The 144,179-nt window shown below is 40.0% G+C and overlaps 3 protein-coding genes across 8 annotated transcripts in view; 1 reads left to right on the top strand and 2 right to left on the bottom strand.

Moving 5' to 3' along the window:
• CLIP4 (CAP-Gly domain containing linker protein family member 4) overlaps positions 1-21,356 on the top strand; it is a 22,058-nt gene extending 702 nt beyond the window's left edge. The window contains exons 3-19 of one of the 6 annotated variants that reach the window (XM_042810213.1): positions 318-441; positions 2,128-2,169; positions 2,711-2,857; positions 5,420-5,562; positions 6,431-6,524; positions 6,874-7,035; positions 9,339-9,457; positions 10,213-10,449; positions 12,401-12,536; positions 12,809-12,949; positions 15,464-15,547; positions 17,309-17,449; positions 17,831-17,965; positions 19,116-19,239; positions 19,886-19,947; positions 20,312-20,384; positions 20,897-21,356. In XM_042810213.1, the coding sequence (XP_042666147.1) occupies positions 2,725-2,857; positions 5,420-5,562; positions 6,431-6,524; positions 6,874-7,035; positions 9,339-9,457; positions 10,213-10,449; positions 12,401-12,536; positions 12,809-12,949; positions 15,464-15,547; positions 17,309-17,449; positions 17,831-17,965; positions 19,116-19,239; positions 19,886-19,947; positions 20,312-20,384; positions 20,897-21,218 (2,106 nt within the window). In that variant the 5' untranslated portion in view covers positions 318-441; positions 2,128-2,169; positions 2,711-2,724 and the 3' untranslated portion in view covers positions 21,219-21,356. Of the gene's footprint in view, positions 1-317; positions 442-2,127; positions 2,170-2,217; positions 2,237-2,710; positions 2,858-5,419; positions 5,563-6,430; positions 6,525-6,873; positions 7,036-9,338; positions 9,458-10,212; positions 10,450-12,400; positions 12,537-12,808; positions 12,950-15,463; positions 15,548-17,308; positions 17,450-17,830; positions 17,966-19,115; positions 19,240-19,885; positions 19,948-20,311; positions 20,385-20,896 lie in introns of those variants that run through there. The other 5 variants (XM_042810195.1, XM_042810236.1, XM_042810220.1 and 2 more) reach the window with 5 other exon arrangements.
• A 1,631-nt stretch (positions 21,357-22,987) lies between these two features.
• Positions 22,988-46,140, bottom strand: LOC122164741 (ALK tyrosine kinase receptor-like). Its single transcript, XM_042826997.1, has 14 exons — positions 45,703-46,140; positions 44,876-45,028; positions 43,575-43,673; positions 41,636-41,822; positions 40,052-40,142; positions 39,099-39,163; positions 38,343-38,472; positions 33,118-33,215; positions 31,645-31,737; positions 29,861-29,962; positions 28,862-28,996; positions 28,210-28,300; positions 24,934-26,983; positions 22,988-23,758 (listed from the first exon to the last, which is right to left on the bottom strand). The coding sequence occupies exons 1-13, from the start codon at positions 45,767-45,769 to the stop codon at positions 26,279-26,281; spliced, it is 2,016 nt and encodes a 671-aa protein (XP_042682931.1). The 5' UTR covers positions 45,770-46,140; the 3' UTR covers positions 22,988-23,758; positions 24,934-26,278.
• On the bottom strand, positions 45,709-77,301 carry LOC122164737 (ALK tyrosine kinase receptor-like). Its single transcript, XM_042826984.1, has 9 exons — positions 77,138-77,301; positions 67,774-67,868; positions 66,267-66,410; positions 56,422-56,584; positions 51,734-51,884; positions 49,735-49,866; positions 48,683-48,827; positions 47,355-47,463; positions 45,709-45,801 (listed from the first exon to the last, which is right to left on the bottom strand). Exons 1-9 carry the CDS (start codon positions 77,299-77,301, stop codon positions 45,777-45,779), a joined length of 1,128 nt encoding a protein of 375 aa, XP_042682918.1. The 3' UTR covers positions 45,709-45,776.
• Positions 77,302-144,179: the final 66,878 nt, after the last annotated feature.

Genomic DNA, 144,179 nt, shown 5'->3' with positions numbered 1-144,179 from the left:
ATGGCGCTCTCTGCTGCGCTAAGCTGCATCTAGCAGTATTTAATAATGCAGTGAAAAGGAAAAGTGGCATTTTTTTCCATTGAGTATCTCTAACCCTTTCCTTCTGCCCTTACTGACTCTTCCATACTTGGATTTCTGGAAGCTATTTCATTCCATTTCCCATCTGAGTCAGATGGGTCAGTGTATCTTGGCTGTTATTAATATCTCAGTGCTGTGCTTCTCTTTGGAACAGAAGTCATCACAAAGATGGTGTTTTTCCCCTTTTTCCATTTCTTAGAAATTGTCGTCAAACTTTTGCTTTCCTTTTGCCTTTCCAGGTGCGTGTGTGTCACGCTAACTGTTGTGATGCTCATGTACTTGAGCTTGCGGGCTCTGCAGGTAGTCACGGGTGCAGAACGTGTTGCCTCGACCCTTCATGTTTCAGTTCTGTATCATAAAATGGTAATATACTTCAAGATCCTAATAAAAATCTCACGGTGTAAAGATGTAGGCCAGGGGCTGTTGGCACTGGTGTGAGCATTTGAAGTCATTGTTAGTGGTGTTGTGTTGGCACATTCATTGTGGTGCTTGGGTCTTAGTGTAATCTGCCCAGCAACCCGGGTTGTTCCCCGGCCTGCTTTGCTCAGCTGTTTCTTTCATTTGTGTGGGATGGATTGTGTTCTTCCCTCCGGCCCTTCCATGTAAAAGATGACTTGGCCACTTGCAAAAGCACCGATTCTGTTCTGTTCAGTCTGTTTGTGTGCAATACACAGCACTGTTTGTACTACCTTTCAAATATCTCTGCTGATCTCTAGTTCCAGCTGATTTTGCAATCAAACGTTATGCATCTCACCTGTTAGGAGCTGCTCAGTCAGGTGTGGCTACTTTTGATTGTATTGCTTTTGTTTTTTCACTGTTGTACTGGCAGTGCTGTGTGGAAATCTTTTAATTCCTTTTTTTTTTTTTTTTTCTGGCTTAATGGCTTAGTTGTTTTCTACATGCATGCATATTACTTGTATGTTCTGTGAGAGTGTTGTATGTGCTTCCCATGGAAAAATGGAGTGGATTCGTACAGCTTTGTTTTGACCAGTCTGAACAAATATCAGAGGGTAGCAAGTGTATTTCACTGTTCCTTGCAAACAACATGAAATTACCATCTTATGTTTTAAAAGACTTCCTAGTCCATTGTACAGGAAAGTCATTGCTGTCAATGTTTATGATAATAATAAAGCTATTCAAAATGTAAACTTTACATTGCTAGATGAAGATGCCAATGGAAATAATTAGTGACAATTTTGGCCCTGTTGAATTGACTGCTGAAGCCAGTGCAATTTAATAATGTAGTTGGAAGAAATAGTCCTGTCATACCCAGTGACCTCCCCCTTGATCTTTCTTTTGTGCCAGCATATGCATTTATTTGTACAGGTGTACACTGAGGAAGTTAGCTAGTAGGAGAAAAATGATCATTTGTCATCTGGGCCTCTTTTCCAAGCTGAGGAAACTTGGAGGTGAACTGTGCATGATGTGGAAGAAGAGAAAGAGATTTTATTTCCTTCAAGATTGGCAGCTGCAACCATTGCTAAAATGTTTTCTATGTTAGAGTATTGATTATGTGAGGTCCCAAATGGTGTTGCAAATTTATTTGGGAAAATGTGAGAATAAATGCATTCACTTCATGTGTGTAAGAGGGATGAAACAAATCTTTAAAATCAAAATAACAAAAAAACCACCACTTTTTCCTTCTCGTTTACTTGTGCATGGATAAAGTGTAATAAAACCAGGCATGCCTTGAATCTCCATTAATCCTTTCTTTCAGTAAAAGTGTTTAACAAATTCTGAAGCCTTAGAGGACTGGCATAGTGTTCTCCAAAAAGAAAATGTAGGCTCGTTTAGTAGGTGTGCTCCTTTTGCTTTACTTAGCTATGAAGTTTGAATATGCAGAAGTTCAAGATTTTCAGCTATGAGATCCAGTCTGTTTCATTCAGAAATAAAACTTCGTTTACTGCTGGATTTGCCCAAGTAGATGTCCTATGAGTGGTAGCCAGCTCTTCTCTTAGCAGGAAGGCAGTAAGTAGAATGCAGCATAGCCTAGTTGGAACACATTGCTAGAGCTTTGTGTGGCCATTTCGTTTTTCTTTTCTCTCCTAGGTTGCTGTAAGGCTTGAAAACTTGGCTGGAAACAACAGCTGGGTGGGTGCTCCAACCCGGCAGTAAGCGTGCTATTTTAATGCACAGAGAGGAGAAGCTGGGAAAGGAGGTGATAGAATCATGCATCCAGGAGTGAATCACTCAGTGATTAATCTTGCCGCATAAAGCTGCAGACGGTTCAAATCATGAGAATTAGAAGAGGAGAAAGCAGTAGCTGGGAGTGTGTTCTTGCTGATAGTGTGAGAGAAAGATACGTGCCAAGTGTGAGAAGTATCTGATGCTTTAACCTTTTCCTGAAGTTGTAAAGCATCTAAATTTGTTTGTTAGCACTTGTAGTTCCTAGTTACAATGTAATTTTCATACTGCCTGAGTGGGAAGCTGTGATGAAATTTCATGCTCTACTTTAATTACATGCGAGTCTAGAAGCTGGGTATCCTTGACACCATGCTCCACTCACTTCCAAGAATTAATACATTTTATTAGTTTGCTAGAAGATGATATTTGTATATCTGTTGCATTTTAATGTAACAGAACAAATTCAAAGGATTTCTAACAAGCTGTTCTTTTTTCCTTCCTCCTAAAGGGGCTTTCTGGAAGATGACCATAGAGGGTATTCCAGAACCTTCCTTTGAAGGAGATTCTTTCACTGAAAGAGATCGGTTTCTGTTTCCAAGCTCTGAAACATCTGTTACTTTTTCTGTTGCTGCAGCACCGATGCCTTCAGACTGTGGTACGTATGTTAACAGAATAAGAGTTTGTGGTGAACAGTGAGTAAATTTGAGTGATAAATATTGAGAAAAACTATTGATTCCTTATACTCTCTTTTCAGAAAAAAAATACTGATGAAAAATTGAGACTTATGCTTTTCTCATTTTTCTTATTACATATACTTTTAATTATGTCTTTTAACTTTTACGGTTTCTTCTTTGTGCGTGGTTGGGTGTTTATAGATCTAGATGTAGAATTGGATATCATATTAAGGTGCTGTATGGGAACTGCTGAATCACAGCCTGAACCTCTGATTGATCACCTGAGGGGAGCCATGAGTCAGCCATGGGAGCACAGGTGAAGGCAATTCAGCTGTGCTGCTGGAAGGGGTGAAGCCTGGCTGCACCTCTCCTAGACCCATTTAAGAGCTGGCTGCCAGTGGGGAAGGATCTCTGCTGGAGATCTGCTCTGCTGGTGTTTTGTGGGTGAGCCCAGGATAGGGGTAAGCCTTCTATTGATTCTCTTTTGTTATCACAGTCTACTTTGCCTAACTCTCTGGTTTATTTCATAATTATAACATCCTAATATTTTTTGATTATACAGGTGCAAAATTGCATTAATGAAATTTCAGCCCTAGTTGTGTGTGCATCAAGCTTTTTCTCAGTGGGCTTTCAGTATTTAAATTGTTTCTGTTGGAAGGGTAGGATGTTTGTAGTGGTGAGGGCTGTCAGAATAGTTGTTAATGGGAAGCTATAGCACCTTCTCGTGACTGGCTTTTGGAAAAAATGTCCAATTGTCTTTAGGTGTTTATAGTAATATTTAAAACAGGAAATATGATAGATTCAAATGTCCCTCTTCATAGGTAGCTACAATTATAATGTCTTCAAAATGGCATCTATATACCTTAAAAACTAAAGTTTTAAGGTATCTACATGATATTATCATCTTACTGTAGGACTTTTGAAAGATTTTTCTGTATGGTGATGTCAGTTTCCTCTTGCAAGCACTGCAGCTGATTGGCTGTTAAGCACTTACAGTGGTTGCCGTTGATATATTCTCTTTTTTAGCCTTGCAGCCTGTTAGTGTTGATTACTGGTATGATTTGGTTCATGTTAATAGCTGGAAAAATGGCTGGAAAACTTGGCAGAATAAGACTCATGCATGTCACGTAAGATGATTAATCTTGTTGGCTGGTCGTGCTTCCTTCATAGCTTTCAGCATGAGATACCAGAGGTCTACACAGGCTAAATATTAAACGAGAAAGCAGAAGATCTGTGTCAATGCATAGGGCGTCAGTTAAGAAGCAGCATGCCTTCTGTAGTGTGGGGAAAGGAGTGGTGTTATTTTTTTCATGGAGGCGAAATGCAAATAAAGTCGTGCTAAACATCAGTGACGGCGTCTTTCTTATTCATTCTTGCTGAATCAAGGAAGTGCTGTTAGAGGAGCACTGAGTGCTCAGGAAGTGAGCTGCGCGTGTGCTCTTGTTTGTTAATCCCATCTAGAATTGTGGTGTGCTCTCTGAAGAAAGCTTAGGGTGGTTCATCCAGAGTGTAGCTTGCACCACGTACACCCAGTCCTGTTTCAGGTGTCTGGTGCTATATATGTTAATTATCCTCTGTTAATTATCCATTCAGAGAGCATTTGATCTGTGGTTGGTGCAAGCTGATGTATGTTAACTTGAAACCTTTTTAGAAGGAAACTCCATGACAACTGCAGCAGGGGTGAAAGTTGAGTATTTTCCATTATTCCATCATTTGAAGATGGCAGTAGATTCTGCTTCCCTTCCTCCTCCTAATAGCTACTGCTAACCAGATTCTTTCTGAGTTGGAAGAAATTCCTTCAGTTTAACAGTACAGTTTGTGTGTATGCACAGTTATATGCATGAAAGTAATGCGAAATACCATTCTTGAATAATAAAGTGTTTCCAGTGATTGAACTTCGGGTTGCCTGCAGCAATGTGAAGCTTAAAATCTTAAAGGTAGTTGGTTTTTTTTTCTCCTCTCTCACCTTGATTTGATAGCTTGTTTTGTTTGTTACCCGCAGTTGCTATTGGGTGAGATGGATACATTCATGACAGGAAAAAAATGGAGGCTACTAACACCTCCCTGATTTGTACATGTGTATGTTTTGCTATGTTTTATGTCATTGTGGTGGAAAGAGAAGGAAAAGGGGTTTTACAGCATATGGAAAAATGGCATGTATATTTCATCTCTTAACTGAGATATCAAGAGGCTTGCCTGTGCTTTGGGAGCAGTTTGATGTCAGCAGCATTGCCTAGCTTGAAACAAGGCTGAGCCATTATTGGCATAACCATTGTTCATCTCTGCTGATCCTTACCTCTGCTGGTAATACCTCTGTATTTGGTCCCAATTTAAAACTTTCTAACTGATAAGCAAGACTTTAGTATAAATAGACCAGACATTAAAGAGCCTTATCTGAGCTAATCAGACATTCTAATTTTCTAGTGGTTATTAATGGAGTAATCTCTCTTGTGTTCTTTGCCTCTGAGATTGAAAACTATACATATTCTTGGAGAACGTTAGAACCTCTAATTGTACATAAACTTTTTTTCTTTTCTTTTAAGCAGAGTTTTCCTTCTTCGACCCCAATGACGCGGCGTGCCAGGAAATACTTTTCAACCCCAAAACGTCTGTTTCTGAATTGTTTGCTATCTTAAGGCAGTGGGTTCCACAGGTCCAGCAGAACATTGATATCATTGGAAACGAGGTGAGGTATAAATGAAGGTCCTCAGACACTTACAGCATTAAATGTATGCTTCATTGACACCAATTTAAAGCAGTTCATTCAAAAGTAGGACCGTTCCTGAATGCACATATAGGTTTTGCCTTCTCACAATTACTGGTTAGTGCCTTGTATCTCACATACTTTCTGTTTTTAATTGGAAAGGAGGAAAGGATTGGTTGATAATTCAGCATGTTTTGGTAGATGGTAGAAAATGAATGTTTCTTCTCATAATGGTTGTTTCTCAGAGGCCCTCAACCTTGGTGCTTCATTTTCTTATTTAAGAGTAATCATAAAATTGATACATGAAGTTTCACTGAAGCCTGACTTTAAGGGTGATGTTTCCAAGGACAAAATGAGGTAGAATCCAAAATATTTTTGAGACTTACAGTAGGCTGCTTTCACAGGACCTGCTGTTTGTGTTCTATCCTATATTCATATTTTTCTTCTGGATTACAGACTTTAATGGGTAAAATTCTTCCTACCATAATATAACAAGTTTTCTAGGGGGGAAATTAGTATTGAGAAACCAAATAATGGGAGGGTGAGACTTCTAAATGCTGCAGCTTTCCTGTTCTTCAGTAGAATTGTTAATTTTTCAGCATACGTCATATATATCATTAGTAATAGTATAAGAAAGTTTTAGAAGTGTTAAATAATGAAAGTTAGCTATGTTCAGATAATGCTATCTATTACATTTCTGCACGTTGCTCAGTTCTGCAGTTACAGTGTTGTCTAGGAAGCTTCTTTGTTATTAGCAAACAAAAAGAACCCATGTCTGAATTAACTTGCCTTAGCTAAGGCTAACGTCAGGGCTGTACCACAGCTAACGTGTTTTCTTCTTGTTCCTCAGATCATTAAAAGAGGTTGCAACGTGAATGACAGAGATGGACTGACTGATATGACTCTTCTGCATTACACTTGCAAATCAGGGGCTCATGGTATTGGTGAGTCAAGAAATGTCCTTATAGTTGTACAAGCCTAATTAATTCGGAAAGGTTTCTACCACTGAATATCACAGAATGTTTTCCTGAAGTAAACTGTAGTGCTTAGTTTTGGCTCCAGGGGCTGTCAGAAAGGAAGATACAGAACTGCAGTGTGGTTATGGCTGTGACAGTGGTGTAGGTATTTCAAACAGCAATACTAGTTTAGAATCTGTTTAATATAGCAAAGTTTGTTACAGGCTGAGGTACAAACTGTGAGCTAAGCTATGTTTTGTTTTACACATAAATATGCGCGTATTTCTGAGGGCCTGGAAGCAAATCTGATGCATGTTTCAAAACAATTGCCTTGCAGGTGATGTTGAAACCGCGGTAAAATTTGCAATGCAGCTTATTGATCTGGGTGCTGATAGCAGCTTACGCAGCCGTTGGACAAATATGAATGCCTTGCATTATGCTGCTTACTTTGATGTTCCAGAACTTATTAGTGTTATTTTGAAAAATGCAAAGCCAAAAGGTAGGTGGTATTACTGCTGTTTCATGTAGTTGTTTGTATTTTGTTCACTTGTGCTTTGTATGAAGTGATAGAGAAGTATCTAAGAAATAAAAGCAAATAGGTTAAATCTAAAAAGTTCGTATGAACCAGCAGTGTGCTCTTGCAGCTTGGGAAACAAATGGTATCCTGGGCTCCCTCAGAAAAGGGGTGGCCAGCAGGGACAGGGAGGTGATTGTTCCTCTGCTCTGCCCTGGAGAGGCTCCATCTGGAGTAGTGTATACAGGTCTGGGGCCCCCAACAAGAGAAAGACAGGGAGCTGTTGGAGACAGTCCAAAGGAGGGCCACAAAGACTATTAGAGGGCTGGAGCACCTGCGCTACGAAGACAGGCTGAGGGAGCCTTCCAGTACCTAAAGGGAGCCTACAAACAGGAGGGGAATCAACTCTTTGGAAGGGTAGATAATAGCAGGACAGAGGGAAATGGTTTCAAGTTGAAGGAGGGAAGATGTAGGCTGGATATCAGGGGGAACTTCTTTACCAAGAGAGTGGTGGGTACTGGAACAGGCTGCCCAGAGAGGCTGTGGATGCCCCATCCCTGGAGGTTCAAGGCCAGGTTGGATGGGGCCCTGGGCAGCCTGGTCTAGTCTTAGATATGGACGTTGGCCACCCTGCCTGTTGTAGGGAGGTTGGAGCTTGATGGTCCTTGAGGTTCCCTTCCAACCCAAGCCATTTTATGATTCTAAGTTGTTTGAGAAATAAGAGAATGGACACAAAATGAAAGATGTGGGTGTTGTGGCAAGTCCCTGGGGTTTTTAAAATGCCTTACTCATTGGGAAGTGTGTTTGAAGTACTGGGAGAATGGTAAAGGAAGAGGTGGAGGTCTTACAAGCTGTGACAAACTAATGACCGAAGCAGCTTTGACTTGCTTGTTTTTCCCCACATTTCCACTATGTAGAAGTTTATATCTAAGAAACAGCTTGACTTCAGTGTTTGGCATAAATAAATACATACTTTTTGAGAAGATTAAATGCCTCTTCAGTGTTCTTACCAAATGTGGAAGCTTCATTATTCGAATACTACTACACAGCTGGTACCAGACTTTAAACTTGTGGTATTTTAACATTTGACAGATAAAAGGCAGCTTCACATACGTATCTGTGGTTACGGCTGCAAAAAGGAATACAGTCTTTTTTTCATGCATGTGCAAATTAAATTAAAAAAATGTGTTTGGAGCATTTTAAAAATGGTTAAACTTTAATATCTTTCATCTTTTTAAAGTCAGTCCATATTTCTTAGGATGTATCAAGTTCACATACAGATCATTTAAATATGGATAAGTATGCCAATATTTACGTCTTATGTGCCCTTACACATCTTATGTGCCCTAAAAGTATTAATTTGACATAAATGTATTAGGATATTGATAAAATCAGGGTGAATTTAGTTTGTTAGTTTGTGGACAGGATTAGTGTTTTTTGGGACAGACTGCAGCTGTAGAATACCAAAAATATCCCACAGCTCTTAGGAGGAAAGTTTTGGGTCCCTCATCAGTGTTTTAGATTGGCTCACTGTTGCAAATATGCTTGTCACTTGGTTTGTGGATGAAATCAGCTGGCATTTTGAATGGTTATATACGTAACTGACTGAAGCTGACATCTCTCTTGTATAGTTCAGGAGAAGTACCCAAGATTAACTTACAGCGTGTTGAAAGATATACAGGGAAAAATGAATGCCAGTATGTATCACGAACCTCATCTGATGCAGTGCTGTGTTTTCTGAGCTGTCTGTGCCAAACCCTTCTGAGTGCAGTTCTTTGGAAACAGGAATGACAAAAAATTGCTAGCTCACAATTCTTGGCCAGTGTAAATCCGTTTGTGTAAAGCAGAGGTAGAAGCAGTTTTCCATTGCCCTGTTACCTGCTCACAAAGGAAGGCACCTGTTTGGAGATGTATCTTGTTTAAACATTTCAAGTCAAGTAGAATATAAGTATCAGAGAAATATGAACGTACATGCAAACCTGATGTTACTTGTTAATCTTATCCCTGTAGGTTGGGTATCTCAAATACCAACAGTTTTGCACTTAAGTCTTCAGAATTATAAAGTAAATGAAAGTAAAGGCTCATCTTTCAAAATAACTCATGGTCTGAATCAGCATTTGCAGATAAGGTTGATACTCTGTAGAATTGTTTCTTGTATGTATTCACTACGTAGCTCATTTTGTTTCTGTATAAATGTCAATATAAATTATAAAACTGTGCCCTCTCAGGAAATCCTTAGGGTGGAAAGTACAAGTAACACACATACCTCATGTGACATTTAATTGCAGATGTGGATGCTACCTGCAGTGATTTCGATTTTGGAACAGCTTTGCATATTGCTGCATTTAATCTATGTACAGGAGCTGTCAAATGTTTGTTGGAACATGGAGCAAATCCTGCCTTTAGGGTAAGGTGTTAGGTTGTATGCAACTCAGTAATTATTTGTTTATGTGGGGGGAATATAGCTGGAAAAATGGAACAGTCTGTCCAGGTTTGGTTAGCTAAATATCTATTATGTGAAGAGAGAGCACCCTTGTTTGTAACTTGTAGGGGATGATTTTTGTATGCTTTGTCATATTTGTGTGTTGAAGTTTGTTTTTTCCATGTCCATGTGTAGTTCAGTAGTTCAAGTAGACTTCCATTTTTGGTGCTTTAACTCGAATTTGTGTCTTGCATCAGTTGTGATGGCAGAGGTGGATCTTTTCAGAAATACAGAGGTGAAGCATGTGGCCTCTGGAAACTCACTGTATTACTTAGTAGTTTACTTGGTCAGCAGAATAACTGAAAACAAAGAAACATCAGCTGCTCTGCTTACTAACCATAGAGTAGACCTGATGGAGGTAAAATGCTACTATATGCAGGCCTCCTGTCCTGTATGTATTGTAAAGTGTAGCTGGTATCTCAGTTCTCCATTTTCAAATTCATTTTTACGGGATGTTGTAACTGTCAAAAATCACTACATGATATATCATCTGATGGCATGAAATCTTTTGAGGCAGCATTGTTCAGCAAGTTCTATGTGATATGCAGTCTAGATATCTTTGAAAATGCTTTTTCATATCCAGGTGCTTTCTTTCCCCACGTGCCCAGAGTACTGGTAATGCTCTTAAAATTAAGAATTTGTTATGCTATTAAATGCTGTGTTACATTATGCTTTTATAGAATGACAAAGGGCAGATCCCAGTGGATGTGGTTCCCGATCCAGTAGATATGCCACTGGAAATGGCAGATGCAGCAGCCAGTGCAAAAGAAATCAAGCAGATATTGCTGGATGCGATGCCCCTGTCATGTGACATCTCAAAAGCCATGATTGCAAACTATGATCATATCACAGGCAAGGCCATGCTTTTATCGCTTGGCCTGAAGCTGGGAGATCGTGTCGTTATTGCGGGACAGAAGGTATGATGAGTAACTTGGTAAGTGTGCAGGTGACACTGAGCTGTGCTGTGTGTGCTGGGTGCACTGCTGGGAAGGGATGTCATCTAGGGAACTGGGAAGTCTTGAGGGGTTGGCCCAAATAAACCTCATAAAGTTCAACAAGGTCAAGTGCAAGGTCCTGCACCTAGGTCAGCATGGATTGAGAGCAGCTGTGTGGGGGAAGGGCTTTTGGAGCAGCAGTGGGTGGAAAAACTCAATGTGAACTGGCAACGTGTGCTTGCAGCCTAGAAAGCCAGCTGTATCCTGGGCAGCATCGGTGTGACCAGCAGGGCAAAGAAGGGGATCGTCCCCTTCTGTTCTGCCTTCATGAGGACCCATGTGGAGTACTGCATCCAGGCCTGGGTCCTCCAGGGCAAGAAAGGTGTGGAGCTGTTGGAGTGGGTTCAGAGGAGGCCATGAGGGTGCTTAGAGGGCTGGAGCAACACTTCTGCAAAGAAGGGGTGAGGGCTTGTCAATGGCTTATGGGCTGGTTTGGTTGGTCTTGTTTAGCATGAAGAGAAGACTCCTTATTGCATCCTTCCAGTACTTAACAGGAGGGACGCTGACTTTTTATGTGGTCTGATAATGCTGGGACAAAGGGGAATGGTTTTAAATGAAAAAAAGGGAGGTTTAGATGAGATGTTAGGAGGAAATTTTTCATTGTGAGGGTAATGAGTCACTGGAACAGACAGAGAGTGGGTGCCGTGTTGCTGCAGGCATCGGATGGGTCTTGGTCTCTGATCTAACGGGTGACAAACCTGCCCATAGCAGGAGGGCTGGAATGAGGTAATTCTTAAGATCCCTTGCAACCTAAGCCTTTCTGTGACTCTGTACTATACTCAGAACTTACAGCCAGGTGGTTTATTTATTCCTTTGGAGGTGTATTTCGAATCTGAGTGTCTGAAACCCCTTCTGGAAGGTCTGAACTCTGGATGGCAGTAAGGATCTGCTTATGGAAAGTAATGACCTGAGTGTATTTGGAAAGCTGTTTTGACATGAAATGTCTGCATCTGTGAAAAATTTTGAGTCTCTTGTATTACATCAGCACAGTTCATTATTTATTAACATTTCTGGTGTTACATCAGAATGATAGTAATATTCACTGCTTAGCGTTCATTTGTGAATTAACCCTACTAGCTTCCAGAAGGCAGTAAAGAAAACCACCATCAGTTCTGCTGAACTTAGGATAACCCAGTTTCATTGGTGCAATGCAGCTGAAATCTTTGAAGCAGAGCATTGCTAAAGGGATTGGTGTGGTGTTCTGTGGAAGTAGAAGAACAAGCTTTTAAGAAGCTTGTTAGACACTATTTAAAAATGGATTTGAAAAATTGAACTTTGTAGTTTATGTTCATACTTCTTATTCTGATATCAACAGCCCTGAAACGATTGGAGAATATTAGTACTCTTTTTTTAAAGATTTAAAATATATTTTTGGTAAACACTGAAGGTATTTGTGAGCAAAATTTTATGTTTGTGTATATGTGTGTATATGAAGTTCCAAAAAATAAATTAAGGAACTTCAAATCTAGTATTTCCATGTAATCTTCAATTCAGCAAGTTTTTCAGTCAGGCTTCTAGTACTGTTCTTGTGGAAAGCACTGAAAGTAGAACTAGGTAGGCACTTACCTTGCTGGGTTTGAGTTGTACTGTGCAATAGTGCTTACTGTTGAATTCCTTTCTGTTACATGATCTGTCAATAACAGCTGCTTCTGCTCAACAGACACACATGACTGATAGGTATTGGAAAGTGCAGTGGCTGGCATTGAAAGATAGGAATGTCAGTCATCGAGGGAGATCGTTGTGTTTGTATTTCTCTAGCTGTTCTGAATAAAAGCTTGGTAATTACCAGCTCTGTCTTTCCTAAGCTATAGTAGATTGTTCTGAACCATGCATTTTTAACAGTATCTTTTCTGTGTTTTGCTTAATGCTTTAGGTTGGTACGTTAAGATTTTGTGGCACAACGGAATTTGCCAGTGGGCAGTGGGCTGGCATAGAGCTGGATGAAGCAGAGGGAAAGAACAATGGGAGTGTTGGAAAAGTCCAGTACTTCAAGTGTGCACCAAAACGTGGTATAACCTTTATTTTCATTTCTGAAATTCTCTTATAACACAAATTAAAAAAGTATTGGAAGAAATGAACCTTTTGGGGGAATAGATAGATCTGGGTGTGGTTTCATTGTTCTGTTTGAGTTAATCCTTGCACCCTGCAGGTGCTTCAACAGCAGAACACGCCACAGTTGTGGCTAAAAGAATACTTACCAGCTCTAACAGAAAGCAAAAAAGTGTAATGATGTTAATGTTGTCCGTGGCTTTTTTTTGGCCCACACAACCCTCTTTTCCAGGTATCTTTGCACCTCTCTCTAAAATAAGCAAGGCTTATGATCACAAGAAAAGCTCTGTACGAAGTTCTTCCACACGATCTTCACCTTTGATCAAACCCAAGAAAATAGATGTGACGCACATAACTTCCAAAGTGAATTCTGGTGAGTATTTCTCTTACGTTGAGACAGGTTAGAGGGATCAAGAACGAGCACCAATCATGTAAATCTTAGTATGAATGTACTTGTTTGGGATTAAGTCATTGCATGGGAAGAAAAGGTGATAATGGACTACATGTTGCTGTTACTTGATGTTCACTGACCTGGTATTGGTGGGACACTGAAGTTGTTCAGTGATTACAATGATCTGATGCGCTCAGAAGTTGCAGTCTTTATAATAAACTCTGTAGGCACTCACCACGACATTTATTCTCAAGTGTTTGAAGTGTTGCCTGCGTGGCTGTGATGTCAGTGACATGTCTAAACACAGTGTGATTTCATTTCCTGCGATGTTCCTGGGTAACTGGGAACACCTTGCTGAAACCAGTGAAAATCTGGAAATAAATGTAAATACAACTTCGTCGAAATGGAGTGCATTTATTTTCTGGCAAAATGATCCTGGAGCTATTTAACTGATTGTATTTTATTTGCTAATTAAATTCTCTGAGTAAATCCATAGGCAGATGAGAAGAGAATGGATATTCTTGTATTAAATACGTTACATAAATGTAATGTTACATATTGCAAAGGATGTCTTTTGCCTTTTGAATCCTGTTTTGGTAATTCTTATTAAGGCAGCTTGGCTTCAGGGATGGAAGAATACTCTCACATTGCCATGTTTAAGTGACCTAAAGCCTTCCTTCTTTACCAGCATCATGCAGGCTATAAAACAGTGTGCAGGATGGTAAGAGAGCGGTGTTTTAGCAGCACTGTAGATTATTCATGTAACCCAACATGAGAGGAAAGTAAGCCCTAATCATGTGTATTTACAATCAGCAAAGATTTAAGCTGTTTGTAAACTGATGTCCTGCATGACAGGTTGCCCAGAGTGGTTGAGATTGCTTCCATCCTGGAGCCCTCAAGGCTGAACTGGAGTGGGCTGTGAGCAACCTGGTTTAGTGGGAGGTGTCTCTGCCTGTAGCAGGGGGTTGGAACTAGATGATTTTAAAGGTCTCTTCTAACTCAAACCATTCTATGATTCTATGATAACATAGTCCTGTGAATATTATGTTAGCAGTACTGCTCAGGAGCACGTCTCTGTTGACTTTGTCAAGTGTTCTTTGGTGATTGATTCAGTTTGTTGTGAATTGTTTAGAACTTGTTAGACTGTGAGAAAGCAGTGTGGCCTTTGTCACAGACACAGTGCTCAAGTCAGGTTAGTCATGAGCTGCCACTTCTGTCCCAAAAGGTGCACAGCTGTCTTTGTAAAACATTTGACAGTTCCTCTAGGTAAAAAATCAAAGTGAGTTATGCATCATTTGCCCAGCGATGCTTACATCCACAAACACTAATCTTCAAGCTGTCGCTTTTAGGATGTGCATGTATTGAAAGGTCCGCTAGAATGAACATGCCTGACTGATCACTGGCTGCAGTGGGAGGAAGAAGCTGCATAACGCATAGCTTAGTTTGGCTGTACTCATGTGCATTACCAGATTAAATTTCTTCTTTCCCTTAAACTCCATGCCTACTTATCACTAGTTTGTAAAGATTAAAAAAAAAAAAAATTAATATGCTTTTGTAGATGCAGTTATAAGTTGAAAAGTAAAATGATACTGTATAGAGGTTTCACGTTTGATTTATTTCTGCTGGATTTGAATCATTCATCAGATTGATTATAGAGGTTTTTTTTCCCCAAGTATTTAGAAAAGAAGTTGACTTCAAGTTGAGAAATGCACTATTAGCCACAGCATGGTAGTTTTTTTAATCTGATATTTTGATGGCTAAAATATAAAATTTCTGAAAATGTATCTACACATGAATTCAGCCCCTGCAGCTGAATTAAGCTGACATACATTTAAATAAAAAAGATGGGAATTCTTTTTAGTATCAGGGAAGGGGGTGCATCAGGATCAGCTTATTCTCCTTGAGGTAGGGTAGGGAATGGGCAGAAATACACAACAGCTGTTCGTTGTTTGTAGCAGGTTTCAGTACCTGTTCGTGCACACCACACCATTGCTGCTCTAAGAGTTAGGCTCTTCTAGGCCATAAAAATGGCACTGGCATACTTGCTTCACTATTTGTAGACTGAGGACTTGGTCTCAAACTTCATGAAGTCTTCAGCGTAGAAATTGGGAAATGAATACCAGAGAATAATATACATGAAGTGCTTATAAAGTCTTTATTGTGTTTATGCTATGGATGTAAATGTTTGCAAGATTTAAATGAAACTCCTTCAGTGTAAACATAAATATCTCACAGGCAATTCTGATGTGTGACAAAATAGTTTGGACTGTTTTAAAATGCGTGAAGGTGTCTGACATCCGTGAGAGCAATTCTGCAGCCTTGTTTTACCTGTTTAGCAAGAGTCGGAGGAACTTCACAGCTTGATCCATTTAATCTGTGCATCTGCTAAGGTGCAGGTCTTTTAGATTGAGTTTGTACCTGACTCCCCTTAAAACTTCTGTTTTGTTGTTAGCATACATGTATTTAATTGTATATTTATGTGTATATTTATTCCAGGCATAAATAAGTCAAGAAAACCCAGTGGTTCTGAAAACAAATTCATGACTGTTAATAGGGGGAAAACTGTACCTGCAAAAGGAGGTAACTAAATTAATGTTACTTTTTGTTTATTTTTAATAGTCTCCTAGTAAATGATCTTACAGAGTATCTGCAGGTGTACCTCCTTGTGTTCCTGAGGGAGCCCTTTTGCCCTGTGCTGCTCATGTTCCATGATAATCTTCATCAAAATAACAAGCTTTCCGTATGAGAGAGAATTCAGAGAAGACACTACGATAACTAGAGCTGTATAAAATGTGACTTAGGAGAAAACACTGTAATTTGTGATTGAATGAATAAAAAGACAAAAGCATGAAGGAATAAAACAAGAGACTTCCAAATGTAAAGAACAATATAACATCTTCTGCATATGTAAAGAGTAAGAAAAGAAATCTTGAGCTAAAAGTCTGGTAATTTAGGCTTTAAATAATGGGTAAAAACATCCTCTAGCAGTAGTAATTATATGGTGAAATAAGTTGCTGAAGAAGCTGTGAGATCTCCCTGACAGGAGGCTTTTAAGAACAGATCAAACTCTCATCTGCTGGGGAAAAGCTAACAGTTGTTTTGCCTCATGGAAGAGGAATGGCTTATTTGAGCTGCTGAAGTCCTTTTTGCTGTTTCTTCTCTTCCCATCCCATAATTTCCCATTAAATGAAGCATCTCATTGACTGCTTTAGTTTTCTGTACTGCTGTATCAGCAGTTCTTGTGTTCATGTGAAAAAACTGGGTGGTTTGACCTCTATCTAATGTGATTTCTAACTACAGACTTGTAGTATGTGATTGCAAATGCGCACATTTTTTATATTGTGGACTTGGAGTTGGATTTTTCCTGTTCTGTCATCATTCATTTAGTAATATGCATTTTCATTTGTTCAGTGTAGCATGGCTGCAGGCTGTTCCTCAGGAGTCTTCAGACTTCTGTCCTCTGCCCATAGGTACCAAAGCTGTTGCTTTGATCTATCCCCCTGTGTTTGTCTTTCTGCATATCTTAATGTTTTTGCCAAATAGAAGGATTAAATCTTACTGAATACAGTAATCCCGTGTTGATCTTGAGGTGTGTTGCAAAAAACGATTGTCATAGGCCTCTCAACTTTCTGCAGTGTTTGATACGCAGGATTATCTTAATTTATGACATTGATAAAATGAAGCACAGATGAGACTGTTTGTACTGTGCCTCACTTTGTGCAGAAGGTAGTAGGGACAGGAGAGTACAGAAGGAGAGTCTTGAAAGTGAGGGCTGAAAGCTGAATGTAAGTGTTACCAGCCAGCCTAGATGTTAAGGTTTGCAAATGGATATAAAAAGTGATTTATGTCCCATTCTTATTTTATAGAGCAGACTTTAATATTAATATAGTACAGAATGGGATAGAGTAGGCTTTAATCCAGATAATAATTCATTCATGTGGTATCACCTTTCTTATGCTTCTCATCGAGCCTTTAATAGGCTGGATGCTGGAGGAAGCGTGATATGATCACTTATTGATGCTTCCATACTGCTGTAAATCTGCTTGAGGCCTTCTGCAAGAACTTCCATAGAGTAAGAAAGAAGAGCCTTTTGGAGACTTCTTTCACCACTAAACTAGCACCTTTCTGCCAAGGGAGGATCAGATATACCTGTGTCATTCCTCACAGGTGGTTGTATAACAATTACTACTAAACACCCCTCTATTTTTGACCCTTTGCTTTGTATTGTGCCCACTGGATGGACAACAAATAACTCCTTTCAGAAGCTTTCCCTTCTGCTTACTCTGTTCTTTCCCAAATATCATGTCTGAAGGACTGTTTCTATTTATTTGTCTCTTCAAGGTTTTCCTGAATACAGCAGCTCTTCCTCTTCTACTACCTCCTTAGAAGGCAAGCAGAATTACGCTAAGAAGCGGAACTCAACTGGCAGCAATAAAAAGCCACTGACCAGAGTGTCTGCTGCTTCATCTAGGATTAGTGCTGGTAGGGTATGTTTCTGTGTTAAATGGGAGGGAATGTTACTGTTGCATTGAATACTTATGTAAAACTTAACAGGTGCTTAAGGAGAGGCACTTAGGAAGTAGTTCATCTGTACATTTTAAGCTTTGCAATTTGGTAAAAGTTTTCTGGAACATCTTCAAGCAGAAAAAATGTTACTCTTGTTTGCCACTGTGCCTTGCAGCTGCTGAGAAGAGTTTCATGCTGGGGCAAAGCAATTCTGTAGGCAAAATCTGTATGTATTTCCCATGTGTTTAAAATGCACTGTGGTAAAGATAGACCTTTGACCAATCAGTTGGTTCACTATCTCTGAAGAATTTCTTAAAGATGTAAAGCTAACAGTGCCAAATCTTACTCTGTTAACAGGGTTGTACAGTTCTTCTCCAGCGCCAAGGAAAACCCTTTATGATGAGAGAGGAATTCAGGTTGGAGACAGAGTACTGGTAGTAGGACAGAGGACAGGCACTGTTAGGTTTTGTGGGACGACAAAATTTGCACCAGGTAATTACAGCACTCTTTGTGTATGTTGTAGAATTGTTTGGAATAGGTTGCACGTGAGAACAGGGACATTAAGAACTTTATCTTCACTCCCTCCAAAGTACTTTAAATGTCAAGTTCTGTCTGAATTATGTTTCACTGAACATAAATAAGATAATAATTATATATAATAATATAGTAATGTGTATATATAAAGGAATCCTTGTAATCTATTGTAGCATTAATGCAAAAGCAGTACATATTGATGTAAGACCAAAGTCTGTTGGATTGATACATAATCAGCAATATTTGTTTTGGTATTTGGTGGCATCAATACTCTCCATTTCCTATTATTTTTGCTGCAATGCAGATCTTTATGTCTGGAAACAGGAATGGGAGAATATCTGACAAATTGAGACCTTCTAATTCATGAGTTGTCATTCCTGTGCTCCATGAGCTGATAATTAGAATTAGCATTTTATCCAAAGCCTTAGTACCAAGTGACTTGAATTAAATTTTGGAGTCTTTTGGGGATGGATAGCATAAGGCCTGCTAATGGAGTATGAAATTTAGTGCATTTACATAATTAGCTCACATTTATCACTTGTTACAAATGATCAGGCTCATTAATGTGCTGATGCCTGCTCAGTGTTCTGCTGGCCAGTTCTGAATCACGCCCTTCTCTCCATGTCATACTGTCGGCCTTGCAATTTGTATTAATTAGAACTTGATAGATGAAGGAAGAAATTATTATCAGAACTGAAATTTTAGTGCTGATGGTCTCAGGTGAAAGCATGGGATCAGAGGGCTGAGGAGGGAAACTTGAACATCTACTGCTGTTCTTTTATGTTTCTGTTGTCCAACTAGCCACTGTTACATTCAATACCATTCCATTCAATTTCAGTGTACACACAAAATGTTTTACTCTCTCTATATTAAGTAAAATAACATTTTTTTTCTGAATGCATATGAAAATGCTGAGAGACTTATTCTGATACAGCTCTTTGCCTAGTTATTTTGTGTTATGTATTTTTAGATCTATACCTGTTTATTGTTATTACCTAGCTAGACAGTTTCTGTTTCCTTAATGCAAATGAATACCAAGTGTCTAGACAAAGGAAAGCCTGTAGTGTTTTGGTAAGAGGTATCTTTGGGTTGTTTTAAAACCTGGTAGGATTCTGGTGTGGAATCGAACTGGACAAGCCTCATGGTAAGAATGATGGCTCCGTGGGTGGTGTCCAGTACTTCAGCTGCCTTCCTCGCTATGGAATATTTGCACCTCCTTCTCGTGTTCAGAGGTAAGCACTGAAGCAGGTGTAGTGTTTTGTTGTCAGGTGCTTTCTTAGTATGTTTCCCATGAAAAACAGTTTTGAAGTAGAGAAGAGCACATATGGAAGAAATAATCTGTTTTCTTCTGCTAGTGGAAGCCTGTAACCTCTATTAAAAAAATCTCCTGGTTTTTAGATCGGCTTCCTGAAAGCAGAATATAAATTGGAAATGATGCTCCCCCATTTCTCTCGCTGCCATTTACTTCAAGTATTTTCATTTCATGGCCTTCACCTCCAGGACAGCCAGTGTTCATTCAGCCTTACCTTTCTGACCTTGTCCTGATGCTCTGAGCAAAGTTCAATTCTAAAAGGAAGTTGTTTTTGGATGTGACTGGAAATTCTATTTTCATTCCAGCTAACTGTATGGAAGCCCCAAGAATTTGGGATAACATCACCTCTAAATGATAAATGCTTTGAATAAAATAACTTGAGTATAGTCGTTAACCACACGCATCTCTTAAATACCAGCCTTCTTACACCAAGGAGTTAGTGTCTTTTGAGTGGGGTTGGGGAAGGAAAACAATTAGAACTTAACCAGTGTCTGACAAGAAGTACTCAGCAGTAGTTTTTACTAAAAATTGTGTTGAAATGGTGTCTTTGTGTTATTGCTTTTCAGATTAACAAGTTCGATGGATTCTCTTGCAGAGACTTCGAGTAAGATAAATCACTCTTTTCCAGGTAGGTGGTTAAGATGCTGTAATTTACCATGTAGCTTATGTAGCCTGCTGTAGGCTACCATTCCTTAATTAGAGCTTGCTAAGGTCACAGCTCTGAAAGCATGAGATTTTCAAGGAACCCAAGGTTATTTTGTGAAAAGCCTGCTTCCAGTTACCCCTTGTCAGTTTATTTAATTTCTTTTGTCTCAGAACATATGAAGCATGTTATGGACACTTACACTCATGAAAAGTTTCATCAGTTACCAAACTGGAAGGGAGAATGTGTAGCAAAGCTAGTGGGAGCAGTATAAAGGAAAACAGAGATAAGGGACTCATAAACAAAAATCTTTGTAAATCCCACATAGCTCATTAACTTTCTCATTTAGGTTTTAGACGCAGTTTAAGCACCACTTCTGCATCTTCACAAAAAGAGATAAGCAGAAGAAATTCCTTCGCTAGGTGAGTATTTGGGTTTTAAGATGTTTGGGTGAGCCGGCTGATAGCTTTACTGCTTCTTGCTGCAAAGAAAATCTGCGTGCTCATGAGGTGCTAGATGTTATTGTATACACCCACTCTTTTTCCTCCAAAATTAAGCCGTTGCCTACTGTTTTTTCTGTGGGCATGCTAAGATACAGTCCTTGGATTCAAGGTGGCAGCAAAATGATTTTCCAATTGCTCATTACTGTGTATTCTTGTATTTCCATTCAGCTGTTTGAGTTCAGCAGGCCTCGGTAAAGGACTGCACTTTGTCCTGCCTGCTGTACCACCTATCATGAACACTGCAACTCTGGCATGGATTCTTTAAGTATTTCAGACTGCCCTCTGTTGTAGGACACCAGAGTTGTTATATGTTTTGCTAGTAGTTTGAGATTAAACCCAACTTATCTTATGCACTGCACTAAGTTAGAAATGCGCCTTGGATGTTTTAAAGAAAGATGCTGACTCTTTTTCTCCCCTATTTTTTAAACTAGATCCAAGAGCTCTGTGTCACGGCACAGCTGGAGCCACCCCAGCACAGCTACCACAGAGGGACTGGTGAAGCTGCACGAAGGCTCGCAGATTCTTCTGACCAGCTCCAATGAAATGGGCACCATCAGGTACATTGGTCCGACAGACTTTGCACCAGGGATATGGCTTGGCCTTGAGCTGCGAAGTGCCAAGGGCAAGAATGATGGCTCTGTGGGGGACAAGCGTTACTTCACCTGCAAGCAGAACCACGGCGTCTTGGTTCGACCGAGCAGGGTAACCTACAGGGGGATCAATGGGGCTAAACTCGTGGATGATATCTGCTGAGCCAAAAGATGCTCAGATGATAGGAAACATTTAAAGCACACAGGATCCCCATACAGAATGCCAACTTATTTTTAAATTATCAAACCTGCATTTATATTTTATGTATAGATAGATATCTATAATATATATTTGTATTTATATATATATATACATATATATCACATCACACACACACACTAAGTATACAGAGATATAAACAAACAAAAGTTTGGTGTCATTAAGAAGTCAAACCACTGCTCTGTTTCTCTTAATGAAACAGCTCTTACCTGGGAAGGTAATTCCAAAAGCATATTGGCTTTCAGATGCTGTGTTATTTGAATCATGCTCCAGCTGGAGAACATGAGTACAGCTAAAGTTCTCTAGAGTTGCTTTATGATTCATGCAGTATTTAAACGATTTTCCTCGGTGTAGTAATGAATTGATAATGCTTTGTGCATTGCCTGCTTTTGAACAGAGGGGGTGGTTAATGAGTGACATTAGTCTGTTCACCAGGCACTATGTCAATTTCAATACCAGCTGCTAGCAATAAAAAAAACCTCTTTTTTTTTCAAGCAGTTATGAGATATTTCTATTATCAGATCCCTCCTCTTCTTTTTCCCCTGCCATTGTCTCCTCCAAATCCAAAAGGGCTGATAAATAAATGCAGGTATTTGCAGTGATCCTAGCAAACAGCAAATAAGTAAAAAGCCTTTAAAAAGCACAAATGTAGTGCATGTCAGGCAGTAAATTTGTTGTATATATACAAAGCACTCCTTAAAATATGCACTTTGCACTCTCATTTATAAAGGTTTGGTGTGCTGCAGGGAATAGGTATCATAGTTTTTAAATGCACAGAAACCCTGAGAGAAGCTACGCAACATAACTGTCCAGTAGTCTGTACAAATACAGCATGGCCATCCCTGCCAGCAGTATGTGTTATGGGCTGGGTTTTCAAGCAAGCTAGTAACACTTCAATTATTTCTGTTTCTTTTGGTTTTCTTTGGTACAGTTTCCAGTGTAAATTCCTTGTAAGAGGCTTAGGATAAATTAAAGATAATTTTACATACCGCACTGTAACATAAGTTGGTGTGACATCACTTGCATATCAGCCTTTTTTAAAAACAGCTTGCACTTGTCCATGTTTTAAACATGTAATGTGTTTTAATTGCTCACCGTTATCTCACTATTATCAGGGTCGTTCTGTGTTCCAGATGATCATCTTATACTTAAATGATCTGCTTGCTTTTACCTACTTGAAAGAAGAGACACTTTAAATGAAGTTAGTATCCTATTTTTAGACAGAATTCTGCTGCTATTATGTTATTTTAAATACTACAGTAGCTATTTTTCCTTGGCTGTATTTAAAATACTGCATATTGTACTCTAGCTTATGGGGCGTTTTTAATTGAATATAAAAGTTGTAAATTTTGAATGTAAAAAAAAATAAAATAAATAATCAGTGCTTTATATTTGAAGATGTACCAAACTGAGTGACATACTGAACATGACTTGGTCCAATATCTGTTTCTTGGTGTATTAGTAAAATGAAAGCCTGGTGAATAGTACTGCACAGAGAAGCTTCCTGAAATCTATACAGCACGTACATCCCCTTACTTTTATTCCTACGTACAGATTACACAGGCATGCACAGTGTGAAACAGCAGCTATGGAATACCACATGGAAGTTCTAATGTCTCCTAGCTCTGTCATAGAGGATTGCCAGCAGCAGTGCTCTGGGGGTTGTGCAGTCGCTACAGAACCCAGCACACAGGAAGCCAGTTACAGCCATTTTATTGGTCTTCATGCCTTTTGGTTCACTACACTTGTTTACAATACAAAGACACTATTCAATACAAAATACTCAATGACCATATATTAGCATTCTTCTTCATAGTATCCCTGAAGTGCACAGGCCCTTCCTTTATAAACAATGTTGCATAAACTGCTGTAGGTGAGACAGACATTCCTCTAATGAAGCTCTGTTACTAAAAGAAGCCAGATGCAGACAGTTCAGACAGTTCTCATGACAGGTTTAACTTTGGGATAGACACTTTGTGATGTCTTTGCAGCTGTGAGAGACAGTTCTATGCTATACCTATATCAAGGTTCTTGTCACCAAGCAGACAGGCTCAGTAAGAGGAGCAAACATGCACAGTTCAATCCTTCATGGCCTAGCACAGACCTCTCACCTGGTGTGAGCATGCCTGGAGGGGAGCCTAAGATACCTCTGCATACCCTCTCCCACCACCAGTCCATCCTCCACCCCTCTGGAAGCAGAACCACCTCCATGCCTTGCTTCGTTTCCAGGCACGATGGAGAAACAAGGGTCAGTAGCAAAACCAAAGATGGAAATACAACAAGAAAGGCAGATAAACAGCCCAATCTACTTGACCTTCAGCAGTTAACAAATTAGCACTGGATCAGAAAACCTACCTAATGTCTATAGGACACTGATAACATCCACAGGGAAATGAGTGCTTTGCAGAGCATGAGAGTGGTGATGCAGGGTTTTCCCATTCATGCTGTACATCCTGGAGATCATACTGCTTCCTGCTTTTCCACTGCAGAGCAGGAAAAACACAAGACAGGAATGCTAATGAAAGAAGAGAAACAGTCTGAAAGCAAGTTGTTCCACACTTAAATTTGCATTATCTAGCTCAAAAAAATTATATCAATGCTTAAAGAAAATAAAAGGAAAAAGTGATAGACAAAAACCTGCAAGAGATTTAGAATCACTTCAGCTTTTTCTTCTCTGACACTAAGCTTTGTGTGGAGAGGCCTGAAAGGATTTGGGATTTACATGCTCTTTGGTCAGGTAAGTTCAGAGTGGCCTAAGCCCCTTCGGGGGCTTCAGATCTGGGCAGGTGCATCTCTCCTGACAGATTAAAAATTCACAGTTCCTAACTGGACAATAACTGGACAAAAATTTTCTGCTAATGGTGTACACATAAAATAAATTTGCTGGAATGAAAGTGGTAGAAACTGGAACACAGACACCAACACTAACTGCTACTTCTTGTGTCAGAAATGCTTAAATAAATGCTATTAAAGACCTCCTGGTACAGAAGATAAGACATCAACTCATCACTAACAACTATGACAAATAATTAGCTCTTTAGACACACACACACACACAGTCTCTATACTAATCACACCTCTAAAATATCATCTACAAATTTTACCTTAAAGCACTCAGCCAACTTTCTGGAGTTGTCCTGGACTGCCCATAGAAAAAGCCTCTTAATTCCTTTCCCCAGCTCCGCATAAACTCCTGCAAGTAATTCTTTACCCAGTGCACAACTGCAAGAGAAGTGCAGCTCAGAGGCAGGTGAGGCAGAACTGTTGGGTGGCTCCTGCCACAGCCCCAGCTAATTGGAGGTGGGAAAGTAACGAGTATGGCTCAGGTGGAAATCATTACTTTCTTGACAGAGGAAATCGGGCATTATTAATGCTTTTTACATTAAAATAAGCCCAAACCAGTGCAACTACTGCCTACTTCGCAACTTCCCTTGTCTTGTGTATTCTTTTATAATGCCCATCAGCACACAGGGCAGGCTTGCTCCTTGTTGACATATAAGAGAGCAAAACAATCTGTGTGCTCCTATGCAAAGAAGAGCTAAAGAAAACAATGAGGAGCTTCAACTCTTTCAAAATGAGAAAGCAAGAACATTTAAATGAAGATTGCTCTTATATGTGAATAACAGTATTTCCTTAAGCAGACAGGAAGCTGACTTACCTCGGTTTTTGGAGCCAGGGCCAGATTCAGAATCACTTCACTGAAATCTCTTGGACTGAAGAACACCTCCATAGTCCTTTGCTGATGCTTCAGGAGGCTCCTTTCTATGGAGATAGGCACGCCCTTTTCAGACTGCACTGATGCTAAAACAGCTCCTTACAACCGTAAGTTGAAGTTACTAACGCATAGCTTTACACATGAATAATTGCCTACGTCTATGGTTTGACAGTACACTTACTGGAATATTTGTCATGCACAAGGTGTACAAAATGAGTCAATGCAGTGCTCGTTTTTAAACCACTATCATACACACATTTTGTTAAAGAAACAAGGGCTCTCGGCCCTTCAATTACAGACAGTATCTGGTATCTAGATTGTGGCACGATGTCATCTTCTGCCTTTATCTTGTTCTTGCTTGTACAGGGTACGTTGAAGGTTACTTTAAATGTCTGAGCTACGCAGGTGGCAGTCCATCTTCAGGGCACAGTTAAAGTTTCTCTCATAACCACGGTCCTTTAAAGCTTCACTTTGGTTGCACTTGACACGCACAAGTTTGTGATGAAGGACATTCATTTGTAGAACAGAAGGAATTTTATGGGTTTTACTCCGTTTCAGTATTTAAGTACAGGAGAAAAAAAACAAACAACAAAAAAACACAGAAAAACACCACCCCTGCTCCAAGCCAGAACCCATCCTCTGTGCTTCCTGCTGTCTCTTGCAAGTGATGTAATGTGACCAGTCTTCCTATTGCCCTGCCAGTGACACCATAACCGCTGTGCATTCAAGGACTTTCAAAGACAAGACTGTAGCTGGAACTTGGGAACGTACCATTGCATCACCATCCAAAGTTGTCATCTCCTTTTTCAGTTTGGACAAAGGACGCTTTCCTCAAACCTGTTCTGACCTCTGCCAGTTACAGGTGCTCTCCAAGTGTTCCTCAGCAACCATAAGTTTGGCATGGAAAATCCCAGACATGAAACATCCAAGGCAGCGAGCCGTGGCTTTACGCTTAAGCAGAGAACGCAGAACTGAGAGAAGCTCACAGGAAGGGCATGACAACAACCATGCAGATGAGTTAATGCAACAGGAAGCTGGGCCTTGCAGTTAACATTTGTTTCCTGTACCCTCCCTCCCTACTCCTTGCTTATTTTACCGTACTGGGGCTCTGGTGATTTGAAGCCTCTTGGATTATTTGAAATTACAGGTTCGAAGGTGGCACTTCTAGAGCAAGCTGGCACAAATAGAAGGTAATGCCTCACATCACTTGCTCGTGGTGTAGTGGGTAACAGGATATTTCTTCAAGGCTTGGGACTACAGGGGGGAAAGTCAAGAGGGTAGAGGGCTCTCAGGGCCCCTGCTGGGATATGTGGCTCTTGTTTCTAAGGGTGGGGTCCTCATAACCACTAGCACAAGATGGAGTGGAGGCTTCCAAAGGCAAGCCCTGCTGTTGGTATCCATAGTTGACATTCCCACAGGGGAAGTGACGGAGCCTAAAGAGAGGCACTTCTTTAACGCTTGCTGTTAGGGAGGATGGCTCTAATAGCAGGGAGGAGCCTGGTAGCCTGCCAGTCACTATGTTGGGCCCCACAGTACAGTTTCCTTCGTGTCCTAAGTTCTCCCTCTCAGGCATCTCTTTCTCCAGCAGAGGTTTGTTTTTGCTGGCCTGCTTCTCTGCAAACCAGGAACCATAGGTTGGATTCCAGAGGTTGGTAGGCTTGTTTCTGGAGCCTCGGCCTTTGTGCAGCTCAGAAGGGGGGTTGGACTGGGCATAGGCCATGTTGATATGTCCCCCACCCAAGGCTGCCTGCACCTTCCCAGGGACTGATGACTCCAAGGATCCTGCTTTCCCTAGAGCTTTTCCTGCAGTGATGGCTGATGGCAGGGGTGGTGGAGATGGCAAGGTTTGCTTCTCATCCTTTCTGTCTTGGTGCGAGGAAACCAACAGAGGAGGAATTGCTTCTGGATCTTCTGGGCGTATCGCTACCTTCTCTTCCTCTTCAACCGACGGGCCATATTCTACTGGCAAAGCAGTGTTGATGACATCTGGGTCCTGGAGGAGAGAAGAATGAGAATTTCTCCAAGTCTGCTGCCATAATGCACGCTTGTACTCAACTGAAAAACTGAGATATCTGACCACGTTCATGCTGTGATCAGAAAGCATCTTTCCCATCAGCTAAAGACCACATCCTCCATGTAAAGGACGCTGACAAAATAACAGTTAGCCATGAGAGGCAATGAGATATCCATAAAACTGAACTCTCTCTCTAAAAAAAAAAAAAAAAAAAAAAAAAAAAAAGCAACCCTAAAACTTCACACAGAAGAGGAGAGAGCACAAAAACAATAATTTTTTTTTTTTTGTCCAGCCAAATTTCCTGTGGGAATGTTGTTTTGCAAGCTGTATCATCTCAAAGTTCATAACGTTCTCAGATAATATTGAGAAAGTTTCAGTCATGAAAGCATTGCCTCCATTTAACAGGGGAAGAGTGGGAAGGCAATACTGGAAATCCACAGAGAGAGAAGTTTTGAACTATTAAGCAATTTTGAAAATTAAAAGGAAGGAAACATGGTGGTCTAGGCAACTCATAACTACTACCAGACACCAAAGCGATCTGTGGGTAACAGAGAAAAATATCTTCCAATCCCAGGATCCAAACTCTCGTGAAAAACTGATCAAGGCTCCCAGATATTGAGGGAAAGAAAGCTGTCTGAGGCAAATAATTGCATACTCTGAGGCAGGCAGCAAAACGTTTTCCAAACTACTCCGCTCCTTATGAACTACAAACAGTGGTTAAAACAAAAATTGGGAAAGCTCAGATTTCAAGATGGAAAACCAGACATACCCTTTTCTCTGCCGCCTAGCCATGCAATCCCACTCATAATGCTACCCCTATCTACCTTCTCCAATGCAGTAAGAGCCAAAAAATTGCCTACAGCTGCCCACTTGGAAAAGGTACTCCAAGCCAGGACCATTTCTGCTCAGTGTTGACCATGTCTTGAGAGTAAACACTGGGACGAAGCAGCTGACACAAAGCACGTGAAGTACATGCAGGTGCTGGCCTGTCTTTCACTTATTAGTCATCTGTGCCTTCATAAGCATAAGCAGAGCTATTTGGTCTGCTATTTCTAGAGCTATGCAAGCCTCTGGCATCAGTCCCTCTGGACTGCTGACTGCAGAAATGCAGTGCCACCTCCTCGTCTCACACTCTGGCTTGCCAAACTGCTCGTCAACTAGAAACATCCTCACCCACCTTATGGGAGATGAATGAACAGAGATACCTGAGTGCAGTACTCGATCCTCTCCAAGATTATGGCAAAGTTTGGCCTGTCTTCTGGCTGGTGCTGCCAGCACTGGGTCATAATGCGGTATCTGAAAGAGCAGAACAAGAAATCTCATAAATTGTAGATTGTGTTAGTATGTAACAGCAAGCCACTGCAGCCTAGACACCATAAGCACACATTGCCACTCTTCTAAGAAATAGAGGGGGTCTGACATCAGGGTGAGACAACTGATAATACTGGTAACTACAGAAATGTGGCTGCCAGAGTGAAATCTGCACCCGTTAGAAAAATAACTCACCCACCTGAAATCCCTTGGGGAATTCATTAAAGGCAGGGTAGCAGAACAGATAATAGAACCCATTTTTTCCTACCTGTGACCAAGCTTACACACTTGCAGTTTCATAACTATTCTAAGACAGAATTAGTGCACCAGCTTTGAGCAAACAAGCAGTGGCCTCTACTTTTTCAGATGCCTTAATTCTTCCATGAAGAAGACAGAAAAATTAATTGCTAGAGAAGTCACTGGCACTCAAGCTCAGTGAGGCAGATCAACCACAATCAATCTAAAAAGTCATTAGCTTTTAAGAAGAGAACAGCATTCAAAACAGAAACCTGTTTGCATGAATACATCAAAGTTAGAATCTCATACACAGGGCCAGGGCAGTTTTTAGGTGGATCCATCCTTCCTCCGTTGGTTACAAATTCCAGAACCTCCTGGTTACTTTTGCTAGGGTAAGGCATGTATCCCAATGAGAATATCTCCCACAGCAATACGCCAAAGGACCTGAATAGAGAAGAGATCAAAGTGAAGGATACAGGAATGACCACCATCATCACTGAGGGGAAACATCTGCGACAGGAACCCCCTCCAGAGCATTCATCTGTCTGGCTGCTTGAGAATCACCATCTTGAGTGAAATTGCAGAAGAGCTATAAGCAGCAATGGAAACTCAGGCAGCAGCTCAGCTCTGTCAGAGAGGGAGTCTCCATCCTCTCCTCTGCATGGGCTTGCTGAGGAGCTGTGCCCAGACCAGCAGCCCCTTCCCCTCCAGACACAGCCTGGGCTCCCACCTCCCCACAGCCCCAGCGACCTTCCTCCTTCACCCCTGGCTTTATCTCAGCACTACAGCAGGTGAGGTGAGGCCAAGATGCATTATAAGCAGAAGTAACTGCACCAGGGACTTGATTCTTCTGAACAAGCCCTCTGCTTTCAGTTCACAAGTTCACTAAATTTCTCTCCTCATCTTGCTGCTGGAAATTCAAGAGCTCATGGTGCTACTCTGGGATAGGAGGAATGTGAAAGCTGCTGAATGTTACACCCTTCTCCTTAACTGGCAGGATAGATCCTGTTTGCAGTCTCTTATTACATGTGTACTGCTTTCATTTGGAGCTAATGCATTCCTCCCTGTAGCAAAAACACAGCACATCCAACTGCCTCAATCTTCCTTCCCCGCCTGCTTGCTGCCCCAGCAGCACCTGCCTTTGCTGACTGCCTGTTCCCTCATGTCCTACAGGATTTCTGCCCCTGAAGGACCTTGCTTGTCTAAGGGGGAAATGAACAAGAAACAAAACATTCACACTTTACCCAGTGAATTACAACAGACAGACACACGCACATAAACACAGATGGAGCAGTAAGGGAAGCTCACCATGTGTCTGTTTTTGATGTAAATATCCCTTCCATGAAAGCCTCGGGAGGCATCCATTTGACAGGCAGCATTGCACACCCTCCCTTCCGATAGTAGCTGGCTCTGCAGAGAACAAGCAAAACAGTCAGCCAGGAATTCAAAAAAATGTCCTGAACTCAGAATTTTTATAATGAGGAATATTAAAATTATCATCTGAAGGAGGGATTAATTTAGGGAAAAAGAGCGCACTAGAGAAAATGCTGGAGAGACCCGTTTCTTCTCACAAAAATGATGGCAATGGCCCATGTAAGGTCTGCTCTGCAATCTCCCTCACCTTAGGCCTGATCCAATGAAACTGAGTTATTCTTATCTGTGTGCATACTTGAGTGACTTGACTATCCTTCCTGCTGTGCTTTTCAGCCCCAGCAAGACTTCCACATCATCTCACAGGTGGTGGTCTCAAGCATCCCCAGCTACCATAAACAAAGCCTTTCCCAAACGTACCCAGTTTAAGCACTGCAAGAGGGATCCAAAACCCTTAGTAGGACCTAAGAGCAGCAAGGAGGATGGTCAGCTAGCAGATAGAAAAGTTACCTCCTATGCTCCAGAGACAGGAAGTATAACAGTCTTTATGTTGTTTTTGTTTAAAATAAAGCCTAGAATCCCCAAATCCTGTGCTGGCAGCTACAGCATGTTTCTCATGCAAGCCAATATTTATGTTCATAACTAAACAGCCTGAGCACACAAAGCATACTATGAGACACTGAAACATGTGCAAACTTCAGAGACATCTCTGAAAACTTGGCACCAAAGCATTCATCTTGGCAGTCGGTTCAACTGATGTGTGAGTGTGACAGATGTTACTTTGTCCTAGCAGAGTCCCATTTGACAGTGGGCAGAGCAGAGGCTCTTTGTTAAAACGGAGATGGGGGAGGAAAAAAAAAAAAGCAGTTCTGATATGCTTGTTTTTTTTTGAAAGTAACACTCTGTTTGCATCACCTCAGGCTGTGATACTGGCAGACCTCAAGTTAAGCAGAGCCAGGCCTGGCTTAGTAATTGCACAGAAGAATCCCCAACCAGGAAAAAAAGAAGCTGAGGCTCTGGAATAAAGAGTGCGAATGACTGACTACAAGGCTTTCCTTCCTTTGAGTCAGAAGCAAATCAATTCCTCAGCACAGCAGGACATGGTGCTGTGCTTCTGGGGTTGCTGTTTAGAAGATGAGATCTGAAACTGCTGCCCTGACTGCTTGTGGTCATTAAAGGCTTCCTGATTCTTTCTTACAAGAACAGAGTAGTTAACTCTGTGTCCTCACTTCCAGTTTTGGTGATTGCATTTTCCTAACTTTCCTCTGCACCCCTCCTTTATTTGTAGTAAATTGAGGAGATGTACTGATGACACCAAGCCAAAGGGGCAGGGGTAGTATCAAGCAGGAAGATTAAATGCAGAAACGTTGGGGACCACACAGCAGAAGGGCACATTGGTGCCATTCAGTGCAGACAGCAGCAAGGCAAGAAATTGTGGATAGAGTACAAGAGGGAGGAAAAATGCCTTCCATGGCCATCAGACTTCATTACCAAGAAATAGACTCTCAGGGAGTGGTAAAAGTCTCCAAAGCACTCCTAAAGCATAGTGGAAGGCAAAAACCAACAAAAACATTAGCTGGGATTCATTGGGGTTGAATGTCTCCACTTTCGCTTTGCTAGAGTTACACAGAGCAGCACATGAGCTTGCTGTCCTTTAGAGACACTTCTTTCTCATTTTTGTGAGCTTCTGCTTGTGGATAACCTGGCTTTAGATCTGCTACCTGTATATATCCCGGGCCATGCCAAAGTCTCCAATTTTAGCCACTCTTCCAGGCCCTCGACAGGTAAGGAGGCAGTTCCTAGCAGCAATATCCCTACAAAGAAAGGCAAAAAAAGCAAGAGAGAGAAAAGAATCAATCATTCCATGGTTTTGCAAAGCAAAAAGAAAACAAAGAATAGTCCTTATTTTCCTGAAGTGGAAAGAACTCCCACCACCCAGAAAGTCAGTGTTCACAGGTAACTAGTGATTTCAATCTATTCCAATAGCAGGAAAAGTTCTTCTCTTAAAAAATTTCCTCCTAAAGCTTCATTTAACATCTCTTCGACAGGATGGCCTCCAGCAAGCCTCTTGTCACCCAGGAGCTATTAATTTTTCTAGGGAGTTGCAAGCAATGAGGCTGATTTCAGCAATGTATCAGTGCTGGCATCAAGCTGTCTGGGGAATGACTCATTGATCTGTTCCTAGCATGTTTGTTCAAATGTTGTCCAACAGGTATTGAACTGTCAGAGACAGGAAGAACAACAACATGCAAAAGAGCCTGAATCTGTGGATGCAGGTAAAGCTCCATCTCTGCTCAACTGAAATAAACCCGAGACCAGAATAAACCCGAGACCAGTTGCACCCCTTGTAACTCAGAAAAGTGAATTGCAATCTGGCTACAACAGCTTCACACAGCTCCTCGCAAAGCCACATGCTAGCACTGGGCTCTTCTGTTGTAGGTAGAGTGGCCATGCACATTCATTATGAACAACAGCAGTGCAGGATTAGTGGGAGCCAAAGAACAACTGTTGACATCTCTGCTTCCCTTGTTACTTGCTGTTGTTAAGAGTTGGAAGGAATGCAAACGTGGTCACTCCAGGCCATGTTAAATGCTATGGCATTCATTTAAAATGTTCTAAAGTTAAGGTTGTAAAAAAATTAATAGAAAACGCTAAGGAAGCTGTAACACATCTTGCCTTCTGCCCTTCATGGTCTGCCTTCCCATTGCCCTGGCCCCCCCCCCCCCCCAACTACATTCTCCAGCATGTTTGCATGGCTCTACACAATGCCATAGGCAGAATTTTGGATGCTTCTCAAAAACCCGGTTCTGCAGAAGCAGGTAGCAATAGTCACAACATGCTGTGCTTCTAGCTGTACTTTACTTTGAGAGGGAGAAAGAGTTCCAGAGTGAGCAGGAAGACACTAAGCACAATTCTCAATGGCGAGGAGCTTTGAAGACATCTATCACATGATCAGGCTGCAAAATCACTGAAAAAAAGAGCTCAGGATCTTTGATAAAGCCACAGACCTCTGCAATTTGATCAACAGCAGCATTTCTGTCAATTGCTTATGTTACTCTGGTTTTATCTACCTTGTTCAAATCTATCCAGCCACTAGAGTGCAGCAAGACATAAACATATCAAACAAGGGCATTATGAGTCATTCTGGCCCCTATGAAAGTCATGCCCATGCTGACACAGATGCATTCATCTACCTGTGAATGAAGTGATTCTCCTCCAGGTACTGACACCCACAAGCAATGTCATGAGCCACGTGGAGCAAGTCCAGCATGGAGAGGGAGGAAAGCTGATTCTACCAAAAGACAAAAGGAGAAAGTGAGTTAAAGAACACAGCATGATTCGTGACTGATAGAACACTGAGAACAGTCCATCCAGTATGCACAATGTAGCTCACACATTAATATACAGAAGGATTAAAAAGAAAAGTCGCACAAGGGAGAGTTCATATCCATGAACTACGGAAAGACAGAATCAGAATGGCTGGATCTGACTTTCTAGCTCCATTCAGAAATCCCCTGTAAGAATCTCTCACTGTTTTGCATGACATAAATGGATTTCCCCCAGTTCTCGTGGGAGACATTTCTGAATTTTTAGAATATTTTCATTTGAGGAGATATGTAGCCTGGAGACCTGACGCTCCATCAATTACTTTATATTATTTCTTGCTCTTCTCTGCAGTCACCTTGAACAATGAGAATGACATTTTGTGTAATGGCATGAGTCACATTTGCTCTTTTCCTCCTCCACATCTGTGTAGGTTTTATTTTGCCCCTCAGAGCACTGACACAGGTTTGCTTAGCCAATGGCTACAGAAGATGAGAGCTGCCAACTCCTTTCTTCAGCCCCTCTGATGATGTCTACAGCCTTAGCCAGCAGAAGGCAGATGCCTTTGTGAAAAGGGCAGGCTGAGCAACAGCTCCTGCTTGTGGGCCTCTGAAACCAAAATGAGGCGTGAATTAGTGATCCTGCACAAGTCCTGCAGGGGAGGAGGAAATTACTTCTGCTGATGACAGGGCTGACGCCAAACAACTAGGTGGCAGCGACTGCTTATTCCACAGCAGCCATTTGCTGGGTAAGCATTTATCTGCAGCCTTAGCTAAGCAATGCTATCCCACTCTCCAGTTCTCCCTGCTGACACCTACCACCCACCCAGTGCCCAAAAAGCACACCTGTGCATGAGTTTTTCCTCTCATGGCACACCAACCAGCACAGTGTCCAGTGATGGGAACTGCTGCCTGTGCCAACCTGCCTGTTGTAATGAAACACTGCCCAGACTGCTGTGATGCTCTGTCAGCCTTATCACTGGCTCTAAAGCACCACTGAGTGGAACTGAAAATAACTCTACCCTTTGCTGCCAGTAAATATTGGACACTGTCTAAACCTAAACAAGCCCTCACACCTTCTTAAGAGGTTAGGAAAGCCCTAGCCTCCATACTTGACTAATGATGGAAATAGGCTTTGTTCACACAGAATATATTTTTTCAATGTGGTTTTATAAAACAAAATAATTTGTGACTACCTATCACCTGCCTGTATTTTATTTATTCACTACATTGCATATATATTTAATTCATTTTTTAAAAGCCTTGACTGAGTCTCCCTCTGAACCTTTTGTTTTGTAGAATTTCCTAAAGGCATTAAAACCTTTCCTCCTGCCTCCAACATTTGTGGACAGGGGGAATTCATCTTTTTCATCTCTCCAAGTTAAAGTGACTCACCAGCTAGGAGACAAGACAGCTACAGCAAGAGGATTGCAGCTGCCCCTTTTCCCCACATTTCAGGGCACAATCCATGGGAATTGCATATTTCAGCCTACCCATTCTCTTAACTTTTGAGCAAGGCTCAAAATCTTGTTGCAAGAACTGAGCAAAAAGCCCCAGTCTTTACTGTGCAATTGTCTCCAGATCTGAGCTATAGTGCAAGTCAGTACAATGAAGCCACAACGAGCTAAATTGAACAATATAGATTTTCTCCCACTCTCCCACCCCCCTCCCCCCCACCCCTTGGATGAATTTCTTCCACCTTTTATTTGGCTAAATGCAATCCTAAAACAGATGTGACTGCCCAGCCAAGGACACTTTAGCCATGCAATTTGTTTGAGGAATGGATGGTTTGGATTCATTTTGCAGGGGAAGGAGCCTTGAGACTCTAAAGAATTCACTTCACAGCTGTTCACAGCTTTTGCTCCCCAGATGAATGAACGATGCCAGCTGCCAAGCACCACTGCTCAGAGCAGCAGGCATGCTAGAAGCACTAATGTGACACCTCCCTGGGTGAGGCTGGAGCTTGCTAAAGGGGAATGAAACTGTGTGTTGTTCAGTGTAATCACGGCTCTGTGCAACAGGCTGCAGAACGCACAGGGAAAGTAAAGGTAAAAGAAAGTAAAGCAGCTGGAAAATACAAAACTGAGTAAAGTAAGGAGAAATGATGCAAGTAAGGAGAGTAATGCAAAGATAAAGCTCAGTAAGCACTGCACCTTTGCTACTGAATCAGTCAGCTGGGTCTTGTGCGTTCAGTTAATCCCTGTTGGAAGCATAGCTCATCGAAACCTGTTGACTGCACTGTTCTCCCTTTCCCTCCCTTCCCCCTTTTCCAGAAAAATTGAACCCCACTTTCCTGTGCCTAATCTCTGCCTGTCCCGAATCAGCAAAAGGAAGAACAAAGGAGCTCAGGGCTCATTCAGATTAGAGCACAGATACAACCAGCAGTACAGAGCTACACTCAAACACAATATGTGTGGGGTATGAAACCTTCTTTGGCTTTTTAGCAGAAAGCTTGCTTTCTGAGGTATTTCTTGCGATAAGACTCTAGGAAATGAGAGCTGGGTGTTGCCATGTGGCAATCAACATCACTGTGTGGACAATTTTACAGTTGAAAGCATTTCTTTGGAGCTGTTTACCTTCAGAAGATAGTGCTCAGGACTGTTTAATGGCGGAAGATCTAGCCTGTGACCAAATAACTCCTGTTTACTATGGGAGACTGGGGGATGATGCCATTGTATCCTGTGAAGGCAAGATACAAATTAGTGCCTCCCTGCTCCCTCTTATCTGCTGGCAAGGCCAGGGAGATAGGAACAAAGGAGCTTCCGCTGAGATCCCAAAGCCAGAAGCTGCCACTCCAAGAACAGCTGACTCAACTACCTTGGGTTTGAGCTGTCACTCCAAAGACAGCTGACTCAACCGCTTTGAAACCATTGAAAAGGGGCCATCATGGCCCTGGTCACTGTTATGGTTGTTGTTGTCAACAGAACAATGCCTGACAACCCACCACTACTGAAGATCAATGACTAAACTACCAACCACGCTGGATCCATGGGGGCGACTATCTCTCTCTTGCTTCCTATAAAGACTCCTTGCTTCTTCTTTCCTATCTTTTCTATCACCCTCCTTCCCCATTTCCCTAATTTATGATAGTGTCCATCCTCCCCTTCCCCATCTCCTTAATTAAGATCTGCAATAAACTGGTCGGACCAACATTTGAACCATTGTTTCTTAATCTCACACCAGGTATATAGATGTTAAAAGAACCTCATTTCCCTCCTATAAATTGGAGCAAAACATGTAGTACATGGGTACTATCACACTTCAAGTACATGCAGAAGGTAAACACGCTTCCACAGCTGGATACCGTACATCACAGTGAATAACACCCTGCACACAGCCCATCTGTCATCAGTGAGTCTCCTAGCCTGCCTGTTTTCCAGTCAGCAGAGAAGCACATGAACCACAGGTGATTTCACAGCATTCAAGAGTTGCTCAGGAGCTGCCCAGGCAGCCAGACAGTGAATTACCCTGTTATTCACCCCCAAGTCAATATCAGATAAACTCAAAGAGATTGAGAAAGACAAGGAGAGAAGACGAAAGGAAGGAGAGACAGGAGAAGCAGCAATAGTAAGGACATAATGTATGCTGCTGCCTAGAGCAAGTCCTCTGCCTCTTCTGACATTAGCTTTCACAGGTACAGCACAGAGCTACTACTGACAGAAATGAAAGCCCAGACAGGCAAGGAGGAACTCATGGCTGGAGTAGGTGTGGACAGAAAGAAACCCCTCAGATGCAAAGGCTCCCATGGCTACATCCTATAATGAACCTATAGGTTCATTTTACTGCAAGTAGGTCAAAATTCCTGCTGCTCAGGACTAATGGTCTTGGTGCTTCCTCACAAGGCCCTGATCATTGCTGAGTTGGCTTCTCTTAAAGAGCAAAAAAGAGGATTCCATTACAAAGTGATGGATGCCCTTGCCCCATGTCTATGCAAGAAAATAATGCCTGGAAGAGAAAACAACAGCTCCCAAGCCACAAAATGGAAAAGAAAATAAATTGCAGAAAGCCACAGACATTTGCAGTCTGTGCTGCCACTTTATACAGACAGCACACTCTGTGCTGGCAGTTTTGAAAAGCACACCTACCAGGCAGCACACTTTGGCCCATGCCATTTCAACCTGCACCAGGTGAAAGCAGAGTCCACATTGCAATACATGAATTTCCCCATTCACTGACCACCAAATCCATCTGCACGAGCTGACAAGAGAACCTCTAAGTGAAACAGAAATCCAGCCTCTCTTTATAAAGACTGCTTGCTCAGACTCAGACATCTAGCACCTTGAATTTCTGTGTTTAACTTTTTTACTCAAGCAGAAATCACTTTACTGCACCCTTTCCAAGACTGCAGTGGTTTTGGGCAACACATACCATTTTATATGCCTGAAAACTAGACTGCGAGGGAAAAGAAATTAAGTTTATCTCTTTCCAGATGCATCAAGGAAGACTCTTACTTAAATCTGTCAGAGCCAGTATATATCTTTTTGTGCTGATAATATCAAGCATTTTTTCCTCTGTCAAATAAATGTAGAGACAAAGAATGAAGCTGGGCCCTGGCACTAAGTTTTAAGTGGGCGCCTTTCTAATCCAGTCGCTTTGAGCAAACTTTATTCTTCTGAAGTACTGATTCTTCTCTAGAAGTCACAACATATTTCTCATGCATTTCAGTCTCCCTTTTCACGTTGATGCTGATTTCAGGGAAAATCTTTAAAATGCTGGACTAGCTATTAATTCAACAGCTCCGGGTTAGATAATCTACTTGCCTATGCAAAACTTTTGACAGATATCCACAGAAATGCACTTGATTGACAGTTTAAACATCAGCTTCATCATTACTTGTTCAACATATTTCTGTTTCATTAGATAGGATCTGCAGTGTTATATAGCAAAGTCCATCCACAAAGCTCCTCTGCATAACCCCAGCAACATTTATTGCATATACATTTCTGCCCTGACCTCAAGAGTGGCTTTCTGGCAACAGAAAGCTCTGACTCTAAAGCACTGGAAAATGGTAGCTGCATGGATCAGCCCTTCTATGGTTACACATTCGCCTTGTGGCAGCAGCTTACTAAATACAATTCAATTTTCTATTTCCTTACCGGTCTGGGCCGTGTCTCCCTCAGGAATGATTTCAGGTCACCTCCAGCCATGAGCTCTAGCAAGATGAAACGGGGCAGCGCCTGCAAGCTCACTCCGATACAACGCACAATATTCTGGTGATTAAACTTGCTGTGGAGAGAGGGAGGCTCAATAGTGGATTAGCTTTGATCCAAAAAAGCATGATTATAGGAAAGAATCACAATGTTTTGCTGTGGGGAATGTGTCTGACTTTTTTTTTTTTTTCCCTTCTTCAAAATAAGTAACAAATCTTAAAGTCAGGGGAACTAGATTAAGCCAAAATACTCCCCTTGCACTCTGCACAGTGCAGCAACAGAGGGTGGAGGTTGGGAAGGAATGGCTTTTAGCTGCTTTTCAGTTTCCTTATATTCTGTGTCCCCTTCGTGCAACAGCAAGACTTGTGGGTCACATGAAGCACTGAATGTCTCTTAAGAGAATGTCTGCTCCTATTTTCTTGTGTCCCAGGGCACAAGTTGGGCTAGGGCAGAGTTGTTCCAAATAACATGCTGACACAGGGATCAGCTTACATAGAGGCATATTCCTCAAGGCCAAGTCTCTAGTACTTCTTTATTTCTCCAGGCCTTAATGTGATGGGGAACTACCTCCTTGGATTCCAGGACTCAGTCTCTGAGAGGTGATGTGACAACAGCATTGGGTTAATGACATCTGTTCATTCGGAATGTTTTTGCTTACAGTGCTGTTCTACACAAATCCTTGTTCATCTTATTCATACACACCTAATAATGAGAGCTTCCATGAGGAAGTCCAGCTCATCTTGCTCTGAACACACTTCAGGCAATGTCTGGAAAAGAAAGAACAGGTTGATAAGGAGAAGACATTTTAAACTGAGAGATGTCCAACATCTGACACAATGAAAAGCACTAATGTCTGCAGCCATCCTTGTTTCTCTTGAAAGAGCCCTTGTTCTAATAATAGCTAGACCATTATAAAAATAGACTGTGAAGCTTGGTGAGAGATACAGATCAGGACACATAAAAACCACTATCATCCTCCTCCTGGTAAAGGAAGCATCCCAGAGCACACAGGCAACAGTGCTAACATATGAGACTCCACTGTGTACAGAAGGAGGAATGAGACCTTAGCTCCTGAGCTCACCGACAGGGCAATACCATTACCTCCCATCAGAACTATTTAAGACTTAGCTGCTACGTAACATCTAGGAGAAAACAAGGTAGGCAAGCTGCTGAAGGCCTGAAGAACCCTACCAGACTCCCTTAAGATTTACCTATGCACTCAGTGCATATTCATCCCGTAATGGAGTGGTGAGAACCATGGAAATCCACCTCCCACCTACAGGCTTTTTGATGTAGCTGCTCCTGGCCACATGAAGACTTCTGTCCCTCTGACTCAAAGGCTTTGAATAGATTACCACACCAGGAGTAGCATGCACAGGATGGACAGAGGGCTTATTTCTCATTCTTGCTGAATACTACAGCTTTACGGGAAATGTTTGTCTATTCACTGCTTATAAACAATTTCTTTTAAGTCTTACAAGCCCATGCGTGACAAGCTGTACCACTGTGATGAATGGAAGTGCTGCAATAGAACAGCAACCTTTCTATACAAATCCTATGGTAATGCTTAATTCATCTCTATTTTTATAATGCATTGGGACTCCTGGGTGAAAAGTGCATGAAACCATCATGATAACTCATACGCTGTCACTTACTTTCACAGCCACCTGCAAGGGAGTGGGGTCGCTGGGGATCCCTGCCACCTGACCTTCATATACCTCACCAAAGGCTCCGTGGCCCAAACCCCTGGACAGACCAGAGAAGACAAGAAGGTTTTACTCCAGAGAACATACATCATAACACTGTGGTCACAGCTCACAGAACGGGCTCACAATTTTCATGGCAGTGGAACAGGGAGATCTGGATGTTGGCACTACACAGCAAACCGAACCTTTGTATGATTAATTGATCCTGGACCTAAAATGTATGTGATTGGTAGAGAAAGCAATCCTCAGAAGCAAACTGCTCCAGCAAAATCAAACTGCTGGTACTACAAAGTGTAATAGACAGCATTTTCTACTGCTTTGGTGCCAGTGCTCTAGTGGGTGGGTTCTCCAAAGCAGGTCAAAAAAGATGTCTCTAAGCCTCGGTGTTTCTACACCCCAATTAATAGTTCCCATGTTTATGCTCTGTCAGTGGAGGAGATACTGAACAAGAAACTAGGAAGCACAGTGACTCTCAGAAGACCTACATTTCACAAACTAACGATATTTTCCTGGTTTGTTCTGTGACTAGGTAAATACCTCAGCAAGAAAACAGTGATAACAGTGTTTTGCAAAGCACTTGGCTCTACAAATTCATGCTGAGAATTGTAACAAGCACTGATTATGAAGCTTATGTTTTTATGTCGAATAAGGAGGATAAAGGAAAAAAAAAAAAAAAAAAGTAATCACACCACATCCTGTCCTGTGTCCTTGTGATACAGATTTTACATACCTGCCTATTCAGTCTTTGCTCACTGAGTACTAAGCCAACTGGTGCTACAGCAATACCACATGGGTGACACCTCCTAACAACACAATGAACTCTTAGGGAATGAGACTACATCCCAGATCCTGGGACCCTCTTAACACTGCATGAGTTGTATGTTGGGCAGCATAAACTTGAGACTCCCAGAGACATTCCTGCACCTCAGTCTGGGTTAAGAGGTGCTCACTTCCACAACAAGCACTATCCCAGTAGTGCCAGGTCTGACCTCAGAGCTGCACCGAGTGTCTATCCTCTGTTTTTGTGTGGGCAATATACGCTGTTGAGAGCAGTCTCAGCAGTGAAACCACAGTGAGGACTGCCTGTAACACAACCACTTCTTTAATAACGTTTTGTAGGTATCGGCTCTGCTGTGCCTGACCAACTTTTTACAGATTACAAGTCTACTGCTCATAATTCACTTTCCTGTCTGATAGCCCAACATCCCTGCCCCTATCAATTCCCAGCTGCATCCTCTGCTCTCTGCAGTTTGCCACACTTTCAGATGTCCTTTCAGAGCCCAAGTGACAAAGGCAGCAGCACAGGGTACACCAGAAACTTCCAGATGTAGTCCAGCAAGATACATAGGCAAAGAGAAAACATGGTAACAACACAATGAAGCTACAGGGCACTGAAGACTGCATGCACAGCTTTAGCAGCACCTATGTCTTCCAAGCTCTCCTGATTCATCTTGGGATTTCTGTATAAAGCTACATGGTAGCAGAGTGATGCCACATGAATGTGGATCACAGAGAAGGCAAAGATGAATTTACCGGATGAGGGAGATGTTTTTGCGAGGCACCTCTTTGAGGTCACTAACGGAGGTGGTCTTTCCTGCAAAGCAGTAGTTGGGATTGTAGTCTGTCATAATAGTGGAGGTACGCAGTTTGCTCAGCTTATATTCTGGGCTCTGTAACTCCATCTGCATGGCTTGTAGCTCCTGGTGCTTCCGACGATACACTAAATATAGAGAACATGGTAAACCAGCAATGCAGATTGCCTCTGAGAGATGAGGGCAGCCATGCAGTATCTCTCATTGGAATAAGATGCAGGGTCAAATTCCAGTGAATCAAAACAGACAGTGATACTGTCGTATTTCTGCACGTCAAGTAATTACAGATAGAAAATGGAATCTGAAGTTACCCAGGAACCTTTGACTTACGTACCTTATGAAGAATCCAGCTTGCTCATTAACTGCTTGGAAAATGCAAAATGAATTTCACTTGCAGAAATCTCTGATTTCACAAGCCTGAGGTTTTTGTTTTGCCCTGTTCAGTTTAGCTGGACTTTCCAATTATGAATCCAGATTCAAACCTGAGGGAGTCTGGCTACAGTCAACTTTCCTAAATCATAGAAAAGTGACTAAGAGCCTGAAATAAATTACTGCATTACGTTGTTCCAAATGGATAGACTAAATGTTTACTTCAGAATAAAACATTGCATACAAAATAAATCTGTTTTGAAAAACTTCCTGTTTCTAAACAACATAGTTGGACTAAATTTGAAATCAGCTTATAATAGTTTTATATCACTCGAACCGCTTCACTGGTACCTTTGAAATCTTACTGGAAATCGCACCTCGAAAAAAAGACATCCTGTGGATATTCCTTGGAATAGTAATTGATATTGCATGTACTTTTTTCAAAGCAAGATGCCCATCTTGTACAGATTAAATCAGTATTACCTTTACCTTGATTTCTTTGGGAGCTGGAGTGGGCCCAAACACTGTGACTGTAAAAACTACTGCATCCACTCCAACAGACGTTCCTCAGAGGAAGAATTTAAAAAGCATAAACACTCATTGGCAAAGGCAGATGGATGTAACGACCTATCCACAAGTCCTCCCTGTCCTCCATTTTCCTCCTCATTGCTTTTGCTTTGATCTTTTTAAAATTGCTGCTCTTTGCTGAGATGAAAATGATAGTCTGGTTGGACAGATACCAGATTATTCTTCCACACTCTGAGATATAATTAGTAATTTTTAAAGGGGCACTGTCAGGCCAGAAAGCACATGTACAGGACCGTGTGTGTGCAACTGATAATTTCCAAAACTCTTAAAACTGCAACAGCTGTGCAAATCTAATTTACCAGTTGCCATTTGCTACTCTGGGTACGTCACTGCCCTCCTCTCAATTCTACACAGTGTGGACAAAGAAAGGTGGCAGAGCTGTGGTTTGAAGCATTGATTTTCCCTGATTCGGATCTGTTCTGCTTGCAACCAAATGCAAGAAAAGTCTTGTTTAAAATAAGAAAATGAAAGGGTGAGAAATACCTTTTCAAACTTCAAATAGAGATGCCAAGAACATCCACACTCTACAAATTAGCAGGCTGTATAAAGTGAACTTTGTGAGAATTTCAAGCTTAGATGTCATACATTAAGGAGCTAAATCTGTATATAGGCACACAAATAAAGAGGTTTGCTTTTAGATGTTAAGAACCAGCAGCTCTCACAAAAAGTGACAGCTCTGTTCTGGCAACTTTACACCACAGCACAAACAATAAAATCTCTTCAAATATGCACTCAGTAACTGAAACTCCTCAAATTGGTCAATGTGGTTAGAAACAACTAAAGAAATCCCAAGGTAAAGAGTGTGCGTGGGAAGGTACCGTGCCATACAGCAGCAGCTAAAAAATGCATCTCCCAGGGCCCGATTATTCTCGGCTCAGATCCAGCCATCACAAGGCAAATATCATTTGCAGAAAAACACTCACCTATCATGATTCCTGAAAAAGCCAAAATTAAGGCAGCAACCAATGCTGAGGTCACTACTGACAAAACCAAGGAGAGAGGGAGATGAACTGTTGGCTCAGCTGCAATGGAGACAAGAGGAAAAGAAATTACATTTGACACAATCTTCCAGCAGACACTTTTTTTCTGCAGCTAGATTTTTCTGCTCTTCCTTCTGTTTACTTATCTGCTGCTCCTACAGCATAGGAGCAACATCTGACATGATCGACGATCTCAGGATCGATAAACTCAAATATCTCTTTGTTTTACTTTTCCTCAATTAACACCAAGCCATTAAAACAGATGGTTTGCTATCAAGGAATTAACACGTGCACTCCCCGTGTATGAAAACAAGACCATAAAAGCTGGGGGTAGGAGGCTGGGGAGATGGAAAGAACATTAAATAGCCTGGTCTAGAGTACTGCTATCAATGCCAAATCAGAGCAGAAGAAGGACTGCAATATATCATCTCCTAAATGCGTCTAGTCCAGGCACACAAAACTGATAACATATGCACTACAGAGTATTCCCTAGCTGCACACTTGCTTGGATCATTCAATGACCATCTATTAAGGTTTACTTCACCCTGCAAAATGACCGTGCTTTTACTCACTTTACAGGTGCCTGTGGTAAAAATACAGAGAGCAGGATCCCAAAAGCCTGGAGTCACTTGCTATACTGCTGGGCAAGAATATGAAATAAAAGCTTGTAATGGAGTTCTGAGCATTCGGTTTCTGTAGTAAGGCAAGTATAGGTACTGTCTTTTGTTTTCCTCAGAGATCTCTCACGCAGAATTTTTTTTTTTTTACAGATCCTGCACACACACCTTGTGTCCAAATCCACAGGAATTGCACTCCCCTTCACTTGTACAGTACCTCAGGGTTCTTCAGAGAAATAACCTGGAAATTTAACTGAAAGACTCCTTTTCTGAGAAAACTTTCATGATTTCAAAGCAAAAAGTGACTGTTGTTGCAACCAGATCTGCTACCCTTTGCCTCTTGTGGATAAAATTTGGCTCACAATGCTCAGTGCCCAGTATGCCACTGATATATTATAAAGCAAACCGGAGATGCTGCTCTTTGCACCATACCTCTGCACTGATGTGCCTGTGTTTGAGCAAAATAACTGTACAGCCAATACCAGCAGAAAATAAGATAGATAACATACAACAGAAGCCACTTTTAAGAGAGAGACAAGATAAGATTTCCAGATGCTTTTACAGTCCAAACTACAGATTTTGACTATGTGTTTTCTGTTACATGTTACCAGCCTATCATCTACTTACCTATGCAAGACACACCATCCTCAGCCAAGTCTGTGCCTGGCTCACAAAAGCAAATGACTTTCTGAGTCTCAAGATCAACACGGCACTCGTCCATCTCACAGTGACTGCAGTTAAGATGCAGCCTAATATCCACCTCTCCATGCCCCTCTGTCACTAGGGAACGGATGAAAGAAGCAACGTTAAATACTGGAAAGATCATTCATCTCATTCCCTCGGGCACTGACAGAAAGGGAGGCATTGTGGTCACAGCTGCTGGCTGTGGCAGAGGAAGCCCCATCTAAGAAACAATTGTCTGCACCTTCCATGGCCGCAGTCCTTTTCTCACATAGAAAATAATGTCCAACTACATTAACCAGCTGAGGTGCTCTGGCTCTCTTTCAGCAGGCAGTTCAACCAGGGTAGCAAACCCAATCTTCCAGCAGGCAGTGAGGCTCACTCTTTCTTAGCCTTTACTCTTTTTGAGTTCAAACCATGCAGTATTTTCAAATTTTTTTGGATGAATCTAACAGTTCAGAGTCCACTTGCATTTGAAAACACTTCTGGCTGCTCCTAAGCAAACTTTTTCTGCTCACGTAGATATTCCCATATTTTCTAAATACAGTGAAAACACCCAGTGACATCTGGGCAAACACAGGCCTAGAGATAGCTGGAGTAGCAATATTTCTGGGAAGTGTTCATACTCAACTGGGTTGGCTAAGCAACCTTTCTCCCTCTTGTTTAGAATGACAATAAAATGTATCTAAAGCTTTCTGACGGGTCTTACAGATGCAAACTAGTCTTAACATGAAAGAAAACCACTAGAGGAGACTGCAGACCAACATGAGTACCTTTAAGTGCTGGAGTGTATAAAGTACCAATGGGATTAATAAAGGACACACCATCCTCCCCATCCATCTCTGGGTCATTGTCCTCTGCAGCATTGCCACCTATGTCAAACCAGAAGTTACCTTAACAGTCCGAGGCTCATTAGCACTAAAATACAGATAAGCATTACAACATGCGTGGCTTCAGTGTATTTAGGGAGACATCCAAATGAGATAAGAGAATACATCAAAATATTGAAAATACAGGAATTACCTAGTGAGTTGTGGTATGTAACACTAGTCTTTCAGGTCTAGAACTTCAATTTATAGCAGCAGATTATTACAATCTTAGCTCTGTTTTAGGCAAGCTGTTGTAAACTAAGGTAAGAATTTCATCTTTAACCATTTGGATGCTGTGAAAACACATAAGCCCTTCTCAGTTTCAGTGTGGCCAAGAGACTGGAAAACACCAGTGCTCAGTTCAGTATCCTTGCTGATCGAGGTATGTGTCAGCAGAGGGAAATGAGTGATCTGATAATCCTTCTTCTCCTTTGCACCCTGAAAACAGGGTGGTCCACCAGGAATGGGGACTGGAGGAGTTTACTCTTCAATTGCTCATTTGTGCTTGGGCATATGAAACATACTAGGAGCAAAGTGTGAGCAATCCATGGAACAAGTCAGAAGCATAGCACAGTCCATGTATTTTGTACAAGCATGCAAAGATCCCCCCACCCCCTACAAAAATGGCTTTTCTTCTTTAACCGCCTTCAGTACAAAGCAAAATTATATCATGTGAGGCATTCTGTTGGGAAAAGAAGCATTACACAGAAACATTGGTACAAAGCATGCACTCATTTAGACTCATTATTTTCTCTCAGAATTTCAAGTGTATCATGGACTTGATTTAAGCTGTGGAGAACCAGGGGTTAAGAAGTCCACCACAGTGCAGATGGCTGAAGAAACTATGAGGCCCAGGAGATTAAGGATTAGTAGAGATCTTGAATCTGGTCCACACCAGTTATAATCAACATAATGCCATCTGACAGCTGTCCTGAGACGCACATGAAATTAGTTCCTTGTTGCCTGAAGTCAACACCACCATCATTAAGAGGGGTCCTGGCTAGCAGCCTGAGCACAGGAACCACGGAGCAGTGGAGCCGCTCTGCCCCCAGAGACCACCTGTGTAGGACTGAGGCCCTCCCATAGCAGGGCAGGGTGGAAGCAGCTGCACCCTTCACCCAGCATCAAATCTGGCATCCAGTCTCCAAAGTACTCAAAATACTGGAGCTGGCAGTGGAGCACACAGCCTACAGCTCCTGCTTTAGCATTATAACCCAAAAATGGATGGCTCAAGAATCACAGAAGGATCTTGATGGCACATTTTCCAGACTGCAAAGCCAGGATTGGAGCTGAAGGACTGACATCTGGCTATGCTCTAAGAGTAAATGCCATACGTTCATCTAGTGATAAAAAGGCAACACACAAACATACTATTACGTAACAATCAAATATGCTAGCTACAGGAGAATTATCTATCAGCCTTTTGCTGACCATTAGCACTAAAGGAGGGGAAGGGACACCTTGAACACGAAGCCACTTTACCTATATATCCTCCGCCTCCTCCACCTGAGGAGCACCCCCCTCCACCCCCTCCGAAACCCCCTCTTGTCTCCCACCCCCACTTCTTCATGGCCTGGGGGCAGGATCTTCCTCCAGTAGCACCTTCCAGCAAGGATTTTCCTGACCACAGGAAGGAAGTGTTATCATTCCAGCCACCTCCACCACCTGTGGTTAACAGAAGAGAAAAAGCATAGGCAAAGGTCATTTTCTTTTTTTGTAAAAAACAAACACCTTAGGGATCCACTGAATGAGCACTTACTCAAAGCATCTCAGCTGAAAGAACAAATTTCATTCTGTGGTTAGAAGAGATGTCCTTTCTAACCAGTCCTACAGTGACCTTACTTTAGGGCTTTGATCATGTTAACCACCTGCACTTCTTTTTGCCTATCATATGAGGACTAGTATTTCCAGTGGAAAATGTCAAAAGATATCCCTACCTACTCTCCAAGCACATGCTTCTAAGCTTACAAAGTGTTCTCTTCCTCTTTGCATAAAACAGAATGTTGTTTCTAACGTGGAACAAAAAGAATTCAGTGGAAGGGATGCAAAAACATGTCAAAAGGGCTGACAACAGCAGGACTAGGGGAAATGGATCCAAGTTGAAGGAGGGAAGATTTAGGTTGGATGTTAGGGGGAAGTTCTATACAAGGAGAGTGGTTAGGCCCTGGAACGGGCTGCCCAGGGAGGTTGTGGATGCCCCGTCCTTGGATGTGTTTAAGGCCAGGTTGGACAGGGTCCTGGGCAACCTGATCTGAATGTGTGTGTTTGGTGGCCCTGCTAGGCAGGGGGGTTGGAACTACATGATCCTTGAGGTCCCTTCCAACTAGGGTGATTCTGTGATTCTGTCCCACTCTGCTCTAAAAACATAGTCACCTGTGATTCAATTTCAACTTTGTAGATTGCTCAATACAAGGTCTCTTCACAGAGACTCCTAGCTAGCACACAATTATTCTCCTTTCACATAAGCCAAAGAAACTATATCTAAAATAGTGTAAAGAGCTGTATGGTCTTATCATCATAGCAAACTCCCTCAACAATCATGACTTAGCAGAGTGTTGTTAGAGTTAGGGTAGTATGATTAGGTAGCGGTTGGACTTGACGATCTTTAAGGTCTTTTTCATAGAATCATAGAATTGCTGAGGTTGAATTCCATGATCAAAATAACAAACTTCGCTTATCAGAGATCCAACACTATTTTACCAGCACTCCACCGTTTCTCATATCCTTATTTAGGCCAAGTATCCTGCACTGTGGGTACATCCTACACATCTGTTGTACTTCCAGGCTCCTCTGAATGTTTTCAGAAGCTTCACTTCACCTCCACAGAATCTGGGCGAATCAAATACTCACAATGGTTTTCTTAAAAAGAATAAATTTTTCTTACCTGCAGCTCCTGAATTTCCATTCAGCCCTGGAACAGAGGAATCATTCTCCAGCCTTTCTGGATGAAATGTGTCTGTTTTGGCTCTGTAGGCCCTGCCACCACCTCCTGCTGCAATTATCAAGGGGACTGGTTCTCCATTCTCCATCTTAAGTTCAGAAGTAAAGGCAGTATTCAGACTGAGTCACACACACAAATGGAAGTTCAACCATGTGCTTGTTACTGCACCTTACACTAAGCAGGCATTTAGGACTGCTGAAAATATAAATTACCACTGCATTATTTAGGCACCAACATCCAAAAGACTAATGAATAGCACTAGTTCTACCAGATCTACAGGGAACAGAGGCAATTGGCAGCTCTGTGAATTATAAATCATGTAATGTTATCATGTTATAAGCTTCATCAAGCAAAACAGCTAATGTGTAATGCCCTACAGTGCACTATAATGTCTGCACTTATAAAGGACTGCTACACTAGAAACTGTCTGAACATGCAGAGTTACACAAAAGTACATAGAAGTCAGTCTGTTCAAACATATTATTCACCAGGGTGAAACTGGTGTTTGGAAAGAGTATCATCTCAGACAAGGCACAACAGTACAGATGGCTTCTAGCTGTAGAGTTGCCCATACAAAAACACACAGACTACCTTCAGCTTTTCTTGTTGTTACATCATTTAAGTTAAATATCTAGCTGAAGTCTCATGTTCTACAATGACATATTCAAATAAAAAGGAATTCGCCCTTTGCTGTAGGTATTATGCTTCAGAATCTTAGTTTGCATTGAAAAAAAAATAAAAAATCTGTTTCCAACCGTTGCAAAGCCAATTCCAAGCCACTAAAGTGAGCATGGCAATACCGTGAAGCCATTCTAAGGCATGTGAAAAGCCATCTCTGCTCTCTACCTCTCTATCATCTGGAAATGAAGGACACCCTGAGTTCTTTGTGGTCCCTTTCTCACAGGTGTGTAAAATAGCTATTTCAGGCTGTGATACTGGAGGCAATTGGCAGTACGTATTCATGCTGAAGGTGCACAAAGACTATGTTTCCATACCTTAAATATATAAGTTGCACCTCCCCCGCCTCCACCTCCTCCTGCCCATTCATTGACACTTCTGTTCACACGTATCTCCTCTTCAATCACATTGTTCTCTCCAATGCAGACTTTCTGTATAACGTCATTGGTCTGCAAACAGAAGAGCAGGGCTGAATTCTGAAAATAAATTTCTAAGCTTTATGGCCTCTCAGCCCTCTCAAACCATGTTTATCAAGAGCTGAAGTGTACTGGAGGCTCACACATGTACCAGAGCTAACCTAAATAGTCATAGCACGCACAGTAGCGATGAGCTCAGTGTAGATTAATCCAGCAGCACTAATATTGCAATTACCAGAGCTAGGATGTTCAAAGCCTATGAAAAGAACTGCTATGCCACCTTCAACTGCAATGTTGACACAACATTAAAGAAAATATTTAACTAGAAAACCCCCACAATTCCTATCCAGCATTTTTTTTCCCCTCCACCATTTAGCTCCAAACATAATGAACCTTCCACATCAGGCAAATCACTGAATTCACTGACTTATTTCAAACACAACATTAAGCTATTGTTTCTAAGTACTTCTGGACTACAATCTAAAAACAAAACAAAACGATAACTCCTGCTTCGGTTTTAAATTGGGGCATTAAGTGCATGGAAAGATGGGTTTTGCTTTGAGTTCTTGTAAGTCACAGGCTCTGCTTCTTGCTTATTTTTTTCCTATAAGTTTCACCTGAGTAACCCTGTCTTGTTATGTACACCTTACTCACTAAGCTAATGACATTTTAAGGAAAAAATGCACAAACAGTTGTACAGTAAAACTGTTATGTTTCTACCTACTCCCACATATGTATTTCCTTTTGGGAGACCTAATAAAAGCATCTTCCTCAAGTTACAAACTATTCTGTTGACCAGAAAACAGTGCGCCAGAAAATGAATGCTATCTACTTAGAGTTTGTGGACTTGTCTACGGAGCAAAACAACCCCTCTCCTTTACCCTTCCCTTAATTGACCAGAACTTGGGTGGGGATGATTAATATGATGACAAAGTCAATGACTCAGAGGGGCCACTAGATTACAACTGAATTAAAAAAAAAAAAATCCTTCACAGCGAAGACATAACTGATTACAATCCAATCTAGTAAAGGTCCCTTCTACAAGTCAATACAATCTCTCTGCTTCAATGAAAGAATTACATTAGCACTCAATAAATTCTCACTGAGATTACAGAGACCTGAAATTTAATGACTCCATATATTACACTGAGCTGGAATGCCCTAGTTATAGATGTTAGATGGAAGTTTGAGTTAGGGCACTTCTTATTTCAAAGAGGCTTCATATTTATGGTTTGTTTGTAGATGCGTGTAATTCCAGGTTTAACATTATTTATTTCAGCACATGGCCTTGAAAACCCCACTTTCTTGTCTGCATCTTTCAAACCTTCTCTGCTCTAACAGACAGAGAAACTTTCACTTCCTGGATGCCAGACATCCAAAAGTTGAGAAACACACAGCATTTAAATGCCCAGCTCAAGCCTGTAGGTGAAATTCCAACAGATAAGGCTTAGTTCTACTCATAACAATCTCTTAATCCCAAATCCTCCGAAGTATACTAAAAGATCAACAGAGTACTGCAAATGGCAGAAGTTGCTCCTTTCCATCTAGATATTTGCAGCAATGCTTAGCTAGCACCACGAAAATCAGGGCTGTCTCATCAGGAATTCATTTGTCTCTCCCAATCCCCCACAGAAAATAAACACCAATGGGCACTGTGAGGTGGGTATTTCCCATTGCAGAGTATTGTGGCAGTTGTAGGGTTGGACTGAACAGCAGAGCAAAGCCAAAGCTCTGTGAAGTCAGAGGAAAGGAAGGCAGGGTTGACTTCTCCCTCTGCAGATCCACACAGGTGCTCTGAGATACACAGATTAATCAGAAGCCTATAGTATTACCTCTGTAAACAGACAAAATTCCACCAGTTTGTAAGCATTACAACAAAGTAAAAAGGACAATCTCTTACACTAGGGCAAGCATCTTCTCCTTGCTGTCCCACCAAGATATACAACGTATCATCCTTCTGGAGGTCAAAAATTCCCAGTACAGACACGCCATGGGATCTCACCATGGTGTTCTTCCCTCCTTTCCCACCAGCAGCTCCATAACCTGAGATGCTGCAGGAAAACAAACACAAGAACGTGCATACAATCAATGAATATAAAGACGTTATAATTATGAAATAAACCAGAGAGTTTAGCTCAGCAGGTTATAATAACAAAAAGAGAATAGATAGAATGCTTACCTGCACCCTGGGCTCACTGCAAAACTCCAGAGGAGAGATCTCCAGATGAGATCCTTCCCCACTGGCAGCCAGCTCTTAAATAGGTCTAGCAGAGGTGCAGCCAGGCTCCACCCCTTCCAGCAGCACAGCTGAATTGCCTTCACCTGTGCTCCCGTGGCTCAGGTGATCAATCAGAAGTTCAGGCTGCGATGCAGCAGTTCCCATATAAATGTGGTACCTGAGTTGTTCCAGATAAGTGGAAGCTAATATCAATGACTTATGGGCACTGAGTGCTTTGTACACCTGAACTGTACACAGTGTCACAGGACCTTGCCCCAAAGACCTGACAACACTAAATACAAAAAAAAAAAAAAAAAAAAAAAAAAAGCTTGAAGAATGAAGTCTTCTGTTCTGTGTGAGTCTACGAACTTGGGTAGCTGCAAAACAGATTCTTTCACACTGCTGAGGACACACTGCGCAAGTCCCTGTAGTTTCAAATTTTAGTATATGTAACATATCTTGTTTCCCAGAAGGCATGCCCTTAAGAGGTTTGCAGTGAGCGCTGCAAAGATCAGAAGCAGTAGAGCTAATGAGTACAGCACATATGGCTAAATAGAACCTTTTGCACAATATTGACGGGGAAATTTGAGAAAGCAGACTATCACCGGTCCCAGTACAGTAGACCAGATGGGAAACAGTTCTCAAACTTCCAGGAACAGAATGAAAAACAGTAAATGGGCACACTACTGGCAGTAAATAGGGAAGGCAAAAGCCTCCTGGCTTAACTCACAGTCACCATGAACATCACACTGTCTCCAGCCAGGAGCAGCTAGTTTGCACGCAGAGGCTGCTGCGGTCTCAGGTAAGGCACTTGGACATTTATTCCAAGTAATCAAGATTCAGAAGTCCTTACTATCGTTGATATACTCAAAAATTGGACTGCTCAGATCCTCCCTCTCCTTTTCTATGTACATAAACATCTTACACATTTGAAGCAGTTTTTACCATGAGACTGCAAAGCATGTCATAAATATCATGAAACACACATTTCTGCTGCAACAAAAGACATAGTCACTTGACTTCATCAGCAAGTGAATGGTGGCAAACCAAGCTAGCTCAGTTTAGATCTGAAATAAATAGGTGATTTTCCAGTGACTTCCAGCTATTTCTGTGAGAGTAAAATTCAACCTGGAGTGTGTAAACAGTGATGCAAGGCTGAAGATACAAACTTTTTCCTTGTCTTCCTACCTATTCCACTAAGGATGCTCTCCTTAACTCCTATCCTTTAGCATATGATGGGTTTTTGCCCTGCACAGTCCTGCAGGCTGAAAGCAGAACAAACCAGCAGAGCTCAGTGTGTATGAGCACCCTGACCAGGTCAGGCGGTCAGCTTCCTCCCTCAGGGAACAACCAGCTCACTTTCAGCTAGCTCTTGCCCCGAAAGGAACTCACCTTATGACACCACTACGAGGCAGCCAGCCTGGAGCAATTTCAATGTCATAGCAAACATGGAGCATCAAGTGCCTCATAAAGCAGATTAGATCCTTGCAACGTGACACGACTGTGTTCATGCCACTCTCGGTAACCAAAGCAATCATTTCTCAGTAAGGCTGCACTGGAGCCAGCAGAAAAAGTGATAAACACACAGTACTGGGCTCCCCTGAGGAGACACTGCATGAACCTGAAGACTGAGCTAAATTTACTGTAGAATTTTGGAATGCTTAATGAAGTGCGCTGTCAGGCACAGCAAGCTGGCACAGTTAATCGGCTGCAATTAGGGCCATATTTTTCTGTGCATAAACAGATTTTGCATATAAGCAATGATATCACAAAATTTGAGAAAACCCATTTCTGCCTCATTCAAAGGCTGCAAACAAATAATAAATGGCAGGTTTGGGAAACAGTCATTCCATATTTAAAATGTGTATTGCTATTTAAACAGATGGGTTATCTTGACTTCAGGTGAGAGCAGGATCCCTCTCCTTAGGCAAGACTTTCTTCTATGGGAGGGATACACTTAAACCACATTGGCCTTGAAGAAAGTCACATTACCTGAGAATATATAAGCAAAACACAGCATACCTTCCTAAAAACTTCAGGAACGAGCAGCATGTGCATAGGGCACTGACAGTACAAGCACAGCCTTGTGTTTTTGTTTTACCTTACAAGAAGGGACAAGAGAAATGAAAATTGTGGAAGTGACACCAAATGATCATACAGAAAAATAGACCAAAGGTTCTTGCTTTAAAAAATGAATAAATTTGGTTAATGGATGAAATGTAATTTGTTACAGCTTGCTTCTTCATAGTTGATCATAGGCATAGATGTTGGATGACAAAGTCTTCTGAATGCTTTGAAGACAATCTAGATAGAAAAAATATTCTTTTATACTGCCTAACTTTATTATTATTATACAATGCTCACCTCATGGTATTGAACCAGCTTACTTTGTCTGCATCAGCACTGGAGCATATAAGAATGCAAACTTCAAATGAAGCAGTGTACAGTGTGTGCAGCCTACCCAGGCCTTCACAGATTGTGGGGTAAGCTTATGTTAGCAGAGTTTTGTGAAAAGTTAAGCTTTCCGTCTCTGAGAGTTAATAAAGCATATTTTGCCTTGTGTTCACATGATCTATATTCAGCTTATTCAATTACTAGATATGTAACTCACTGTGCTGCATTACACAGTGCAAGACGCACTGATGAACCATACCAGCTTTCTAAAGAGCCCAACAGCCAGCTGGAGGATTTTATCTCTGGGTCAAATAAATTGGAGGTGAGTAGCAGATGGACCTGCAGGATTCGCAGTGCAGTAGGCCTGCAAGGGAAAGCTAAATACAGGCTGTGGATTTAGACTCTGGAAAGCCTACTGCTGATATTGCAACTTGATGTTTTCCTAGAGCTGTGCTATGCTGTGGGGGTCCCTCCTGATCCTCCAGCAGCTCTGAATCAGGAATATGTCAAGATAATTTAGGTCCACAGTTGCTGCCTCCTTTCCTCAGGCTGTGAATTCTCTACAGCAGCCTTAGGAAGCACAGAAGAGAATGTCATCTAGTTAATGATATTAGCCATTTATTATCTATACTGAACTAAAAGCCTGTTAGGTCATTTATAGGACCTTAAATATTTACGTCCCTCCCGCAGGAGCCTCATTTCACCCGTGGTTTGTATTGTGTAGCAAAAATCAGCCTACAGTTGCACTAAAATTTTGGCTCTTTCTTGGCCTCCAATATTAAAGAAATGACAATACTGTAATTTTATTGCCTCTTCTCTTTTGGGCTATACTTTATATCCTTATTTACTGAATGCTGGTCCTGAAAAATTCTTTTCACCTCAGGCAACTCATTTTTGATAGTTGAGTAAAATATCATGAATGCTTTCTTCATTATCATCAATCCTTCTGGTAACAGGCACTCCAGCAGAACTTGAGCATAGCCTAACCTAGCCACTTTCTCATAACTGCTTTGCAGCAGACTTCTGTTAGAGACTGGTACCTACCCCCAGTATATATATTTTTTCAATAAGACTAAAAAAAAAAAAGTAACAAAAAAAAACCAAAAAAACAACAGAGAAGGTGACAGTAAGTTTCAATTGAAATTTGTCCAAAGACTACACTAGAATTTTCTGCTTCAAAATCCATGACACTATCATTAGTTTCAATAGGGAATGCTGCATTAAAAATACACTAGATAATAATTGATTCATTGAGACAAAGTGGTGCATGTTATGGCTTGATGTTGCTATTCAGATACAATGGGCTAAGCTCTGCACCTTTCCTCCCAGCAGGAGCAAAAATAGGAAAAGAAAAGTGGTAAAAATCAGCTTAAGTTGCATTAAATTGTACCTGATCATCTCCCTTTAAGGACAACTCTGTAGGGGGATTTAAGCATTTTAACTCTCAGTGTCAAAGCCTAATACTTTGGTGGCTGGCTTCCAAAATCAATTCTACAGTGCTGATAGGCATACAGACTCAACCTACTATATCTAGTTCCAAAACAGAGCAGACGCTGATGTAATCTGTCCTGTAAGAAAAGCTGACAGAGTTGTACCTCCTATATCAGATGAAGAGTGAGAAAAACTGATTTTGATGCCAAAGTTCAATGGATAGCATATAGGATGCATTGACCTTGGCTCAGGGAGGTCAAATACTGACTTTTCAGTTACTTATAAAGCTCTCCCATCCTCTAAGGTATTTAGGTTGAATATTTATGTGCTTCAGGACAGTTGTTTCTTCTCTTCTCCATTTCACTAGGTAGTAGCATCTGCTGGACAACAAATCTAAAACTGGAAAGACTGGAAATCACAAAATCAAGGAGAAGTAGATCTGCCTAAATTTCTGAATACAACACATACACGTCTAGCACGTATCCACAGCTTGGAGAAATTCTAACACAAACACATGTTATAAGAGCAACAGATGTCTCCCTTACCTGTATGTGTTGGTTGCTGGTACTCTCCAGATTTGAATGCCTTGGAGAATCCCCTCAGCTCCGACAATCACACTGAGGTTGGAGTTCCTGTAGGCATCATTGCATTGGCTCTGTGTTGGGCCATAGGCTCCACTAGCACCACATGTTGTGAACAGCCAGTGATCTGAAATGAGAACGTAGGCAAACCATGCTCTGAGCACACAAAGATCAAGTAGCTGCTCTGCTCTTCATCCACTCTTTGTTATTGCCATATCAAGAGAAGAACTTGGCCCTTGAGGTTTTAGCCAGAACAAATATTTGCACAATTCTTTCAAACGTCTCATAACACTGTACAGCTTTGACAGCTTCTCATCTAAAACTTCTCAAAACTGCTACAATCATGTTACTTTTTCTAAGGCTCAAAAAGGTAAAGATAACAGAGTAGAACAGAAGTAAAATGCACTAACTTCAAGAGTGTGCATTTTAGCCATTTCAGCTCATATTTATATTTGACCATTGAACCTATTTTGTATGGGAAAGTAGCTGTTAATTAGATAAAAGCCTGTAAATATGACATTTCTCAGTGAGTACAACATAACAGTAAACTGATAACTTTTTGAATAATGATTTAGATGAGATTCAAGTTAAATTTCAGAAGTCAGAACACCTAACTGGTCTGTAGAACAAGCATACAGCTCTTCACGTTATAGTTCAGATCTTTGGAAGTAAATCAATGCAGATCCATTGCAGCCTTTTTCACCAAATGGAAAGACCAGCTCAGTACAAATAGATTTCTAGAACATGGCTTTGATGATTTGTGCCTCACAAACCTGAATTTTAATTTGAATACATGATGCCAGCATGTTGCAAGATCACAGTGCTCTTACAATACCTACCTCAACATATTGGATCATAAATAAGGAAATATTGCCTTCGTAATCAAAACTAACCTCTAGATGGAAAATAAATAGACTGGGCAGTTTTTGGTGCACATTGCGTGATTTATCATCCATATTTGTTAACAAGCAAATCCACACAATCCAATGAACTCTATTATTGGAGTTCATCCTAGTGACAGAGAACATGGCAGTATAATAAACTGCCATTAAAGGCAAAAGACTTGGAACATGTCTAAAGAAAATATTATTTTTATAAATGATGCTGGGTCAGCCAATTCTCCTTCTAGCATTGGCAAAGGGTAGCATTTTGCCACCCAACCTTCTCTACTGCAATACAACATATGCAGGCTTTTTCAGAACTAACTAGCTCAGAAAATGAGAACATTAGCTAGATTCTGCTTCTTGGTATCTGACACTATTTTCTGAGCAGCCCTGGTCCAGAACTGATAATGAACAAGTGTCTGGACAAGAAAGGCAAGCACTTCTACCATTATTGCTGCTGTGGCAGCTCACCTGTCAGAAATAAAGGCAACACAGTAGTAAAGCCAACCACAAGTTTTCACAAACTAATCCTGGAGACGGACTAAATTCATTTTTCAATGCATGAAATGGATCAAACAATTTGATAGTAGTGCAAGAAATAAAGTGGCTGGTACTTCCGAAAAACCTTCATAACTGAGCCCTGGCAGCTCCTGAAGTAATGCAAAACTGCTTTAGGAAAGCTTCCCTATCTAAGCATTGCTGAGAGAATAAGCTCTTACGTCTTACTGCAAAATCTATATCACCTCTCCTCAAGACCACCCTCCAAGGACCTTCTAGGGACTTTTCTACTGTTGTATATAGATGCACTTATTTTACTTTTTCTCAAATCCCTCAGCAATGGATGGCTATATAAAGTCTTAAAATTAGTAGATAGCAAATGGAATAATTCCCCTCTCCTCCTCGGACACCAGTACACTCCCCTTCATGAACAACAGGCAAGAAGGGAAAGCACCTAAGAAAGCAAGCGAGCCTGAAGGTTCTATGCAAAATGCTTCAGTAGCTCTGATTCTGCAAATAACTTACAGCCTTATACCTAAAGTTACTTATGTTTATTATTTTTATTGGGGGAAAAAAAAGAAAAAAAAAAACAATGAAAAAACCCATCATCAAAAACAAAGTGAAATTTCACACAGAATGGAAGATGAGACACCTTCTGTCAGCTATCACAGCAATTTAACATTGCAGCATCCCAGTGGGCTAAGCCACCTGCACTGAAACATATGTTTAGTAAAGCAGACAGGTAAATGTCTTTGCTTGGAACAATAAGAAGCCATTTGGATGTCTCTGGTGAAACATCAAAAATGTTCCCAATGGTAGCAGCAGGTGACCTTCAAGAGGACAACATACCCAAAAGATGAGAGAATTATATGGAAAATGGAAAGGGATATAACCTAACACAGACCACAGCATGTGCATACTGCTGCTATGGTTAAGCTTTGTATTTACAATTTACTTCATTTAAACAAATTTCCATCCTTAGTTATCTGCTTACATGGCAGAAGTCCCTATAGACTGTCACAAGTGCAACACATGGCATGGCTGCACCTGCAAGAGGCAGCTCTTGACTCTCACTGGGTACCATGGGCAGGGGATCAATTAACTACATCTTATTCCAAAATGCTTTGTAATGATCCTCTGTTTCCTTAACCAGCGCAGTGCCCTGAAAGAACAGAAGAAAAATGCCCTCCTGCTGTAAACATCATACCACTAAATCTTGAACTGAAAATGTTTGCTATTTTCTGCTTCTTCGATAGCCTGTAAGATGCTCTCTTCCAGAGCACAGGCAGTATCAGTGTAAGACCAAACCATGCTGGTGATACAAGATTAGTGAATGCTCATCTCAGCTCTCTGAATTTGACTTTTAAAGCAGAGCACAAGAGATCTGGAAAAAAAAAGCCAGAGATATGCTATGACTGGAGGTGTGACATAAGGAGCCTGGAGATGACTGAGCACAGAAGGAATTATCTTAGATTTCAATAGCGGTCCTGCTGTATTGACACAGTGGAATATGCAAGACTGCATCTAAAGCCTACGTGGTTCTGCACTTGCTGCATTCTGTGCAAGCAAACATATCTAATTGCTCAGTTCATGTAGATGGTCGGCAGGAATGAAGACATACTTCAGAAGCAGCAGAGCTGTGGTGACATCCACAATAAAAACCAACCAAAACAGTTGGAAAAAGCCAGGCCAAAGTGATGTCTGACTGCAGCTGATGTCAGGGAACAAGGGTTTCAGTAAAAGCCTACAGTCAGGTATTGCATGATATCCTCATTTGTCACTACTGCTCTGACCTGCAAAAAGTAGTTTTTCTCTTGTTTATCTCCACTTTTATTTTTTATACCAGAAGCCATTCCAACACCTAACAGCTTTGCTGCTGAATTAAATGGAATAGAATGCAGCATGGGAAGAAGTTGCCCCTCATTTCAACATGAATAGCACAGATAGGCCTCAATTACAATTTTGGATACAGATAAAAAACCTTTCATTTCCCTTCCTCTTCTCTCTTAAGTTTCACAAATCTCATCCTCAATCTGCAGAAACAACAGTAGCTGAAAATCTTAAATCGGTATTAAAACAGACTCAAAGTACTCCCTACCTTAGATAACCCACCATTTCTTTTTAAGTAAGAATAACTGTTCTTTTTTAGAGCAAGAATAACCACTCATTCGTTCCCTGTAATGTATAGATTTTCTCTTGATTCTCAAAATGACTGCAGTATGTCTCTTGAGCTCAGGACCTCAATGTGTTGCTGCCTGCCACAGCACAGCAGCTCACCCTAATTCCATCCAAAGCATTATTTTCATCTCCAAAGACTACAGCAGCAGCCCTGATCCCAAACTCCTTAAGCAGGCAGCTGAGAAGCACTTCTTTTTTTCCCCACTCGCGTACAACCACGATCCATTGCACACTGCATGGCACTGCCTCTTCAATCCGCAGTGTGTGATGGGGAGCACTGCTGGCACTGCTTTGGAATTTTGCCTGACTTCATACAACATACAGATGCCTGATTTCCAGAAACAGCTGAGAATTCCCATGATGAAAGTTAACAGGAAGCCAAATGCAGGGTCCCTAATAGATTCTGCCATGGGCAGTTGCAAGATGCTAACTGGATTTAAGAACTGGAAATGCCTGCTTAGTGTAGGGGAAAAAAACAAATGAATTGAGATTCAGAATTGGGGTATTACATTTCAGTGAATAATTTATATATTGATAGAATGCCCACTTTCATGGGAAATTTGGCAAAGAACTATTTGGTCTGTTGCCTGCTCACCCACACACCTGCCCTCCTCAAGCTGCCTGGGATGCTTCCCAATACACTGCTAAGTACCCAGAAAAAAAATATTGTGCAAGAAATGCCATTTACCCCTATTAAAATAGATTAAAAAAAAAAAAAAAAAATCCTTCTTCCCAACTTTTCTTCCCAATTAGATTTACTGATATATTTACATATGTTGACAATTATTTTCTTCTTTAGAGCAAAAATTCTCATTTCTGCACTGCTTGGCTGGGTACATAAGATGCACAGCAATTAACAGTGCTGGATTTCAGCTGCAGCAAAGGGGATGGATGCGTAGTTCAAGCAAAGGAAAAAGAACAAAAGCCCACAAGACTTGAAATGATTAATTATTTTGAGGCTCTGATACAACTCACAGCCCAAGGCAGCGCTGCTGCAAATAACAACAAACAGCAAAGAAAAGAAAACAGAGGCACAAAGCCTAAAGCGCATTTGTACTGCTAACACAGAAAGCAATTTGACTGTCATATGCAGCATATGAACCCCACATCACAAAACAGCCGCTGGCATTTTAGCTATACCTCAAGGATCTAAATGTATTAAATGGCATTTGTTAAATTAAGCTGGTTTGAACCAAGGTTCAACTTGTTCCAAACCAAAGCTTTCCTGTGATTTGAGGAAATCACAAACTATGCGCCATGGTGCTGGGCATCTTTTGGAATCTGAAGTAAAGCAGTGGCAAAATGCATCAGTGCAATATAACTATGTGTGGGCACTATTAGGGACACATTGCCACGACCTCTATTCAGGCAAGAGGCTATCTCACTTCCACTAAACTAATAAAAATTAAAAAAAGAGTGAATAAGGGTTATAAAGCCTACCATTTTGGGAGCACAAAAACCCCAGTGGCTAAAATTATGGAAGCAATTAATTCTGTTAATTGTCCCTCAGGGACTTCATTTCACTAAGGCAGCTGTGAATGAACACAATGCCATGGACAAGCAGAACACTTCCTTCATCTGTTTGTAAAAGCATTCACAAACTCCTTTGAAACATCTGACCCATAAAGGAAGTCAGAAGCTGACTCAAGGCCAGGCTGGATGTGGCTCTGTGCAGTCTGGTCTGGTGGTTGGCGATCCTGCACACAGCAGGTGGTTGGAACGACGTGATCATTGTGGTCCTTTTCAACCCAGGCCATTCTATGATTGTAACAGGAGACCAGTGACATTTGGCTGCCATTGATGAAGGCAATGGAAGACTTGGACATATTTTTCAGCTTAACGAGAGCTGCTGCAATTACGAATGTATATCAGATCACACCTCAGTGCCATTTCATGTAAATACACATAACTTCTTTCTTGTTTTAGAATTTTCTTATATGTCCATCTAGATAAAGGAAACACCATCAGGGCATCCTTTGAGGAAACTTTCTGTGGTCAGTATGACAGGGCAAGGAGCTGGCTTTGAACAATGATGAGAACGGTTTGTTTCTTGCTACATTCAGGAAGCAGTAACTAACAGAGCAGCATGAAGAAAACTAATTTCCATAAAGGCTGCTTAGCGGGAGATACTAATAACTTTTTGGATTTTTTTTCTCATTTAGAATTGCAAAGGGTAATAGAAACACAAGATGGATAACAGAGACCAGGTCAGGAGGAGGCAGCAAAATTATTTCAAAACCTTTCCTCAGATTTATAGCAGTTTCTGCACAGTTTAAACTGTTGTTTTTAAAGAGTAAAGGCAGATTTAAATTTTAAGCCTAAAATCTGTTTATTCCAATGGTTTGTTTAACTCTAGAGAGCAGGAATTCCAATTTAACTTTGCTGTGTTGCTTCTCAGTACTGTACCTTTGCCATTTTTAATCCTCTAGAGAAAGCAAGTGCAAACACTGCAATGAAGAAATTCATGCCTGCATCATCTGAGATCCCACTACCCATCCATCTCTGAACATTTTCTATCACTTTCAGAATGCTTCTTTTGCTGAGGAGGAGAGTACTAAGCCATTTGTTCACTGTGTTAATTGATGCTTAATACAAAAATACAATTCTGCAGATACCTTTATTGCATTACACCAACAGTTCAGTTAGTATAATTGCGCACAAAAAGCAACCAAATGAAATTTTCTTCTACTTAATACTCGCTTTGCTGTTCCTTTCAGCTCCTTCATCTGATTAACTAATGTGACTCAGAGCTCTTCCGAGAAACAACCATGTAAGTACTTGCAACAGGACACTCTCTGATGCAAAAAACCCAAAGTCTTTGCAACCACCAAGAGTGTGGGGAAGAAACTGGAGCTGAAGAAAATGGTAATCCAGTCCAGAAGACTACGTGGTGACAGCTTCCATGCAGGAAACCATGGTCTCACAATAGCAGACCGGATGGCACAAAACAGTACAAGATTTGAGGGGAAAAAGCTTAACATTTTTTCATTCATTTTACAACCCACCACTTTGGTACCATGTACCCTGACACAAGTAAGTTGTCAGCAGGCTGATGAGACGCTGAAACATCAGAAGAGAGGCTATCCTCATGGCATTTAGGGCCTACTCAGAAGCATCAGAAATCTTTAATTAAAGCTTGAGCGCTCCATTTCTTGTTATCTCCTTCTGCCTACTGAGAATCCTATTTTCTCCCCTTGCATATCCATGATAGTCATTTGTTTACCTAGAATTCCTCATTAGTGCTCTCTGTATCTCTCTGTGCCTGAATTTTCCATATTCTTGTCTTGTCTATAAAGGGAAATTGCATTGGTTTGATTTAAATTGGCTTTTTAATTGGTTGTTCAACTCCCTGTAGAGAGCTGCTGTGGTTTGAGCAGTTGTCAGTTTTACTTAAACTAATAGCGAAGAAATTTAAAAACTAAGCTGAAGTAAGCATGCTTTACATCTGCACAACCTCTGTGCAGATTTCATCTGAAATTTCAGTCAAAAGTTCTAGTTACAAATGTGGTTGCTTCAATACTCTGGTATTACTTAATACTCTAAACAGCCTTTCTTATAACTTTTTGTCAGGCTTCTTCCAGAACCGAGTTTCACTTGCAATCTTCCTGCAAGAAGCTGGTATTCTAGTAAATGACACATTAATTAAATAACTGAACAGGAAAACCTGTCCATAGCCTTGTGGCTGTCTATCTTGCATTGCAAGTGACTGGGCAAATTCAGATCTACATGGATTTTTTGTGTGTCAGCCCTGGTCATCATCCAGAAACTTGAGAGAAGTACATCACTACTGTAGCAGTTTGGGGTCTTATTCTCCACACAGCACATTGGCCAGTCCTTTGTAAATGCCAGTGGTTAATAGATCTCTAGAAGCTTCAAGATACTTTATGGTGTGCCTGTGTTATATACTTCAAGCCTTTTGCTGGCTTCCTGTGTATGGATCACAGAGACATGCCAAGCCATGTCAAGCAATGGCAGGGCTGAAGTAATTCACTCAGTACAGGGCCTGAGAATAAAGGGGGGGCAGTGACGTTGGCAGTGATGACAATTTATTTCTTCTGCTGAAATTGGATATTCTAGCACAGTCAATGTCTGTAAGAGGTTGTTCTCAATTACAAAGGAGCAAATCCAGCCCCTTACCCTTAAAAGCAATGGACTTTTTTTGCATATTTAGTCAGGTAACCGAAGCAGTGCCTGTCTTTCAGACTGTACTCCTAGCTGCGTAGGCTGAGCTGGCTCATAGACTTGAGGAAGGCATTTTATTATTCTGTTGTCTCCTTAGCTACAGAAACAGAGTTTTTTTCCTAGTTTCAATATGATTTCTTAAGAAGGAAGTATTACAGCCAGTGAAGCATCATATGAGCCAAGGATCACATTAGCTGTAATTACTTCTGGCTGAGCTTATATTGGTCAATGCAGTCTTCAGGACTTCAGGGTGGTGATGATGCTGTTGTTTCACTCGCACAATAGTAAATATGAGGCCATGAAAGCAATGGCCTTGGCAGACTCTGCCTGAGGTTTCTTAAATGCATTACAGGATGCAGAAAGTAATAAGATTAAACCAGGGTAAAATGCATAGCCCAGGGACTAAACAAGCATCTGCACTGTTTACTGAGAGCAGGGAGCAGGGAACACGGTGATGGGTGATTCGGTACTATAGAGACCACCTTGTCCCAGAGGTGCAGAACCTGTCATTTGTTCTTGTTAAACTTACTGTGTTTGGTGACTGACCAGCAAGCTTCCTCTGCAAGGCCCCTCTATCCTGAACAGCTCCTAGCTTACTATTGTTTGCAAACTTATGCAGGCAAGCATGTAAGTCCAGATCATTTAGGAAAACATGAAAGAACCGTAATATACAGGTCCAACTCAGCCCAGTATCCTCTCATAAAGGCTCATTCTCCCTACCTAATCCTTTGCTCCTGCATTTTTCTTGCTATATGACACAGTACAGAAAATATCAATAAACTCCTCTTGGTGCAACCCTTGGCAGACACTGCAGAGATTTTCCACTGTTGGAGGTCACTTTACCAGAACTTGCTGGTTCATGTACCAGCAGCTGCTCTGCTGGGGCTAATATGTCCAGCTTTTCAATCAGGCTTGCAAGACTGTATGGAGCTTTTGATCACACTGGCTAGACTGCTGTTGGTATCAGAACTGACTTAACACTAGCGCATGTATTTCAACAGTACACTGCAGGTAGCAAAGTGAAACATAACGTAGAAGAGAACAGATTTTAAAGTAGTCATTTTAAAATAAAGGAATGGGAGAGAAGGAGACAGCACGAACAAACTCCTGTACATAAAGTAGGCGTGTACCAACCATACTCTTCTAAATTAAGCAGAGTCATATTTCAAATTGTCAGGTAATTGTCAACTTTAGCACCGTGTGAGGAGGAACAGCTGCACTCAGTGCTAAAGGTGGCACTTGTAGCCAATGCTTCTTTCCTGTATTTCCATGGTTAGCCCCCCTTCTCCAGGTAGGTCTGTGGTGCACCTCCAGGTTGGTTGTAACCACCTGAATTGAATCAGTAAGAAAAACTGGCAAGGAAGAGGTAAAAGGAATAGACTGAAATATAAATGCATGCATACAGCACAGATATTGAAAATGTGTGGGCAAGCATGAGAGAGGGAAGAGGCAAATCCTTGGGACACAGTGATGTGATGAGAAAAGAAGGGAAATCCTGTAACAGTTTGTACCATGCCATTACAGCTAAGCTGGAAAGGGGAACCATGGAACAGGAGAGAACCAGGTATACAGGACTGTCATTTCTGACTAGCTGAAAATGATGTTTCTAAGATCAAGTCCCTTGCTATACTTTTTCAAATGGGGAATGAAGACATTACAGAAAAAGAGGAGTAGTTACGATATTTCAAATCAAGCCTATATTAATTAGAGATGAGTGTTTAAGTTACCACATTCTGGACTCAGTTAATTTGCTTTGATTCCTTCCTATTTTAAAATCATGAGATCAAATAAATCTTGCAATTCTTTTTTTTTTTTCCCCTCACAAATTTGCAATCAAAATTACAGTTACAGTTTTAACAGCTAAAGGTAATTGCTTTGTATAGAGTTAGGTTTTTTGTTTTTTAGAACAAACTTAGGAAAAGTTCTGAAGAAAGCCTTAGGGAGGGGAAGGGAGGGGGGAGGAAAGGAGGGGGAGGGGAAGTCATATTGCCTTTAGCTCCATTTAACTAAAATCTGCACTTGTTGGAAATCTGCTGTCTGAAAATAATTCTCTGTTCAGACCATTACCTGCTGGACCAGAAATGGGGGCGGTGCCGAGTTGGAGATTTCCCAGAAGTTTTTGTTCCCATCCAAAATTATTCGGGCCTCTTCTACTGGTGAGCAAATTGCTTGAGTCTGGAGTAGTACTTCGAGGTATCTTCTCTCCATTGACTAGAAAACAAGAAGTCACAGACTGATTCACCACTGTGCTGAGTCAGCGTGTAATCCAGAGCTCAAGTTAAATTAAGGGCTGGAGCCTTTTCTGTTGAGAATAAGAGCCTGCAGTCACAGGATACACCAGCATTAAAAGGAATGGGCAGACTGACTTTCAATTGCTGTTATGGAAACTGTGACAAATTAAAAATAAATAGGAATGGGTGGTGGACAAAACAAGTGAATGAGGACACAATGCAGAAGTACAAAACAATCTTTAGCAGCTGTTAGAAAGTTTTTCTTTTAACCAGTTAAAATGTGTACAATCTTTCTCAATTACAGCCTAACTTTAAGATCTCTTTACAACGTCAGAACCTGAGGTGCACTGTTTCTATGCACAACTGCATAAAAGGAAATACACACACACCCAGACAGTGCAAACTAACACAAAGCAAATGAAACTTTGGCTGTTGTTGGATGAGGAAGTGGCTTAGAGATTTTCAATTCAGTGAAAATGACAGTTGTAGCTTCAAGCCCAGGAGATGAACAAGTAGTCAAGTTGTACAGTTCAACTCAAGTCCGAAGTTTCATGTGTTATGAGCAGCAATCCTTATGCCAGTTTTTGTTTCAAAGAATGGAGCATCAGATAATTAAACACATTTATAATTTAAGCATCTCAGTATGCATAAGCTAGACACAACTGCTCAATAAAAATCTAAATGGGGTGAATCTGGCAGCAGAGGTATAGGCTGAACCTATTTTAGAGGCTGATCAATCACAAAGTCTCAATCCAAATCCAAAATTTTCCCAAGGGTATGAGAGTGGGGATCTTAGTTTCTGATTCAGACCTAAATGCAATCAGTCCAAATCAAAGAAAACCAAACAACGACAACAAAACACAACTAAAAAAATTGTTCTAATTTAACTAATTAAGTGAGCTGAATGTTATTGCAAAGTCAGTGTCAATCACAGACTGCCTGTCTTTTCTGAGACAGAGTCCAACTGTCATTCATTTTGAAAGCTGTCACACAACAAACCAGGTCATGTCAAACTCTATAATTACAGACTGGTTTCTGCATCAGTTTGCCTGGATAGGTGATGCTACTATTGTAGCTGCAGCTGGCTCTCTGACACCATATGTCTTGCCATCCATTTACTGCCAAACCTGGAACCAATTCACCAGTCAGTTCCACTAATAAGATATGTGCCTGAATGGTCTCCATTATCTGAGCACAAATATTTCAGACACATACTTCTTTCCAAGAGTCTGTTGAAGGCAGCAACACACAATCCCTTCCCCACAATTTCCATCCCTCTCCAAATTTCAGCTGCAAGGCAAATAAAAGACAAACCACCATTTGCAGACAGAAGGAAAACTTACTTGTTAAAAAACAGTCCAGACTAAGGGAGACATTGTCAAAAGCAATAACGGCATTGGATCCTCTTTCCCATGAAGCAATAATCTGAAACCAAAACCTGCAGAGATTGGAAGAACAGGGATTAAAAATCTCTCTGGTAGGGGGATGAAACAGAGCTATTCAAAATTAAAGCAGTTTCAGAATGGAAAAAAAAGGCTTTCTTTTCACATACAAAAATATTAAATTGATAGAGAAAGAGTCCTAACTCCCAAACAAACAAAAATGATCTGAGGATGGGAGCTGCACGTGAATATATATATGTCCTTTGAGAAGCACACGAGGTGCCAGTACTTGTTGGTTGGTGGATTCAGGATTTAAGCTGAAATTCCAAACCATTAAACTGATTTTATTCTGATTTTATTCTCATAAGCGATTCATACCCTGAAGCGTTAAGAAAAGTAAGTAAGCTAGGACTCCTGAAGTCATTTAAGAGTTTTTAAAAGAATCTAGCAGTCAAAGGCTGAAATCAATTTATGTATTTGGTTTTGATCCACCTACAGGGAAACAAAAGTTATCAAACAATCCCGGGAGCTGACACTGTCTAGTCCATAGGAACAGCAAATCTCATCATCCTCTTCCCCAGTAGAAGCTGCACCTTAAATCACCCTCATTCTCATCTGGATTTTGCAGTAAATAGGCTTTTGCCATTTCTATGTTACCAAAATAAAAAGACTGCTGTAAACTCATCCTCATGGGTATTACAAGTCAACTGGTAGACAAAAAAAAAAAAAAAATAAAAAAAAAATCCTCAAGCAAATATTTCAAACTTGATAGTATACAGACCATGGCATTTTTATTTATTTGTATTTTCTTTTAGCTTAAGAAGTTCATGTTAGTTGGAAGTGTACAAGGCCAGGTTGGATGTGGTTTGACTTCGTGGTTAGCAACCCTGCCTGCAGCAGGGGGTTGGAACTGGATAGACTTTAAGGTCCATTCCAACTCAAGGCATTCTATGAAACTACGTTCTCCAGATATACGTTTGCAACATTAAGTCATAACACTGTGCTTGAGACCAGAAATCAATTTATAAAAGCAACTGACAATGACATGGAAGTCAGATACAAAGCCAAGAAGTTGTATCAATACTTAGAAAAACATGAAGACAGCAAGCTTCATGATGCAAGCTGCAAGAGAAAAAGAGATGTTCTTTAAAATACATTCACTTTCGTATCTTAATGTTTTACACCAGGAGAATTTGAAGCCATATATGGGTCTCTTTAACGTAGGCAACTTGTTGATGGCTCCTATTCTATCTTTTGGATATAACCGTTTAGCCATTATGAATTCTTGCAGGTGTTGCAGTTTAGATGACAAACAGATGAAGAAAAAAGGTTTTTTTTTTAGTAGCATTCCTGTTTATTTAAAAAAATTACACAAATCCTGTTTCCTGCACGACTGCAAGAATCTAATAACCAGCAAGAATTTTCTTACACAGAATCTCATCCCTTATATCCCTTACAGTTACTCATCTAAAACATTTTCTCTCATTGTTTTGGTGGCTATCAATGTTTGCATATTGGACTTGTTGCCTCCAGCAGTTTTAAAATCTGCCTCTCCTTCACCAGTGAATTAACCTCACAAAACAACACCCAAGTGATGCTTTTCTGCTCAGAGGTATTTGTACTTTGGGGACCATATGCCCTTGTGTTTTGATTGAGCTGTTGGACAAAGTGTGCTCTGATTTTCCTTCTCATGTAAGTTAGCATTCCAGAAGTAGAAATGGCTGAACTGTATGTGAAACACATCCTAATCTTGTCTGTCCAGACAATGAATGGTTGTTCTTACAATGATTACCCAATGTCCAGCTCCTAAAAGCATGAAGGCATGATACAAAAGAGTAATTCTGTCATGAAGTGAAATGTCATCTAACATGCCCAAGAAAAAATGTAATAGGTTGCTTTTAATTCTTTTTTAAGAGACAGCCTTGCCAATTTGCACTGCAGAAACACTGAGTCCAGAACACATAAGAGATTTCCTGAAGTTCACCAGTGATGAAAAAGATAGAAGAGCCCCCAAAATAGAAAAACTGTGCAAATGTCAAACACTGTCAGGACCACCAGTGTTGCTGTGGTTGCCTACTAATCTATGGTTTTTCTTTAATTTTCTAACATGAATGCAGATTCAGTACAAGCCTTCCCTTGAGATCAGCATTACTGCAACAAATAGTTCATCTTTTTCTCTTCTCCAATTTAATGCCACTATTAATTTAGAAATATGATGTCTTTCAAATTCCATTGAAACAAGATCATCAGTTAACCAACACTTCAATCATTAGCTTTAGTGGTTTTAGCTTAATGGGCTAATTAAGGGAAATTTAATCAAAACTGAAGATGGAAATGTCACACATCAGTGAGAAGGAAAAAAACGACAGACGATCTCATTCCCTTGCCCCCTCCTTTTTCTTATTTCTGCTAGATCCATGCTTACTGAAATCAATGAAACAACTCCCCCTGGCATTGCTGAAAGCTGATACTGAAATACCAGACAGACAAGCCACAGTAGTGACTTAGTGTAATGCAGTAGGTGGCCGTGACTCGCTGTTACTTCTACAAAGCCCTAGGTGGGCTATGCTGACTGTGCATCCAGGACTTGATTGAGCACCCATGCAGCGCAGACGCACTTTGTGGATGTGGTGGATGGCCATGAAAGGCCATTCATGGAGGCTATTATAAATAAGCAGCAAAATCAGTGTTCACAGCTTTGTTACAGTTTTGTTGCTTATTAAATTCCTGCAACACCCTCACATGGAATCCAAATCCTGATCAGATAGCTGTGCTTGCAAGCTACATTTCCTCATAAGAGTGGAAATATGGCTGTTATGAAGGGTTTTAATGAGTTTGATGCTAGAAAAATTGCTACTTGAGGACTGGTGGATATTTCTGTTTCTTCCTTTGCCACATTTGGATCAACGCAGCTAGGAAAAAAAAATTCCTTAGATGTCTGACAATCGGGAAGTTACATAAAGTAATGCTAAGCATCAGCTGAATTGTAAACAGAACACGTAGTCTTTTTTAAAAATTTTTTTAATAATCTGTTCAAGGCAGATGGAAAATGTTGTACCAGGTGGACAAGAAAAATTAATTCACATCTCCCATTGGGGAGCATCAGCTCGGCTTTCTGAAGGATTCAAATTTCACATAAATTCAAAAACCACTCAGGGGTGACTACTGACGAAACACTTCAGAATCACAGTTAAGAAATGCCACCAAAGGCATAACAAATTACTTTCATTTGGTTTGTTTCTTTGGCCCAACCCATGAAATTAGAATCCAGATGAGCTGTTCTTTGAAAGGTAACACCAAGTACATTCCAAATAAGTTAAAATTGACACAGAAACAGGACAGCACTGAACCTTCTGTACTGCAGTCTTCCTCACTTTTCATAAACTTTAGATCCTATTTCAGAGTGTTCAGTATTTGAGACTAACAATATCATTTGGGGTTATCCTTCAGCTGCTTCTTTTCGTTCCCTTATGTTTTCCTTGCTACTAACAGAAGACTGCTTCTCCTTGTGCTCCATGTCCCCTTCCCAAAATCGAGGGAAATAAAGAGCCAAAATTATGAGAATACATCTACATAGCTTCCATGAAGACAAAATGTTTTGCTTAAGACACCTATCCTTAGGTCTTCACTGCACAGAAATGTTAGATTTCAGGTGTATTACGTCCTCTGCTACATGGAGGAGAAAAATCATTCTCCTTATATTGAGAACCTCAGCAAATTTTGTATGAATTCTCTGCAGCTCCCTTCCTTCAGCAGCAACTCTGAATTCCACCTAGATATTCTCTTGGTTCATACGGCCAGTTAGATTTCCAGGTAGCTACCCATCTGCTCTTATTTTAGAATGTCTCATAGCAATAATTAATTTTTCGTCTTATGGTAAAGACAGGGATTATTGATCAAGATTGAATGTTAATCTCCTAATAGTCAACCCCCCATGCAATGATGCAATCACAGTGTGCCTGTACTGTTTTGCCTCCAATGGAACCAATTTCTCTCTCTACCTAGCTAAAATAATTACAGCTAAACCTGCTTGAGATTGAGGTACTTAGCGAAGGGAAACGTTTCGGGTCAGTGACCCTTATCACATACGGGTTCCCATTAACTCCTCTGTTAAAAATGATGTATTGTTACTTCACAAAGAACTTACTATTTGGGGTAAAAGACATATTCAGGTGGAATGGGATTATTTGGAGAACTATAAGCATATTAACAGTTACAGTCTCAGTTACAGAGGCAGAACTAGCCAGTAATAAAGGTTAAGTTTCAAAGGTGTTATTAAGGGCAACCACACAATATATACTCATACAAAATCTGTCACAGGTACTCACTGTCACCAAAAACCACTTTTTCAGAACAGAACAGCCAGAATAGCTATATCAAGAGAACAGCAGCAAACTTAGTTAATGCTATAGAACAGCAGGCAGTGATGCAGATGTTAAAGACTAATTCTGTTTTTAACCAAGTAATGTGGGACTACTCATTGGATCCATAGAGGAAGAAAGAATAAAGAATTCTGGGTGAAGAACGTACAACCAATAAATACAGACGAGGCAATGTATAAGGAGTCTAGCTTGTACGAAGGATCCTTGGTTCTTTGCGGTAGAATGGGAAGAAACTTCAGGAATAACATGAGACAATCGTGTCTCTGAGCACAAAATATTGCCAAGAACTCTTATTTTCTTCCTCAATGAGAAACCTGGCATCCTGAACTTTAACAGAAATAAGATCAGAAAGGAGTATGATGGGAAAGCAACGCAAGAAGAAATGATCAGACAAGAAGAGTGCTTTGGCACAGCTGGCAAAATATAAGAGTGGTATGACTGTGAGATGACTTCTTTATACTGCAGCAATGAGCCAGATGTTCCCCAGCTGCCATTGAGATCAGAGCTACTGAAAGAGACAGACAGAACAAAAGATCACAATCCTGAGGACCAAAAGGGAATCCTGCTTTAATATAACCATGAGAAGCTGATGAGCTTCACTGCAGTTCAGACAAAACCAGTGAGCCAGCAAGATTGGAATGGGTAAAGATAGCAGTTTAAAGAAAGTACAATCATCTGGACACCAATTTTGACTTGCTGCAGCAGAATATTTCCTTCTAGAGTAACTGAAGTCTGTTATTTCTTAATAATTATTTTTTAATTTAATCCTTAGGAATGTTACATTCTTATCTAGACTTCCAGTTTAAACCACATTTTTCTCTTCCAGTGTAGTAAAACTTCTCAGCCCACGTTTAGGAAAATGTTATCAAGAAGAACAAAATTTTAAAACTCTCGTCAGTAGAATGGCAGCAGAAGAATATTATTTTTTACCTTCTGAATGTGCTTCCCAGGTAAAAGCACATAGAGCCTATCCCTGCTTAGAACACTTGGTTTGTGTAGTTTGAAGAAAAGGAGGCTAAGAGGTGACCTCACTGATCTCTACAACTTCCTGAGCAGGGAAAATGGAGAGGGAGGTGCCAATCTCTTCTCTTTGGTAACCAATGATAGAATGAAAGGGATGGCACAAAGCTGTACCAGAGGAGGTTCAGACTGCATGTAAGGAAAAATTTCTTTACTGTGAGGGTCATCTAATACTGAAGCAGGTTTCCTAGAGAGCTGGTTGATGCCCCATGCCTGTCAGCATTCAAGAGACATTTAGATAATGTCCTCAGTAACATGCTTTAACTTTTCGTTAGCACTGAAATGGCCAGGCAGTTAACTAGATGATTTTTGAAGCTTTCCAACTGACCTGAGTCTGTATTTCCATTTTGTTGAGGAGAGGACTGCACTGAGTGCAGACAGAAGGCTATTAATACTTGCTATTTTTACCAGAATTTACTCTCAAACATTTAAGCGAATTACAGCTGTAGGGGAGAAGATATGTATGAAGCGTCCAGAGTTGGACCAGTCCAACTGCCTAGGCTCACATAGCATCCACTTCCAGGGAACTTCAGCCAGAGGGCAGACAGACCCTCAGAACATTCACTGTGTCTCCTTCCACATGCCTACTTCAGCTTCACTAAGAGAGCAGTAATCAAGAAATTGTTTCTTAATCAGAGCACTACTTTTCCAGTCGGGTATCAGCCTATTTGAGCTAATTCTCTTAGCCTTAACTCTACCTAGCAATACAGTTGCTAGATGGGCTAGTGATAATCAGCATTAGTCTGTAGTAAGTGCTGGAGTGTCACTTCTTTACACGTGCTAGCATTCAATCTACAAGAGATATTCTTCTCTGAGATACACTTTAACAATACTGTTAAGAGAACAACACACGTCTAATTGTTAGCTGTACAAATCACTCATCTGCAATTACACCAGGCTTCTGTTCTTGCTGTCGCATTCCCATGATGACACCATTATTAAAATTTAAGCTCACGTTTACTAACTATAACAACTGTAAAAGAATCAAGTCCTAACTATCACAGAGCTTTCAAGGCTGTGTTGCCTACTTGCATTTCCGTGACGCTGAAAAAGGACAACCTTCAGGAGCCTTATCATTTAACATTGGAAAAGCAGCAGAATTTGTCCACATAAATTCTTTGATAATGTTCTCTATGCTATTCTCAACCCAAATATTTAGTGTTACATCACTACATAAAAACGACCAATTTCCTAGCTTTCTCTACTCTCTGTGTATGATCTGATTTGCAGATCAACTGTCCTTCGGGGAGGAGTAGAAGCTGGGCCCTTTTTCTTCTTCACCTGTGCTCAGAAGATACCGAGCATTTGGAATTACATTTCTGTTCACCCAAACGTGCTGCAGGAGCTGATTTTGCCAACAAGACTGTTTTGCCAACACCCCCCCAAAAAAAGGGAGGATGTAAAAAGCCAGGACTTGAGCATCTTTAAATTTCCCAAAGTAAACGAAATTTTACAGAGTAAAATTTCAACTGGATGTGTTCCTGGGGAACAAATGGCAGGAAGGACAATCCTCAATCCTCTGCCCACTGTACTCCCTGAAATTAAGGATGTGTCCAGAGTTCCCCAGGCTAATGCTAGAAATTTAATGTCCCTCAGTCCCAAATTAGCTTCTTTGTCATGCTCCTCCATGCTTTTTGTTCCTGCCAAATCACCTGAAATGTTCTAGCTGCGCTTATCTGCCAAAATATAATTTTCCCCCAGGAACTTGAGGGGTGTAAAACATTTAAGAAATGTCTGCTTCTAAAGACAGAAGTGGTCTAATAGTTTTGGAAATCTTCCTAATCTTAAAGGTCCCTTCCAACCCAAGCCATTCTATGATTCTATGATAATGATTCTTTGAAGGGCGAAAAGCCAAACGCAGAAATAATGGCTAAGCAGTTTTTGAACAAGCATGCTTTTGAGCAGTTTTAGGGCGTATTATCTTGTTATTAATAACACTTTCCACTCAGCTCCCCAGTCAAAATGGATGGCACTTTAATTTTGAGTGGAAGTGGTACATTAGTATGCTCTATTCAAGAGCTTTACTGCTGTGGGATGACTTAATGTTTCAGCTCCTCCTGCAGGAATATCTACAATATCCTGCCTCCTTCTGTCTAATGCAGACCCTCATAGCTATTGACACTAGCACCAATTAGACAGAAGACATAAACAGTAAACCTTCTGTAGTCCCAGCGCAGAGTTCACATCAATTAAGTAATTCTTGCAATTCAATAAAACTGTCTGTCATTTATCTCCAAACATAAATGACATAGGATAAATGCAATACTGCCATCTCCTGAGCACCACTTTGGTGTGTCACTTCCATATTGTTCCTAATGCATGCACCAATCCAGATTTCCTAAGAAGCAGACTTCACAATGAAGTCTGAATGAAGTCACGTTGAAAGATGCCTGCAGTATTTCCACAGTTCACAGGAAGAACTGGCTTCAACTAAATCAGACTTTAAAAAAGTTTTTAAAACACCACAATTTCTGTGAATAAATAAGGATTAAAAACTTTTCAAGGGACAACAAAACTTCCAAGATCTCCTTTCTTAAGTCTTAACAGCCAACAAGCTCTTTTCTCAGTGAACCCAACTGTCTTTCTCTGAAAGTAATAAGGAAACAAGGGTGTCATAACCTTATAAATAATAGTCAGCACTGTACACCACTTGGAACTGTGGTTTCACATGAAGCATTTCTAGCCTGGTTCCTAACATCAAAGTATCCTCTGTCTGATGGTGCAACAACAGAGAATTTAAAGGAAAACAGTGGTATAAGAGTACAGAATAATTCAGATACAAAACACTCCCATGGCAACATTAGAAAACAAATCACATAAATAATAATGGCAAAATACGCCAGTCTTGAAAGTAAACACAGCTGAAGAGAATGAAGCAACCAGGTATTTTTACAAATGGAGCTTCAGCAGTGACTGCACAAGCCTAATGCATATATTTTTAAAATCTTTGATGCACACATACTAATTATACATTCCAGACCGAAGCATTGGTAGTGTCCTTGTTGTATTCCCTGCCTACATGCAGCCCTCAGAGACAGCAAGATAAAAGACATATTCACACAGTGTTTGCTCAAACTTCTTATGAGGCAAATCCTTAATGAAATCCATTATTTCTAGGGCACAGATTCCCCAAAAGACAAAGGACACCAGTGCTCATGACACAGCCTGCAGATGCATCATACCGCCTAAAGGCAGGGCAGCAGGAGGTGAAGTATGTTTGTGTCTTCTCTCTAAACAGCATAGGCCAGATTGCACACAAAAATAAACAAGGAGCAACAGAGTGTTCCCTTAAAGCTAACTTGTAAGAAGCAGCTAAAACAACACTCTGTAAATAAGCATATGCCACAAGATGAAGCATATGCTACCAGATAAACCTTTAAGACTACAGTCAAAACTGACACAGCCATTTATTATGTTGATCCTCCTGCTACAGCTAACACAAAGGTGCTCATAAGCATCCTTGTCTGATTCGGTAGTAGGTGCTTCTCCCATGTCTTTCATCCTCAGATTTAGAGGCATCAGAAGTTAAGGACTTTGTTATCCAGAAGAAAAAAAAACCCAAAAACTAACTGTAAAGCTCACATCAACTCTAGCAAATCATAAGAGAACTGAGACACACTACACAAATAAACACGTGAGGAGAATGATTATTTCCAATCAGTGAAATGGAGACGCAGAAGTTACACCCTGCACAACCAGTGAACCAACTGGGGAACCAAAACCACCGTTCAGTTTTAAAATTGGGTGCTAACTACGCAAGCTATTTTCACTGCCCTTCTCAGAAGACACCTCTCAGGAGCAAAGCACTTCCCTCTCCATAAGGGAAATACTTCCAGGAGTGATGTTGGCCATCTTCACTGCCAAGCAGCAAGTGGTGAAGTGACTGATCAGTGAGAAGGAGAATGATGGGGAGAGACTCGTACCTGTCCAGTATATCTGGGAGAGGTAAGATCAACCACTGCCATATTCCCAAACCTTCGTTGTTTGCTGAATGCCAGAATGTCCTGCTCAGCTCCTTCCCTGTCTTGTTCTCAACCAGCACCAAGGATATATTTCCCAGCAAGACACCACGGATAAGCCATGACATTCGTAGCTAGAAGAAAGAGAACATAAGAGATAAAACATAACAAACATTATCCAAAATTTAACAAATTCCTAACTCTTCATTTCTGTGTTTTCTTATCACCAAAAAGTCAATTCTCTCTCCTTTATGACCATGTAATCCTTTTAGAAAACTCCAGTTTCACCACACACATGGAAGCCTCTAAGGCTTAGTACATCCTATTTACTATTGGCGCTACTGCCCTTTCTTCTTGTTAAAGTTGAGTCCAAAAACATCTGATTTTGCTATTATATATGTGTCCGTAATTTAAAATGGATAAGCTAATAATCTATTATTGCAGAAGAAAGACCTCTCTCCCCTTAGGTGCCACTGATGAGATTCAAGTTAAGACTAAACTTTTACAGCAACATTTTTTTACATGCAGGCAGCAGCAAAATCATGGGGAGCATTAAGTATGATAATTATATTCTCATCCCTTGCTTACTCTTTCCAAAAATTAAAAATCCTTACCTTCTTGCTTCTACAGACTTTCTAATTAAGATTCAGTAATAATAATCAGGTGTTGTTTTTCTTTCTTTTAAATTAATTAAAATACCTTAGGGAACCTGTTTTCTACTTTTGTTGTTACATTAAATGTAATGAAGTCCCTTCCTATGCACTTACTCCTATGTATAGAAAACTATTTCATGTAGATTTCACATTTTATGATTTTCCCTCCCTCGTTCTTTGAAAAGAAAGAAACCCTTCTCTATCAGGCTAGTCTCAGAATCTTGTATGAATACAGCTGCCTGATCTTCTTGGAAAGAAGAAAAGCTAGCTCTTTGTTAATAAAATATATATAAATATTACATGAGTCTCAATAATCATAGGAGGTGAGAATGTTGAAGAAATAAGTTCATTAAAGCTACATTAACGATGGATTTTTGGACACAGAAAGGTGTTCAGCACAGTGCCAATGCATGTTAAAAGATGGCCCTCAATTTTAACACTTCAAAACCAACAACTAAGTCAGGGAGCTAGGAATTAAATTTATATTTTGCAAAGGAATATCTAATACTATTACCTTCTTGCTTGCTTTGATGGAATAAAATATTTATATCCATTTCTTAATTTCTTCATAAAACAGAAGCTGCAAACTCTGGCCTGAGCTCTTTTATTGAGTGTATTAAGAGTGAGAAACCAACTATGTGACAAAACCCTAGAAATTCTGTTTTGAGAAAACTTCATCTCTGTGAGAGCAAAGTCTCATGGGGACACAAAGAGGGGACTGAGGCTAACCTAAGGCTGCACTTGTCCTGCTGCACAAGGAAATGAGGAAAGATGATCTGTGGAGTAAGGACTGGTGTACATGATTGGATGTGTTTGCACAGCATTTTCTTGCTAAGTGTACATCAGGAGCAAATTTCAGTGGTGGGCTCTCTCTCTCATTTCCCTAATAGAGGAGTCATACTACGATCAGGACTATACTTTAGTGAGAAGTTTGTAATCTACCCTTTTGTCCTGTTTCCTCCTTGGCCGTGGAATGTTTGGAGTCACTCTGTGACACAGCTAGGCAAGGACTGAATTCATACACACAAGTTCACCACCACTGGTGAAAGAAGCTGCTGATAAAGCTTTGTGATATAGGAGGTTGATGTCAGCAAACTTCAGGACATCTGCAGGCTATTCCTAACTCTTACTGCACACATGGCATCAATGTCAGGTGACAATCAAGATAGTAAAGAACAAGGTGAGTATTTAATATTCTTGAGCGTCTATAAAGTGAGAATGAAATTACAGTGAAAATTGCTTTCCCTTCAGTACCACTTTCAGATCCAGTGAAGTCTCAGAATCACAGACCGTAGGGGCTGGAATGGACCTCTAGGGATGATCTAATCCATCCTCCTGCTAAAACAGGTTCCCTACAGCAGGCTACATGGAAAAGCATCCAGATGAGTCCTGAATAGCTCCAGAGAAGGGGACCCCAGGTCCTTTCTCTTGAAGTTTATCAGGACTAAACATTTTTTTTTGAAACTTCCAAAGCCAGACAACGAACAGGCTGATTATGGTGGACATGCAACAAATTCAACCTATTGCAGGAAAAACAAATCCTCTAACTGACAAGCTTCATGTGAAAAAGTTTCAGGACATTAATGCCAATTGTATTGTAACACCCTATGTGAAATTTCTAAGACAGGTAAGTTGGAACAACTTAACTTCACTGTGTCATTTTCACAATTCAAAATTGAGGAGGTAAAGCCTTGAACATCTTAATATACACAAGATTTCAGACCTCTGTCTCTTCTGGAGACCTGCCAGACAATAAGAGGCAGAATCTACATTGTCAGAAGCGAGGAAAGAGCAAGCCTTTGATAGCTATTAATGTAACACTAGAGTACAAGCTGAAGCAACTGATGAATTGGAATGGATGCCTTTGCACACATGTCAGCTGTTTGAGGGAAAGATGTAGCTGGCATTAGATGTGGGAGATCAGCTCGCTGGCAAAGTGCAATGTGCAGGCTCTAATGAACTGGCTCCGAGTGAATTGACTGTCACTGTGTCCAAATGGGCATTTTTGGCCACATTTTCTGTCATTTCCAAGCTTCACAGCAGGGTAGTCCAGGTCTTTTCACACCTGCTGAAGTGAACCAGAGCAGATGATGAGCTGGATGCCATAGTAAAGACTTCCAAATGGGGCTGGCATTCATTCTACAGAATACACCATCAGTGATGGCAGGTGGTGCCACATACATTATGAGTTCCTGTAAATAGCGTAGGGCAACGCTTAGAAAAATCTGAATTTGGGCTGTTGGTGGCATATCCCCAATATTACATATCAAATATCTTCCTCTGTGTTAAACCAGCAGCAAAAGAGTCAGAAACATCACTTAGAAATTAATTAAGCACTGCAGGTAGACATTGGCTCAATACTGCCTTGCTTTCTGGCTTTAGAACCCACTTTAACTGATGATTAGCTGAAAGACCACTGATCTTCATCAATATCAACAAGGCTTGGCAAGTTTAGAGGTGAAGAGAAACAATAAGGGTACCAGATACACAGCTCCAAATTTATCTGAGAACTAAGCAAAACTTGCATTTTATTTCTGTATGCGCAAAAGAAGAATACCAAGACCCTCCTGGATAAACTTTGGGCCTCTGAGAAATTTCAGATCTCATACATCATTCAGTGACACAACAGCAAGGTGTCAAGAGAAGAATCAGTTTTGGTAAGAACAGAAACAGCATATGAGCGGTACAAATATGAAAACCAGCACTTAAAATAAAAAGAATGCTAACAACATTTTGCAAAATAAAGCACATGAAAGGATGCGCTAGAGGCATATCTATGTTGCATTTTTCATGCTCATAAATGTTGTGAATCAGTGTTATTAACATGTACACTTCTAAGTTGTTTAAAACTCAAAGAACAGAGGAGAAAAAAGGACATGCCTTGCTGCTGCCAGCATGGGGCTCAGAACATGCTCAAGGAATTATTTCAATTATTGATTTATACGCTTTAAAAATACAACACTTTTGCATAGGAAAGAAAACTGAGCTAATAACCACGGAGCATGAAACCATCTTTCATAACCCAAATGAGAGGGCAAACTTCAACTATGCTGTTTTACATCAACATATTATGTTCATCTTCTAGAGGGGCCGGATTTACATTCAAAAACTAATTTCAGATTTAAAAAAAAAAAAGCCTGGCTCAGTTTGGTACCTCTTTCAGTAATATAATGGAGGCTTACACGAAACAGCTAGTTGAAATGTCAAAACTGCATCAGAAAAAAAAAAAATCATTATTTTAAACATGGCCAAAGGCACAAAGCTCTTTTACAGGGATCTCTTTTCATTGTTTTGCAGCCCAGCTATACCCTTTAAAATGTTTGAAGCAGGATCTAGTGAAAATGAAATCATTTCGTTACCAATTACAGGGGAGTCCCACTTGCAAAGAGCGAGCTTCTCTTCTATGAGTATGATGACATTTAAAGCTAATTTTAAGTTCATCACAAATCAGGAAACACCATCTCTATTGTTATTCTCCTCCCGTATTAGAGCCCACACCAACACCTCTTGCCCAGGTTTTAATTTTCAGTTATGGCACTGAGGTCCATCAGATTCTCTTGTGCTGAGCAAAGAGCAGCCTGTCTAAAAACAGTTTCCAGGCTGCTCATGTGTCTGCAGCGACTTTCAAGCAGCAGTAATAATCACGATCCACCACAAAATGAGATCTCTCAGAATAGTTATAACTTCTGCTGCTCAGCCAGGTATACACTGCACCAAGCCCTCAAAAATGCAGTAGTCTTAAGCCTGGTCTTATATCTCTTTACCACAGAAGCCCAAACACTTGGGGAAAACACAGTGCATGACTTATGGTTAACAAGCGCCACAGCATCCTTTGAAGCATAAGGCTGCAGATGTTGGAAAGATGCAGATGAAGCAAAGTCAGTGTAGTGACTCTGCATCTGCCTAGCAATAGTTCTGGGACTGAAGGAGATGGGACTGCCACGTTGTCCAGATGTGGGAGGCCGGAATGCAGTTCATAACTTCCACACAAAGGGCAAGTTCTCCCTTGACACCTGCAAAACTCTTTTGTCAGCTCTCTGACATCTTTGCGTAAGTACTGAGAAGCAGGTGGCCATTACAATCTGGAAATTGTGTACACCTAAGGGATATCAGCTGTGGCAAAGTAATTTAGTTTTGCCATGGGTGGCGTCTGAGATGACAGCACTTCCTTTGGACTTGAATTGCAATGCGGTTTCCTGAATTCCCAGACTGTAGTGCAGTTACTCATGACAGGAATATGGGCTGCTTCTTTAAAATGAGGAAATGTTCAACCACCCCGTGAGCCTGTGCTCTTACAGCCCTGTGCAGGCCACCCAATTCCTACTCTGAGGAGAGGATCAACAGGACGAAGCAAAAGGGAGAATAATGCTTTTCTCTATTGTTCAACGCTTATAAAACTTGCCTTCAAATCAGGCCAACACTGGATTAATTCTTCAGAGTTTATGTGCATTCCTGTGCTCAATTACACATGTTTTTCTTTCTGATGAACTTTTAGATGTGGGTTAAAAATATTTTCCATTTTACTACCGTGTCTCAGTCTGGTTTCTGAATCATTTTCTGTTTCTTTTTTTTTCCATTGTGTTCACCCTTGCTGGTCACCTCAGAGCATCTCTTGTGAACTACATGTGCCATTTCCTGCACCCTCCCAAGATTTACTAGAATTGTCAGTTTCCCTCTTACATTTAAACTGGGCATTAAATACACTGTTAATGGGTCAACAGGCAAAGGGCTCTATTTAATGTGCAACATGAAAAAGATAACAAAGACTCTCTGGACAGCAAACAAGGGAAATTCTTTGAAGTCAGGATACTCTAGCCAAGATCTAATAAAGTAACAAAAAAGAAAAACTAACTGAACCAAGAACAAAGGGCAGCATCACAAACTAACAGCTCTGACCTGCCAAAAGCACTGCAGAAAAAAGAAAAATGAAAATATAAAGCTGCTCAAAAAAAAAACAGGAGTAAAGTGCAGTACGAAGCTATATACAAAGGGCAGGGCACATTAGGTCCAATCCCAAATGTGTGGGAAAGTGCAGGCTATGTTTATGACTCTGTCTCCTGCATGGATTTTTATCCTCATCTTTTGATGTATGTGAGGCAGAACAGAGTAGATCAGTCTGATTTTTCCTTTGTGAGCTAGAGAAGCCTTGTGCAGGGCATGGGAAATGCTATAGGAGACAGCACATAAGCAGCCCAGCATATTCCTAGTGACTGAGCTCAAGCAGAGGAAAGCACAAAATGGTGGAACACGAAGATGAAGGGATGTGTCTATCCTGTACTCAGCAGCAACACCTAAGCCAAAGATCATCCTGGATCCGGGATCTCTCAGTGCTTTATGTCACTACTGCTGCAAACACCCGTCCAGAATCTCAATAGGTGCTGGGTCTCTGATTCTTTGTAGCTGGCAAGCACCACAGTACGCTTGACTGTTTCCTTATCAGCACTGGAATATGTCCTGGTTCCATGGACATTTTGGCCAGATAAGATAGCTCCCCCTGCATGGTACTGCAGCAGAGAATGCTCCTTGTGATGAGGCTAAAGCAATTAATTCCTCTGTACAACTCAAGCTAAAAAGTCAACATTTGTTATGGTGGATGTTATTGTCTAACATAGCTCAACACAATAGAGGCAAATTAAGAGATAAGAGAAAAAATAGGAGCTTCAGGAAACACAGAGGCTAGTGCTCCTGTGTTGCAAGGGAAGAGGGGAGTGAAAATCAGCAAACTGTGGACATCTGCTGACCTCACTGCTGCTCTCACACTTTCCACATAAGGCCATACGTGCCCAAGGCAGGTGTGCTCTATGCACACAAGAGAGGTGAACAAACTGTGAGGTGGGGTTTTGCATTCAACCCCACCAGCAGGAGTTCAACTGAGCTGGCTGTGCTGACACTGGGGTAGACAGATAGAAGAAGGAGAAGGGATAGAAAATGACCAGCCTGAGGAAAGCCTCCATCACTTTCATGTGTTGCTGCCACCTGTGAATCTGAGGAAAATCTGTCTGGATGGATTGAAACAAGCTGTCAGAACTAACAACTACGAAAGGGCGGGCAGGTTTATGGCTTGATCTGACTGCAGAAGAATAAATGGATCTAATCTACACGCAAGTGCTCAGATCCCTTTATCACATGAATCATAAGTGAACTTTGTCAATGGGATTTCAGTTGCCAGAGAACTTGTCCTGTTTGTGATCTGCCAGGTGGAGCTGTCAGCACTGACAGGTAGAAGAAAACTCATCTTTTAGTGCCCGACCTTGAGTCAGTTCAGTTGGGAAGTGATTGAGGGTGAAAAAAATACAGGATAGGACTGTGGTATTTTCACAGCCTCTTTTCTGACCTTTACTTCACTGCACAGGAGCTTGTTGGCACCTACTGGAAGAATAAGTGTGTGGGGGAGTATCTCTTTTCTCCTCTTGTATTGAAAAGTGGAATCAAATTATTCTGCTCACAGAAAGATTGTGCCAGTAAAATAGATTTTGAAGCCACCGGGGGCTCATTGAGAAGAGAAGCTTTTACACTATATGAAAAGACAAGAGACAAAAACCCTTGCCAAACTCCTTTACTCTATATTACCAACAGCTGCAATGCTGGATGTGTCCGGATGCCTTTTAAGTGCCAAGGGGAGTGACGGAGGTGGGATGGCATGTGAGCAGATGAAATACACGACAGCTTCTCCCCTGATGGCAAGTTTAATTATTTGCACTGTTGTATACACAAGGTAAAAATATAAACATATTGGGAAATCATTCACTCTGCTTCCTGTGTCAGGTAGATGATGAAAAACACTTGCTCTTGCTGGTCCATAGCAGAACAAGGTCTTAAAATATTCAGAACCTGCATATGCCTTTGTCACAGAAGGGAGGGAAAACAAGGTAGAATGTATTTCCTAAAGAAGGAAGACATCAATATATCAAGAGAGCAAACACAGATGTGCTTTGCTGTATGTACTGAGATACACAACAGAAGAGAACCAAACTTTAAGCAAAAGAAACTCAAGTATTTTAATTTCAGAGGATTTTCTTATGTATCCCTTCCTGTCCTTTCTGCATTTTTAGATCAGTGCAAGAGGAAAGGCCTGATTTTTTTTATCTGTTGTAAGAATCAATTTCCCCAAGCAATCCTGCTCCAGGATCCAGAAGCTCAGGATGAGCAATCAAGACGTGTGACTCAAAATCATAAGCCATAAATACAATCAGTGATGATATAATCTGTGAAGCTATAGACCAGATAAAAAGACAGAGATGATAACTTTCTCTAACCAGAAGTTTAAGGGTTAAATACAACTGATTTGGAAATGACAACTACTTGTACACAATTATCTAACAAATATTGATATACTTGCTTAAGTTAACATATTATGACTATTAACAGCTTTTCTGCTTGAGCATGAATCTGGCTTGTTTTGTATGAATTTATCTCCACTGCTGGTAACTCCTAAGCGTTGCAGAGGATTCCACTGCTGGGTGCTCCTAAGAGCATGGCCTATGTGAGGAGTTTTGAGGTGCAACGTGATGAAGGCCTGCCAGCTTGAATCTCAGCTGAGCTAGAAGAAGCATGCACTGAGTGGATTTTCTGAGTGGATTTTCTTGGATTTTGCAAATATAAAGCAGCCAGCCTCTTTCTCTGTGCATTTATGCAATGCTGGCTGTCCTACCTTAGCTCATAAATCCAATTACAAAAACTGTTGCTACATCATGTGGGATCATACAATCAAGGCAATACACACCAGGCTTCTCAGTATACACTTAGTGGTTTTTCAAGCAGATAACCACCTCTTTTCTTTGCACAGTGGAACATTAAGTAAATATTTCAAAGACAAACCATGGAGAAAGTGGTTGCTGGGCTACTGATCTAGTGCCTATATTTGAAAACCAGAGTCAGGCATAGTAAAAAGTGTGAAAGAAAAGAAAACATGACTTGCCTCACAGGGGGAGTTCCTCAACGGGGCTGGAAATGTAGCGCTGGTCATTACAGTGCTTGCTCCTGCTGGTGCTTTGCTGGTGTCAAGGATCAGGGCAAAATCTAGATAAAAGAGCAGGAAGAAGGTCAAACTGCAGAACCTACCTTCTGGTTTTGGGAAACTTCCTTAAAGCCTATGTAAGCTGGCTCCTACTACAGCAGGATGTCAGATAGGAAAATATATTTTTCAATTTCATAGGGAAGCAGCTTCACATTCTCATTGGGCAGCCTGACTACTTTCCTCCTACAGTTATCTTCTATTCCTCCACAACTTCCAATTTATCTTTCTTGCAAAGGTGATTTAGCATCTTTTTCAACACACACACATACACAAAAACAAACTTGGAAACAAACCTTCATCTTCATCAAAACAAAATCAAACAGTGGCAACAAAATAACTAGAGAAGTATTAATGCAGCTTGAAGTACTTTTGCTACCTTAAACATTAGTAGTAACCAGAGGAACAAGTAGTAACGTTAGAGTTCTTCCTTGACATCTCTAGACCAAAAAGTATATATTGCAATATTTCAGTTCTGGAAGGTACAACTACCTGGATCTTAGTTACTTGAGCATACAATGAAATTGCCTCTCCAGCATAGATAGATCATGAATCATCATCATTTCTTTGCCATCTCTCCATAGTAACCACTTTCTGGGCCTTTGATTTCTTGTTTACCTATGCTTCAATTCATTTGTGGTTTGCAGTACTGTGAGCTGAGCCATCAGGTGGCATAAATCAGAATAGCTGCACTGTAGTCTGTATCAGTTCACTAGAAAGCAGAGAATCTCACTCTTTATGTTTAACAATGGATGTAACTTTGTAAACCAATGTTGGGATTATACACCATTAACTCTGCTGTTATTGCATGCTATTAAAATGCTCCATGCCTCAACAATAAATGCTTTCAATGATTTACATTATTGCATTAGGAAAAGCCTTATCGTGCCAGGCAGCCTGCATACCAAAACTCAACCAGCAGTAGTTCAATGTCCAGGGTATAAACCTTCAATGGTTTCTATGAGAAGGATTAGGAATCCTGGGATTCGGATAGAGGAAGCAAGTATGCAGTAGTTATATATATATATAAGTGGAACTCAAGGGACAAGAGAGCAAAGAGAAGGAAAATTTGGAAGCTTGAGGGGAAAAAAGAAGCAAAACAGACACAGAAAAAGTAAATCAGAAATAAAAAATAGTTCAGTGTGGTGGAGGGGCACACAGATGAATGCTTCATGCACCGTTGTCTAGAGGGAGGCAGGACTTCTCTCTGTGGTCAGCCTAGGAAACCTGAGGTACTAACTAGCCTCTTCCTAAAGATGGAAAGTAAGCAGGATAGTCCTGCTCAAAGCACAGATAGCAGAAAGATGTTTTTGTTTCACTGAAGGCTGAATCTGTAAGTACACAAGAAACCTCCCCACCTTTTGCTTATCTTTTTTTGCTATCTGCTTTCTGCACTATTTACTTTTCCATACCTTCAACTGAAGGAAAATGGTTGTACTCCAGGCTCCCAATTCGCCATGGAGAAGCACGGGGCGCTGATGAGCCCTCCATCCAGCCACAGTCCCCTTCTTCAAATGAGCAGTAAAAGCCAGAAGGAAGTTTTCCTGCAAGGTGGAGAGAAACACACATACAGAAGAACACAGATGAGCTGTGGATAAGACACCTAGGCACACACAGAAGCTGACTATTTTTATACAGCTGCCCAGGACAGACAACTCCATAGCTGCTTTTTATGTGGAGTCATGCACGTGCCTGACCATACAGACAGTGGTAAGGGAGGCAAGCCCAGGACTGTGATTAAACGCCTCCCTCCAGACAAACTGAAGGAAGATGATATATTTCAGTATGCATCATGGGGCATTCAGGTATTTATCTGGCCTCTACTGCTGGGGAAATCTTGGACAGCGATATTTACTAACGTGCTTCCCTCTTCATGCCCATAGTCAGCCCAGCTCAGCACTGTGACCTCTCCACTTTGTGAGAAGTGCCTCTAATGAGGTCTCAGATAAAGCACTAAACCCTTCTGTGCTTCAGTTCCTGCATCTGTGGATCTGTTTGGTGGGGTGAATGGAAGAAAATAGTTTATTTTAAGCCATACTTTCAGGATTCAAAGCCCACTCATTCTGTCACTGGCTTTGGATTTCAAGCAGGTTTCCAGCTCCAAACAATAAAGACATACTAGCTTTTTGCCTTTAAATTAATGAGTTTTAAAGTAATAATCACCACATTCAAAGCAGCACGTCTGCATACCTTCGTCATCTCCTTTGTCCACATTGCAGGTTCTTACAGAATGTTTAAAGCACATCTGAGCCATACACTTACACTGCCACAGGTAAAAATGCTCCACTGTGCCACAATTCACTCAATTGGAAAATTTATAAAATCACATTTCCCATCATCTTTAATAAAAACACATTGCCTAATTTCTACTGATGATAGGTTCTACCTTTGCATTTCTCTCCTTCAGCACAATGGCAGATTCTGACCTTATTAAGTAACCTCAGAGAAAACGAGCCTTGTAAAATGTCATGTAAAAATCACCTGCATTATAACATGATCTTCACTTTCAGTGAATAACTCATCATCTATAATACAGATTTTGTGCCCAGGATGTAGCTGACAACACTGCCAGGTATGGGGAAGCTTCCCAGCAGTAAAAGGGCACAAACTTCTTTTATGGGAAAAGCTAGCCTGGGAAAAAAAGGTGCACATTAAATATGGAGTTCCATTACACACCAAAGATGCCAGAATAGACATAAAGAAGAGCGATGACTGCTTTTATCCTTCAATATAGACAAACCAGTCCTAGGGTGTGGCAGTATAAAGCCCCTGAACACAGGTGCTCAGTGGGTCTGTTCTTTCTTCCAGTAAGGTAGAAAAACTGCTAGGATGTTCAGATGTAGCTATAAAAGGGACGATGATATTCCTGACTTCTCACAGCTTTTACAGTTACGTACTCAAATCTGTGCTAGCAGTTTAGCCTATATTTATTTCTCCTTCCCTCTGCCCCTAAAGATCCCCTAAAACTGTCTTTGTTGTTTTATTTTTTTTTATTTTTTTTATTTTTGAAAGGAAAGAAAACGAGACCAGAAGTCTGTTTGAAATTGCCAGATAATGTGTAAACACATTATAAAACCACATATCCGGGAAATTAGTTTTTCCTTTCAACTGTTTGTCAAAGTCAGAGTAAAAAATTCTTGACTTACAAAAAGTAGGATTAACTACAAGCTCCTAAAGCAAGAGAATCTGCTGGTGAGGTGATACCAGGAATTTCATTAACTTCCCTATGAGAAGAAGAGGCTCCTGAACTCATGAATGTGAAGAATCTTTCCCTCTAAAGCTTTCTGTCTATAAAGCGGGAATCAGTATCCACACCCCAGATAATGTTTATAATCTGATTAAAATGTTGAAATATGATCAGAATTCCCTGTCTGAGACTGCAGGTCAATCAAACATCTCTTCACAGGGCTTCAGCTCTCATTTACACACAGAATCACAGAATGATTTGGGCTGGAAGGGACCCTAAAGCCCACCCAGCCCCAACTCCTGCCATAGGCAGGGCTGCCCCCCACCAGCTCAGAGTTTGCCAGAGCCCATCCAACCTGGCCTTGGGCACCTCCAGGGATGGGGCAGCACAGCTCTGGGCAGCAGTGCCAGGCCTCAACACCCTCTGAGTAAAGATTATCTCTTGTCCTGCCTCTACATTTCCTCATAAAAAATCCCTCCCCACCTTTCTTGTTAGTCCCTTCTAAGTACTGGAAAGTCACAATGAGGTCTCTTGAGAGCTCTCCCTTCTCTAGGCTGAACAAGCCCAGCTCTCTCAGCATGTCTCCGTAGCAGAGATGCTCCAGCGCTCTGAGCACCTTTGCAGCTTCCTGTGGACCTGCTCCAACAGCTCTGCATCCTTCTTGTGCTGGGAGCTCCAGAGCTGAACATAGCACTGCAGGTGTGTTCTCATGGGAGCAGAGTTGAAGGAGAAACATATCCCTCAACTTTCTGCACTTCTTTTGATGCAGCCCAGGATACAATCAGCTTTGTGGACTGCAAGTACATACCTCAATAGCAAATGCACTGTCAGTGACGCATTCATTTTCCTCCTGGTCTACCCTGAGAAAATTGCTGGGGAACAGAACTGCATTGTCTCTACAGGAATAAATCTAAGATCCTGAATCACAGCTCGCTTCACAGAGGTGACTGAAACAAATCTTTCATCTATGGCTTTTTAGTAGGTCCAAATTTGAACCCAGAACCTGACATACAGGTGAGAGGTATATTTTACTGCTTTTGTTTCCCTCAGTCATCCAAATTTGTTATGAAAAGATCAAAAACTGAAAGTTGAGGTTTTTACAAGTCTCTCCTTTAAAAAAACATCTCCCAATTCATTCAGCCTAGTCCTTAAATGTGGAGCTGTTAAGCTGAAAGTTGCTTCCCTGTGCTTTACCCCACTACAGAATTTGATTATATTGCATTGTGCTGCCTGAGGCTGAGATCCAAAGAAAATGACAAATTATGATGTGTCCTGAATTCCTACTGAAACAGCTTGGCTTGGTGTCCAGCTGAATTCATTTCACAGCCCTACGTTATCTAGGTTGATGTAAAGAAGTCAGAGCAGCAGGAGGAGTCTAAGTAGTAATCCCTGCCTGGAAGCCAGAAAAAGCTCACTGTAGATGAACAAGTAAGGATATAAATAAGAAGCTATTACTTCCCCAGAAATTTGATTGCTCCTCCACAGATTAATCTTTTATGAATTTTCAGATGTCTTGTGCACCAGTGCAATGTTCTTTGCTGCTCTTTCTTACTTCAAATACATGGAATTGTAAGTGCTGTACGTATAGCTGCTTCACAAAGTGCACTTTGGCCAGCACTCCTCTGTCAGCATCTACTTCTCAGTGTTCTGAATGCTTATAATTCTAACTTGCATTAGTGTTCACACTGCACTAATGAAGGAAAGCTAACCTGATTTTATTGTAAAAACAAGTAAAATGGAGCAGTCATTATGCCTACTGAAACAGTAGGTCATGTTGTGTATTATCACTGGTGAAAGAAACTTCAAAAGGTTTAGAACTCCCTAAAATCAAGAGGCAGCTTATGGATTTGGGACAGAGAATAAAGTAATCCAATCAAAACTAAAGTACTGTGAGAATGCAAGTCTCTGCATTTCTTTGAGAAACAGAGATGCTGAAGGGTGTTAAACAGTTTTTTTAACCAAGTATCTTCAAGCCTTCTGAATGATTTTGCCTGAGAGGTTGTTAAACTCAAGTGGCTTTGTTTGTCTTAAAAAAACAAAACCAACAACAACAACCTTTACCTCATTTTTTTTTCATCCTTTAACAGCAGAAAGCCAAACTAGCAACTGGAATAATTTATGAAGCAGATGGAACAGGTTCATAAATGGCTGGCTGTTGACTCAAAACCAGGTGCAAATCAATAATTTTAAAGTTTTGAGTGAAGTTCCAGACCTGTATTACAGAGGACAAAAACATAAAAGATTACTCATGTTTTGTACAGACCTTTCCCAAATGTAGGAGAAAATCTCAGAAGGCATCTACTCAAAAAGTTCAAAGAAGCACATGAATCTTAAATGTGAGCTTGTTTTCAATGGCTGTCTCTGTGCTACCAAAGTTGTCTACCGTATTCTATTGGAAATGAAGAGGAGAAAGGGAAAATACATTTCAATACAGTCAACAAGATTTTTCCTTTAGTGATGGAAAGCATTGCTACGTTGAGAACTGCCAGAAATTAAAATTCACTGCTAGAGTCGCAGCTTTTGATCAAGAAAGGAACAAAAGGATGTGAGTATGCAAGACAGGAACCTTAAGAGGACTACAATGCAACAGGCTGTTTTTTCATTTGGTTTGCTGTTGGGGGATTCTGCCGCCTGCATCTATCAGTAAGACATACATGAATCCACTGTTGTTTCCTTTTCTGCCTGGAAAGTGAACTGGCTCCTCTAGAATTATTTATCTGTACTTCTTTTTTTTTTTTTTTTCAATTGCTTGTGCTATCTCAAATTCAAACTTCACAGGTTCCTATTCTACTTGTCATCTGATTTTTGACAGCTGTGTGTATGCACTTACCTGACTATACAGAACAGTTTGAGTCACTCCTATTGTGAACCAGATACTAGTCTTTCTTACCTCATCTGCTAGCATTAATCCAATTTGTTTAACATTCTTAAATATTCAGTGAGGCAAAGAGTGAAAATTACTCTATAACCCAGTGGTTATGCAATTCATGTGCAAGGCAGAGAATATTACTCTCAATCTTTCTTGCAGGTAATGTTTATATACTGTGAAGGAGCAATACCAGGAGAGACTGAATAATGCTTTCTCTTCCAAACTGTATATTCCAGACCACACTGCTTTGGAAACTTTCAAAGGAAATCAGAAATATGGGTTCAAATTCATTCAGACAGAAGAAAGAATCAGTCCTGGGTTTGTCACATCTTGAGTGAATCCTCTAAGTTCTGGGTCTCCAGATAATAAACATACTACCAACACTTTCATTTTTACTACATACTTTTTAAAAATACATCCACACATTTCCTACATGCTCTGCTTGATCAACCAATATTTTCCCAGGCTGAATGCTTCTGGTGAACCTGACCCAGAAGCTAACAAAGTCACTGGCCCTAAAGGCATTCAAGGGACTCAGTTTAGTGGGGAAATACTGGTGGTGGGTGGACAGTTGGACTGGATGACCTTGGAGGTCTTTTCCAAACTTTATGATTCTATGATAGTTTCAGACTAAACTAAAGTGTATGCACTTCTGTTTCAGTGAAACTTTTCTTCTCTAGGCTTGCTGCCCTCAACAAAAGATCCTTGAACAAAAATCCAAGATACTGTTACCTAATAAGAGAAGCACAAAACTACTAAAACAAATTCTCCTCCTTTGTAGAGGAAGAGCTCTGCCAATCTGTATTAGTAAAGAATTTCTCTGTTTTTTTTTTTTTTCTTCTTTTTTTTCAGTAAGTTACAATTCATAATCAGGAATTTACTAGCAAAGACATAAGGCCACCATTATCTGAAGTCTTAACATACATCTGCAAAGTATGCTTCTGCAAAATAATCTCCAGAGGGGCATTTCTATCAGTCTGTTAGATCTGTAACTCTGAACCCAAATCAACATGGTTCAGCATCTATCTCTACATCTGCCTCTTTGAAGCTGTCTTTTCCCCCTGCGAGCTTATTTGATTATGAACTCAAACAGCAACACAGCAACATGCTTTTCTCCAGGGGTCATCCCTGTCTGATTTTATGCTTTCTACAAAGACTAATTGGTTGCTTGCAGAACAAGCACCGTGACTTTTCATTGGCCACTGATAATTAAAGGGATGTTAACAAATAGCAGGTTTAGGGAGCTTTTTCCAGTTAAGAAAGGAATAAAAATCAAATGATGACAAGAAAAAAAAAAAAAAAAAAGAAAGAGGAAAAGGAAAAAAAGAATTATTCCAAGCACCTAAAGGACTGTGAAAGGAAAAAGAAAAAACAAACTAAGAACAATTTTGAAGCTCAAAGTTGGCAGCCTTTGTGTAAAGATAACTTGAAAAGCTCCCTTTCCAGCCACATGCATGGCTACACATTTTTCTGACAGCTCTTTCTTGTAAGCAGAAGTTCTCAAGAAACCCCTTTCCCTGCTCTATATTTCAGAATCCCTTCTTGCGACACCTGCAGAAAGCTGATGAAAATATCCACATTACTCAGGACTAAAACAACAAGATTTTGATCATTTTTCTTTTTTTGTGTAAGTTTTATGCCAATGAAACTTAGGTGTTCCTGTCCTGGTAAGGGGATTGGACTAGATGATCTTTCCAGGTCCCTTCCAATTCCTGGCATTCTATGATTACATTCAACACAACAAACAGACAGAAGCAGAGCAATCAGCAACAAAACTAAGGTTTTAACTGTGTGAGCACAACCCAAGCTCTTGCAAGCCTCTCTTTTTTGTTGCTTGTAGTAGAAAATGGTGTCTTTTTGGCCTTTTGGCTGGGAGCAATGTGTCCCACTGCCAGCACCAGGGGTTGAAAACAAGCTGTGAGGTCTTCTCAAGCTGGGAACTCTTCTACTAAATAGGTGGTTACATATCTTCCCCTTCTTACCTTTTCTGTATTTTCAGTAAATCTAAAAATTTTGAAAAACTTTTATGTTGACATAAATGTGCTATACTGCTTTATGCTAATAGCTATGGATGAATGCTGGCTAAAAGGCAGCTGAACAAATCCTCATGAATAGCAGAAGTAGAGTCACGTTCCTTTAGGTCTGCCCTATGCTATGATGGTATTTAGTCTGCATCCATGACTAGCACAGCTCCACAGAAGGAGCTCTACTGTTCCCACTGATATAGATAGGATTACTCTCACAAGGCAGAACCATTTAAGAATATAACAGTCTATCTGACATATAACCAATCCACGTTAAATAAGAGTAAGTAATATGTCTCTGTGCTTGCAGTGACATGAAAATGCATTATACCTACCCATTACTCATTGGAACTAGATGATCTTCAAGGTCTCCTTCAGTTTAACCCATTTTATAATTCTATGACTATCGTAATTTTGTAAGGATGTTCAATTTAAGTGTAGAAAATAGAAACATCATTATCAGATCTGAGTATCAAAATGATTAAAGGGCTGGATCACCTCTCCTGCAAGGAGAGGCTGAGAAAGTTGGGGCTGTTCAGTCTGGAGAAGAAAAGGTTAAGAGAGGATCTTATCAATGTCTATAAAACCCTGAAAGGAGGCTGCAGAGAAGGAGACAGGCTGTTCAACGGTGCCCAGTGCTGGGACAAGAGGTAGTGAGGACAAGCTGGAACACAGGAAGTTCTATATAAACATCAGAAAGCACTTCTGTGCTGTGCAGGTGATGGAACACTGGCACACGTTACTCACAGATGTGGAATTTCATTATTCAAAAGCTGCATGGATGTGGATTGGGGCAACCAGCTCTGGGTGGCCCTGCTTAAGCAGGGGTTGGATTAGAGGGATGCAGAAGTCTCTTCTAACCCTAACCATTCTGTAATCCTGTTCTAGAGCTCTGTTTTAAAGCTCTTAGGTGAAAGGAAGGTTTTCATACCAGTAATATGAAGCATTCTTGGTTCTAAGCTGCTACAGGTCAGTAGCAATGTCACTATTTCTATGGAATTGAATTTAACACTAACTCAGCATGTGTCAGTAACAAATATTTCAAATAATAACAATTCATGACACAAAGTAGGGGCCTATCACTTCTAGATTTTGACTAATTTCCTAGGTGGTCCCAGGCCAAACCACTGTTCTCCACACCAAAACTATCTGTTACTTTATTTCTTTGTTAGCAGCAAGAACTGAAGTGTGAAATTTCCTAGGAGTTGTGAATCAGTGCCATGTTAAGTTTATGCTAAAAGGTCTTTTAGTCTAGATGTCACCCATATCCACACTTCGTTTGAGTTACTTCACCAAGGTTGACCCCTGCTCTCAATGCCACACATTAAAACTAAACTGAGAGTAATTGTCTGTTCTATTCCAAAGGCTTTTGGCAGTACAGGTATTTTGGCCAGAGAATGCAATTTTGCATACTAAACCAGTACTGTCAGTAGGAGTCCATAGGCTAGATCTATTGGCAAATACAACAAAACACCACTTCTCAGTATTTGTAGACTGACAAAGGGAAATACAATAGAGACAGAAAAGATAAAAGTATATATATATAAAAAAAGACAACATATATTGAAGACTGTTGAAGAAATGCTATAAAATATCTAAAATAACACAATTACAGAAATATTCAGGCATGTAAAGTTTCCAGAAAACTCAAATTGCTATCTAACTCCTGATCTACAGACTGACAAAGATCAAGAACTGAAGAAAGGATAGAAAATGAGAGTAATTAACAAAGACACAATAGTTGGAGTTGGTCTAAGACAAGCTTCTGGCTCCACTCACTTTTCATATCTTAGAATTCCTCTCCTTCCACCTTCTGCCAAATGCTGTACCATGTTTTGATTAAAAGCACTAACAAACCACACATTTCATAATTCTGTAAAGCATCTAGTATTTAAGCTATACTCTCTTTGCATTTTTGATCACGATTTTGATAGATGAGGCAGTAAGAACAGCTTGAAAACCTGCTGCAGAACTAAAGAAGGCAAGTACAGAAACATATCAAGTGGTCCACTCTATGCTGATACCCAGAGAAAGTGCATGTCTAATGGAGGACGCTGATCTTTTGACAGTACTGAATTAATTACTACTGAAGTCTCAGGCATTAAAAATCAAAATAATTTATGCTTTTAAAAGGGGCTGCTCAGCTTCCATCTCCCAGAAAGAAAAGGAGGACAGTCTGGGGTTCTGGATTTACTCACTGCACATTGCTCCCTCATCTTCTCCTTCAGTGCAGTCTCTGATGAAGTCACACGCCTGGCCCAGCCGGATTGATGTGCCATTCCAGCAGCTGAAGGAGCCTTCCAGAGCCATTTTTGAGACAGAAGCAGCTCCTAGAGAGAAAGAAAATAAAAGCCACTTCGGGTTACTGAACTATCTTCTCCCCATCCAACATGGCTATGGATAACAGTGAAGGGGAGAAAGATGTTTTAAAATCCCTCAGCCCAAGAGTTACCTGATAAAGTAGTGGTTTTGTTTCGTTTGTCCAGATCTTTCCAAATACCAAATAGTTCACCTAATACAGAACTAAGGTTCCCAGGCATGTCTATCATTTTAACTTGGAAGGCAGCTTTGAACCTCGAAAACAGGGTTGAAATCCTACGATCTGCTCTGTATCAAGAACAACATGATATGCATGATGGATTGTGTGCAAATTGCTGCTAGACTGATGGTCCTGAAGACTGACGTGCTCTCTCTCTAGTTCAGGAATGATGTCTACACTGCCTGGAAAGAACATAAGCTTTTATCACACTGTCCTGTCAACATGTATTACCTATGACTTGGGTGTATCATATCCTCATATCCCTTCTGCAAGAAAAAAAAACAGTTTGACCTCTCTTGGTAGTTTTCTTTCTCTTCTAGATCCCCTTCTGTTTCTGTACTCCTGTCCCCATGAATCATGGAGTCCTGCTGCAGTCTACATCTATTAAGATACAAAGATCACCAATTCATTTTTCCTATGCCCAGCAGCAAAAGGCAGCTAGCAGCATGGAAAAGAGCCAATGGTTGTGACATGCCACTGAAAAATACTATTAGAAGTTCATACCGTCCATTCAGAAATGATCTGGAGAAGTTGTCTCTTGGCACAGCCCTTTTCAGGAGGCACTGGATTTCCTTGTCAGTTGAGTAGTCAGAGACCATTCAGTGTGACAAGTGAAGTAAGACTTCTCTCAATCTGAATCCTTTCATTATGGCTAAACTACATGGGGCCAGGACTGATTAGACTACTTAATTTTAATGGTCAGTTACACATGGAAAGTAGGAATTAGCTCAGAAACAGCCTTCAGTCAGTATTTATCTAGGAGGCCAAGCTTGCTAAGTACCAGAATCCATTCCACAAAAATCTGGGTGTAGACCCAATGCACTGAAACCTTCCTAACTGCACAGATGAGTCTGTAAGGATAAAGAGGTCTCTGCTGTGAATCCCCCACTGCAAAAACTCCTGCCCTGTCTCATATTAAATGGGTAAGTACTAAAGATTAAACCAAAGCCTCTGGGCAGAATGAGCCATTGTTTGCCTAACTCATCCATGCTTGCTAAACAGAGCAGCTACATCATGTTCTCTGGTACTACAGGGAGCTGGGAATCATTGGTGATTCAATTAGATCTGCACTTGATACTTTTATTTATATTGCCTGCCAAAATTAAAATTAATGAAGCATGTAGGAAAACAACCACTACTTCTCTTCAAGCTTATTTTATGGCACAAATCAATTTGGGAGTGGGGGGAATACATGTCAAACCTTTTTAATAAAGGACCCAGACTCCTGAAAAGGGTGATCTGCGTTACTGTCAGCTCAATTTTTTGGACTGCCTTAGAGTCATTCTGGCTTTGCTGCATTCAAGCTGCACAGTGCCCTCGTATTTCAGTCAGGGTCAAGGCATGACTACAGAGGAGAGCTTAGCAGAGAAAAAAAAGACAAAAAAGACCAACACAACTCAGCTGGTTGCTGACAGTTTCTTTGGGTCCCTTTGTAAAGCTTTATGGCAAAGAGAAGATACCCTCCTTGCTCTTGCAATGCTCTTTGCAAAAATGCATTCTTCGAGACACTGTCAAAAGACTTTACTATGTTAGAAGCAAAGTTCTTTGCTTGCCTCAAACCAGTCTCAGTGTGCAAATAGATGCCCACAAAGCTGTAAGAAGTGGCTCCGGGAACCTTAGTAGAGGATCCTTCCTCCATGGGGTATGCACCAAACCCATGGAGCACCATGTTGCTTCAAGTACCAAGTAATGAAAACTTAAGCAGAGAACTTCCGTAAGGTTAGAAATATCAGGATGTTCTTAAAAATGTTGAAGTCCTAGTTAAATTCAGAAGTATTTTTGTCTTTGAATTACCCCATGTATGCTTTTAAAGAAACTCCCACATTTATTACCAGTTCTCATATCCCATTTGGCTTATCTGCAACCCTTTCAACATTGTCTATGTTTTAGCCCAGAAATTCTTGCATTTCAAGGTCACATGCAGACATTCAGAGTAGAGGCTGTTGCAAGCAACGGAGTTTTCTGTTCATCCAATTCATTACAACTTTGTAAAGGCACTCAGTTTTCCAAGCACGAGTGCATTAACACTAATTTTAATGGAACCAAGGCATTCAAAAGCACCTACTATCTTCCCAGATGTCTTTGTTGTAGACCCCAAAATTACAAGTCTCTTGAAGTCAACTGACTGCGATATTAAAAGCCATCAGTTACAACTAGACATTAAGCAATTCCAGGAGATTGTCCTCCAAAACAAAACAGCAGATTTGCATGCTTATTCATCTCTGCAGAGATGGCACTTGAATTGGCTTGAATTTGCATTAGATGCACATATACATGCTCCTGGTGTAGCTTAGAGATCACAAATAGCAAAGCTGCAGCTGAAGGAATGGCTGGGCTCTGTGACAGAGCATGATATTTTTCTGTCTCCCATTTACTTCCTTACAAAGTACACAAAAGCAAAATGAACTGAAGATTAAGACGTAAGACAAACAGCTGATCAAAAAAAGCCCAAATACAAGTGATCCTTTTACTAGGCCACTGTATAGAGGTGTCTGTGTCCGAGTTCAAGGAAACTTGATTTTCAATTAAAATATTTTGTAACAGACATTTGATCTGATTTTTCATTTCCCAGCCCCCATCATTTCTGGCCAGTGGAGCCAGAAGGACCTTCATCACTACATCAGGAGGTCTCAACTCATATACAGAAGATGTTCAAGGAGAGGAAAATGAACTGTATCAAATGAGTATCATAGGAAAATTTGTGAGAGACATCCTTTATATTTACAGCAATGTTTATGTATGTAGTCAGGGGCATCCATAAATTACAGTAGTCATTAAGCTGTACCATGGCTGGCTTAGAGCCTTACAAATCATTATTTAAACAGCAACATTAAACAAATGGTATTTCGGGCTCTAAATTGAAAGGAGAAACAAACAACTCCTTGAGGACCTCACGTGCCCTGCTTCTGACCACAGTCCAGAACTGAAAATGTTCAAATCCAGTACCAAACCTGAGAAAGAAATGATAAGTCTGGTCTCTTGATTTACTTTTAGTTTCTATGCAGCATGATCAGCACGAAAGGCAAAAATGACATGGCTTAACCTAACACAGGATAAACAGCTCAGACTGTGAGGCCAAGTGGGGATGTAATTTACTCTGCAGCAGATGTTGCTCTGGGTTGGGCTGCCTCTTCTCTCCTCCATTCCTCCTTGATCAGCAGGGAAATCAAAATGTATTGGCAAGTTCTGGCAAATCGGTCCCTGAGGAATGCAGCTAAATGTGAGCATTTGCTTGTGACAGTTGCTCAACAGATCACTGCAAAATAGGAACCTTCAACTGACTGCCACCACATGTGAAAGTGGGAGAGAAGACAAATTCTTACAGGCATTCACAAAGATCTCTGTTATCTTGCAAACTGGCTGCACTACTAATTGGCATGCAGGATCAATCGAGCTGAACACAATTACACCTTCAAGTGTTACACGGAATCTCTTAGGCCATAATTTTCAATGCTACTGAAAGCTTCTGGGACCAACACAGTCAGGTAAAGAAGAGAAACAAGACAGACTAATGGGACATTTCCTTGCTTGCTTTGAAAGAATTGTCACTTGTGCCTTGTAAAACAGAAGAACAGACTTTGCAATAATTTGGGATGAACCTGCACCCTTGTGTGGTTTCCATTGACAAGAAGGGGTTCACTTGGCTATCTTGGAGGAACCCAGCCAGACACAGCTGAACTCTGGTTCTGGTGGTTCTCAGGACAAGATCCTGCATATGTATAAGGTGAAAAACCCCTCTTCTAATTGCAAATAAGTAATAAGAAATAACCACACATGGAACTCTACCCTACTTATTTCACTACATATGCTTAAAAAAAATAGAACTTTCCTATGCACATGTGCTTCAAAAAATAGAACTTCCCTATGAAATAAATGGCTTTAAACTGGAAGAAGGTAGATCTAGACTAGATGTTAGCAAGAAATTCTTTACTGTGAAGGTGGTGAGACACTGAAACAGAGGCTGTGAATGTCCCCACCCTGGAGGCATTCCAGGCCAGGCTGGATGGGGCTGTGAGCAGCCTGGTCTAGAGGGAGCTGTGTCTGTCTATAGCAGGCAGTAACTACATCACCTTAAAGGTCCCTTCCCACCCAAACCATTCTATGATTCCACGATGATTACCTCTTTAAAAATAGTTTCAAATGCTAGTGCTGCAGTTTCATCCTCCTCCTCCCAGCTATGAAATGCTACTGAAAACCATGGATTGTGGAACATTATTTTTATTGCTTACTTGATACAAGTACTCATCATTAACTTCTCAATCTCATTTGCTACTCCTTTGGTTGGAGTTCCAGGCCCTGACTCAGATATATTTGAAAAAAGAATACTTGGGGATTTGAAGGTTGCAGGGACAAAGAAAAACTGTTGCTTATCTATAACAAAAGGATAGTGAAAATTTGGGGGAGTTTTTGATCATTGGTTTTGCTATGAATTGTCCATTTCTCATGGGCACATCATTTTCTCACTGGTCATCTCCAAACTATCAGCTTTACAGCAGTGCAGACATCCTGTCCTGGTGCTGAGGATAGCCATATTATAGGACAAAGCAAACTCTCCACTGATACTGAGACTATAATACCCCTAATTCCACTACTGGAGGAGTTACAAGATGTAAAATAAAGGAGGTAAGAAAGAGAAAGAAGAGAAAGCGGGGTTCATGTTTAAGGAAAATGATGCCATCCTTGATAAATGGCATTTGAAATCCAACGTGATATACGGCAGACACATAAATTGCAATCTTACAGCCCAGCTTAGACTGCCCTCATGTCCCAGGTATCCAACCCCAGGACATCTGTATTCAGATCTGCAGAAGAGTCAAGCAGTCACAGCTGCAAATGAGACCAGAGAAATATATGCTTGGAAAATACAATGTCCTAAAAAAAACGCTTCAACAAAAGATTGGATTCCAGATTTCTCAAGCCAAGCAGCCAAAATCAGTCAACAGTTTATAATTTCTAACTTTAATCTTCGTTACAGCATCATTACTGTTGCCGCTGTTGTCTAAGGCTGCAACTGAAGCTGCATTTGTATGGAGAGGTAATTTCTTTTTATTACATTGCCTGTTAGAGGCAGAAAGAACAGCCAATGTTCATATGTCTGAAAGCTTACCCATCTTTCCAGTCACATAAATTGTCTTTAATCTTTGTATTTCACTTCCTATGTTCAAAATGGGACAAACTCATTACAGAAGCTCTGTGACGTTCATTAACATTTGCAAAGAACTAAGATGTTATGATAGCAGAGCCTTGAGAAAACCTGTACGGAAATTATTTACTGTGTTCGGGGTGCAATTTCAGTAATTTACAGTACAAAATGAACAGGGCCATACACATGACAAAGATAGGCCAAAAAAATGCTGAATGACTCCCATGGAGTGAGCACCACCTGTCCTGCGTGCCACAGGGGCACAGCTCCCACAGAGAACTACTCTAAGGTTTGCCTGTTAGAGCCATGTAGAAAATGGCATTTTCATGAAATCTAACATTTCAGAATTTCACGTGCACATGAAATCTAACATTTCAGAAAGTACTCTACCTTAAAATAAAAATGCCAAACTTTCTCAGGGAACAAAAACTTCACGACAATTCTGGGTAGGAAATACTGACTTCAGAGATCACAATATGTATCTCAATGTCATAAAACCAAGAAATCTGAACACACTTGAATTCAAAGATATTGCCTTTTGTCAGGAAACTCAAGTGCAAAGCTACTCACGTCAATAATTCAGCCAGCTCAGTTCTAACACGCTCTCTGCTGCTGTTCTTTCAAAGTGGGATTGTTATGTTTAGTACCCAGTGCTTGCAGAGCCTGCTTCTTTTGCCTTGCCTGTCAGTATGATTACCTAAGATGACAGCCTAAGAACAGGCACTTACTCAGCACCACATTTCAGTAGTATGAGCCAGCATTCACATCCTCTGCATTCCCTTGGAAATGCTTCTGATCAGGTCAAGTCACTTTTCCTAACTTATAACTGAATGAATTTCCCACATTACTGTTTATGCGATGTAGCCTTCCTAAGCCTACAGCAACAACCAGCTTTTTTAGAATACGGAATGCCAAGTTAGCTGTATTTTACACTTCCCTGTTTTTTTAATTAGGGAACTTGACTGAGGATCTAATATTTATCTTCATTGCTCCCGAGACAGCAAATAATTGCTGAGTGTAAGAAACCACATGATAACATCTTTTCCTATTAATCTTGCACAAAATGTAACCGTTGCTTTGTTGGGGCTCACTATAACAGAAGTATTTCTTGCTCTGATTTGCTTTCCAGTGAACAACTTCAACAGCATGTCAAAATATTAAAAGGAAGTAAAGAGGAAGTAAAAGGATTAAAAGGAAGTAAAGAGAAGCAGCAGAGGATTTCATAGAAAAAACATGATTTTCCAACATGCAAAATATTCTGAAGTACCTACAAGGTTGAAAGTGGCCAAAAAGGATAGAAAATTAATACTTGTTCCCAAGTATCTATGAAACACTGTGTACACTTAGTCATTGGTTATTTTTATAATTATAACTCACACAGCAGATCTTTCGTTTTCTTCCTTTGATATCAACATCCAGACTTCCAACAATGTAATCCAACAATGTAATGGGATAATTTGTTTTGAAATCCCAAATGTCATTTTCTTTTGTTTTTGTTGTTGTCAGTGCTTCAATATCAGACCGTATTTGCTATATGATTTCCTTTTTTACTAAGCTTCCATTGTATCTTCGTGAAGTTGAAAAAGCCAACAGCCCAGCTTTCATCCCTCTCCTAAAAGCAGTGATTACTCCAACAGTAAGTGGCAAACAGACAAAAAACCAAACCAAAACATCAAAACAAAACCACACACACACACCAATAAAAGCAACAAGAAAACTCAAAAAAGAGAAAAAACACCAAAATATTTTCTGTGATTTTTACAAAACACAGAACTTGGAGGGGGAAAATAACACATTTACATATGTTTACAATAACAACACATACAACTTCTCCCATTAGCTCTGCCATTCCCATCAGACCTCTCTGGATCTGAATGGGCTCAGATGCCAGCTCCTATCAGCCAACAGTACCTTCCCTGTGGGAAATGATGGCTGGACTGATTGCTAGCTCAGTGGAAGATCAATGCTGCTTGCCACAGGTGATGGACTCTGACAATCATGAGGTGGTTAAGATCTCAAAGTTTATTTGTAGACAACAGCAGCAGATTTAACACTGCTCTACTCTCAACATCAGACATAGAACTGCTTTGAGATAAAATGAGCCACTAAAATAGGACACAAAAACAGTGCATACTTTTTTGGGTTTTGAATTAATGCAGTACAAAAGACGTGTAATGTATTTCTTCCCAGAAGGCTAGGTTCAAATCCACTTGAATTATTAAGGTTTACCTTTGCCCATTGAGACTCCCCAGTTCCAGGAACAACCCAATAATGGATTTGGTTTCCAAAGCACTACATTGAGTAAAACATTAATAAAATTTTAAAGATGATGAAACTAAGGCAGCAACCAGTTTCATACAATGAAATGAGGCTGTGAAGTGCCAAAGCCAGACTAACTGATTCCCATTCAGCCTCTAGCTGTTGCACTGAAGTTTCCCAAATGCAAGAAAAAAGCAAAAGAAATAAGAGAGTGGAGAAGACTGCTTGGATCATCAAGAACTGAACTCTGCAACAGTCACATCTCAGCAATCTCTAAGGCACTGCCAAAGAAGTAAACAGGTACAGCAGTCTTCCTTGTCATGAAAAACACATAGAAGTATGATGACCCTTGCTGTGTTCAAACATCACTTCAGATTTAAAAAGAAATATTTTTCATTTCTAAAATGTAATTTTGCTTCTATAACTGTTCAAAGTAGCACCTCTCCTCTAGCTGTCAGCAGTATTAAATTAAGGTTTATAGCCTTACTGCAGACCAGTTGCTGGGGGAGACGAGTGGAATATTGCAAATCTACACAATAACAAACATGCTTATGTGGATCCTTTCAGCAGGGTGCAGTGATGCACACTAATATCACAGCCAAACGCTCTTCTGTGCAAAGCAGGGGCTCCGTAATAGGAAATCAATAATTACTACAGGTAGAAGCAGAAGCTTGCCAGAGAAGAAAGTTTTATGTCACAGCACTCTTCACTGTGCCAACCTCTCTGACTCTGCAATTGTACAAGTGCAGCAAATTGTTGTCAAGGAGATAATTTCCACTTTGTTCAAAACCAGAGAAGCAATAGCTCAAAAACTCAAAGTATAAGCAGAATGTAATTGCACACAAGCACTTGCTGTGAGGGAGAGCAATAACACTGACCACTCATAAGAGATTTCCCAAATGGGGACCTAATGTGGATAGAGGCAATCCAGCTTTCAGTTCTGTGCAAGTAAAAGGACATCAGTGCAGTGTTATCCTATCTCAACATGTCCTTGAACGTCAGTAAGTTGCTGGATGCTATGACTCATTGGTGACTTTTCCAGTTGAGTGCACTGAAGACTTCCTACACTTCAGTGCTTTGAAGTCCAATGGGATGGAGAAGAAGCAGTTCCTTACTCTTGTGTGCTAGGCTGTGCTTCAAGCCTTGCTAAACTTCAGTGAAATTATCCCAGGAGCAAAGCTGTTGAAGGTCAGTGGCACTGGACATCAAACAGAGCCTGAAGAAGAACTCATTTCTGGAATCTATGGCTCTACCAGAGGCTATCTGCTAACCCATAAACATGTGGAAGACTTATGAATCAGGAAAGATTATAGAAAACAAGAACAAAATGACCCACAGATGTCAGAGAATAACACAGTGATGGGCTCCATATAAGCAATACACACCGAAGACATCAGTGAAAAATCCCTGAGGATGAGATGCCTATAGGTTGCTAGCCATGGTGAAAATGCTAAGTAAATATTAAGCAGCTTTAAAAAATAATAATACACTAACATGAATTTTAATAAAATTATTGCTATGTGTAAAGATAGATCAAGTAAATAGAACATGTCTTCTGGTAACGTGCCTCCAGGTTTTCTTAAGATTTTTGTCCTTCAATAAGTAAACCGTGCAATTAAACAATTCTCAGATGATTTTATACAACTACTGAGAACTGACAGCCATTTGCATATTTCTCATCAAATTCCTTTTGGCCATCAAGTTGACTAGGTGAGACCTAAAAGGTATTTTACATGTGTCTAAACTTAAAAAATAATTTAGTCTTGATGTATGAATTTAAGAGACCAAATAATGGTTAACAGTAGATTTTGTATGCATTTCATGAAGTGTTACTTCTGAGCAGTGGTGTATGGAAACTGCTGAATCACAGCCTGAACTTCTGATTGACCACCTGAGGTGAGCATTGAGTCAGCCATGGGAACACAGGCGAAGGCCATTCACCTGTGCTACCAGAAGGGGTGGAGCCTGGCTGCACCTCTCCTAGGTCCTAGATTTAAGTGCTGACTGTTACTGAGGAAGGATCTCTTCCTGGAGATCACTCCTCATGGAGAATATTGTGAGCCTACAACACTAGTAAGCATTTTTTATTTATTGTTATTGTTGCAATAATCTTACTTAGCCTAACTTTCCTGTACATTTCGTAATTATAACATCTGTATATTCATTGATTATGTAAGTGGTCATCTTTGTGAGGCCAGTCATCTTGGGGGACATAAATTCTTTTTGGTTTTTTTTTTTTTCCACTTTGGTCTGCAGTTTGTTCTGAACATTCACCTTCAGCTGCACATAGTCACCTCCATGGTGTCTTACCTTATACTGAGTGCAAAGGTGTTACACACCTGATATATATAGATATATGTGTGTGTATTTACAAAGAGAGCAGTTAAAATACCTGACTCTCAGCCCTCCTGGGGCCTTCCTTTAGTGGGATGGAGAAGCAGTAATAATGAATGTCACCATACAATTATTCTGATCACTGCAGCACTAGGACATAACTTTTAACACATAGGGAATCTACACTCAAAGTTTAGTGAAATAACACCAACAAAATGAACTACTCTGGAATCTGCACTTGTCAGGAAAAAACATGCCACACTTCCATAGCAAGGATTTCTTGAACAGCAACTGGACTCTTAAGCAGTAGTAATTGCAATAAAGGCTCTCAACCCTACTTCTACAATTCTCTTCTTTCCATTTGACGTGTAATTACCACTGCTTTTTAGTTAGTAATATAATGTGAAACAGTCTTTCCCTGTTATCACAAAGATTATAAAAGAGCCTTACTCTAGCATCTAAAATGGATTAAAAAAAAATATATAAAAATCAGTGATTCACTGCCCAACAGGCAGTAACACAGTCAAGAAGGTCAGAGGGCTCTGCATTCATAGCAGCCAGGTCTTTATGGATAACAGTCCCTGCAGTCTCTGAAATATTTTTAGCAGAAGAGTAGGAAGACTAAGCAAACCGAGAGTTGGTAAAAACAAGGTGGCAAATCCAGATTAACAGCTCTCTATATGTGTAGAAGCTTCAGTACCAGCAATAGCAGCTGACACTTTCTCTATGCTGCAAGAACTCATTCATCCTACTTCCATTTCAGTCCTCTCTCCACTTTAATCCAATGACAATTCTGCTGGAAAGGTCTAGGGACACCTTAGTCTTTGTCAATTGAAAGGTGTATTACAGCAGCCATTAAGCCTCTTCTAGGTAGATTATGACTAAGTTACCACTTCAACCATGGAGCATATCCTCAGAAATAAAAAGCTTTGCATTCTTTTTGCAATATGCAAGAAAGGAAAAAAGAATCGAATAACCAAGAACTGTACTCAAATAGTCAAAACACAGCTATCCAATTTTTTTATTTTTTTTATTTTTTTATTTTTTTTTTTTGGAGGGGTTTCAAACTACCATTCTATTTGGGTGTGTAGGAGCCTTTTTTTGCAAGCCAAGCCACCTTCAAAAATGCTGCATATCAAATACAGAATCTGACCATTACTCTTAAATTGGCTCCTAGGCTATGACCTTGGGGATGTCACTTCACTTCCTCAAGCTTCCATTTCATTGCCTGCACCAGAAAGAAATAAATCTTGTTGGGATTATGTGGTCTCCTTATTGTTCAGAAGTAGAGCTATATGAACAGTGTACTTTTTCTTGCACAGAAGAACATATCATTTTTAAGAGCTTATCTAAAATGAAAATAACTTTTGAATAAGGAAAACGTTTTTAATCATGAGTTCAAAAGATCTCACTTGACATGGAAAAATAAATACTCAATCATGGAAAGGCCTGGGTTGAAAAGGACCACAATGATCATCTAGTTTCAACTCCCCTGTTATGTGCAGGGTCTCCAACCACTAGACTAAGATATTGCTTAGTTTTGGTTTTAGAAATGCTCAAAAATTGCTTTATTTTGGATATTAAATCAATATTTTTAAAAGGAAGTGGTATTAAAATGTATAGCTTCTCTTATCATTTCTAATTTTTCAGTCAAAACACCTAGTAAATTTTACCAGAAATTTGAACAGTTTCATCTCACTGAAGTTACATTCTTAACAAAACTAGAATAAAGACAGAGATGCTGCCCACCCCTTTTGTAACATACAGAGGCTCTCAAGTGGAAGGCTGTACTGAGAGTATCAGCAAATGCTATTCACAAGTCCTCAGGGTGGCAGAAGTGCTGGAATCATTACCACATGCTATCACAGCATCTGCCTGAGGAAGCCCTGGGTCATTTGAGCTTGCTCCTGTCCCCTGAAATCTAATCATTCAGATGCTGCACCCAGTGAGACGATTATTATTATTATTATTTTTAACCATGTAAACTAGGTTAGCACTGACATAATTGAAAACATGCTGTCCATTTGGCAAATATTAAAAATGCAAATCCTAGCAAAATACAGGTATTACCAGCAACCTCAAATTTGCACTGTAGTGAAAAATGACCACTGATGCTTCACACTGCTTCACATGAGCACTGAGGGCATATTATCCTGTTATTGCTTTTTCCCTGAGTACCAGTATGGAAAATAGTTAATGCAAAACTCAACATTAAAAATTTCACTGACAATTAAGGTGACAGATTAAAGTGATCTACATGCAATCTGCAAACTAGTTTGGCATTCGCTGATTAATGCAGTAAATTGGGTAATAACAAATCTTACATGCAATGATGTAAATCACTAACTTCACTCAGCAATATATAGATGGTGTCAACTTTTGATGCTAAGTTGTTAATTTTCTGTAGGTGAAGCACTGAGTATCTATTACAGTCTTAAAATGAGATTATGAACAGAGACTTTCAATTTTAGAGCAGAATAATTTCCAGATTAACAGTGGAGTGTCTGGTACTAATATAACTGCTCAGATTTCCAAAATTCAAGTGAAAATTGCTTCTTATTGTGGTGGAAAACTGTAATAGAAACCTACCAGCATCTGAATCCAAGCTTTTTAATGGACGTGTATTTGAAGGCAGAGGGACGCTTTATAAATGTGACATATTTCTCCAACAAGGTGCTCTCAAGAACTCCCATCTTCCAGCTCTGCTTTGATACTTTGTACAATACAGATCTGCTGCTTTTAGAAATTGCAGGAAGGAATGTTACCGAAGAGGCCTGAAACCTAAAATATTTGGCCCAACTACTGGAAGCAAGGCGTAGTCCCTCTCAGTATTCTGCAGGTGCTCAGTCAACAGACCCCAACTTCTTTCAAATACATAGTCACAAATTCACAAGGTGAAGATACTTTCCTCTACAACTCTCCAGCAGTGCAAGGTTCTAGCGTTACCATTTCAGCTCATCGTTTTCAATGCTAATGAGTTAAACTTGACTGTAACAAGAACTTGGAGTTACTTGTACCTGTTGTATAGGTAAGTCCCTTTTGGTTACAGGCAGACACACACCTCCAGCTGCCCTGGCAGGACAGATTATTGCCTATATCTATTAAGGACTGCTTTCCTTTCCAGCCTCCAAGGGAAGAGCCTTGTGCTCCCTAGCTTATTTATGACAGGGGAGTCCAGAACAACAGCTCTTACCAACTCAAGGATTTTATGTTAACCTGCCCGATCTTCACATGACAGCAGCAATCTGGGCAGCATTTAAATGTCTTACATACTCTTCTTGCTTGCTTAAGGACTAGAGGAGCAAGGCCACGAAACGGTGCTGCAACAAGGCAGAGGTGCACCTCAGTGGCTGTGCACTAGTCACTATTACAAAGATGCCATTCTATTACACAGAATAGTTCTAATACATAATAATATTGTTATTTTTCCTTTCAAGGCAAATTATGGAGGACTATTTTTCCCTTTGTTTTTAAAAGAGAGCATACTGAAGAACATCAGACTTCTAACTATCATTACCTTAACAGCTTTGAGATTTGTTAGCACAGCTTGGTCTTCATTTGAAATACTCAGCTCAGATCTGTTTCTACAACTAGGAGAATGGTAAAACAAACCAAACATCTGCAGTTATCCTCACATCCAGAGAAAATTCTGTCTCCACACAAGAAATGCACAAGAGGGACCTTTCTTTAAATCAAGATGGAGATTTAAAACGTGTGCATACAGGAAATCATAGTGGCTTTCTCAGACAGTATTTAAAATTATGAAAACATAATAAGCATACAAACAAATGAACACAGGAACTTGCTACAATTTTATAGCCAGAACAGAAGTTTTTGTTTCAGATTTTTCCTAGTAAACTAGACACATGGATAACACAAATGTAATGAAATATTAATTCCCTGACATGACCCCTAATGGTATATTATACCAAAGATATCTTGTCAGTTGAAATTTAGGCTAGAACTTGGTGATCTCAGAGAAACGGATTTGAAATGACTAACTCCTGAGTGTAACCAGATATTCATAAAGAAGTAGAAGGATTATGGTTCAAGACAAATACTTCACATAATACAGATCTTAACCTCATTTAGAAGTAACATTTAAGCCATTATTAAGGGGTTGAGTTACCACTTCTGCTTAAATGGAAGTCACACAGTCGTTCATTCACTAGGGTAAGAAAAGCAAGCAAGATAGTGCAAGAGAGGGAACTGCACCTAGGGGCAAAGGAGTGATTGAAAAAAAATAACATGCATCTTCTATTACCACTCTATGGGAAAAAGGCAAGGGATCCAGTGTCCAAATGCAACTCAATTTGGGCAGATTTTTTAAAAACCCTTCAGTGTGAGGTTTCTCATAAAGGAATGTGTCAAACAAAAATCAAAGCTTCTATGTCAGTGATTTTATACGGATACAGAGAAGCAGAATGATCTACAGGATTCCATCAGAAGTCTTTTGGTGTGGCTCTGGTTCTAAGAGAACCAATTTACTTACAACAAGCTGCTTCTGGATCTGCATGCTCTTCTGCGTGACTGTTCTGTTCAGAAATACACCTGCTATTTCATACCCATTCATAAAATATCTATAGAGTGTACTGCAGTTAAAAGCCCAAGTTTGATTTCTGGCTCTATATTTGTAATATACACAGGCTTCCCAGGAGAGCCGGTCTTTTTAATTTTATTTTATTAGTTGGGTTTTTTAAGCCTAAAGAGGATTCTAGCTATGACTGGAAGCATCTTGCCAATGCTTTTACTAGTAATGCCAGTATTACACAGTATTCCTGGATAGCACTGTTAGTCTTGCACACAACAGCCATTTAGCTTTTTCGGGGTTTATCCTAAGAGACTTTGAATAAACTGCTGTAAAATAATTACTACAAAAAGATCTATCTAGCATACTAAGCAGTGAGCTTTGAGGAAAATCCATTTGTTAAAGATTCATTACCTGACACAATTCATTCAAAAGTAAAAGAACACCGATTCTTTAGGTGTGCTGTTAGAAATTCCAGGCTACAATTCTTCAAGCAAAGCATTGTACCTTTTCTGACACTGATGGTGCTATGATGCTAAAGGTAGAATGAATTGCTCTCTGAAGTATCTCTTTTTCTCTCTGCTGATTGCAGATAGACCCGAGAGACTAGCTTTGACATGACACCTAACTTCCAGATACCTGAAGTTGCAAAAGATGAATACCATCTTGTCTAACATAATACAACAAAGCATCTGAATGTCTGACCTAAATCTTGCATAGAGAGATGGAATCCTGTGATGTTGTGAATTAGATGACTGGTTTAACATACAAACTTCATTCCCTGACCATACAGTTATGGTCTAGATTGAACTGCTTAGGAATAAGCTTTGCAAATGGAAGTCAAGGAGAGCACTTTTTGATCTCTGCTGAAAATATTTTCTGGCTTTGTTCAAAGCAGCCAACATCAAAAAAATTTAGAACAAAAATTAGCCAAAGGTTGGGGGGACAAATTCATTGCTTTTTCTATGCTTTCTTTATGAACTTTTGGCACTGTGTAAAAGTCTGCCATGACCAGCCTCTCTGCCCAAGTAACTTTCAAAATGAGTGCAATTTTCTAAAGGGGAGGCACCAGTGACAGCTCTCAATTATACCAACACAATTATAGCTTAAGCAATGCCTAGCATTAACTAAAAACTCAAAGCTGACAGCAAGGCTACTCCTTCCTGTTTCATCAGCCAAGTACTTCTATTTACATTTGTTACAGATGCTCCAGTAAATTGTTGGTTATTGTTATAGCTACTAATGGCCTGATTCTGTTCACTGCTTCACTTTCATTTCTAAGATCGATAGAAGGGCTGTTTAAAACAGTTTCCATTTCCACCCATCTGATTCCATCCCAGGGGCTGACTAATCTACTACTCACTCACTGTGTCTCTTGCCAAAGGGTTTTGCTCATTTTTACTCATCTATTGCAACTTGTCTTTCTGTTTGCACTAAGGCATTTGCAATCTCAGTGTAACACACAGACTGGAGACACCTGTGAGTACTGGTGTGAGAAGGCACAGCGATAGGAATAGAAGGAATAGTAACAAACTCCTCTGTAGCATTGGCAGAACAATATCACTGTAGGGTTACAATGCAAGAAGAGTAAATTTGCAAAACTGACTTTCATTTGGTGGCATCCTGCCTGGTCATGACATGATAATTACCCTACTGGTACAGGAAAGGAATGTACTCTTTACTTCGAACGCCAAAAAATAATTTGAACTAGAGAGAATGTTCTGGTTGCTGTTACTCTTAAGACACTGCTGATAACTGTAACTGCTAGGAACAGAAGAAGCAAGTAGAAGTACATTTATTATAATTTATGGTGAGCCACATGAAGCCACAAACTAGATGACATTCTACAAATCAACAAATAATATGAAGACTATACTATAATGTACACTTATGATGCAGTAATAATTGCCCTAAGAGTTGCATGATGAGATTAGATAGGTAGGAATGTTTTATGACTGAAGGGAAAAATAAAGGAATAGGCTTGCCCAAATGAGAGAAATTGCTTGATTTCACTTGGGAGCAGAGCAAGTTGGAGATGCTGTTAAGATAAAATTAGAGGAAAACTGAAGACAAACAGTGTAAGCAGGGAGGACCACACTAAAGCACTCTAAGCAAAAAGCAGATTAAACATGTTCTGAAGTGGAACGTTTTTATAACACACCAAGAAATTATTATTTTGCATTTCTCATTTGTCTTGATTAGTTGCAATCTATACTTTTAGAAAACACCCTTGGTACAAAATGAATTTTACAATCTAACTTTCTAAAAATGTAACTTTACAGGAATATGCGTAACTACAAACACTGAGCATCAGCTCTAGCATCCTTTACCAAGAAAAACAATGCCAGCTATAATGTAAACCAAACTCTCCCATTAGCTGTGAAGAAACAAGCAATGACAACAAGAAATTCAAAACAGTATTGTTCCTATCAAATTTCTTAGGTTTCTCCTTTCTCCCAAAAGCTATGATAAATACACAGGTGCAGACCTTCAACCAATGCAATCAAAGCTCCAACAATGACCAATGAGCAATCTTCTTAACAACTCACTAACAAAAGATCTACCCAAGTAACTTCAGAGTTACTTCACTTTCTTTACTTCATGAAGTTGTTTACATGCAGTAAATACCTCAGATACTCAGCTGTCTGAGCCACTTGGCATTTCTTTAGACATTCTAGTCACTTCTGTTTTGTCACTGATGTGTACCATAGAAGTGCCTGATGAGTTAACACTATTGCCAAAACTTCACGTTTAGTGTTTCTGAGCTTACAATGATAGCTCTTTCTTCATTTTGGTTTCTTTGGTATCAACTTATTTTCATTGTTACTGCATGAGGTGCATAAAGAGTCAATAGCACATTCTGTAAGTTAACATAAACATTGAGAGTATTACAGAAATATTAGAACATCTTTGGTTTTATATTCATTCTTTTTTGCACCATATACCACCATGCTGAACTTACATCAGTGCTGCTTACAGCTCTAAGGGACATCTTAAAAAATCAGTCACAGTTTGTAATTTAGGCTTAATTGCACAGAATATTCAGTGCTGTAATCTATGCAAAATCACCTACTTCAGATTGTGGCTAAAAAAAAAATTAAAAAAAAAAAATAATCAACCAAAACAGCTCAGATCCCAGTGTGTCACAATCTATTATCTCACAAAAGTGGATCAATTGCCTCTTACCTTCAAAGTTTAAAGGTATCATAGTAGTTGCTTTGTTCAGATTTATAACAAATTAACAATCCAACACTTACATCATTTTCAGAACAACATTTTAAAAATTTTCAGAACAACTTTTTAAAACCCAAAAAGTCAGAAGGATCGTGAGGCCCCGCTTTCACGGTCTGTATTCGTACTGAAAATCAAGATCAAGCAAGCTTTTGCCCTTCTGCTCCACGGGAGGTTTCTGGCCTCCCTGAGCTCGCCTTAGGACACCTGCGTTACGCTTTGACAGGTGTACCGCCCCAGTCAAACTCCCCACCTGACGCTGTCCCCGGAGCGGGTCAAATCTCTCTGTAAGAGCTGACTAAATTATATTTCCTTGTACATCTGGAAAACATTTCCAAACCTTGTTTTGCTTATGAATTTGCTGCTACTCCATCAGTCATGCCCCATAGACAACACACTTCAGCCTGGAATGAGACCCAGAATCCAGCTGACTCATTTAAGTGCTTGCAATCTCCCAGTGGTACAAAACTTCTGCACTTCAGTTGGCACTTATTTAAAGCAGGAGGGGAAGCGTTCTTCGAATCTCTTTTATGTAATAAAACCTAACTGGTAATTTAAGATCTCTCCATCTGTGTTTGACCTCTTGATCAATATGCCTTAGTACCAGGGCTTTCAAAGGCTCAATTCATAAAAGCAATGTATGCTTCATTTACAGAGATACTCCTTAAAACTGCCTCCACTGCGTATAGTCTTTCCTTTCTCATCCTCACAGGTGGAAGGCATGCCTCAGTGCAATTCAATAATGATGGGATTTTTGAAAACTCCTGGGGGACTAAGGAGCATAGTTCCCATTAATTTGTGCTCTTAAGTCACTTGGCAGTTTTTGAAAGTTCTCTCTTTCGCCAACTTTTTCCATCACTTCAAAGTAAAGGATCACAACGCATGAATTTAATGAACTGACCCAGATTCAGATGTGCAGCTACTGGTTTGAGTTTCCAAATACAGCATAAAGAAGTCTCCTTTGTTGAAGGGGCACGCAGTTCTCTTCAGAAAACTTCACTCCTCAATTATAGATCGTTACATTTTCAAGAAAAAAAAAATCACTTGTTGCATCTGTTGTTTTTTTTTTTTTTTTTTTGGTCAGCTGGCTTTTCTAGTTACATGTTACAAATTTGATTTGGAATTACAAGGATAGGACTTTTTAGCTTCAGTTGTTCTAACACAGAGTGCCTGTTTCACTGTATCAATCACTGCTAACCAATGTGTCACATCTCTCTCACACTAGATACAGCCCCAAACTATTAAACAACATCCCTGTGGCTTGGTACAGCAATTGGTTTGCTAAGGAAGCTGGTTGAAGTAACCCATGCAGAAATAGAACAGCTGCACAAAGGAAGCAGGACTCCCTGAGGCAGAAAGAGAAAGGTTTTGAACAAGAGAAGAGAAGAGCCAGGTAGGTTATTTTCACAAGGCTGGGGCAGGTAAGTAATGAGACCTTGCAGACAGAGAAAACAAGCTGAATACAAATACTTCAGAAGATAAACCCTGAGGCGTAGAAGTGCCCTGAACCAAAATCTAAAGAACATTTCACTGTAGTACAGAAAGCGGAGGAGTTACCCTGCCCTTCAATTCTATATGCGCTGCATCACTACAGGGCAGTGGTACCTTAGAATTCAGCACTGGCATGTAATACTCATGCAGACCTTTAAAAATAAGGTTCTTGTTGCTGACATGACCTTGTCTCTATGTGTGGTACCAGACTGTAGAAGACAATCTTTTCTTCTTGTCCCATCATCTCCTCATTCTTGTTCTTCACCCTACAAAACTAATTTTGTTCACCAGTGCCCCCAGTGAGCCACAGAAAAAATGAACTTCCACCTGAACACCCTATGCATTTATTTCTGCATATGATTTTTTTTTTTAAATTTTTTAAAAATTTTATGTATTTATTTTTGCATTTAATCAATTTTCACAGTATGCTGAATTCCCTCAGTCTCACTTGGTTTCTCTCCCTGTTCAATGTTTTATCTATCTAGTTAGTCCAGCCTAGTTGATTAACTGATCAAATTTGACCGCTCTACTTATTAATTAGATTGTTTTTCCCAATCACTTTAGAACTGGCAAAGCCTTTAATTGTTTCCACCATCTAGTCCAGTTCTTCCTGCCTGACAATGTGTCATTTGTTTTTAGCATTACTGGTTCACAACCAGCTTTCCTTTCCTCACCTCTTCCCATCTTGCTTATTCTTTTGTTCTCTTAGTTCAATTCCTTCTCACCTGATCATCCCTCTCTTCTGTTCTGATTTCTTAAATCTCCCTGCTGCTGATCATCTCTTCTCAAAGAGCACCACAATTCTTCAGTAAATGAATCAAGTTGTGTAGCTATCTTTAAGCATCCTGATCAAACCATAACCTTTCCTAGAAAATTCAGGAAACTATAGGCCAGCCAGTCTTGCCTCTGTGCCTGGCAAGATCATGGAGCAGATCCTCTGAAGGCATATGGAAAATAAAGATGAGCTAACTGGTGGTAACCAAGACGGCTTCACCATGGGCAAACTGTGCCTGACAAACTTGGTGGTCTTTTATCACAGAGTTACGACGACAGTGGATGAAGGAAGAGCAACTGATGTAATCTACCTGGATTTGTACAAAGCACTTGATATTGTCCCACACAATACCTCCATCACTAAATTGGAGAAAAATGAATTTGATGGATAGACCATTCACTGGATAAGGAATTGGCTGGATAGTCACACTCAGAGTTGAGATCAATGGCTCAGTGTCCAAGTGGAGACTAGTGATGAGTGACTAGATCCTCAGGGATTGGTGCTATTTAACATCTTCGTAGCCAACATGGACAGTAGGATTGAATACACCTTCAGCAAGTTTACAGATGACACCAGGCTGAGTGGAGCAGTTGGTACACTAGAGGGAAGGGATGCCATCCAGAGGTACCCGAAGAGACTTGAGAGGTGGGCCCATGCCAATCTCATGAAGTTCAACAAGGCCTCGTGCAAGATCCTGCATGTGGTCAGGGCAATCCCAAGCACAAATACAGACTGGGCAGAGAATGGCTAGAGAGCTGCTCTGAGGAGAAGAATTTGGAAGTGTCGGTTGATGAAAGCCTCAACATGAGCCAGCAATGTGCACTTGCAGCCCAGAAGGCCAACCATGTCCTGGGCTGCGTCAAGAGAAGCGTGACCATCAGGTTGAGGGATGTGATTCTGCCCTTCTGCTCTACTCTTGCGAGACCCCACTTGGAGTACTGTGTCCAGTTCTGGAGCCCCCAACACAAGAAGGACGTGGAGCTGTTGGAATAGGGCCCAAGGAGAGCCATGAAGATGACCAAGAGGGCTGGAGCACCTACCCTATGAGGACAGGCTGAGAGAGCTGGGACTCTTCAGTCTAAAGAAAAGGGGGACCTTATATAGCAGTTTCTATTACCTGAAGAGAGATTACGGGAAAGCTGGGGAAGGATTTTTTTTGTAAGGGCAGGTAGTGACAGGTATAAGGGGAGATGGTTTTAAATTGGATGAGTGTAGAATTAGATTTGACATTAAGAAGAAATTCTTTGCTCTGAGGGTGACGAGACACTGTAACATGTTGCACAGCAAGGTTATGAATGCCCCCACTTTGGAGGCATTCAAGGCCAGGCTGGATGCGGCTTTGAGCAACCTGATCTAGAGGGAGGTGTCCCTGCCTATAGCAGGGGGTTGGAACTACATCATTCCAACCCAAAGCATTCTATGATTGCATAGCTGGCAGAAATTTTTATAAATCTATTTAAAACAAAACCCTATGCAAACCTACCCTTTACTTCAAGCAAAATCAGGGTTGGCATGCCTTCTGTTACAACCTAGCAGTCCTTTGAAAATAAAGGAGTTTATTAACGAAAGAGAAAGGGAGAAATAGACTATAATCTACTTGCACAATAGATTGCCTCGTAGAAATCTTTGAATTTGGAAAAACACTGGTTTAAAATCATTGGGTCATCCATAAATCATAGTTGTCCTAATTTCTCAGGTGAGTACTGCGAATCCTATGATTGTTTCAATAAATCCAAGCAATTAAAACATCACAAGAACTAAGTGGCGGCAATTAATAGTAATTAAAAAAAAAGTTCAATTTGGGGAAAGCAGATTACAGAGTTCATTTTCCTCCACTGAATCAATGGCTCCTCTGTTGAAATAAGCCTTAATTAAGGGAGAAGGTCAGGATAAAAATCATATACATCATTAAAAAGATAATGTATTGGCCAATTCTTCAAGGTGTTAAAAAGTACTTAGTACCCACAACTGCCAACATTTGTAGGAGGCACTGACGGATTTACAGCATCTCTCAAGCAGCTCCCAGTATCTCATAAGAACAGGCCCTTCTCTTTGGATAATTAAAGATCCGAATTTTGCAGGTTGAGATTTCTTGATATTGTTTCCTAACTCAAATCACCTAACATTTTGAATTAGTGGAACCTGCCCACTCTGGTTAAGACAGTAACTGTGTAAGAAACATCCATGTTCAGCCTTTCTGTGTCAGATTCCAACCTTCTATATGAACACATAAATTTTAAACACCTGTTTCATGAGCATTATGACACCATTTAAAACATTTCTTAATACCTTCTTCCTCATCTTGGAAAAAGAAATACACAATCAGATTACTGAGAAAAACAACACAACCCTAACTCTCATTCACCAACACGGTGGCATGACAGACCTATGCAAATCAAATCTTTTAGACATTCAGGTTCATCTTTCTCTCTTTGGCAGGTAAACTGATGTTTTAAACACATTAAATCACTTACCGTAATTATAACTGCCTAAATGTGGTTCTACAATAAGTAGGTACTAGCAGTCAGCAACAGAAATGCATAATCACTGATTCATTACTGTCAGAATCTACTCTACTAATATAATTAATATTGCTCCTATATAAGGCAGAGTAAGACTTAAATCACTTTACTTTTTATTTCTAGATACTATAACTGAATTTCAAAAAGATGAAAATAGAAAATGAAACAAAAGATGAGGCCCAAAACAATTGCTTCAGACTATTTTACTTAAATGGGCACAAACCCACAAGTGAAATAATTATCACTTTGGAATTAACTTCATATGATTTAATTTCACTACAGCCACTACGCTCATCTGTAAATCACTAGTTTTCCTTCAACATGAGATCCCTAAGGGATTAAAATGCTACCAGTGTAGAGGTATTTTTTGTACACAGCTTGAAGTCAGAATAATCCAATTTATGGGGGGAAGAGGTGAATGGGGAAGAAGGTGGTTGCCAATGCAATTGGAGACAAATACTTTCATCTTAGTATGTATTTTCCAAATGTCTACTTAGTGATATTAGGTCCAAAGGAAAACAAGCTCAGTCAAACTGCATAAATAGCATAGGCCTCTCCAAGAAAAATGCAGCCAATCTGCTTTATTTTTATTTATCTCTTTAAAAAATGAGGGATGCTCAGGACATAAGTCAAACACATGGAATAATTCCCATTGACTTCATTTTACTCTGGATCTATTCCTTGTCTTGTTGAGTTCCTTAACTGCAACATTAACATCAAAGACACTTTTCCAGTGTCACAAAAATGAGATGAGTAGGTCACGTTGGTATTATGGAATCACAGAATCATAGAATGGCTCATCCTGGAAGGGACATTAAATCCCATCCAGTTCCAACTCTGCTGTGGGCAGTGCTGCCACAGACCACCTTTCAGGCTGCCCAGGGCTCCATCCAACCTGGCCTTGAACGTCTCCAGGGATGAGGTACCCACAGCTTCTCTGGGCAGCCTGTGCCAGTGCCTCACCACTTCAAGTAAAAAATTTCCTTCTAAAAATCTGATCTAAATCATCCTTCTTTTAGTTTAAAGCCAGAGTACAGGGGGACAATCACCTCCCTCACCCTGCCAACCACTCCTCCTCCTCTGTTGCAGCCCAGGATACCGTTCACAAGCACACACTGCAGTCTCATGTCAAGCTTTTTGTCCACCAGCACCCCCATGTCCCTCCACACAGGCCTGCTCTCAGTGAATTCTTTTTCCAGTCTGTATACATACTTGCAATTGCTTCAACCCAAAGTGCAACACCCTGCAGTTGGCCTTGCTGAATCGCATTAGGTTCCGTGGGCACGCTTCTCAAGCTCATCCAGGTCACTTTGGATGGCATCCCTTCCTTCTACTGTATCAACTGCATCACTCAGCTTAGTATCATCAGCAATCTTGCTGAGGGTGCACACAATTGCACCATCCATGTAATTAGTAAAGATGGTACATGTTGGTCATTATGATAAATGTTGATCTTGAACCTCAATAGAGACTGCTACTTCTGAAATGAAGCACTATGTTTTTTAATGTCTGCTTTTCAGTTTTTGTAACAATGGACCCATGTTGACTGTGCTCACTGTTTTGTTCACTATTCTCAGTAGTGGTGGAACCAAAGAAAATTACATGTTGGGTTCCCCGTGCAAGTACAGGTCCCTTAATTACAACTAAGGAAATAATTATTCATAATTTAGTTGTCTCATAAATTTTCTGCAAACATCTTACAAATTTTACTGAGTTTTACTTATTTAAAGACTATACAAAAATATGAATTATTAATATCTAAGTTAGCTGTGTGTCATGACAAGGGGACATGGTTTAGCAATGGGACATGTTAGGTCAGGTTAATAGGTGTACTTGATTTTGAAAGTATTCTTCATACTTGACGATTCTATAATACTATTTCTTTGGTCTAGAAGAGGTTAACTTTTCTAAGTAGCATTCCGCTAGAAAGCATTAGGAACTCATTTTGGAAAGGTTCTCTTTCCAAAATCTGGTATCTCCCTCAGTTCAGCTAACCACAACGTCCTGACAATTAATTTATAAGACAAAATGCAGAAAGCAAGTATATGTGGGAAAATGATAAACATTCGGTTACTATATGAATTCATAAGTACATTATTAATTTTACTAGTGATTTAGATGCATAAGCAATCTTGTTAGAAAAAAGAAACACGTATTGATCTACTAAGTCAATTAATAAGTCTGTTGCTAGACTGTTTATCAAAAAGAATCATGGAAAAATCATAGTTCTTCACACATGTTTCAAGCCTGCAATCTTTACTCTTCCCTCACTATCTCTTTTCCAAGTAAAATTACCTCTAGGTCTCCAAAACCTCTCTCTTTTGACAATTGCTTTGCTTTGGATCAATGCTTTTGCTTTTAGTATAACCTTAACTTCAACTTTCAGAAATTTGCATGAGCATTACAGCTAGAGGATCATTACTGAACTACTTACCAGCACCAAAGGTAATGAGTGTATTTCTATGTACTTTTAGTATCTCCTGAAAAAGCTATTGCTGAATGGACAGAAGCATTAATTTAAGAAATCAACACCACACATTCTCTCCCCACTTCAAAATAAATATGTTTTTTATGTTGCCTACTAAGCATGAAAACCTTATAGCTAAGTGCTTTCTCTTGGACGTAGTGAGTGTCTGAAATAACCACTTTAACAGCCTCAGAGCATCACTAAACCTTTAACACGTTCTAGAAGCATTTGAACTTCATACTCCTTACTTAAAAAGTTACTTAGAATTGGTAAATCAAGCGCTGCTAAGTAAAACAATGTCTTGTAATTTACTTGTGCTTACTATTAAGTACTTTAATTAAGACTTTTGGAAATAAGTTAGCAAACTAATTAATTTACAACAGCAATAAAAATAGAAAGAAACCCATTAAATATCATTAATAAGTCGATACATTACTTAGGAAATTAGCTCTATTTTTATTACTAGAAATTACCATCAACTATCAAATGCCACTGTACCAATTATTTTACTTGTAGAAGGAACAAATTTGTAACTTACATTAAGTAGGTATATTTCTTCCCTGATTTCCATTCCCCCCAAACCACCCATGGATTACTGCACTTATTTAAATAGTAAGTTGTAAGAAAGAAAATTAGACAATCAATAGTTTAGGTTTTAGACACTGACAAGCACAATCTGCTTAAGACAGTAATTGAAAGTCAATTGGATGTAGGACCAAGGGCAATGCTACCTGTCAATTAGCCTGATCCCAAACCTGTGTAATTTCAAGCAGCATTTTTATTGATAATAGGAATTTCCTAACCAGAATCTTATCCCATGCCACAGGAAAACTTCCTGTTTAAACAAACAAACAAACAAACAAAAAGTATTAAAATCATGAATCCATGTAAGATGCTAAAATATCCAAGAGCCTTGATGGAGTGCATGAAAATAACAGCGGTGATGATATACAGCAATGGCAAGAGATGCACCAAGCACGGTTACTGTTCATCCTGAGCATTAAAACCAACAATGAAATAAAATCTATCAATTTGCATGGGTTTTCATTTTTCCTATCAGCCTAACCTGATCAAGACTGATAGTATATAGGAATTGGATAATGTGAAGATATTCAAGTAACAAATCACTTTGATTTTCTAATCTGTTGAATGAAAAAGAAAGGGAAGCACAGAGAATTAGGTAGAAATCTATTTCTAATCAATATTTCTTAGCTAGATGGGATTTCAATCTCGAATTTTTGACTTTAGAAATATAAAAAGCTTCAGGATCAGCACCAGAATTTTAATTTGTTAATTTTCATTCCAAATATACTTCTATTTTTTTCACTTCAGATGCAAAAATCCTATTTTTTCCTTGACAAAAGAATTCACAAAATGGAATTCTCCATGTTCTAAAGCAAACTCCAACCCCAAACCTCCACCTTACTCATGCCCCTATTAGCATCTAATTTAGATTCAAATCCATACTCAACCATGGAAACAGCAGCCTGATTTCCTAAGAAAATGACCCTTGTTTTTAAACTGTATACAGGTCTTTAAAAGGCTTTGTAAAGTCAGGCTGAAGGGTTATTACTATTTCTCAGGTGATTCTTTCCCCAGATCATGTATGTTTTAGACTCTTCAGTGGCATTAAGGTATCCTGTTACCTAAACTGCCTAGAGCCTCAAACAGCCAAAGAAAAATTAGATGCAGATGAATCTTTTCCACACAGCTTTCCCTATTTCCCAAGCCTCAGGTGCCACCTTGCTTGCCCATTACTACTTCCTTTCTAATAAGTGCGCACAGTACTACATATTTACTTGCACGCATAACACTTAACAGTTTCAGTTAACGGAAAAAATAATGTGGGTTTATTTCCTAGTGGTATAATTTATATACCTTGTACTGTAAACAGAGTAGAAGAACAGCCAACTGTTAGAAATCTGTAGATAAAAAAGGACACATCATCCTCCTGTGCTCACAATAGACTCTAACAGCCTCAGCAACTGAATTCCGTCACCTTCAGAACTGCTGCTTCTCCCGTAGAGAAAGGTTTGGAGAGTACTGCAAGACGAAAAACTGAATATGAGCTGTCAAAATGCTCTTGCAGCACAGAGAGTCAATTATAGCCCGGGCTGCATCAGAAGAAGTGTATCTAATTGATCTAAGGCAGCAATTCTCCCCCTCTGCTCTTGTGAGAATCCACCTGGAGCATCGAGTTCAGCTCTGAGGAATGAAGTATTTCTCCTATGAAAATCGGCTGAGAGAGTTGGATGTATTTACTCTAGAGGTGGTTCCAAGGAGACTTTACATATGCCTTTCAGTACTTAAAGTGGATCTACAGGAAATATATATACACACACACACACACACACTTACATTTGTCATGACAATTATTCTTTCCCTTTTCTCTGTCTTGGCAAATAGTTTTATCTCAACCCACAAGTCCTACTTCCCCACTGGGAATGGGGGGAACAAGCAAATGACTGTGTGGTGTTTAGCCACCTGCTGGTTTAAAGCAAAACACCAGCCCATGGTAGATTTGAAACTACATGATCTTTCCAAACCAAACTATTTTGTGATTCTGTGACCGTGTGTCCTGTATTGGTGTGAGCTTCTAACAGAAGTCTCACTAAAACATTAATTTTTCACTCAGCAAACAGTGCTGGTCTTTCACCTAACCATCACTGATGGCTCTCCTTCAGGCATTCCCTAGCAAAAAATCTATGTACTTTCACAGCAGCTGAACATCTCCCATAGCTCATTGCAACATATTCCCAAACACTATGGATTTCAATGATTTCTGTCCTATTTACTTTGTTTTGTAGAGTTGCAACACTTCATTTTCATCCTCACAGAGATATCAAGATGTGTTTTGTATGTAAGCAGAAAAGCAGGTGCATTCTATCTGGATTTTCCTTGCACTTCCAGCACAAAGTCAAGTATTCGCTGTCGGAGCCTAGAGATCATCTTTATGTATGGACAGTTCAATAAACCTCTTAATACAACTTGCCATTGTGAAGAGCAATGTAAATAACCAAAACCGCATATACTGTCCAACAAGTCTCCCTGTTCTAGAAGGCTGAAAAGGAGGACATGTAGCTCTGCAGTATTCCAAGTAAATAAAAATGACAAAAAGTAACGTGTTAAGTGCTAAAAGTAATAACATTCTTCAAAAACACGCCACCTAAAGATTTCAGTATGATTCACAAGCTCCATAAAGATGGCAGAACTAAAACGCAGGTGCTTCTGACACAAAACACTAAATTTACATACTTAAATTGATAACTAAGCTTGTATTTAAAAAGGTAACTCCCATTAAGGTTGTCCATTACTAAAATTTCATGCCCTGTATTGCACTCTTTTAGGGGTAACTCTGCAAGAACTGCTTTGGAACATTTCCAACAAAACATGCATTTTATAAAGCCAAGTTCATGGTAGTTGTTTAAAAAAAAAAAAAAAAAAAAAAAGACTCAAATTATTACCAGGAACATCCATAAGATGGCTTACAAGATATCTTTCTAGGCACCACTCATCTGTTCTATCTTCCGCTGCAGAAACTGGAGTTGTCAGGATATGTATCTGGCAAGCCAGGAAGAGTACTCATCTGTGTTTTCCAAAATGGAATTTCTCTAGAATTTCTTTCCAAAACAGGAAAAAAATGTCTTGGTTCTTTCAAGAGGTTAAGAACTTCTAATAAAACATCAGCAGAACTATTCTCTGGAAGGTATCCTACCTTTTGTTTAAATGACTGATCTGACAAGAAACTTTAATTCCGTGAAGGTTCTTTAACAGCCAGAAATTATGGTCCTCTCCAAAAAGACACCAAAAAACGTTGTAAGACAGAAACAATAAAATAAGGTACATTACCTGTAGTGCAGTTCTTCATTGCAAAGGAATCCACAGCTGCTATGCTCTTGTTCCCATTAGCAATGTACTCCAATGAGATCCGAAATGGTTTCTCTATATGTCCAACTCTTCTTTGTAGCAGCACCCATCTGCTCTCATCATGCAGCGAAAGGAAATAACAAAGGAGAAGAGCAATAAGAATGATTACTTTACAAAGGCAAAAGCCTCCAGAGAAACAGCTCCACATGTTTATAGTATCAATATACACAAGATATACACAAGTATCTTCATACTGTAGCCCCACCACCATCCTCTCACAGTGCTGCTCAGTCAGGGACTCCCCTCCCAGGGATTTTGCAAAACCAAGCTTCTAAGCACCAAGATTTCCAAAAAGCTAAATGTGGAAACCCCAGCTAAATAGTGGGTCTTCTGTCATGCGCCGCTCCTGAACTTCTTGCAAATGTCACCTGCTGTTTCAAGGAAGCTTAATTTTTTTTGCAAAGCAAGCTGTGAAATCTGTAGCACATGTGCATACCCCCCCCCCAAGCATCACTTCCCCTGCTCCTTGCTGGCAAAGGCTGTTGCATTCAGACTCAGGTTATGAATCAGTCTCAAAAGCTTGCACTGCACTGCTGGTACAGGTGACAGGAAGCACAGCAACTAAAACATACAATTTCTCCTAGCTTAATTTACTCTCTGAGATGTGAGAGGACAGAATTTGTTTGCTTTCTTCAATGTCCATTTTCTAGTGCCTAATCAGCTGGCTCTGCAGCTCCATCCGAGACATCTTGCCAGCTAGCACAAGAACTGCACCTAGATGCTCAGTTACCAATTCATACACATCACCTCTGACTTAACATCTGACTACTCTTGTGCCCAGTAAGACATGTCTAAATACAGGTAGTAAATATCTGTCTTTTCCTGAATGTGCTGTAAAGCTTATCTGCCTGTCAGTCTCACTTCAGTGCCTGGTAATGCTATAGAAAAGATTATTCTAGGAGATACTGAAAAACGCCTGAAAGATATTGCAGTCAAAGGTCACAGCCAGTGTGGGTTCATGAAGGGGAAGTCCTGTTTAACCAACTTGACCTACTTTTATGACAGGGTTACTCACCTAACTGAACATGGGGAGACAGAAGATCTAGACACATCAGAAAGCTATGCAGTCACCAAATGCACAAGTTTAAAAAGAGCAGTGCCAGATTCTGTACGTGGAATAGGGTAGCCCTAGACATATGTACAGGCTGAGGGATGAGAGCAGCTGGAGAGCTGCCTTGCAGAAATGGATTTGGAGGTGAGGGAAAAGCCCTGCCCCAGAGGGCGGTGGGCATGGCACAGGCTGCCCAGTGGGCATGGCCCCAGTGGTGAAGCTCAGGGGGGTTTTGTTGGGGCAGGACTCTCAGCACAAGGTTTGGGTGGTGCTGTGTGGAGCCAGGACTTGGGCTCAATCCTTCTGTCTCTTCCAACTTGACATATTTGACAGTTTTTAGGAATAAAATAACAATGGCAATGCTCTCTGGCCCATTTAACTTCTTTTTTTTTTTTTTCTTTTCTTTTTTGAACTGTGCACAGGCTGCCAGTAAAAACACTTAATGGCACCATTTGTGAAGGGATGCCTTCCAACAGAAAGCTTCAGCAGCTACAGAATGACCATCATCCATTTCACGCCAGCTTGCCTGCTGCCTGGTCGCTCACCATCAACACAGAGATGAGAAATTCTTTGCGAATCCATTCAAGTCATTGCTAATCTATTTCTTCATTTTTCTTTTCTGTTACATGAAAAAAAAAAAAAAAAAAAAAAAAAAATTACACTATCTTAAAAAAAAAAAAAAAAAAAAAAAAAACCAAAAACTCCATCTCTTAGCATATTGTAACTGGAGATAAACAAGACAACAGGTAATTATAAAGCCTACTACAAAACATCTTTTATTGCTTCAGCTGCAAATTTTAAGATGAGAACAAAAACTTACTGTGTTTCTTTAAGTTGATTTCAAGGACTCAAAATTGAGCATTTTTGAGGAATACTGGTTTTTGTTCATGTAATTGGTCAGGGCAACACATTTTTTGTTGTTCTTTCACAATATCCTCTTGAAACAGAAACGTTTCCTCATCAAGTAACTGCTATCATTCTACTACGCATTGGGTTATGTGTATTCATGTGTGTGTCTCTCCCTGTCCTTCCCTCACTGAACCATTTGCACCAACAACTATTTGTGCCTGCTGCCAGCAAGGATCAGTACAAAATCTCTAACTCTACACCACTAATAGCTAGGAGACTTTTCTGTGTCCCAGCAGTAGTAGGCACATTCTTTTTCTCAGTAGAAACACAGCAGTGTCACTACACCCTGTTCAATATGACAAAATTCCCATCAGGCAAGGAAGCTCCAACAGGTATGTTAAAGACCTAAATAAAAGTCCTAAGCAAGGGTTGCAAAAAAGCCCTGACAATACTAACTGTTCAACTCTTATTTGATGAAATTTGACTTTTTTTTTCCCTGTGGTTTACTATGTTCCTTTTTCCACTCCCCTCCAATTCCAACAACAAGGCGGCTAAGTTTTATGAATCTTCTATTTTCCACATTCTTCTGACTTCTATGCTTGAGAAGCTTCCGAAGGTGATGCTTAGCATCCTCTCCTTTCCAATCCCCCTCATCCAATGGCTAACTCTATTTTTACTGAAATTAAATAAAATGAAGCACTGAAAGTGGCTTAAATGCCTACTTTCTTTATGCATGCATTATTTCTTTTGATGTCATCCCAAGTTAGGTATATTACAAGGATTAAGGATATGAATTTCCCTACAAATAGGATAGAAAACAGCCATAGATCTAATTTTTGTTATGAACTACAGAAGCATCTATATGTCACAAAAATTGTTCTCCTCAGTTTCAGAAGACTGATGGATTTTAATTCCAAGTACGCAGTGGCTCTCAACAATGATTTCCATTTCTGTGCTACTGCTAACCCTCTGGATAAATGTGCCAGGAGTTTTAGGAATTGCTTTTCTGAGTTACTGGTGCAATAACTTTAGTTTGAAATTCTCAGGCTTCTCATAGTTTACCACGGAAACTTTATTAACTCACAGAGCTGTTGCCAAGCAGGTATTTTATTTCACTGCAACGCAAGACTGGAAGAGGCAGATTCACTCAAGTCCAGATTCATAAAAAAATATATTCAAACCAATTTCTACAATAGACTGCCTGAGATTCACAGATTCACGTGAAATGAATTCCCAAGTATTAGACCATTTCTTTGTGGACACAAAAATAAAAGATCTGAACATGACACTAACTGGTAGATTTATTAGGGACACTAAAATAGCTACTGGATCAGTACAGAGACCCATGGTCAAATAAAGATAAGAATCAATTCTACTGTCATCCCATGCCAAAATAGAGACTCTGATCTCCACATCTTTCCATACAACACCCTGAATGAAACAAAAACACAGGCACCAGAAGATCTTTTAATATGGGTTTTCTGGCAGCAGTAAGACCTATGTAGGTCACTCTGGAAGCAAGACCTTCTATTTATTTCCATGGAAAGCACAATAGATAGAAAGAGCACAATAACACTATTTGATAAAGAAGATTCTCAACTACAAACCAGTTTTTTTAACATAAGCATTAACTGTGCTTTTCTGCCAAATGGACTTTCCATCGCAAGGAAAACACGAGCTTACCAAAGTGAGCCCTGCAAACAGCCACAGAGATTATTAAGGTGCTGACACATCTGATGTACGAGGAGAGGCTGAGAAAACTGGGACTAGTTAGCCTGGAGAAGGGAAAGCTCACAGAGGATTTTGTCAATGTTTTTATGCTGTGGAAGAGTATCAAGTCAAGACATGCAGACAGTAATATCTAATGAAAAAACAAGTGATGTGCACAGATTGGAATACAAGAGATCTCATTTAAAGCCAAGAAAAATATTGCTTAATCTGAGGGTAATTTAACAATTGAAGAAGATATTCATAAATGTCACAAGTCTTTGTCCTTGGACATATTCAAAACCTGACTGGAAATAGCTCTGCGTAACCTCTTCTTGCTGACCCTGCATCAAGCAGAAAAGCTGGACAAGTCAATTCCAGAGGTACCTTCCAAACTTAATCATCCTGGGATTCTGTGAAACCTCACTCCCAAAAGAAAGTTATAGCAGATAACAGATTGTTCCTTTTAGCCTCTGCATAACCTCCAAGCAGTGTACAGAATGATGGATTGGACTGGTAAGCTGACAACTGCAAGGACAAATGCATCAGTTACAGTGCATATAGCTATAATCTCCACACAGCCTTCAACAGCAAAGCCTGTTTTCACCAAAGCATCAGCCATAACAGCCATGATGATCTCTCTACCACAAGCTATAGATAAGACCAGAGTTTAACATCTTAATGTAAAGCAATACATCATAATGCATTGATCAGTATTGATCAGATACTTCTCAGTCTTGTTTCAGCAGGCCAGAGCCACCCAACAAAACTTTCACCGAACTTATGGTAAGAAAGAAGTTGGCTCAAATATCTAAAATCTGAAATAAGCACAGGTGACAGAATAGCTCAGAATTGTGGAATGATGTATTTTTAGACTTCAGACAAGCTCAGATCTATATATTAACTAGAGAGAATCAGTTGCTTAACGAAAGTCTGGACTACACTCAGTGTTTCTCTTATAGGGCTGTATTATTGTTTCCCAAGCCACAAAATGCTGCTGACAGAAACCAACCACAGGACAAGATCTAAATTTCCAAGTATCCAGCTGTAGACTCATTTACACTCCGGAAAGTGAAGGTATGCTAGAAACACAGAACTTCCACAGCCCTGAAAGAGTGATCAAACAGACTGTAGTGGTCCTGAACAGTGTGAACTGTTTCTTACTGACCTCACCTTCTTCTTAGTGTACCTCTGGCCTTCTGTTCATAATTCTGTTTGCTGGTTATGCTCTCCTGCCTCTATTTCACAAGTAGTTACCCAGTTTTAGAAGCATAAGTCAGTTTTCATGGAAACTTAGCTTCTGAGAGGTATTTATCATCTACACACTGTTTTGGTTGTCATGTAGCATAAAATTTCCGGAGGAACATATTACTGATTAATTTGAATCAATATTCTGATGCATTAGATGCCATGATGCTCACTGCTCTGGGTAATACAAACAGTGACTAACTGCGAGTGCATTCCAGGATGTTCTCTTAGAAGCAGTGAGTTCATAAAAAGATGAGCTTGAATTCTTAGTCTGTCTTCATGGATAAACGACTCTGATAGCTTTTGAATCCAACCAACATACTCACACATGTTGGGTGCTCTTTCATTGTGCTAAAGAGATGTTTCAAAGTGCTAAATTTCAGCAAGCTTTATGACTTGGGTCTTCACATAGCAAATATAGCAAGCATCTTAGTGATTATTCCCTCAGACTTCCACCTATATATGGAAGATAGAATTAATTTCCATGCTGACAGCCAGCCTGGCACCTGCCTTACCATCTATGCCTTCAGGTACATGCACTGTGGGTTTGCACATAGGTTGTTTCATCAATTAACATAATCCCAGCCTGACTCTGATAAAGCCAGCATTTTCTTCCATTCAGGGGCCAATTCGAAAGCAAAAGTCTTAATCACACAAGAAGATGAAAACATCTAACCCAAAAAGGAAACAAAAAAACAACTCTACAAAGATCCAGTTCTAAATCTCATTACCTTACATACATTAAATGTGGGCTAAATGTATTAAAAATGTAGTTTGGGAAATAAAGAGCTGTATGGCCACCCCCCAGTCACAATGCGGCTTGTGCACTTACAGGAACAGCTATCATGAGGCTGAGACAGGAAGATCACTTCTAGCCTACTAAAACTTAAGAAAAAAAGCTCTCTAAATTCAAGTTCTATTGTACTCTCCCATCTCCACTCCAATCCCCCTCCCTCACCCTCTTACTCCCAAAAGAAGAATTTAACAGATTTCTTGTACCCGTGTTACACTGTCTGCATCAGAATATTTCACATCAAAATCCACACGTGGCATGATGAAGGAAGTGAAATAAAGTGAAATATTGAAAGCTGCCTTTTGATAATGAAACCTTGTTAAGGACAGGATTAAATGCAAATAAGTAAATAAGTACATATATCTATATTCCTAGGAATCCAAAACAGAATTTTCCCCCTTTACCAAATGAATTTGAAAAAGAACATAACTTTCTCCATCCTACATGCCATTGCATAATTGTAACTGAGTTTACAGCAGGCTCTGATCTTGCCTCCACGCTGCTCCAGACTCACTTGCCCTATAGGAATTAACGGGTACTGAACAAACAAGGAGGCAGACTAGATTTTTTAGGCTACAACAAACAGGAAAATTTTTGTGCAAAGATGCCGTTATGATTTCAAGAGAAAGCAGGAGGAAAAAAAAATGTCTTGTTTTAATATAAACTGAATAAGGTTTTTTTTTTTTTTTTTTTGTTTTTGTTTTTGTTTTGTTTTGTTTAGTTCAAACAATACAATACACTGCTTTGTAATTGCTTTTAATTATCAATTTTAAATCAATTTCAGTTTACTGATCTTAAAAGTACTTCAAAGACATCAGAGCCTGAATTTGACGGATGATGATATACTTAATCTTGAAAAGGATCTATTTCCTAATATGACAACAAATAAAATCAGTGTATATTAATACAAGACATTATTTTTAGCATTAAAGGAAAAAGCAATGAAGGGCAATGCAGGAAGTCTACAATGTAAAGTCATCTTAACACTGGGCACTCTGCTTAAGAAAAATGGGATGCATTTTCCTCTACTGATTTAATGACACTTGTCCACCTGCCCCTTATTATTGCCTCTTGCATAGGAAATAAGTGATTGTTAAGGATAGGTTAAACACAGTTAAGATCTTTATTAGTGTCTCTGGATCAGACCTTTCACATCTCCATGACTATTATATTCTACTAGTTTCCAGAATGCTTCTCAGTTGTTCCCTCAAAATGCATTTAGAAGTTGTATTCACAAAAGTTTTGTGATAAAAAAGATGGAATTAATTGTAATGATTTTCTTTCCTTTCAACATCCAAGGGAAAAAAAAAGCACATGGGTTTTGATGCATAAAACTAGTGACCTCCATACAAGAAAATACTGTGTGATTCTTCTAGACCTGGCTGATGGGTCAGACACACACATAATTACCTTACCTAGAACTAGAGAACAAGATGGCTCCAGACTGCAATGGTACTGCCTCCCTTGGACTGAGGAGGAAGCTAACTCCACCCTTTGAGGATTGCACTGCTGGGTCCTTTTGTACAGCTAGTCTTTTTACAACTCCAAAACCTTTAGAGATATCACGGCAGAAGTTGCTTTAGGTTTCCGTGAGACGTGAGTAACCCACACAAAATATCTTTAAGTCACTTTAAATAACATGGAAAGTTTGCAATTAAGCCATTAGTTCATTATTATTTGGACCTTGTCCTATACTTAGAGAGCATGCTACAAGACAATGATTGTAGGCAGGATTTTTTCTACATAGATTTTTATTTTTGACAGAAAACCTATGAAAAATTACATTATCCTGTACACTTTCATAGAACTAAAATATTAGTGTTTTCTTAACCTCTTTTCTGCATGTCTTGTGCAAAAGTCAATGTTTCAGGGTTTTTTTGTTCATCTGTTTTTGTTTTTTTTTTAAATACTAACCTGGTTAAAGTAAATTTCCTTCTCTTTAAAAACTTACATTCGAATGCTGCAATGAATTGAATCAGGTAAGTATCTATGCAGAACTGTAGCCAGCCTCATAATTCAATCTAATTTGTACGTTTACAAATGAGAATCTTTTAACAGATTTTAATACAGAACGAGGCCCTGAAAGAAACAGCACTGAAACTCAGAGGGATTCAAAGAAGGGCAGTGAGATTAGGCTGCTCAGCAGAGGACTAACTTCTTTCCAGCACTGTCAAGTGGTATTCTGACATGTAAACACACTCGTGTTTTGGGTGCTTTCGGGGTTTTTTGTTGTTGTTGTTTCTTGTTTAAGACAAAACCAATGGATCAGCTTTCAGTTATTCTGGGACACAGACATGACTAACCACTACAGTAAGAAGCTATTGCAATAGCAAATACACATACAGTACAAATAAACATTCTTCACTAAGGAACATGTTCATCTGGCACTCCTTTTTTCCTTCTGCTCTCTGGTTACACTGTATAAGATTGAAAATGCTTCTTTTTCCACCTTGTGAGAAGAGCTTGGCTAGAAGCATCCCTGAGATGCTACAGTTAGTAACTATATCTGAGACGTGGCATCAAAACTGTTGAGGAAAAAAACAATAGCTCAGCACGTTTTTCTGATGCACAATGGCTCTTCAGTGTCATCTCCTCTTGTAGTCCTCTCCCTGTCTGCCCACGAACTTGATTACATTTCTTTTAATGAAGCTAGCACTGCCAAAAAATGAGATTTCACTCTATGAAACCAAGTTGCAGTAACTGCTTGCAGTATACAAGCCAAGGTAACCCAGGCAAGACTTAGCTTTCATATAACCTACTACACCTTTAAATTCTTATACAGATCCTACAGCTCCTTTGCAAAGAAATCAAACACCTCGTTTTTCAGGTGGATGAAAAGAAGGCATAGAAAGGTTATATGACTCATTCAGTCACTCAATAAATAGATGGCAGAGGGAGAATCAGAGATAAAAATTTATGATACTTATTCCTATGTCCCAATCCACTGCATCATGCTGCTTCTAGTGAGAGTAATTAAATCTCATACTTCAGAGAGTAATTTAATTGTCTTTGAGGATCACAGGGAAATTCCATTCTTTCAACCCAATGTACACCATTGCAATTTTTTTTTTCTCAGGTGTACCAAAGAGCAGTTACCTTTTTTAAAATTTAAACAGTAAAAGTGAAACATTATCAATGTTAATTACAGTCAAATGTGGCCACTGCTTCAGGAAGACAGGAGATCTCTTCAAAGAGAAGAGTACATTGGTAAGGTATTCTGAAATAACTGAGTTCTCAATAGCTGCATGTGGGAGACCAATTAAATAGGAATCTTTACCTCTGCGCTCAGCAATGACTTTTCATAACGCAACTAAAGGAAAGTACAGACACTGTGTCTGCCCACTGGAATTAGCACTTGGAAAATGTTGGCTGAACCAGTGGATGAAAGGAAAGTTTCTACTTGAGAGAACCGCTGTGCTCAATTCTGTATCCTTTAGGGATATGCTGCAGTTATCTAGCAGCTTTAATAACCTGGACTTCAAACTTAAGTATCAATACACCCAAAGAAAGATTAAGAAAGAACTCTTTGGATCATAAAATTCAGAAAGGTTTATTGAGTATCTACTCCAGGCATTCCCACCCACAGCAAGACAGTCCCCTGTAAGAGGCTCCTAATAAAAAAATTAATCAGAGATTCCCACAAACAAAGACTGGAAGATAATCCTCAACAAATGCCACCTTTCTCCTAACGACAGCATTTAGTTGAAACAGAAGGGTGGACGTATGATTCAGAGAAGATTATTTCACCCATTCTTGTGATTTGCATGGAAGGTAGGGCGTGTAATATATGGTGCAAATAATTAAAAAAGCATGGCATGAGATTAATATTGGCTAAACATCTAATAAATCTATGCAGTACAGACAGCTTACAGATAGGCAACATGAAGGGTAGCATGAGAGGAAATTGCAGGAGTGAAGAAGGAAGATGGACTGCTCGATAAACAACCTCCTTTTGCAATTTAATTTACTTCCTTCAAACAGACTTTTTAAAGAAATGACTCATTAGGAAGGATCTGAATCGGAGAAGATGAGGGGTGAAATGCAGAAAAGCTGAGTCTATTGTTGCATATACAGAAGGTATTGTAACGGTTACATTACTGGGCAGGACACGGGTTCTCTGATTCTATGATTGAAATTTGAATAGGGAAAAACTTAATGACAAAAAAAAAAAAAAAGAGAGCAAGTAAAACAATTACTTTATCACTGTATTCAAAGAACTGGAATCTGCTTACCAGAGCAAATGGCACATCAGAGGCTGAATAGAGTGTACTACTTAACAGCTGAAAATTCAATTTTGAAGTGAGAAAAACACACAGCTTTCATTCAGCACTGCAGTAATCACCACTGTGCTATCATAATTGATAACAATGTGCTCACTACATTACCAGATTTGGAATGTATGTGAGATTAGTACCTGCTGCATAGGTCCAAATACAAGAAACATTGGCCAAAGACAAAACAAGCTTTTGCCACACACGCTGAGCTTGTTCTGTCCCATAGATCTAATCTCCCCTGTTTAGTATTGGACAATTCCAAGAAACTGAATCCTAGGAGGCCATGAAGAATGCCCCAAAGGGAAGCCAAGAGTAGCTGTCCACATCTGCCACTGCCTAGGAATACATGTTTAAGTCACTCTCTGAGATATCAGCTTCCCAGAAATTGGAGCACAAGGATGCTTTATTTAGCATGGCACACATTTGCCTGTTAGTCTCAATATTTGGCGCATACGCTTCCTCTTGGCATAAATAGAAAAAGTCTTGACAAGAAACATGCCTAGCAGACAGACTCCACAAGATGTTTTAGCATAATTCACTGGCTTTTCACAGTCAAATAAAAGGTACTTAAACCAAAAAGCTCACCTCCTTGGATTAACACGGCCAGGGAAATTGAAGATGTGTTTTAAAAGTGATTTTAAAACAGCATGAAAGTGATGGCTGTCTTTAGTGTTTGACAATAACAAAACCAGGCCTTTTTACGGACTCTCAAAATACAGCAAGTCCTTCCAATGCTGTTATTTTTCAAATTCAGTAAGCCTTTTATTCATTTATTTTTTGCATCAGTAACTACAATAACATTTGCGGGGATAGCTTATGCTGGGAAGAGACCATGTGAGACAGTGTCCTAGAAAACTCAGAAATGTGACCTCAGCCTCAAACAGGAAGGACTCTTGCAAGCTTGCTCACATTAAGCGAAGTCTGAAAATAAAACCATTCTCAGACTCACTCACTGGGAGTGAAAATGGGGTGAAAGGTCCCTGCTGTGGTATTCCAGGGTGAATTTAGAAACACATTTCTATGAGCTCAGGTATAAAGCTATATACTTGGTAGCTGAGGATATTGTAAGGCTAGACTAAGTTAAAAAGATCCAGCATAGATAGAAAAAGGCCAAATTAACCTGGGTGTCATTTCTAGGTCTGACTCAAGCCCTATTTTGCATATATTAATTCTGAACAAGGATGAGTTTTGCTATACGGAGGTGCACCTTTGCGGAGGTGCACCTTTGAGCATTTCAGAAGCAAAGGCTGTAGATGTGCAAAGCATCCATGCAGTTGGCATTCAGTCAGCTCAACTACAGGTAAAATAAAAACTGGGAAGAAACACCAATACTAATGTTACTTGACATTAATCATCTGTTTCACATTACATAAAGAGAATTTCTTCATGCACTACGTCCTCGGATTGTTTCCTTGCTATTCCTCCTCTCCTGAGCAAAACAACAATCTGAAAGCTGCAGGCTGACCTGGAAGACATGATAAATTTTTCAGCCTTTTTGTTCTACCCTTTTCTCCCACATGTATTGTCTGAGTGCTTGCTTTAGAATAAGATTTTGCCTCTTTCACCAAAATTTAGATTTATTGATTCTCAACATCTCTCAATGACTTCTAATTTTCCTTAACAAACATAACCACAAAGCTCTTAAGACTCTGTATCTGACATGAACAATCAATACTGTTGAATAAAAACTAGCCTTTAGACTGCAGTGGCTCTCACCTCTACCCAGCTCAATGGTGTTATGCATTTTCAAGTTGTTTCTGGGTGAACCAGCTTCTGGATAATTAAGAGTTCAGATGCTTCTGAACAACCCTTTTTGTATGGGTAAACTGTCTCAGGATATATTGAACGCTGGCCATTAGGCAAAAATCCCATCAGAGCATTCAAGCAATTGTATTTTAGTCAGTAATTGCATCTAAACCACAGCACTACCCAGTTCATCCGTGTTACTCCCAGCTTTGCCATTAGCTCACACAAGGATGACTTTCCACCAATTAAGTGCATTCATCTGACACGATGACCAACTCTTCTTTCCTGGACAGAAATTCAAAAATGAACCAAACACAAAGATAAACAATGGTTAAAGGTAGACATGCTAAGAAACTGTACTATGGGTATACCTGAAACCTTCTGTTGGTTTCAAGTCTCCAGGCTTCAACAAAACCAGTAACAGCGATTTAGCTCTCTCGCTGCAGTAAGAACACAAAGAGAAATGGCTGAAGATCAGCCATGAGCCTGGGGCCTTAATGAATTCCCATGGATCCCTCCTAATGCTCTGCTCAATTACAGCACAAGTCACAAAGGCTCTTCTCTGTATGCAAAAAAGAGCTCAGAACAAAAATCAGTACAGAATATAAGAATAATGACCTCTTGGTCTAGTAATATTTTATATTCACTTCAAGTTGAAGTCATTGAGAATAACTGAGAATTAGGATGCCTGATCATGTAGAAAAAATGAACTTAGTTCAAACAGTTTTACAGTTTAAGAGGAGACTTTTTCCTACCCCTTTCCTTTTCCTTCTACTATTAAAAGCCAAGATTACAATAGTGCACTAAAAGCCATAACAAATTCTTCTCATTAGCAGTATCTAGTAAGTGCCCGTGTTTGAGATTCACATCTAAGTAAAGGCACAGAACATGCCACAGATCCAACGTTTCTGAAGGTGAATGAATAAAGTACTCAGAGAGCAGAGCAGCTGTTTCAATTAGAGCATTAACAGCCCAAGTCCCGAGCACTTGATAGTCCTGGAAGCTCAAGGAAGGGTAGGGAACAGAGCCATCTTTATGGATTACAATTAAAAGACCAAGGCCAATTGCACATTATGTTCAGAGCAAAGAGGCAGCAAATGCTTTGGTTGCAGTGATCATTTTCTGTTTCAGCCTTCCACATTTTTGTTTTTGCTTTGCAAATGTGAACAAACTCCTGCGGCACTCCTACCTTGCTGCTTATCTGGCTTTCAATTTTACTTCACTAGAAAAAAAAAAACAACAAACGTATCTCTTCTCCCCTCCTTCTTCTCCTTCAAGAGACAAGTTTGAATCCTGAAGCACTTAATGGATGCAAAATGTTCCACATAAATCATCACAAAAGAAACATTAAATCTACGTATTAAGTTTCATGCCTAGTAATGTGAACAAGAATTTGCCTTAAAATGTCTGTTAGTCAGACATTTATTTCTCAAACAGCAACTGTTACATAGAAAATAATAGCATTGGCTCAAAGACACACACAAGAGATTCCCTCCTCCTTGAGGGAATTTCTGGTCAAACACATACAGTTAAAACGGACAAATAAACCAAAGCGATTTTTACTAAATTCTGACTAAAAATTCAGCTTTATTTCCCTCACCATAATGACACACCAAGGTAATGTAGTTACTTCTGGTTTGAGTCCTATCAGAATTTTAGCAGAGTGTTGCAGTGTGCTGTGCCCAGGCCTTGACCATGAGATGCTGGGGAACGACACGTTGCAGTCCTCAACATATCGCTGAATAAAGCTTCATGATGTTTGGTTGATATGAAGGTGGAGAATCAGAGATGCAACACAGGAGCACACCACAAAAGACCCCGCTAAAGGCTTGCAGAAATTGCAGCCTGTGGTCAAAGCTGTGGATTTAGCAAACTCTGTGAACAGCAATAATTTCTAAGTAGAGAGGGCAGGCCTAGCCTTTGCTGGAAACCCTGAACGCAGCCTCCATAAATATCCTTCTTGTAACTAAGACATGCCTCCTACTAGAAGGAGAAACATTTCTCAGTTCTCTGGAAACATGAGGAAAAAGAGCTTCCAGACATGTTGCTAAGTTGCAGGAATAGCTTGTGTTATGTACGCATAATAACAGGCTGCAGCATTTGACATATGAGATCAGGTTGCTACAGATAGGATTGCTTAACCTGGAGAAGTACCCTCATTGAAACAGGTGTGTTGGACTAGTTAGTTTCCTGATACGTCTTTCTACCTCAATCATTCTGCATGTGTAGAAGATGCTCTATTGGCTAAAGATCTCTGTTTTCACTGCTCTTTTCTTTAACAAAGCATGCTGAACTACTGACACTATTGGATCAATGACACTTTAGGCTCAATAGTAGCCACAGCATCAATTTTTCTCTTTAAGCTATATGCTTAGATCTTCAGTGGAATGAGCCTCATTTGCACTGTAACAGGATACATAAATAAGAAAATGCATATTATTAATGATTTACTGAAGTAAGCTTTGCTCCTCTTCATGTAGGCCTTGAAAATGAAAAGAGCAGAAAAGCATCAAGTTATCCTGAAACTTCAATTGAATATTTTGAACCTTACTCCCCTTTAAATTTATTTCAGAGTGAAAGAACCATTCCATTGTAAAGTGTGCAAAACCAAGTATCAAGCAGCCTTTCCCTTCTGACCCTTTTATACATCTGGCCTGTGCCTGTTTATCTTGTACTTCGTTTTCCAGTCACTATTTTCTGTGAGTACAAAAGAAAGGAGGGGAGAAGGAGAACAGTTTGTTTTTTTTCTTGTTATTTTGTGTTAGCAAAGGGCAACATTCAAAACAGAAAAATTTACACATTGGGTGAACAGGGCACTAAAGGGTATTTAGGCCACAAAGTTCATCTGTCAAAGAGCTGAAGCAAGCAAAAAGATAGAAGACTGTGGGTGAGCTAGAGATCTACAGCAGGAGTCAGAGCCTGAAGAACATGTGGCTTATAGCACAATACACACAAGAGCCCTGAGTCAGACATGATGCACCAGAGGTAGCTAGGACTACAACAACATTCACACTGTGGTTCTGATGTGTGGTTAAAACACGATGAGAAAATGGATCTTCTTTGAACACTTCTTGGTGAAAACAATAGCCTAGCACGAGACAGACAAAAGCAGTGTATTCAAATAGCTCAAGCCCACCATGGACTGACTCTATGCATAAACTTCTTCTGCCTTGGCCTATTTACTCCCTTTCCTCCAACCCTTGGGATATCAGGGTGCAGTCATGAATTAAGAAACACTGCACACTATTTAGTATTCCTTAAAAGGCATGAGAAAATTTCTAGAGCATTACACACACACACACACACACACACACACACACAGTAGAGTGATATTTTGCTAGAGTGGAAAACTGAGCTGCACAAATTACACAAATTATAGCCCACAGGAAACCTCCATTGTTGGTCATTTGCTTTTGGCTTAGATTCTCTTATGAAGAATCCTCACAGAAGTATCTGTTAACATCAGAAATAACACAAGTGAAACTTACAGGCGTGGATCAGAAATCATCTCTAAAAATGCCAGAGAAAAAATATTGCTACACCAAAAGGATTCATAATAGTGAATTTCGACATCATCGCTTCTGGGAAATAGCAGGTGGGGACAGAACAAAGAAAAAGGAAAAAGAATGGAGAAAAGGTGAAGATAGCAGATTAGGGACACAGAATATAGTTTCCTAAAATAAAGCAATCTGTAGAACTAGGTGAGACTACTGAACTTCAGTTCACCTGAAGAGGGTGAAAAAACCAATCCCATTAAAGACCAGAATGCCACAGACTAACTAGCGCCCCAGCTCTTGCTAGTGATTGTTTCCCATCTTACCTTCCAAAATTTAAGTCATATGTTGTAAGTCAGCCAAAAGCTGCTGGTGATCAAAAGCTGTTAGAATCAAACAGCTTTTTAAATTCAAAGAGTGCAACAGGGTCAAAGCCTTCTCCGCACTCTTTTAATGTATTTTCTTGAAAGGCTAAATTCTGTTAGTGATGGTGACCAATGCAAGGTTGAATAACACTGCTTTTTAAAAACAAAACTAAATGAACAACACTGTCAGATCTTGTTTACCCTTTTTTTTTAACCCTTTGAGGACAAACTATGCTTGGATGTTAGACCATAGATTCAGCTCTCTAAATTTTACTAAAAAAACCTGCTAAATATCAACATTAACATTTTAGTTTATAAGAACTACAAAATTTACTGAAGTCCAGTAATCCTTCATTTTTAAACTTATCTCAAAGAAAAGAATGACTACAGATTATGTTATGCATCAGCAATGATGGCAAAGTGTCAAAAGAGACATACTTACAGGACCAGGGCAGCTGAAAGGATAGTCAAAAGAAGACAGATAAAGCAGAGATGGAAAAAAAAATTAGAAACATGAACAAATGACATGCAGAAACTTAACTCCTATAGAATGGAATTGGATTTATGTGATGTCTGATGAAGTGCAGAAGGTGAAGATTAATATTCTCACCCTGACTACAACTCCTTTATTTCAGGGTGAGGCTCTTTCAAGAAGCAAGTTGAGAATGTGTACTAGATGTCAAGACTAGATCTTTTTCTCACCACTAAATACTATTCATGTAGTTTACAGTTTAAACATGTTGGCATTTCAGGAAGACAACATTCCTGAATAAATGGAACACAGTCTCAAAAGTAGATAAATCCACTTAATATGTTAAAAAGAGTTAAAAATGTCAGATGCATACTGAATGCTTACAGTCCATAGAGTCATGCCTGAAAAGTAATGAAAATGGCCATGACTCTGCTTCTGAGCAGATTTAGGTTTACAGCCAGCTGCAATCTATTGCAGCAAACCACCACAAGTTAGGCAATGACAAACTGCACGTATTAGCATAAATTTCCTTTGAAGGTTCGGACCCTATCTAAACTCTTTTTTCTGATCTGAATGTATTTACTTAATCTTAGCCCTGATCCAAAGAAAGCTTCTTGATGGGGCTTTTGGTGTGCTGTAACAGTCCTCTTCCAAGTGTTTTTTTTGTATTGATATGTTCTTCATCTTTCTCCAGCTGCATACAGCAAAGAACTACAGCTGAATCATTTATACTCTGCAGGCATAATGTATGAAAGCAACGGGTGGCCAGAAAAATACCTTTAGATGTTCCTTCAGTTCAGCCAGCTACACAAGTGAGTGCAAGCTGACAATATACAGCAGCGTATCTAGCACATGTTAGGCACTACGACTTAATGTTAAGTTCAGCTGATAGTAGTTTTGTTGGAAGTGCATTTGAAACTGCTCCTTTAACAAGTCTACCAATAAAGCAGTAGGGATTCCACCGGCCAATTACTGGCTCTCAACAGTATGACTCAATCTTGTAGTCTGGTGGGAAATTAAAGTCGCCATTACTAACAGTCTTCCAAGAAAATACATTAAAAGAGTCAGCTGCAAACACATCCTTCTTTTCTGGAGAAGACAAAGGAAAGTTGAGCTGAACACAGTACAAATGTTTGCTTATTTAATTGGCTGAAATCTTGATATGATGATAACTTAAACTTTGTTTTAAGGTATTTTAGTTTTTCATTGCACACAGAAATGTGCAAGTACTGAAAACACTGCAAATATGTTAGTAACTCAAGCTTAAGCATGTATGTGCTATCTTCTGGGAGACTAATCTTGGGAATGATAATAATGAGATTCAAAACTTTCAAAAAGGGACGGAAAAAAGTTAAAGGAGTAATAAATATGCACTTGTCAAAGTATCACTTCTGATAAGTGGCTCCAGTCAAATACATGCAACATGTCAAAGACACTGATTTGACAGCTACTTAAAAAGACATCTTAAAATGGTCCTCAAAATAAGGAAAAAAGAGGAAGAGTATCAGGAAAATTCATTTCTGCTGAGAGTGCAGTAAGACCTGAATGCTCTAACTAAGCCTGAGGCACCTTTGTATAGAAAACCACGCAGAGATTGAAGATACCCTTCTCCCAAAGCAATCCAAGTGCTGTGAAAAGGAGGAATGTTTATTTTCTTTCACAATCAGCTGGAAAGCATTGACACTGCTGCTTCCCAAAATTTTCATTAGTCCATCTGTTTCAATTTGAAAATCACAGAAAATCCACTCAACCTGATGCTATTTCACCAGGGTTTATTAAAAGAAGAAAGTAACTTTGAGAAAGTTTTGTGTCAGCTCTCAGCCTACTTCCATCTTCTTCATCTTAGTTGCATTGGACTGACAAGTCTCAACCCAGCTACTGTCTTCAAAGCAATTATATGCTAGAGGCAGCATTGCTAGCATTTGTTCACTGCCCACCAGACTGCTCCAGCTATGACCTTAACAGCAGCTTTTATTTAGAAGCAGAAAGCAAGGTCAATACCCAGGATCCCTTTATTCCTTGACCTGTCCACTTACACTGCAAACAAGAGTGCCAAGTTAAGTCAGACATAAGGAAGCACAGTCTTCTCAAAAAATAGACACTTAGGTTTAGTGGAACTTACTTAGCTTGCTGCACTCAGACAAGAGCCAGACAAATGTTTATACTTTCAAAAATGACACTTTGGTTCATTAAGTGTTATACCAAGTTCACAAACTCATTTTATAACAAACTGATGAGGCTTTGGAAAAAAATAATGTTAAATCTGTGCAAATGATATGGTGTTCAAGATCTTTCCATTTTCCTCCCTCGCACATACACAAAAAAATATTTCAATTTTGTATTTAACTTTCAGCATCTCTAACCTAAGTAATCAGGGAACAGCATGCAACCTGATACTGAATTCACCAAACTGCCGTGACCAATCAAAACCATCCATTAGTTTCAATATCAAATATAACTACACAGCATTTCAGTGCCCATCCACACACCAGAAAACCAAATTGAGTCACAGCCATTTTTGGCATCTTCTACATCCCTCCAAAATCGTTTTCAAACTATGACTTATGGTAGAAGCACCATGGAGTTCTTCAATTTATGGCACTTAACAGTCAGATCTTTGCAGCTCACAGCAAAAAAGTTACTGTGCAGGGAAGTGCCACATGTGATGCTGTGCAGAGTGGCTGAAAGAGCAAACACTCCTATGATATAAATTAGCTCTAATTGGGATAATGTTCTAACCTTTATCTGACACCAGTGCACCCTTTCATTTAAAACTTTGATGTAAGAAATCCCCTTGTAGGTAATACAGAGCCAGTCCTTTAAACACCTCTCTCCAACAGATTTTCTTACAATGTAATGTTAGAGAAGGCAGCTGCTTGGGCATTTCCCTCCGCACGCTTCTGTCTTCAAAAAGATTTTTGTTGTTAATTAGCACTGGATATCAAACTCTTTGTTTGTAATTTGTGTCCCACGCTGCAAAACACAGCTCTGGTAGATGTGCAAAGTTCCAGTAAAGGGCATGACCATAATCCTGATTTCTAATT

This window comes from Centrocercus urophasianus, unplaced genomic scaffold (assembly GCF_019232065.1).
Source record: "Centrocercus urophasianus isolate 14NV4802_14NV808 unplaced genomic scaffold, USGS_Curo_1.0 seq_10, whole genome shotgun sequence".
NCBI lineage: Eukaryota > Metazoa > Chordata > Aves > Galliformes > Phasianidae > Centrocercus > Centrocercus urophasianus.
This window is presented reverse-complemented; position numbering and strand designations above follow the sequence as displayed.

Excerpts from the sequence above, each read along its gene's own strand:
- LOC122164741 (XM_042826997.1), bottom strand. The coding sequence starts at position 45,769 with ATGGATGGGGAGGATGGTGTGTCCTTTATTAATCCCATTGGTACTTTA. Across the intron at positions 31,738-33,117 it reads GAGAATCACTTCATTCACAG|GGATATTGCTGCTAGGAACT; the intron begins GTAGATGAATGC and ends CTTTCTTTGTAG. Across the intron at positions 28,301-28,861 it reads AAAAACTGCCCTGGCCCTGT|ATACCGCATTATGACCCAGT; the intron begins GTATGAGATTCT and ends CTGCTCTTTCAG.
- LOC122164737 (XM_042826984.1), bottom strand. The coding sequence starts at position 77,301 with ATGTCATGGCTTATCCGTGGTGTCTTGCTGGGAAATATATCCTTGGTG. Across the intron at positions 67,869-77,137 it reads CTCCCAGATATACTGGACAG|GTTTTGGTTTCAGATTATTG; the intron begins GTACGAGTCTCT and ends CAATCTCTGCAG. Across the intron at positions 51,885-56,421 it reads CCAGCAACCAACACATACAG|CATCTCAGGTTATGGAGCTG; the intron begins GTAAGGGAGACA and ends GTTTTCCTGCAG.